Raw genomic sequence first — 143,467 nt, 5'->3', positions numbered from 1 at the left:
AGCCTCTCCAGAAGACAGATGACTCAAGCACATACAGAGTATTTGTTTCCTTTACCGTTGTATCGGCAACCTTTTCTGGAGTTCCTTGACACCAGTGTTTTAAAACGTGTTAGGCGAATGTGTATTTAAACATTCTTTTTTAAGCTGCACACGTCTGCGCTGCCTGCGAAGGCATGGCTTCATGCTAAGTGGTTGTTTGCGCCATGATCGGTGAACTGCCGCCTGTGCAGTACACCAGAGACAATTGACCATTGTTTTGTGCTGTGCCTTGATGCTGTGTTCTTCTGGGATATCTTACAACGAACAATTAAGAAGGGCATTGACATCACACCCTACAGCATCCGTTTTTCGCCTGTGGAGAAAAACTGTGTTTTGTCACATGTTCTATTTGTCCTGCTGGGACTATATTTAGTCTCTGGGAGAGCCGCATGATGGACCGCCTCGCCGAATCACCACGGTCGTCGAAATCTTTGTTTCGTGAGCAATGCGCTTTGGTGCGGGGAGTATATGCTGTCCTGCAAGAGCCGCCTGGCTGGCTCCCCCATCTGGATGCGTGTTTGTGCCTCCAAGACTTTTGATGTTTTGGAAGAGGTATGGTGACCTGGTGTTTTGTGGCGTAAGCGATCTTAGACTTTTCTTTTCGGCACTATTTCCATGCAATAAAGAAAAAAATGCGGCGATAGCATAGTGCTTTCATTCAGTGGCCATCGAAGCTGATCTGTTCGCGCCGCCGCGTATTCGAAACCCAGTCGCGACAATGTTTATTATATTTTTGCAGGCATCTGAGAGGCTTCAGAGGCGTTAGACAGACGTCGCCTTTTTTTTTTTTTAGGATTGCTACAGTCGGATAAAACTCAAGAACGAAGCGGCAAAGGCCCTACAAAGGAACGCCTCTACCCAATGGCGTCCACTGATTCTCCTCCATGATCGATTCTCCTCCTCTACCTCTTGATCGATCCTCTTGGTCCTGCTAGCGTGAAATTGCAGGGGGTGGCAGATGAAAGGGGACGGAAGGACGGACGCGTACGTACGGGCGGATTTATTTAAGCAGTCCTTCAAATGTGATGGTATTTCTTATAAATTCATCTTTCTTTAAAAATAATGTTTAATCGTGAACTCGAAACCCTCCACCGCCGCCCTGTTTTTGAGCCACTAATCTTCTCGTCGCTTTTTGCTAACTTTTACCGCAGATTCATTCGGATGACTTTGTTATATCAAACCCCAGGGCCTCAGGGAGACTGAATGTGCCTGCATCGGCATTCGTATGGATACCGCCATTATATAGTATAATATGTCCAGTTGTTTCTACAGATTTACCACACACTGCACATATGTGTCACCTTCTTGGATAAATTTCTTTTTGTAGATTCGCGTTCTAAGACACCCTAATCTAGCTTCAAAAAGTAGAGCGCTGCTTCTTGGATTATCATAAAACGATTCCTTCCTAATTGGCCTTTTCCAATTTCTATATAGTTCTAGCCTGCTTCTTCCTCATTTAATTAATCCAATTCTTACCAGCTGCGTTTTTTACCTGTCGTTCTTTACATGACCCCAGACAATCAGGGGTGCCCTTAGAGGGAGGAGCTACATCTGAGGGCGCCCCATGCAACTTACAAGAGTATTCTAGAGCACTATACTATAATGCCTATACGCATTCCAAACTTAGGGAAACTTTTGCGAATGATCGTTTCCATAGCTGAATGTTGAATATATCCCACGTTACACCAGAATAACTACAGCCGCAAGAATATGAGGAATCAACCAATGATCCAAACGAACAGCAAAATTTGCAATGTTTACTGCAGAACCGTGGGTGTATGTCGAAACATACCATTTTCAAATCCGCGGTCTCTTTTGCACGCTAATGGCGCCGCTTCTAAATAGCTTCGACGTCTCCCAGGTAGCGCAACGTGTTCAAAAACACAAGGGCCACTTGAGGAACGATCCGCCAGTGGTGCCCATCAATCCCCCGTGACCTATGGCCAACAGATGTGGTAGAGTGAACTCTAAATGTGGTCAGAAAAGACGAATTTATGTCCCCGGACTGAAGCGCACGTAGCAAGCATATGTATGCTGTTCCAGTATACTTTCGTTGGCCCTTGTAACACGCACAATGCGGTTAGTCTACGACAATCGAAACCGAAACATAACTTTAAAACCTTTTAAAATTTTTGTTCAAAGTTTTTAATACATAAAAGCATCTTTTATTACAAGGAAGAACAAATACATTAGGTAACATAATTGTTTTAAAGGTTAAAAGAATAGAAAAAATGTGGCTTTGCTTTTTCGAGCAATCCGCAATCAATCCTCAGCCAGCCGAATCCATACGATGGTGGAAAGCTGACGCTTGCGTTGACATTTACTTAAACCATCTGTATTTTCCAAGCGCTCACTTGCTTTCGTGGCACGCGTGAACCGCAGGAATGGGCGCCGACAAATACAGCATCTTACTGCCGACGTACAACGAGAGAGAAAACCTACCTATCGTGGTTTGGCTCATCGACCACTACATGTCTCAGAGGTGGGCTGTCCCGCGGCTTTGACACGTTTGCACTCGTTGGTCCCGCTCGCGTTGCTGAAAATACACCCGTAACATTTCGCTGCTTGTGCCTACCCAGCAGAAAGAGTCTAACTTCCAGTTATGCTGCATTGGCAGAGCAAGTTGTGCTGTTTACTTCATCTCATCAAATCTCGTTGCCTGTTTTGAAACTTACTGATCGACTTGCAGCCTTCGTTTGCTCGGGTTACCAGGAATGTTTACACAACTCAGTAGGTACTGATCGTATTACCATATTTTGCCAGGAGAAGGTCGCGTATCGCCTCCTATTCTTCGTCGTTTGCAGTTGCTGCTTGTATTTCAGGCAGACTTTGCAATTTTGAAACGTTTTGTTAATCTCAGGCTATCACAGTTATCAGAAAGAAATTCGCGTCAAACTCTACCAAAAGGAAAAGCGCATTCCTCGAAACAATGTTGTTTGTAACTTACCGTGCAGATGCCGCACAGAAAACGCGAGCAACAAAGCAGTTGCTGCCAATGACTTTCGGTCGTCAGGCAGGTCTCTCCAGAAAATTTGCGCACATGCTACGGTCGTAGCATCCCAGTTTGGGATGCACTGACCACCTGCTGTGTTTGGATCTATTTTGTACGCTGGGAGGAGGTGTTTTAATATTATTGGATGTCTCTTAACATCACCGACGCTGAAGACAATGCATACACGGGCTCGCATTGGCATGCTGGATGATTTATTTTGCAGTTTTTAGTGATTAATAATCATTCTTGAATTCATTAAGCAGCTAAGTACAAAGAGGCAGGGTTGTTAGATCTTCAAATTTGCGACTATTTGTTGCTTTCGCTTTATTCCAGTGGCTATGACTTCGAAATTATTGTAATCGATGACGGAAGCCCCGACAACACACTTGAAGCAGCTCAGCAGCTCCAGAAGATTTATGGAAGCAACAAGATTGTGAGTCCTGTCCATATATCATACACATGCTCATTTTTCTTGTGTACGGGACCAAAGTAGAGTGATGGTGTTCATAACTTGCCTGCCGCAAAACGAAAGGAGGGACCGGTTTGACGAGTGGCACTTTTGGCTGTGCCGGTAACACTGGTGTAGAGTAGTTCAAATTAAATTCCTCTTTCAGAGCAACTTTGTCTGACTGCATTGAAGCATTGCCGTTTTGCAAAGGTTCTAAGATGCATGAAAAAAAGTTATGCCTATTTTCGAAAATGCCCTGTGTCGACAAGAAAACCTTACTTAAAGCAGTCTACCTACTTAATTTACATAAGTATGCATGAAATTTTTTTTCTTACATACTTCAACGTCGTGGTGTCAGTTAAATTGCAAGGAAGCCAGTTTATACATGCTGCGACTACTTTCTGTTTATGTTGGCATTGTGCAAGTGAGAGGTTTGATTCATTGGAGGTATCAGCACTTATGCAAACATTTCATGTCATTGCATCACTGGAGGATTCATAAGTAATCTAGGAAATAATTATAATGACTGAACAATGGCCGAATTCCGCTACTGGGGTGTGGAAACAAAACTTTTTTTGTGCTCATCATATGACCTGATAAGTAATCCAGGCAGTGACTGCACCATATGCAAGCGCACCCAAGCAGGCAAAGTAAAGTTATATAAAATGAAGTGAAGAAAACTAGTGATTATCCATCCTCGGAAAGGAGCAACAGTGTAGGACACACAGTGAGGCAGTAGGAGATGTGGAAGTGCATTCTGCGTACAGCCGCTGCCGTTACCGACACCGACGACATTTATGAAGGCGATATCATAGAGTGACACACATACAGCTATCACTATGAAATCTTAGGCTGAGGATTAGGAGCATGCTGTGAACTATGGAAAGGAAAATTAAAGGCAACAGAAAGAGGGTAGGTTGCAGAGGAAAAAAAAAACAGCCTAGCCAATATCTTTGCTTAGCTTAGCTTTGCTAGTAGAAAATGGACTGTGGCAATGGATGTAATGCACATAACAGATAACCTGTTGTCTGTTAGAAAAACAGAATGGATGCCAGGGGAATAGGAACATTGCCTGGGGCAGCAGCAAGGGAGGTGAAAAGATGAGATCGTGAAATATGCGAAGTTAGAGCTGCTGCAGTTCCTGCAGGACATTGGGCAGTCAAAGATCACTGATGCGAAGCAAGCGTAGGCTCTGAAAAAAATGGAATGCACAGGTCACTCTGAGTAGGCACCCTGTTTGGTTATAGAAGGAAAAGTTGGAGAGAGTAAAAAGTAAAATAAAGAATGTATCTGTGAAGGTCACTAGGGGAGGTTGTCCTACAGTGGGCTGAACCTGGTTGATGAGGATGATGACAATGAAATGAAGGGTCTGCACTTATTTTGCTTAACCTATGCTCATATTAATGCTTCAATTTAGGAAACTACGTGAACTGATTGTTTGGTTGGATGTTGAAGGTTTGGAAGACTGTTTACATTCAGTTAATTTGTTCTCACTTGTCTAAGGTACTGAAACCAAGAGAAAAAAAGCTTGGTCTTGGGACAGCATATATCCATGGCTTGAAAAGTGCCACAGGTAACTTCATCATCATTCTGGATGCTGATCTCTCTCATCATGTAAGTGAACAGTTTTTTTTCTTTCTTTTTTTACAATTAGCTGTAAATACAATGTTCTCTGTGGTAAATGGCGTCAGTGTCCCGCGCCATTATCGCTGTGTGTTATAACTAAGAACGGTGTGTAGTGTGTTACAACCAAGAACTGTGTGTGTACCTGCTGCCTCATGAGAGTAGATACAAGAGGGTCACAAAGGTTACAGAGTGGGTGTTCCCTGTAATATGCCATCTATGGTCACGGGATCTAGCTCATGAGTGCCACCTGGGCCAGCGTGTAGGTGCCTTGTAGGATGCGCCCCTGTCTCTGTAGCGATGTGATACAGACGGGCTGGGCAGAGAGTAGTGAGGGAGGGGGGGGGGGGTGCAGTAGAGGTGATGCTGTAGAGGTTCTTAGCACCAGGAGACGGCAAAAAGCCTGGAAGTTTCTTTTCATCATCCACCATTCCCTGCTTGTGGCATATATTTGAGCATAAACCTCTTCAAGAAGTGGGCATCAAATTTTTTTTTTCATTGAAATGGTGCATAATATGCTAGTAAGCATGGATCACCATATGAATTCTGGCTTTGCCTGGGAAGTAATCTAGAACTAACGCTATAAGGCGCCCGTGTGTTGTGCGATGTCAGTGCACCTTAAAGATTTCCAGGTGGTCGAAATTATTCCGGAGCCCCTCCACTACGGCAGCTATTCTTCCTTTCTTTCACTCCCTCCTTTATCCCTTCCCTTATGGCGTGGTTCAGGTGTCCAAAGATATATGAGACAGATACTGCGCCATTTCCTTCCCCCAAAAAACCAATTATTATTATTATCCTCTGACATAGTTTGTTTTGGTTTCAGCACCCAAACAGGGGATTGATGCAACAGGTTGGTTTTAGATCATTAGAGGAAAACAAGAACTGCATTTCTTATTTATTTATTTATTTATTTATTTATTTATTTATTTATTTATTTATTTATTTATTTATTTATTTATTTATTATACCCATGAACAGCTGTAGCCTTTGTTAAGGTATACAAACAAGCACGCACCAATCATAGATACATGGTAAGCTTGAATGCGTCAATGGAGAAGACAGAAATATCAATTACATAGCCATTATTGCCGTTAGCTAAACTATCAAGCAACATCTGTGTGGGTTAGTAAGAGAAACAGTTATTGCCAAGAAAACACTGGTGCCATAGCCGTTTTGTCGGCGCATTAAACAGATTTATTCTGGGATATGAGAGCACTCAGACTGTGCAGACATCTGTAAAAAAAGATTACCTAGATCCAGTTTTTCTCTCCTAGTTGACAAATCTTCGAGGTTGCACTTTCTGAGCATTCTAGTATTGGTTTTCTCAGTGCCCTCGAGGCAACCAATTTTTATCGCTATGAGGAGAACATAGGTTGCTTAATCCTCAACTCTCTCCTGTTCTGCGAGCACAGCCCAGTGTCCAGTATGGCAGCATCAACCTCTTCTTGAAAAAGGTATATACTTGTAGTAAAATTGGTGACCAGAGTACTTATCGAACTCTGTGGGAAGAAAACGGTGCTGAACATTTTGAGTTCTAACGTTAATTACAGTGCCAACACTGTTCCAAACAATGGATGCAAAAACAAAAACATACTAGCAGTTTGCTGAATGTCATTCTGGCTTCTGGGGGCAGGCTGGTTTAAAATCAGGGTTTTGGTCTGGGCTAGTTGGTTCATTGCTGTCAACAGAAATAAAGTAGAAAAGGTTCTCGACGTCAAGCGAAAATGCAGTCACAGCCCCTTGCAGTCCTTGGCACAGGTCATCAATTACTTGTAAGGAGCTCGCCTACTTAAAATGGGTCAACTCCCACCAAACAGTTCAGGTTTTCACATAGAAAATGCCGTAGGTGCTCTTGCCAAGTTCCTTTTTCAGAAGCTTAGTTTCTGACTTAGTTTCAATAAAATTGCACGCCGGATAGGCATAAATGCACTGTGGTATGTGCAACATACTGTTAAACCTGTAATCACATCCACTGAAGCCAGGCAAGCGACAGAAGCGCAGCATTAATCCAATGAGTGCCATCTGTTAACGCTGTCTTTGCCTTATCATGCACTGCATTGCAGTCACGTGTGTGTTTTATGTTAATAGCACACAGCATGTTTAAGCAATGTTTAAATGTCCTATTAAACATGATAAGTCTCCACGTAGCACCCGGACGATGGCAAGTAGAGTGCGCCATGGCACTGTCGGCAGTGTTGTTTCCCTATATAAGTACCAAGCTGGCTGAGATTACATAACTGTAGCGGATGCAGGATATCCGCTTCAATTTCACATAAAGTATTAAAACTATGAAATAATGACCAACCCAGGCACCGAAGCACGTTTTTCTGCCACAACTACACCATAAGCCGCTGGCGCGGTCTACTGCTTATGGCTCCTCGATTGGCGGTGGCGCTCCTACTGACTGCTTTTGTTTGCAAACCAAACTTTGGGGGAAGTTTCATGGCCATTAGGAGTATTGCAAGGACTCCTAGTACATAAGTACTATGTACATACCGTAGAAGTCTCTTTGCATGTAAATTGTGAAGCGGTCTAGTACACATTCAATTGATTTGAAGCTGAAGCATAGCTGGAACCAGAGGTGAGAGTGTTCATGGGTGGTAGACACTCACAATCAGCATATTTTTTAGCACTTGCCACAAGGTTATTACAGAATTCGCATATTCCTCTATGTGCCCATTGAAACGGTGAAGTTACTGGAATTAGTGAACAAGCTTCTTTCTTATTGATCATCTGTGTACTTGGGTCCTTGAAAGGAATTCATTTTCAGCATTGAAATTTAGCTTGCCGGCATGAAATCTTTATTGAATAATGGTTTCATTGCTACATCCAACATGCATGTTGACATTCGTGAGTAAACCTACTATTCAGTAGAGAATATAGCATTCGGAAGTCCTTCAGAATGAGTGGAAACAGTTTGGAGCAAAAAGCAGTTTTCCCCAAGTAACTTCTGCTATTTCTTTTTTTATTGTTGTTTTCAAATAATCTTTCTCGTTAGCTAGTGGACTAGGTTACCAAGAGGTCCATCCATTGGGTTCTCACTTTTAGTCTGACCACTGCTACAATGTTTGGCTTGAACATTGCGCTAATGTTATTGCTGTCTTTAATGTTGACAGACTTTTATCGGACCGTATACTAGTTTTTGTTGAGGTTGAGCATTTCAGAGATATCAGGGGAAAAAAATGGGACAAGTTTGGCTTATTTATCACTCATAAAAGCTTTTAGATTGAAAGGAAAGTCCACTGAAAGGACATTGCTTACAGTAAAATGTCATTGTCTTATTATGATATTTATCAGTTTATCACTCGTTGGATGAAATATGTTTGTATAAACATGTCATTACTATGTTTCCACTGTAATAGGTGTGCTGCTTTCGATGATCTGTCTGTGCTTTTAGTTCAGTATGCAGTCCCACTTACTTCATAACTGGAGGACACCCTTATCAAAACATCTTATCATCTTATCTTTGTAATTGCAGAAAAGCTTGTTATGTGGCTTGTTCATTAATCACCTGCCTTGAAACAAGCAAATTCAGGCCTGAGCCTACTCATTTGGGAGTATCAGCCTGAATATTGAGTCTAGATTAGTAAATTATTTTTGTCAGACATACAGATTTCATGAAAAATGGGGCTCTGATGTGAGAAAGAGTGACATAAACGTGAAAAAATGAAAATTGGTTGTTGGAGAAAGGAAATGGCGCAGTATCTGTCTCACATCTCTGCGGACACCTGAACCTGCCCTGCTGTAAGGGAAGGGATAAAGGAGGGACTGAGAGAAGAAACGTAGTGGAGGGCTCTGGAATAATTTCGACCAACTGGTGATGTTTAACATGCATGGACACCCTACAGCACATGGGCGCCTTTGTGTTTCGCCTCCATCAAAACGCGGCCGCCGCGGCCCGGTTCAAACCTGGGTACTCCGGATCAGTAGCCGAGCACCCTAACCACTGAGCCACCGCGGCGTAAATGTGCTCACCAGGTGTGTTTTTGTATTACTGCTGATTACAACAATGCCACAAGCAAAAAGTTGCTTTTAGTAAATATCAAAGTCTGACAACTTGATAAAACAACGTGCTCTGAGGCTTGGAGTAGCCTATTTGGAGTAACCTAGAAGCAGTATGTTTTTGTGACACTGACACTGAAATCTATGTTGAAGGTAGTAAAGTGCAATGGCTAGGTGTTTACATATTGTAGCATTGTGCTTAATCTGTTATGCTGGGGCTCTACCGCAAAGAAAAGTAATCAATACCTTCTGTAAAAATGGACACTGTGTGTGCTAATTCCCTTTTGATGCTTTCTTTTCCAGCCCAAGTTCATTCCAAAGTTTATCGAGTAAGTGTAGCTCTTTTTATTTATCTATCTATTTGTACCTTCTCTTGTGCAATTTTACTCTCAGCTTTAGCATTGGTATAGTCAGGCTGCCTTATTCAACTTTGCTGTTGGTGGATAAAAATAAGGTACTTTAATTGGCACCCCACAAGAGAGAAATGGACATTACAACAAGAATGGGATTGAGTGCACTTGGCTAGTAGTATTGTAAAATTATCAAATGCAGCTTACGAATATCTCTCAAACAAAAAGTAAAGAATATAAACAATGTACCTTACCAGTTTTTACCTTTTTCTAAAACTTCGGTGCTGATAGAAAGGCTTGAAATGGCACTTAAAGTGGATATTAGTAAAATTAAAAGACTAGAAAGAAAGCAGCTTGGTTTGAGGAACAAATGTGAATTGATCACAATTTGGCTATAATTAAGAAACGGAAATGGACCTGGGTAGGACATGCAATTGCAGAACTGGCAGGTAGACTGTCAAGAAAGTGAAAGTCAACGGGGGAAGCCTTTGTCCTACAGTGGACGCAACTTGGCTTTCGCTAATGGCGTAAAATATGTTCTTCAGACGTTAACTTGCACATACTGTGCTTTAACTGGATAAATATAGGGAAGTTGCCTTTGCTGTAGAGCAGAATTTTGCAGCAACAGAAGCCTTTAGTTCCACAGTTGGGGGTTGAATCTCGAAAAATGCAGCAAATGCTTAAGTTTCTTTTTTATTAATTGGAGGGCTTGCCTTGCGGGATTAGACGGGGCCGTCAAAAATTGGAGGAGACACTAAAGCTCCCCCTTAAGGGTATGACGCGATAGCATTAATCGGTTAACGCCCTTGTACGTGGAATTGGTCACTCTCTACATTCGTAGATCCATGGGAGTCCTCATACCACAGCTGGTGCTGTAGTGGAGTGGTAAAGCAAAGCACCACTGCCCTGCAATGGCAGGCGCTACCACTGTTAAGGCTTGTGCGACCCAGGTTGCGGTTCCCGAGCAACCTCTCGTGACCAATTATTACTTCAACTGCCACCCGGGTGGCCATCAGGGTGGCTCAGGTGACCACCGTACCTGAGCCCATTTTTCACTCAACGCTGTTACAGGTTCTGATTTTCTGCAGAACAGCAGCCTTAATGCTATCATGTTAATATACTGCACAAGTTTGTGGAAGCTATTTTCATCCAGAAATCCAAGCCGGCTTTGGCTCTTTGTGTTGTCCATCAGCCACAGGGCGAAGTCTTCATCCCTAGTAGCTGTTAGTCTAACTTCCTGTAGTTGTCTTGTTCTTGAAGCCTGCGTTCAGATGCAGGTCCATGGCAGGTGGTGAACGTCTGCATCAGCAGTGGGTGTGGAATGCACACAGTGTTAGTCTGCTGCTAATTTGGGGTCTGTACCTTTCCTTACAATGACTCAAAATCTCGAAAGCTATCTGGTTAATGAAAATTTTTCTTCAAGGTAAATACTAATCAAAATATCTCGCTTGAGGTTGTACTATGAAACTGGTTGCTAAGCAGCATGAATCTGTAATCTTAAGATTAATTTAGTGGATTTTTTCTTTTAAACATTCTTAGTTCTCCAGGAAATGCCACTGTGGGCGACCATCTTTCTGGCGAAGTTCTGATAAGCTGCATGCGTTCAGTTAAATTGTTAGTTCGGCCTTTGTGTATGATCAAGAAATGTGTGCAGCAAAGTAAGGCCTCAGAAGCATCTCCAAGAGCATTAAGCAGCACCTTTTGACCTGCATGTATTGGGGTGTTACATGCCAGCGGTTGCAATTTTAATGGAAACATGCATAAACTCTTCCTTCTTCCTGAACGGCCTACTTGTGCTCATACATTGTGCCAAGGTGGCAGGCACAAGGAGATTTGTATGATGCCATTATTAGCTACTTTACTTGCCTATTTTATCTAAAGTATATAAATGTGATCCAAAATCAGGATGCCTGATTAGTAGCTATATCCAGCATTGCCATAATTTTTTTTTATTCAGACTTTTGCCTGTTTTTTCTTTTGTGTGGCAAGTTTTACCCTTCCTGTTTTTTTCAGCAAATTGCTACCCTTGTTGCTGCCCTTGTTAAAGAGGGCTGCACAAGGTAGAGATCGGCTTTGTTTTGTAAGAGGGTGGATGCTGTGAGAGTTTGAACTTAGCACTTCCCTAATGAGTGTTCAACTTATGTTTCAGTGCCATGGTATGAAGCTGCATTCATGTGGATGATTGTTAAGAGTTCTGGTTTTCTTAAAGCGAGTAAAATAAGGAGGGTAATAGCTCTTGTTCTCTTCGTGATAGTGGTGGCATACACTTAAATAAAAGGGATTACCCAGTGACCTTCAAAAGTGTTGCCAAATTCAGTGCTGGCTGGTCACTTTACCCCTCCTCACTGTGATGTTACTGATGTAAGGTGCGACTGAGTGGCAGCACTGACAGAGCTGGACCATGCCAGATCAGGATTAGGGGCACATTATAGCAGGAGCTGTTGTGCTAGATCAAGCGATCGTGAGGTGCCATATGAAGAGACTAGCCTCAAAAACGGGTGTTGTCTTGGGGCTGGTCAAATGATCATGTGAGATGTGGCTGATGTTTAGCATTTTAGAATACTAGTTACCCACTTGTGTAAACAGCAAGCTCACAGTTTTTTCTTTTAAATGTGCTATACCTGGCTGTGATTTCTTTCATTTCAAGCAAATTTAACATCGTTAATATCGCAATACAATGCTTTTTCGCGCCAGCTAGTGAATGCACTAGTTATATTATTTCTCAAAAGAGGGAGCTTTGCAATGCCTCCTCAGCAATTTTCATGCAGACAGATTTTGCTATCAGTGATAACACTTTTTTTTTTTTCTGAATTTATAGTGTCATTTGCATTTTGAAAACATGAGTTGATTGCACAATTCCTTTCTTTGGTGTTTATGTATTGCCAAATGTACTAGCATTTTTAAGCAGTAGTTTTCAACTATTGTGACACTACAAAATTTTGTACATGCCTGTTGAAAATAACTATCTTTGTTTGGTTTTAAAAAACTAATTAATTAGCTTCCTTGAAGTTTTGATATGGATTATCCAGATTGAAAAACAGTTTTCTTGTATTGAAATAATAAGCAGCGCCTGTTAGAGTTAAAAGGTCAGTGTACTCCTGCTCTGTCCTTGCATGCACAAACGCAAAGCATTTTGAAACCAGCCACCATTTCTTCTATGGATAGTACAGTACTGAAGGCAATCTTCTCCTACAAACAAGGGAGCCCCTGCTCTGCCCCTGCACGGATGCCAAACACCATAAAACCAACCAGCGTTCCTTGTACATCTAGCACTGTAAAATCAAAATTCAGCCCTTGAAGTTGCTAATAACTCGTTTCTAGATGATTGGGGGCCATATTTTGGTAACGATTCTTTTCTCCTCCTACCATTGGTAGTTGCAGCTGTTGCCGTCATGACTGACAATGTGAGCAGGGTAATTCGCTCGCTCCACTATTGACAGTGTGGCTAGCCAATAGCACAGGAACCGTAAGAATGAATTTACTTAAGAAATGTTGCAAATTACGGCCCCTGGTTTCCTGGCTGCTTTCTGAAAGCTGCCCCCTGTAGCAGCACGTTGTGGCAGAGTTGCAAGGTGTCATTACCAATTTTGTGGCTCTGATTTGTCTTGCAGAAAACAGAAAGAGGGCGACTATGACGTGGTCTCAGGCACAAGGTATGTCGGTGATGGCGGAGTTTATGGATGGGACATCAAGAGGAAACTCATAAGGTGACTCTTTTTCTAAATCTTTTGTGAAATGCTGATGACATTTGCCTGCAGTGTTATCTTCTGGCATGTAGAGCATCAAAATGGGATTCTGAAGACTTTACAGGACTTTGATGCCAGTGCTCCTTGAACTAGAATATCATTTTTAGTATTGTTTTATTTAAACTCAGTGTAGGCTGTAAGCTGCCATAAATTAAACTGCATCTTGTTTTGTAAGACTACAGACGTGTGTGAGTGCCATGGGTGTGAGATACAGTCGAGATCATAGCATAGTTTAGTTTATGGGTATTTAACATCCCAAAGCAGTGAGGGACACCGTAGTGAAGGGCTCCGGAAATTTCGACCACCTGGAGTTCTTGAACGTGCACGGACGTGGCACAGTACACGGGCCTCTAGAATTTCACCTCCATCGAAATTCAACCACCTCCACCGGGATAGAACCCGTGCCTTTCGCGTGTGCAGCCGAGCACCATAACCACTGAGCCACCACGGCAGCTCTCTCGTAGCATAGCATTCACTTTGCCGGAGAATACTAAAAGACATGGGTATGACAAGAATTTTAATTGGTATATCAGTAGTAAAAACGGTTTATTTCTTCTTTGCATATGCAAAAGGAAATTATGCCTATAGAGTGCTGTATCAATGCGCCCTGGTATGGAGTCAGGCCTATGACATGTGCGGCATGTGTGTTGTGAGCGACCAGTACTCCAGCTTTGACCCTTTGACACGCCGTTTTTTGTTTCCACCGAAATGAAATATTGTTCTGCTTAAACATTGTAATCAGGCCTTATGTAAGACGAGTTGGTAGTTTTCTAGCGCAAAATACTATCGGTTCATTTTGTGCAAGTATGTGCAAAGTTTTGTACAAAGTGTCATAATTGATAAAAATTGCAGCATTGAAATGCCGCGACTTATCAAGTAGACAGCAGAGAAATCATGGAAATAACTGCTATTTGGAAGGTGCACATTACACTTGAAACTGCGAAAAAAAAAAAGAAATGTTACTACTGGTGGAGCAATACGTTCACACAATAGTTTCAGATGACATGCTACCCCACTCACTGTTTCACGAAATAATATATACCCTACATATGCTATCACTGCATTAAACAAACAGCTTATTTGCGAGATTAAGGACTGGAAATTCATCTGAAGCAAAGAGCTTGCTGCTAGGTGCATCCCACGCTCAGAAAAAGCTGCAAGTTCACTTTGTACACAATTGTGTACATAGCGTGTCAAAAGGTTAAGAAGCACGAGTGCAGAATGCTTAAGGAAAGCAGACGAAAGTTCCAGTGAAGCAGGGAGACTTAATTGGGATTGGTTGTTCAGAATTTCTTTTCAAAGAGATGCTAATTAGGGGCTCGGTACTATTCTTTAGGAAAAAAGGGCGAATCTGTCTTTGCTGTTTAATGCATTCAAAGTATGCAAGTTAATCAGGGCAGGTTTACTTCAGGCAAACTGTTTGCAGTACGCATATTCTACCATAGCTGTTGTGCTCTTTGGGCTGTGACCAGACCACACTTATACAGTGGGACACCTCTGCGGCTCACGCAGCCTCCGCAGGGAGCAGAGCGGCAGAATGGCTCACAGCAAGGAAACAGGCTTTCTAGTGCACAAAGTTGACATTTATTCACCCCATTCCGGTTGCTCCGAGCATAGCTGCATGTTCCCATAACACAGTCACTGAATGCTAAACGTTTTGTAATGGCCACAAAGTTAGGTCGACCTTCTCAAACCCAGTATACAGTAAAACCTCGATAAGTTCTTCTCGGTTCATGCAATTTCCCTGTTCGTACGCTCAAAATCACAGAAATTAAAAATGTACCATAGTTACACAATATTTTCCTGGTTAATACGTTCCCGGATAACACGATTTCCCGGCTACTACGTTTAAAATTTCAACAAATTGTGGTCGTATAACACGTTTATTGACCGGCCGCACATGTGCAAACCTAAATGTTGGCCGAACGAGAGGCCACACGACATGTTTTTTTGCGACAGTCACCTGCCGTGGTGGCTTCTCTTTTGTGCCTCGACGCAACGAGGCGAAGCACCACCACCACCACCAAGAACAAAAATGAAAACGGCTTGCTTAGTATTCGCTACGGCCGTTTCTGCGGGGACGCTATATGAAGAGGAGAAACATTGAGGTTTCTTCGCGGTGCATAAGGGAAAGGAGTCGAAGCTTCTACGAACTAACAGCGATGCGCTTATATACGAACGGGCCGGGCCTGGAAAAAACAGCTTAAAAAGCAGAAGCACTGTGGCAATCAGCCGCCGCAGTGGCATTCCCACAGTACTCGGGAGCAAAGGGGCGAAGCATCCAAAAATGACAAGGAAGAGATTTTGGTTACTTTCGTCACTGCCGTGAACGGACCGGATGCGTTACGAATTTCCTGCCGCGCTAAAGACAGCGCAAACGCGGACTGAATTCAGTGAGCACTGGAATAGGATCTGTTCAGCTATTGCGCCAAGACATGTAAATTGACATGTTTATTAAGTGAAATTGTCAATAAATGTCTTTTTACCTCATTCAGCAGTTACATTTCTCAAAATCAGGTGGTTTCGATCATACGTTTTTCCAAATAATGCGTTTTTGTCGCAATTTAAAAACGCATCAACGAGGTTTTGCTACTTACTTGTGCTTTCGTATGCCTCGTATTTCGTTTAATGCACTGCAGCAATCCGTGTTTAACGCAGGACAGCATTTTTAACGCCTGATAGGAAACGATGGAGGCCGAACACTCCGCAATGGCAGACCTCTCGAAACACGTCGTGCATCACACACAGCACTCCACAACCCAGCTGCTTCTTTTCCTCTGGCTGTTAATGCATGCGTAGACAACACTGTGGTGCCCAGATGACTCTTGTACTTCCAGGATGTTGACACGGACATGTTTAAGCACTCTGAATGACTACAACGCTTGCTTGTTGTGCATAGCACAAAGGCACTTTGTAACGTTTTGGCAGCTCGGCTGAAGATGACGCCGGATGCCTGGGTTTGAGAGTGCGCGAACCGGCCCTGGTGCAAGAGCATCATATTCTGGTCTGTAAAGTAAACCTTTACAGTTACTGCGCAGAAAGGCAGTGTTCTACATGTAGGACACTGGCATATGTGGGTTAAAGCAGGACGTGTGGCAAGTCCATTTTCCAAGGCATTGATGCACTTGCTAACTTGAGGAGACACGCAGGAAGAAGTGCACCTCTAATTCGCCGCTCATTACTCGGATCGCGGCAGCTGTGGTCACCTTTCAACGCGATAGTGCGTTCAAAGTAGGCATGCTCTTCGTCGGCCGTGTATGGTGCTCTGCAACATGGGACTCCTTTTATTATAAAGGGCTTGATTTGCATAACGGAGTGTGCTCTACAAAATAATGCTGGACAGGGGGCTGAAATTTTTATAATTCATGATCAGTAAACGAAAAAAAATTCAGTGCTTTGCTTAGCTCAGAACTCCATCTATATCAGAATATTGATCTTGTTTTTACGACTTAAATTTACCGAGGGCTAAGCTCACCAACAGGTGTGGCTGTAGTGGAGTAGAAAGCAGGGTGCCTTGATGCATATGGTGTTTTCACATTTTGTCAAGCAGATGACAGTAAACAGCCACTTTTGCTGCTAATAAGCCTATGTAACAAGCTATAAACTTCATTTTTATACTCGTAGTCACTTAGTGACAACATAAACACAGCAAGAAATCTGTGATTAATGAGAACACGAAACGCTGTTTTCATCTCCAATACTTGTCTGTTGTAAATGGGTTCTACTGCCTTGTTTTCTGCTAATGGATATAACTGGTAACATACCGTCCCACATTACAAAGCATAGTGGCTTCACCTGTCACTGAGAGGGTGTCTCGTGTTTGCTGAAAGAAAGAAGAAAAATGTGGATGGCATTCTGCCTTCTTAAAAACAAATGACACCTTAAGCATTAAGCTGCAAAATACTTTGCTTTGGGCCTGGTGTCGCTGTCAAGCATGCGCCGTCCTTTTTATTTTGGCGAGAGAGAACGACTATTTTTTCAAGGTCTGGCCCGATCTCCCAAGGAAAAGATTACCACTCTTTGCTGAGCACGTCGCAGACATATTGCGTAAGGACTGACAGTAGGCATGATTTGGTCCCCAGTGGTAGCGCAAACGAGCTCTCCCAGCTGGCCTTGCAGATAGAGTATAATGCTTTTTGTATATTGCGTCACCAGTGTATGTGTGCCTGGGTATGTCGGATGACGCAGCCCTCCTCAAGTGTCATGTGTTTAGGGTGGGCAGGGGAATGCTCATCGGTTATGTCTTAGTTTTTTTGTGCTTGCGTGTGGTCTTTGTGAAGTTGTTTCCAATGCCGTCATGGGTCGTAGCCCTATGGCCAAAGTGAGGGAAGTCCCGGATTTACACCAGAAAATGAAAACATACGTAACACCAGAGCTCCTCAGTCACGTTAGTTGCAGAGCTCCAGCCCAAAATATAGAGAATATCCTATGGCCAGCTTTGGAAGGTTAAGAGATGCCTATGAGCTATGACACTAGCTGTCATCACTGCCTTGCAACTCCTTTTTTCCCCGTCTGCGTTCTGAGCAACGTGTTTTACTGAGCAACCCTGTTTGGTCGACTGCTGCACATGGTAGAGCAGTCCGTTGACCTATAAATTTTGAACTGTTTGGTTTCCAATTGAGCTTGGGAAAGTTTTGTGACTGGTAATGCTCCAAGCCGCATAGCCAAATTTGACGTCACGATTAAGCCCACTACAAAATTCCTCCTCTCTTCAGGATTTTAATACAGATGAGCCAGCAGTTTAGGAAGGATTAGTTAGGAACGTATGCAGTGGTTACGGATGTAATATTTGGGATTAAAGATCTCTGTTACTAAGGCAAGCAGTAGCTGGTGAGTGTAATTACCTGAACACAAAAAAGGTGGAGGAAACTTTTTGGCTTGGTTTTGTGGGGTCTAGAGTCCCAAAGCGACTTGGATTGTGAGCGATCCATTGTGGAGGGCACTGGATAATTTTGAGCACCTGGCGTTGTTTAACGTGAACTGACATCGCATAGTACATGAGCTAGCACCTCACCCCCGTAAAAATCCGGCAGCCTGGATCGAACCCGCCTTTTTCGGGTCGATTGCCTAGCACTGTAACCAAACCACTGGACCAGTGCAGCGCCAGTGTAGTGTAGGCAACTTTCACACATTGTTACAGATCAGTGAATCTTTGTACTAGTGCAGCAAGGGGAACCCTGTTGTGCTACTACTTTTGGCCGCGCTGGCACTCTGTGTAATCTTTCATTCTTAACGAGCAGTGATTAAGCTTGAAAGGCTGGGGTTTGTGATTTGCACAAGTGTGCTTGAACTTGTATGGAAGGGAGGGAAAGGAAGAGGAATGAAATAAATGTGGATTGCTTGTGCTGGTTGCTGAGTCAACTGTGGCTGCTTGAGTGGTTTATTTTTTGCTTGTTTTCTCATCCCCAGCCGGGCAGCCAATTTCCTGACGCAGCTCCTTCTGAGGCCAGGCGCATCCGACTTGACTGGAAGCTTTCGGTGAGGCTGCGAACAAACTTATCTACATTGCTTTTTGAAGAGACCTCATGTGATTACCGTAAAAACCGGAATATAGGTCGAACTTTTTTTAAAAAAAACCATGGTGAAAAGTCGACCCCCGTCTTATATACCGGTCATTGGGGAAAAAACTACGAAAGTCTAGAAACAATGGGTGGCAGAACTCAACAGCGTCCCTCCATCACCATCGCCATCAGCAGCAGTACCGCCATTTTGCATTTCCCTAGTTGCAAAGCTGTTTCGGTTAGAGGCTGGCTTTTCGCATTTTGTTTCAAAATGAGCGGAAGCCAATGGCAATTCACCGTCGCGCCGTCGCCTTCAAGAAAAATGCGATTGAGTATGCGGAAGCTCACGACAACCTGGCAGCACAGCACGAATTTGGAGTATCCGAAAAGAGCATTCGGTACTGGCAGAGGCAGAAGTTGCGTATCACAACTTGCAGCAACCAGAAGAAAACATCATTTCGTGGGCGGACTGCAGTGTATCCAGAATTGGAAGGAAAGGTTGCGCTGCGTGCAAGATCACTGCCTGTGACTGCTGAATGCATTTGCGTGAAAGCGGTAGAGGTCACGCGTGCCTCTAGACTCACGAGGGCGCAATTCAAGGGCTCGCTATCCTGGGTGCGGCGATTCATGAAGAGGAAGGGCTTTGCTCTGCGGCGCTGTACTTCTTTATGCCAGAAACAAACACGCAGGTCAGTGGGCACGCAATACTGTTAAAAAATTGGCCGGGTGTACATACGAGGAGCATTTAAATGAAAATAAATACTGTCACCATTGTGCAACCTGTTGAGTCGCATTTGTTTGAAGGTAAGGGTGCCTTCCGGTACTTTCTCCATTGAAAAAGATTTTTTTCATTTTTAGAATTGGTTAGTTGGGGGGTCGACCTATATTCAAGTCCGACCTATAGTCCGGTTTTTACGGTATTTGTTTGCCTCACATCAACTTTTTCTGTTGTCCTTGCTTGCGTCTCAACTTTTTCTGAGGTGGACCTGACTATGTGTTTTCGTACTGACCCTGGTTTACCATTTTTACTTCATTCTCTTGGCAGTTTCAGAGAACTAAGAAATGTAGAGGGAAAAAAAGACTGGTCATTGTTATAGCTCATTCGAGCTCATTTGAATAGGGGTTTTCATTTTTTTGTTTGTTTGTGTAAGTGCTCAAGGATTAGGGACCGAGTATTGAAGTAGAGACACAGAAACTTAGTAATGCAAAACTGCTCGAAAGCATGGTTCTCCTTGGAGTTTGCCATGCTTGGTAAATAATCGGCGCAATTGAATTTTTCCTCCAATGTAGTTTACGTTTCAGTTTCAGCCAGTGGAACAGAGACCATGACATCACAGCAAGGTAAAGGTGGTGTGAAGCACACAAAAATTATGGGATAATAGTTGCTCATTCATAAGTTGTCATTCCGGCTCTTGTGGGCAGCTGGCATAAGAGGAGGAAAGCCGGGGTTATGCAGCAGTTATTGTGCATCGCATGTGAGCACAACTCTGATAACAGAAGAAAATCAGTTATAAATTTTTCGCTAACCGGAAATCAATCCCACATGGTGATCCGCATATACTGATTTCTTGCACATAATTAAAAAAAAACATGAAACCGAATATTTGGTGTCCCTACCATTTTAATATATATACTTTTTGGAGAATTTTTCTCTTTCATGACTCCTCAGAATCGCTGAAGGAGATGTGATACACTGACTTTTCCTCCTCAACTTGTTCTGAGTTAAAACTTTTTGGTGATGGAACAGAAAGATGTCACAAAACTTGGACCATAGTCAAGGTTTTCTTCACCAACTACTCATTGTTAGCTCGCTATTTATAGCTGCCTGGGTAATAATTTTTGTACCCCACATTTCCTGTAGCTGCTTCGCCAAGTGCTTCAATGCAGTTAGTTTAGCTAACAAGTTAGCACATGCCAGTTATACCTCTGTCACACGGGCACGTGTAAGGCCTTAGGAATTAAGGTCCTTTGCCCCAAAGGCGCCTGACGCGCATCTACACGGAAAAGCGTCGAGACCTTTGCGAAAAAGGTCCGTAGCCGCAAAGGCGGCTGTCAGCGGCCTTAAAGTTTCTTAAAGGAGCAACCCGGACGGCAGCGGCAGCTTGCGAGCTCAAAGAATAAAAAATTGACGCAATATTTAGTTTTGAAAACGTAAAAAAAAATCTAATTTATCTTACTTAATGGTTAATTTTGCATTACAGTGCACTTAACCGTAGAGGAGGATGACTTAAGACATCTACACTGCTAAGAAAGGACTTGAACGCATTTCAGCAGCCGCATCGACACACACGTGCTTGCGCTTCTCGCTTTGCTGTTTTTTCTTTGTTTGCTCTTCATGGCAATTACACACTTCGTTCTAATGTCTTGCGGTTCGTCGCTCATGATTACGGCAGCACTCTAACCAGGCACAACCTAATTTCTTTGAAATACGCACAAGGACATAGCAACGAAGCACGCTTCTCGCACACAACGAGGAGCCGAACGGAAAAGTGCACCTACCGTGGTCGGACCAGGAACGATTAAAAAAAAAAAGAAACTTTTGTTTCAAAATATCTGTTTCTCACCATCAGAACGCTCAGTTAATTTCGTGATAGCTACTTTTTCAAACATACACGAAAGCACTCTTATCCTCTTAGCTGAAGTGCTACAGTCTGCTTTAATTTCATAATGTTACTAGCGCCGCTTCACACACAGCGGTGACTTTTGGCATTCACGGAGGCCGCGCTCTAGCTCCTTTGGATTTGCCGTGTAGCAGCGCCGCTGCTCCTTTTTGGTTTTCCTCCTTTAGTACATTAAGACAACTTTACTGTAAAGGCCGTGAAGAAGTCCCGTCTGACGGGTATTACAATCGAACCTGCATATATTGTATTGAACTCGAAGGGGATCCTTAAATAGTTCGATATATCGATTATTCAGTATATAAAAAATGGTAGTAGATAATGTGTTCTGTAATTTACAAGTTCGAATACACTACACTTGTGCTAATAATGCACTTCTTACAGCGATGTGTTGCTAAGCTTAACCCGCTTCACATCGACATCGCAGCAGACAGTGCTTTGGAATTAGCCACTGCCTATCATAAGGTGCCTGATCATGTTACCAGTACACTATAACTAGAATAATTATAACTCAGGTGCAGTTGGTTTCTGCACTGTCTTTTTCAGTAAACCACGCCAAGTGAGGTCTGCTGTTATGCTTTAGTTAGTTTGGCTTCACCGCATGGCAGTGATGTAGCGTGGAAAATGACTACAAGAGGCGGAAGCACACCCCGTGTTCTTGTCATCACATGGATTGACAGCTCCTGTGCTGTCAGGAGGTGCCTGAACCTACACAGCCGACCTTTCTCTGCACGCAAAAAGTCATTGAAGAGCACTGTTAAGATACGTGCCAATTACAGGGGTGCAGCATGCCATTCTATATACAGAATGAATTGCGATCTTAAGTTCGATAAATGAGAAAAATAGCTGTACTTTTGCAAGGGATTTTGTAGGGAATGTCCCAACTGTTCAGTGTGAACAGTAATTCAGTATATGTGGGTTTGATATATCTAGGCTCGACTGTATTGCATTTATTGTACTTTATCTTCACTGAAGTGAATTTCAGCCCTACTAACGTTACAGGGCAGTAAACATATTTTTAGTTCCACCCTTTATAGTTCTACATTTATAGCTCACCATTTCATTTTAATGAATCCTTATTGTGTAAAAGCTGCGCTTAACTTGTTGCTACCGATTGATCTAGACGTTTCGTGTGATCGACAGCCCTATCAGGAATAAATATTTCCACTATGATAAAATATACAGTAGGCTTTAGCTTCATAGTCGGTCATTAAGGGACTGTCTTCAAAGCAGTTGTGTCAGCATGTTAATGCATCATACCATGATTGGGTGTTTATCACACAATTGCAGGAAACAATAATTGCATTAGGCTTGCAATAGTTCAGATTTGGTACTTCGAAGTTCTGGTTCTTTGGCACAGATTCTGAAACTTTTGTTCCCTTTGATATTTCCAGCGTGCCTTCGCGTTTCATTTTATTCACGGCAGTATTACCGCTTTTTTTAACTCTACGTTTCCACTCACGTTGATTGTGTCTGAGGAAACCGGCTTCTGCCATAGCAGGTGGCTGAGCGTAACCTCAATAGTACTGTAAAATTTTTTGCACACAACTGGCTATAGGCTGCTGATCTGATAAGCTTTCTTATGTAGAGTTAGTTCTTGGGCTAGTTGGTATTGTTGATTGAAGTTCATAGTTCTTCAGCGCAACGGCACGTTTTTAGCCAAGGAAAAGAAGACAGAAGACAGAAAAGAAGAAGGACGAACAAGGACGAACACAGCGCTGACTTACAACTGTTTATTCAGAGTCACACACACAGCTTAAATACTCTCAGACCAGCGCAGGCGCACACCGTAAAAGAACCAAAAAAGGGAAAAATAGGAAAAACAATCTCATCATATCTTTATCGCAGAAACTTTGACAGGAACGCCTTTTCTGTATTATACAGAATGACTGAGGTATCGCTGACACACTCTGACCCAGCTTTTTTAATATAGTATGCCTCTATCGTTTCACGGGTTGTTTTTAATTTGCTTCTGCTTAGAATCCTCACTGCCGAAAACATCGGTGTGCAATCTTTGCAAGTTGCGCAGTGCTCAACAAGGTTAGCACCTTCCCTATTCCTTAAATCTCTTTCGTGTTCCCTGAGACGGTCGTTGACGCAGCGCCCCGTTTGCCCTATGTAGGACTTGCCACACGTCAAGGGAATTTCGTACACAACGCCTGTGGCGCATTCCGCAAAGCGGTTCCCGTGCCTCTTTTTACACCCAGATTTCTTGTCATCACCTGTGATGAGTCGGGCCAACTGGCCTAGCTTCCGAGGGGCTGAAAAGACCAACGGCACATTGTGCCGGTTTGCCACCTTTTTGAGGCCATGAGATAGTTTGTGCACGTAGGGCATCACTGCAGGTTTTATTTTAGCCTGCGGGGGTGTTATTGCCTCCTTCCGAGTTCCGGGCTTCAACTTCTTCAATAACGCTTCTGCAACAGCGACAACTACCGAGTCAGGGAAGCCGGCGGCCTCAAGCCTAGCCAATTGGTTCTCAAAACTATCTTGCATATCATGCACACAGGATTTTAAGAGTGCAGATTCTAAGCAGAGTTTTGCGATGCCTCTCTTCACAATCTTTGAATGGGATGAACTATAAGGCAAAAGTTCTTTTTGTGCTCTGGGCAAGTAAGACCAGCACACGTGCTTATTCATAAACCTTAATCTCACATCCAAGAACTGCAGGCTGTTTTCAACCGGGAGCTCATACGTGAAAGTGAGCCCCCTTCCATGCTTTTTGAAGTCATGCAGTACACTCATAAGCGTATCCTCATTGGGAATGGCACAATGCTTGTCCAAAACAATTAAAAAGTCATCCACATAACGAAACACTTTTCGAACACAGGCAATCTTAGATTGCTTAAAATGATAGTTCAAATGGCGATCAATGCATGCTAAAAAAATATCACATAAAACCGGGGCGACGCATGACCCAATGCATATCCCCTTCTTTTGCAGATAAAACTCCTTGTCAAAGGCGATAAACGTACTACACAAATAAAATTCTAAAAGCGCTAAAAAGTTATCTACAGTCATCCCCGACACATTTTGAAATTGAACGGTTCCGTTATCGTCAATACATTCCTTGACAGCTGCAAACAGTTCTTGATGCGGAACAGAATTGAAAAGGTTGTCAACATCAACCGAAAAGGCGTATCTTACATCTTGGTTCTCCTTTAGGAAATTAATTACATCCATAGAACTCCTCGCCAAAAATGGATCATTTATCTTGAGGCCATTCAACACTTTTTGAAGGAATCTGCTGACATGATTTTGCCATGTTCCCCTTTCACTTACAATTGTACGAAGGGGGCATCAGGTTTATGGGTCTTCACACTAAAAAACACCTGTAACCCGCCACTTTCACTACTTGTGATGTCTTTAGCAAGCGGTAATAGCTCTAAACGCTTACAAAATTCCGCAAATTTGCCTTTAATCTGGGTGTCACGTTTTTTCACTGCTACGAAATTTTTATTCACTGCTTGCAAAGCTTTTTCAACAAACATGGCTCTGGGCATGGCAACAAAATCTGTGATTTTATCCGCCTGTAAAAGACAAAGCTCATTATCCGTAAAAACACACAACTCAGTCACAACTCATTCACTGAAGCATCATTATGGGCATCCAGTTATAGGTCAGTTGTAAATGCACAGAAATTTTCAGAAATTATGTAGTTAGCAGTAAACTTCTGCACGTAGGCTTCGCTCTTTACATTTCTGGTCCCGATGTAAAGCATAGCTCGAGAAAAGTTAACACTGGATAAAAAGAACAAGGACAAGAGGCAAAGAAACAAGTGCAACACCACGGGCGCAGTTGTACTCGTTTTTTTGCTTCTTGCCCTCGTCCTTTTTTGCACAGTGTTAACCTTTCTCGAACATGTACCAACTAGCCCACAAGCGTTTTCTACTAAAGTTATTTATGCCCTTTGTGAAAAACACACAACTTGGGAAGTTTGCTTCGAAGGAGTATAGTGAAGTTCTTTGACTCCTGGAAGTCCTAAGCCTTGGAAAGGCCAGGACAAGACTTGCTCTCAGCTTCAAGAGATTTGGAGTGCTGGCTATGCATAATGCACCGTGTTGTATGACCCAAAAGCGAACCTTGTAGGCTGTATATTTTGACACCAAAGCTACACATACCTTACTGCACAGTGAGTTCCTGTTTTGAGCGCACCTCATGCTATTTCTGCATATTACATTACCATTTGAGTACTTGTGCAGAAATGAGTCTCAAATGTTGAAATAAGGAGGAGATAGGAGTGAATGATGTACAGTTAAACCTGGATATAACGGAATTGAAGAGAGTCTGCAACTTTTCGTTCCACGCAGTTTTCGCGAGAAGAGTCGAAAGGACGCTGCAGAACGAAAACCAAAATAAGAAATAAATGTAGGTGAATTCACATTAAAAATGATTACAGAGCAGCATTACTTGAAGTCATAAACGCAGAGAAAGGTTTCATGATCGCACTGATAGCGACTGCTGCAGCAGCTGCCGCCACCTCTGCCGCGGCTCGTGCAATACCGCTACAAGTGGGGCAAGGAGTGTTTTTGAGGCGGGGGCACTGCAACCGAGCTAGAGGGGAACGCGCGCAGCTGCGCCGTTAGCTGCGCCGTTGCCATAAACCGACCGCGGAGGCATGTGCTTCTACCCGCATTTTTCCTTTGTCGGTCTTCCCTTCACTTTTGCCCCAGGAAACAGACTCCTTACCTTGCATCACCGGCGCTCACCGTCGTCCCCGCTCTCGGCACGCGATAGCTATCACAGTCGGAATCATGCGAGCAACCACGCAGCGGCGATGGCCGCCGCGCGGTGGTCGCACTGCTCATGTCATTTAATTTTTTGCTGTGCCCTATTATTTTTTGCTGCTTTTGAGCATAAACTGTGGTTTTGCTACTTGGTATGACATTCCCAAAGAGAAAGCGCTGGAGCACGGCGCATCGTGTCAACTGTGGCCGCTCGTTGCGATCGACGTTCCTCTCATGTCAGTTCGTGCTTTATCATCACGAAAATTTTGTGCGGTTCTGCCAAATTTTGAGTAGCTCAGCACTAGCTAACAAATAAATTGTGTAGCCAGTTCGTTACATCAAGGTCAACTGCTGCAATACCTTCATTACATGGAGGTCTGAAATACATGCACTTCAATGGGGGCGGCGCTGGAGAAATGAAAAACTTCCTTATATCCAGGAATGAGCTATATGGAGGTTCGTTACATCCAGGTTTAATCGTAGCATAGTCCAGAGAAAGTGCTGTGCTTTGGTGTAAGCTCATGCACAGGTGAGTAACACTTGGCAGCACGCTATTGTCACCACCAGTGGTGTTGCTAATCTGTTCACACATAGGTGCTCTGAGATAAAGGCGCTTCATCCAACTTATCTTCAACATGCACTTTTTGTTTGTGGTCTTGTGCAGTCATGTAGGCTGTGTGAAAAATGTTTGCTGCGTGCAGCTGAATTTTTTCTGGATTTCATGTGTCCGCTTTTTGAGATATGGCAGCTAGTGATTGCTCTTTTGCTTAAAAAAGGGATTGCCGGTGCCAGTACATATTATTTGAATGACATGCACAGTTTTCTTCCAGTCTTCATGGTGATTGCTCAGGGGCTGTGCAGCACTCTACTTGGTGCTTTTTTGTCTTTTGTTCAATCCTTGCCTTCTCACTTGGCTAATGGCGCATTAATAAGGGTGAAATTTTGCCTGTGGCCAATTTCACTATTCAAAGTGTGTTCATAACCATGTTCACAATTATGCCAGCAAGAAAGAAGAGGCAGGAAACACCGTAATGTCGTTATAGCTGGACAAACAGTGTAGGAATTATACATGGGCTACACTAGACCTGCCATTCCAGCCTGCTATAGCAAATGCCGAGATGAGAGGAAAAAGCCTCGGCAGTGAACAAGCAACAGCTTTGTCAAGAGAGCTTCAGGCCCTCTATAAATGCTCAGAATCATACGAAAAAAAACGCTTTACTACTTTGCTTTGCTTATGTATATATTGTTTATTGGTTAATTGGTTAATCTTCTTTTTCATTTTCTCTATTTGTGCTGTAAATTGCAGGTTGTACAAGAAGGATGTGTTACAGAAGCTAGTGGACAGCTGCACTTCCAAAGGATATGTCTTCCAGATGGAGATGATTGCACGTGCCCGGCAGTTTGGGTGCTCCATAGGCGAGGTAAGTGCAATAGAGATTGTGCGGTCAGCAGCTTGATTGTTTTCACCGCATCTTTTTCACTTGAAACATTACCATATAGGGGAATTATAGGAGAGCTCGACGTGTGATGAGTCACAGTGCTTACTGCAGGAAACCTATCGAAACTAGCAGCTCAAGGTGCAGCACAGTGTTAGACATCTTTGGTTACCTGTCAGCAGTTGTTTAAAGGTACTGACGGCTGTTTTAAGGCCCCAGTTTTTTTTCCAGTCAAAAGAAAACTAGTGGCCAAGGTGCCCGATTCCTCAGCTGTTCTGTTAAAAACACTGTAGAATATTTCTACTGAGAATGCCTCAAACAGTGGATGCGCCTGTTTTATATATCCCAGGGCTGGAAACCATGATCAGCGAACATGGTAGCATTTGCACACCAGCAAAACTGATGGACTGAAAACTACCGTAAAAACCGGAGTATATGTCGAACTTTTTTTCAAGAAACCATGGCGAAAAGTCGGCCCCCGTCTTATATACCGGTCATTAGCAGATAAACTACGAAAGTCTTGCAACAATGGGCGGCTGAAGTCAACAGCCTCCATCACCATCGCCATCAGCAGTAGTGAGGCGTGGCGACGTTGTCGCACCGCTATTTTGAGTTTCCGTTGTTGCAAAGCTATTTTGGTTAAAGGCTGCTTTTTCACATTTTGTTTCAAAATGAGCGCAAGCCGATAGCAATTCGCCATCACCTTCAAGAAAAACGCGATTCAGTACGCGGAAGCTCACGGCAACCTGGCGGCACAGCGCGAATTTGGAGTATCCGAAAAGAGCATTCAGTACTGGTGGAGGCAGAAGCTGCGTATTACAACTTGCAGCAACCAGAAGAAAACATCATTTCATGGGCGGACCGTAGCGTATCCAGAATTGGAAGGAAAGGTTGCGCTGCGTGCAAGATCGCTGCCTGTGACTGCTGAATGCATCCGCGTGAAAGCGGTAGAGATCACACGTACCTCTAGACTCACGAGGGCACAATTCAAGGGCTCGCCATCATGGGTGTGGTGATCATGAAAAGGAAGGGTGTTGCTCCACGGCGCCGTACTTCTGTGTGCCAGAAACAAACACGCGGGTCAATGGGTGCGCGATGCTGTTAAAAAATTGGCTGGGTGTACATATGAACAGCATTCAAATGAAAATAAATACTGTCACCATTGTGCAACCTGTCGAGTCGCATTTGCTTCATTGTAAGGGTGTCTTTTGGTACTCTTTCCATGGAAAAAGATGTTTTTCATTTTTAGAATTGGTTAGTTGTGTGGTCGACCTATAGTCCGGTTTTTACGGTTATATAGTCCCAGGCACCAGACAGTTATTGGGCATTCTTACTATAGCATAGCATACATTCGAGTTTCCACTCCCGAAGATGTTTCAGCACAGTGATGTAAACCCCATCAACAACAGTTTAAGTTGACCTTGGCTACTGCTTCAATTAAGAAATGCAAAGCAGTGTGGTGCCATCTTGTTACAAAAGACAAAGCACTTCATTGGTGGTGGGAAAGGAGCATTACCTTTTCATTGAAGGCTGCACTGCAGACAGCATTAATATTTTGAATGAAAAAAAAAAGCTCGTATTGCAATTGACAACACGTATTTTACCAAGGTATGGTCACATCTTATTAAACTTAATACAGTAATTGCTTGTTATAACGAAGTCAGTGGGACGGTGAAAAAATTTCTTATAAGCGGTAATTGGATATAAGCGACCACCTGAGAAAAACTAAAGCAGTCGAGCTTTAATTGCGCTGCAACTGCGAGGAAGTCAAAATACAATGTGTTCAGTGAAGAAAAACTTTATTCAGGTGCAAAAAGGGCAGTGAGCTTTGGCTGTTTCAAGTTCTTACCGGGCACCTGCAACCCTTGTCCCTCTGCTCTAATCTGACCAAGCATATGTACAAGACCGTGGTCGCCGCCCATGCTTTCAACCTTCGGGGTATTTCGAATTGCGAAGGCAGTGGCCGCTTCTCTGAGGGTGGGAGGTCACGGAAGGCTACAAGAGTTGCGCTGCAAAGCGCTGCAAATGCCGTGGCTCAGTTGTGTTTCTTGTGCTCAAAAAACTATTAGCCGCTCATTGTAGGTACGCTGCGCTGTCGTGAAAACTGAACGGTTTTGTAATAGGGGCTTTGTTTGATTACTGCGCAATTTTTTCCTGAGGTGTGCAGCCATGAAACTTGCAAAACGAGAGTTTTTCGGCGCACCGTTGTCGACGACGCAGTGCTAATTCTATGGTTTGTGTGTCGGCAATCGCGCAGCATCCGCGCCGTTGACAAATGTCTAGGAACCAAATTCAATGACCCTACCACGCATTTATACCGTTTGTCTAGTCGGATGGCATGAATCGAGCATGACTGGCTCGGGAAAATCGCCGGAGAACACTCGTACCGAAAGAATGGACTATACGACATTTAATACACCGTACGTGACACACACACTAGCACACTAAACTAACACAAAACACAAAGACTATAAATACACACGACCCGGGAACACTGCTACCAGCGTCTACTACTAGCGTTCTACTGTTAACGGTCGCCGTTCGTGCTCACGGTTGGTTCGGTGCGGCTGCGGCGTTGTATGGGTCCAGTAGCCGGCGTCGAGATGGCGTTCGACGTGCTGCGGCTGGCGTCGCTGGCTGCGTCGCACAAGCTCCCGGTTCAAGCGCCCGTGGAGGTGATGCCGGTGTTGTTGGCGTTAAGGGCACCATCCGGATGGGTGGCAAAAGCGCTGGAGACACCCCTGGCCGTAGCAGGTGGTAGCGTCCTCAGTTAACTCCCCGGAACGGGCTCAGGAACGGCAGGGAGTCCACGATGGGAAGCCGTAGAACGCGAGCTCACCGGAGCAGTAGCCGGCGTCGCTCCCTTCCAGCCGAAGCGTCCCTGACCTGCCGAAGCCTCCGACTCCCCCGTGCCTCGCACTCCCTCGTGCTTTTGTAGCCTTGGCGTTAGTCCACGTAATCCTTGTCGTCCTCCTCTTCTTCTTCTCGTCTCCACCAATTATCTCTCTCCACCTCACCGAATGCCTCTTCTCTCTCCACCTCACCGAATGCTTCTTCTTAATCTTCTTTAGTCTTCGGTTAATCCACGTCATCCTTATCACCATCCTCTTTGTCTTCTTCAAATCTCTTTCCCTCATACTTTTATTTCAGACTCCCTATTATATGTGACAAGGGCCCCCTCTCTCAAGAGTTTTTCCATGAAAAGCTGCTCACATCATCCTCATCTTCAAGCGATCCAGCCAACCGACTAACTGCTGTGGAGATTCTGGACCCAGCACACAACACACTACAGATGTCCAGCACACACCAAAAGCACACCACTAACACAGCACACCAATTGCACTTACGGAACATTAACACACCACTGCCGTTGTCCCTGGGGTGTCCTTAATACACATATTAATGTCCACAACACACTCCTTTGTATAATCACATAACAGCAACAACCATAAGATACATGCCAGAAATACCTAGAGCTGTTTAGTTGGCTCTATTGGTATACAGGTCTAATTTGTAACGTATGACCTTCATTTTACCTGGCCTGTCCGAAAACATCTCTTCCTTGATTTGGAGTAGAGCTGTGATTGTCTGTCTTCATTTACATTGGGCTTTATTAGTAGCTCATGCCCTCTTGCATTTTTCTTCCCACTGCACGTGGGCACCTCGGCAACGTCACCTGTCTCCTCGGCTCCTACCAAACATGCTACTTTGGGGGCGCACTCTATGGGCCCTCCTTCTTCGTATTTTTTCAACATATTTACATGGAAAACCTTCTTAGTGTTATTTATCAATAACTCACAATCCATGTCATTTTCCTTCTGCGTCACAAGGTAAGGGCCTTTCCACTGCATCAATAACTTATTATGATCTGTGGGTAGCATGATGAGAACCTTGTCGCCCGGATTCAGATTCCTGTGAGTGGCCTTCTTGTCATAGTAGTCCTTTTATCGTTCGCGTGCCCTTTCCAGGCCTTGATGTACAAGCCTGCATGTTTCCTCCAACTTGTCCCGCAACTCAAGAACGTATGTGTATGTTGTCTTGAGATCTGATGCAATCTCCTTATTAGCCCACAGCTCCTTGAGTATTGTAAGTGGACTTCTAAAGGTTCTCCCATGCAACATCACGAAGGGCGAGAAACCGAGACTCGTTTGCGGTACTTCACGGTAAGCGAACAAAAGAGCTGGGAGGTATCTATCCCAATCAGTAGGTCTCTCCTGGCACATTTTCTTGATCATATTTTTGAGTGTGCCGTTGAACCGCTCTACAAGCCCATACACATGGGATGGTAAAGCATTGTCAGTAACTCAGTTGCCTTACTGACAGAAGTCGGTTAACCTCCTTCATTATTTCTGATGTGAAGTTCGAGCCCCGGTCACTCAAAACTTCCCTCGGGAATCCATAACGCGAGAACATCTCCACAAGACCCTCCGCCAGTTGGATACTGCCAATAGCCTTCAATGGAATAGCGTCAGGATAATGAGTGGCCATGTCAACCAGAGTAAACACATATCTATTGCCTCTGGCGGAAACTGGAGAGATAGGCCCCACAATGTCAATAGCCACTCTTTGAAACGGTAGATCGATGGCTGGCATCTTTCCCAAAGGTACGGGACCAACTCTTCCCTTCGGAACTGTGCGCTGGCACACGTCACATGAGTGAACAAAGCGTTTAACGTCACTCTGGACACCTGGCCGGAAGAACTCCTCGGTGATCCGAGACACCGTTTTTTTAACACCCTCGTGTCCGGCCATAATGACATCATGTCCTAAGCGTAACACGGTCTCTCTCTTATCTTCTGGTAACACTAGCTGTTGGACCGCCTTCCTGAGCTAAATATGCATTCCCTGTACAGAAGACGATTTACCAATTGATATTCAAATGATTTATGACTCCTCTTTCTTTTCACTTTTTCCCCGACTCTTTCGAAGCAGGCCTTCAAGCTCGGCTCTTCTTTCTGTCTAATTGCCATTTCGCCTGGTGTTACGCTCAGGAACATCGTAACAGGAGTAGAGAGCGGACGTCGCATTGCTCGGGTTGTCGCTTGAGCCCTTGTCTCCACGGCCAACGAGAAACTGACTGCCCCATCACCCGCCTGGGTTGTCGAGGGCCTTTCCTCTTTTGGGTGTTCTTCAACGTCGATCATCCTCTACTCGGGATCGGTGTCTTCAACACTTCTTGCACCCGTAATGTTTCCCAAGATGAGAGTGGTGGCCGACGCTTCCTCTGTAAGATCCTCGTCCTCCACCAGGCTTCTCCGAACCAAAACTGTGTTGGCTCCACTGTCTCATAAGACCTAATATAGGACGGTCCGCTATTTGCCCAACCATCAGCGGCATTGCTGCTTTCGACTTGGTTGTTCCACTCACCGCCTCATTTCCCAGCGGCGTTTGCGCTCCTTTTAGCAGTGGAACTTAACGAGGTGTGACAAGTTCTGCCCGAGAGTCGACAATGCATGCAGCACCGTCCTGCGTTCTGTATCGGCACTCATCCAGAGTATGACCCCTCCTGTTACAACCTTGACACAGAACTTGTGCCTTTTGGGCAATGCTACTAGTCCGACAGTCAACTGCACGGTGTCCCACCTTGCCGCAGAGAAAACACACCTTACTGGCACCTTAGATCGCATCTGTCTCTGGGACCTTTTGAGTTTCTTCCCTTGCGTTACTACTCATATTTCTCAGCCCTTGAGCCTCGAAAAATTGGTCTGCAGTGTCGGCAAACTCTTCTAGTGAACACAACTTTTTTTCAGGAATAGCGCTAGCTTTGAGCTGCAACACGCTAAAAATTGCTCTGTAACCAGCCTGTCACACACCCCTTCAAAACTCTTTTCTGTGTTTGACATATCAAGCCACCGATCGAAATTATTGGTCAGCCTGCAGGAAAACTGCTTAGCGGTGTCAGAATCCTCAGGTCTCGCGGTGCAAAATCTCACGAAAACCCCCTGCCGTACGCCTGAATCTTTGGAGGAGTGCCTTTTTGACTTTCTCGTAGTCCATGGAATCAGCAGCAGGCATCCTTCCAGGCATCCTTCCTCTCCGACTTAACACCGACTTAATACATGCTCAATGCCATGGCCCATTCACTGCACTCCCAGCCTTGCCCCAAAGCTATCCGCTCAAATTGTTGCAGATATGCGTCCAGATCATCCCTTTTGTCATCGAAAGGAGCCATCAGCTTCCTTGGACAAACTCTGGCCGGTATAGGAGATTCTCTACCTGCTAAGGAACGCTGATCACTGTCCGTGATCTCCTCATATCCTCCCGCGACATGCGCCTGTTTCCACAAAAGAAACTCCTGCACCCGTTCTATCCTTCTTTTCTCCTGTTCTTCTGCCTGGCGAGCTCTTCTAGTCTATCGCTGTTCTGCCTCGCGAGCGTCTGCGCGTGCTTGCGTCCTTTCCTCTGCCTATCTGCCTCCTCTTTTTGTCTCTTTCTCTCCTCGTCATAGAGACGTATCGCCTCTTCCTTGCTTAACCCTAGCTTGAGCGCCAGTTCTAACGTTTTTGCCAAATCCATACTTCCTGCCGTCGAGAGATCGGAAAGATCCGAGACAAAGCAAAAAAGAAACAAGGGAATGAATCCTGGCACAGGCTCGACACTTAACTTTGTCACGGATCTCCCCGGAAAATACTCGGACCGAAAGAATGGACTAGGCGACAGGTGTACCCACACAGACGCCCATTTAATACTCCCTACGTGACACACACACTAGAACACAAAACTAACACAAAGACTATAAACACAAACGACCCGGGAACACTGCTACCAGCGTCTACTACTAGCGTTCTTCTGTTAACGGTTGGCATTCGTGCTCACGGTTGGTTCGGTGTGGCTACGGCGTTGATGATGGCTCCTTTCAATGACAAAAGAGATGATCTGGACCCATATCTGTTATGATTCGAGCGGATAGCCTTGGGGAAAGGCTGGGAGCGCAGTGAATGGGCCACGGCATTGAGCATGTGTTTAGTCGTAGAGGTGCTGAATGTGTATGGGTCCAGTAGACGGCATCGAGGTGGCATTCGACGTGCTGCGGCTGGCATCGCTGGCGGCGTCGCTGGCTGCGTCGTACTAGCTCCCGGTCCAAGCGCCCGTGGAGGTGATGCCGGTGTTGATGGCGTCGGGGGGCACCACCCGGACGGGTGGCAACAGCGCTGGAGACACCTCTGACCATAGCAGGTGGTAGCGTCCCCAGTTAGCTCCCCGGAACGGGCTCAGGAATGGCAGGAAGTCCACGATGCGAAGCCGCAGAACGCGAGCTCACCAGAGCAGTAGCCGGCGTCGCTCTCTTCCAGCCGAGCATCCCTGACGCGCCGGAGCCTCCGCTCCGATGCAACTCCGCTGCTTGCCGCCATCTTGTTTGTTGTAAAAATTCGGGATAGTTCTTGCTAGTCTGTGCTTTTCTTCTATTTCTATTTTTTTTTCATTGCTAGAAGCTCTTTAAGCTCGTTTTATTTTTCGCTATCATGTCAAACAGCCAATTTTGTAAGTTTTTTTTTTTTCATTTTCTTCTTCCTCTTCAAAAATTTCTCTGATTTCGTGTTGCAATTTTCTTTTACTACAAGTGCACTTTGCCTTCCCGTTTACCACCGGGTAGCCTAAAGTGTCACTCAGGATGCCGATGCGCATTCCCTGTAAGTGCACTCGCTTGACAGGGGTATCAGTTATGCATAGTTCTTTTTTTAAAAATGCTTGTGTGGCATTAAAGGTGTGAGAAATTAGCCGGTAAGCCATTAGCAGTGAGAACAATAAAACGCCCTCTTTTTAGAAAATCAGTCATGTTTGCATTGCAGTCTTCAAGCCACAATTACTGTTATTTATTTACTCTGTGTATGCATTTCTCGTGTTATAAATGCCCAAGCTTGAAAATATGGTATAGCCAGACCAGGTACTATGAGTGTGAAATGAAATGCAAACAAGAGAATTTAAATGCAAACTGCAAAACTGAAATATATTACATAGGGAGGCAGAATACTATAGCAGTTTATATTCACATCAAAGGTGTATAGTAAGCTGATTGGAAGTGTTGATTATAATAGACTGTGCCTGCATTTCCTCTTGAGTTGATAAAATTGCTGGGATTTTTTATTTTTCATGCTCACATTTCAGTTCTTTTGTTCATGTTTCACGTGAGGCTGATGGTACATAACTATGACAGCCATTTGGGAAGACTGGTGTACAACTTTAGTCCTTGTACATATAATGTATCTTAAGTTTCTTTGTGCATTCAGTGGTAAGACGAAAATTACAAAACGAGAACAGCAGTGGCACATATCAATCATGGGCGAACATCACAAAATGTGCAGTGTATCTCATTTAGTTGCTGTCACCTCATTGTGTGAAGCTGGTCTCATAAGGCTGTGGTGGCTTACACAATCTGCAGATGTTGTACACACCAAGATGTATTTGCTTAGTCCAGCTCTCATCATAAGACAGAATTTCTACCTTGAACATTTGTTATCACTGTTTAACTTGTCCTTCTGTGAATAAATCTTTATCCCACCATAAACATAAATATTTTGTGCATGTCTGGCAACTTCCTGAAGTCTTAATTTTGGATCTGACCTGCAGGTTCCTATAAGTTTTGTGGACCGGTTCTACGGGGAATCCAAGATGGGAAGCAACGAGATTGTCCAGTTTGCCAAGGGCCTCCTCTACCTGTTTGCCACAACGTGACCCGAAAATTTCTTTATTATTCCTAGGAGCACATTTGTTGGCGCCTTTTTTACGAGCGCATTGTCGTCTATTTTGTAACTGTACTAATAATTTTCTTGGTGTTGCCATAATTTCCGCTATGTCATGCAGTTTTGAAACAAAATATATGATTCAGAAAGCACTGCACTGTTTTCTTGGGCTGTACATCAGGTGAAAAAAATTCTGAACTGAATAACTACCCTCAAAGTGAGTAGTGCTGTTGCTAGGTTCAAGATGTCTCATTATGCCCCAAACATTTGTGTGTGCACCATCTAATAATAATGGTGGCTGCACTGCTGCAAGTAATATATTACTTCAAACAACAATATGGCATGGTGCCATCTATTGTTAGTGCCTTACACAAAAGTTGGATATCAGAGAGCATGTTGGATTGCAGTGTAACACAAATAGTAGCATGAAAATAGGAGAGATAAAAAGTGCACACTGGTGTAGCTGTGAACTGTGTACAGCAGATGGTGTGTTGCTACTGTACACCATTACTTGCATACTGGGTGTGCACAATACAGAGTTTGTAATGTTGGGGACCCTACTTGCTAGTTGCTTACATGACTTACCTTTAGCCTTGCTCGCAGTATATCAAACACCTTTGGTCCTTGACCTTGTTGCTATGGCAGTTGGCCACTTTGCATTCACAAGGACGTGTGCGTGCACTGCGAGTGGGTGAATGTGCCCAAGGAGCAGTGGCCTCACAAATAAGCTACCTTGTGGCCCTGCTGGTGCGCCAGAGCAACCAGTTAGTGGGGAGGGTAACTATCACAGTCATCACTGCAGAGGGCAATGCACAACCCATACGACAGCTGTGTTGCTAGGTTAAGTTAGGCAGGTAAGGGTTGTACGGCAAAGCACTTCGTAAAACACCTTTTCTGTTTTCATGTACACCCTTCCAATTTCATGTGAAATTTCAGCCAGGTGCTGTACAAACCGCCTTCTGTATGTTCTAAATTTTGGCAGTTGTTGTTAAAGCTGGCACTAGGATGGCCATCATGTTTTCTAAATTGCGCTACTCTTCCAGAAGGTAAAGCCCGCCTTTGTCCATGAAAAAGCGGCACTGAATTTCTCAAATTTTTCTTAGCCGTTACGTATGACAGATGTCAACATCCACACTGCCTGGGAAACCAGAGTTTGCACCTTTAAAGGTAGCCTGTAAAGCAGACAGATTGGCACTGCAAACGCAATGCCACCGCAGTGCTGGCAGTTCAAACGTTGTTCGGTCGTCCTTTTAGATACTTTAGGTAAAGGCAAGGGAGATGAACGGGTAAGTTACGGGGCAGTGAGTTTGGAAATAAAGGTGGTAGATGGGGCAGCGAGTTCAGTTTGATTGTGAGACACGCAGCACAACAACGACGTGATTCAAAATAAATTCACCGGAAGAGGGCGCTGAAATTAGTGGTACTCTAAATGCTCAGAAAATTAAATAAAGGCCGCAACGCAATAGCTACTCTGATCTAATGACGTGATGTGAGAAGAGAACTGATGGGTCTTTTTTCTTTTTTTACTGCACATACTACTGCCCTAAGTTCACCCTTCTGTGCTTATTTCCATCGCCTGCAACAAACAATACCCAAATTCTGTAAAAAAAAAAACTGTCCTGATTTAAACGGCGTTTACTTTGCAGCTACTGTCAGAGACAATGAATGCCTTCGAAAGTAAATAAGCTAATATTGCACAACGGGGTTTGAGTGTTGTACCTATGTCTCGCATATGTATGTGGTATATATGGTACAGAGAAAGGAGGATTACTTGCATGCGGCGCTTTTGAGTTCGAGCAGTTTTAACAATTTGTTTAAAATTTTTACCAAATAGTTGAAAGAGGAAGCCTAATAAACTGAATGTTTCTCATTGGTCTGCCGTAAAATGTTTTAAGCCTTTATTAATGCATATTCTCGAAGCATATAATTTGCTTCATAGGCGCCACTCTTCAAATTTTTTTTACCTCATAGCTACGGTGTCATTATCGCACTGCCTAGCAAGGCTCTCAGGGGCTAAACCTGTCTGGTTAGACCTCTTATCTTGTTTTGTTTTTTTAAGAAACTTAAGCCTTGGATCACCAAAAATGGGGCAGAACAGCGTCCTGAACCGGTTTAGAATGGGTCCTCGAAATCGTTCCGGTTCAGGTATGGTCCAAAGATGTCGCAAAAAATTGGCGGTGATTTAGCTCTTGTTAAACCTGGAGTGACGCGATAGTTACAGCTGGCCGAGTGGAACTTGGTCAGGTGACCAAACACTTGACGAACCACATGATCGGGCACGGCGCCGCGCTGCCGGCAGCTGCTTCGCACCACGTGGCAGCATGGCAGCGCAGTCACGGGGTCAGCGCCGCCACCGCCACGGCTCCGGCACGCTGAATGCTGAAAATGCTACCGTAATGTGGCTATCACTACAAAAGTTGCAGGAGACGCAGCTCCGCCTTAAGGGTATGATGCGATAGCGTAATGGGTTAATTCCTATATATATGTTGAAGGTCATTCCCTACTTTACATTCATACTAGATCCCCGGGAATCCTTATACCCCTCCTGGTGCAGTGGTTAAACGATGCGCCACACCCCTGCAATGGCAGGTGTCCCAGCGGTGGACCTTGTGGAGCCCAGGTTGCTCATCCCGAGCGACCAATCTTTCATTTAACTGCCACCTGCCACGGTGGACAGTTTGCCCACTATCCGATGGGCAGATCATCATGACGCCGCAAGGTCACATGAGTCGCATGACTTTGGTGGCCTGCCTGTCTCCTAGGTTGCTCTCTGGGGACCGCCTGGAGCCATGCCCATTACTTTGCGCTCACAACGCCGACATAGGATTTTCTGCATAACGGGGCCTTTAACGCTATCGCGTTAATATATGGGCTCGGTTTGGTTCTGGTTCGACACCCTGATCACAGCAGCGGTTTGAGGCAGGCGGATGTACAGGGTTAGTTGTAAGGCTGTCTTCACGAACTTGTTGCTGCTTGTTCCTTCCAAAGTGCTGGCAAAGGGTGTTCACTCTCACATTTGGTGATTCATGCAGTGAAGTTATCTAAACATTTTAGAGGAAGTTGCGCATTTGTTGTGGGCTCTATAAAGGTTGGTATATTTGGCAGACAGGTTATTATACTTTTTACCTGAAGAAATAATTTTATAACGTTGTAGCAACTCATCAGAAATTGTAATTTGGGAACCAACTTGTTATCATTAGGCTATATTGCATAAAGTCAGTATCTTCTTAATTTAAACACAATAACCAAATTTGTAAGGGATTTCTTTCTCTACCGTTCCTCTGCATGTGCTAAAATATTTTCTTCGTCAACTACCTGCTGAGGAAGGACAGCATTCTGGTGGTTTGGGACCGGGCATTAGGTCAGATTCCCTGCTGCGGTGGCCGCACCTCGATGGGGGCGAAACATAGAAGCATTCATGTACTGAGATTTCTGTGGACGCATTACAGCTATAAGTAGACGAAATTAATCGCAAATTCTGAACTATGGTCTGCCTCATGACCTCTCATGCATTTCAGAACTTGAAAGCCAGAACAAACAATACAAATTATTTCTATTCTCACCTATTCTTTATTAGTGCGATAGCACAGCGTTAAGGCTCTCATTCATCGAAAATCTCGGTGGAGTCCCGACGGCATTTTGTCAAGAATCTTGTGTCACGCATGTATGTTTGGAATGAAAATAATTTGAGAGAGCACTTGTAATGTGAAATAAAGGTCGGCGCATGTCTTTAACGACTTAACTTTACAAAGTGATTGATTTTACTTAAAGAAAAATTTTCATAAATTTGAGGCTGGATTCCAGCCCACGAATCTACACCAGCCAGGTACGCTACTGTCCAAACCACGCAGGAATGTTGGTAAGGTTCAAGAGGGGGGGGTGATGCGTGTGTGTTTTTGGCTTAATTTTAAGCTTTTTAATGCGGTAGTGGAGTAAACTGTCGTGTGAGGAGTTCGAAGACGAGATAATTTATATAAATGTGTAAACGTGAACTAAGAGCAGTGGCTGTGTGTGAAGACAACCGCTGAAGGGAGCCATTAACGCTGCCACGTCGTACCCTTAAAGACTGAGCTAAGTGTCCCCCTAATTTTTCTTTTCATCCTTTACTGCTCGGCAGCCCTAGCTTTGATGCCAGAGCCAGTGAATGACCTTGCTTGCTAGTTACCAACCCTCACTTTGGAGGCGGCAACTGCCAATGAAAAAGCGGTAGTCAACTTAATTGAATGGTCTTTCTTGTGCGAAAGCACTTTTGGTCTCATAACCTGGGAAATGCCGGTGTTTGGTGAAGCCTTTAAAATTAGTCACATGATGTGGGAAGTGGCACGAAATAAACGAGACTTTGGATGACGGTGACCTTGGCCAAACTGGAGAAATAAACATTGCCGTGACTGGGTTTTGAACTCGCGGCGGCGCTAACAGATCAGCTTCGCTGGCCACTGCACGAGAGCACTATGCTATCGCCGCAGCCGATGACGCCTCGTGTTAAACTGCAACGCAGTCTTGTGCTGTGCATTGCACATTGTCTTCATCGACTTCCATATGGTTGCAAGTCACGAAAGGTAAGGAAATGCGCTATCAGGTACGTGGCGTTGGTGTCTACCTGCAAAAACCTGCTTTCGCACAATATTTCGTGGTTATCAACACTAAACCACCAGCAATTTTTTTTTTAATGGAGTGTCTGCATGGCCAAGTAACATAACCGCATCAGATGCATTTATTGATATGCAGTTGTGAATAAATTTATCCAGCAGTTTGAGGTGACTGTTGATGTTCCGAGTAGAAGAAAAGTTTGGCAAGGTACATGTTTTTATTTCTTTCTTGAGCCTTGCACGGAGGCTTTGAGGCTGGCAACATGGTATATGGTTTAGTTTTCCTAAAGAGCAAGTGGACGACCAATACACCACCTTCCACTAGCCTTGATATCATCTTGTTTGCCGAAGTTCCTTGAAGAAGGGAATGGCGTGAACTAAGCCAGTAGTCAAAGAGACCGTTTGGAGCTGTTGTTACTTAATGCACTTGCCCTAGAAAAGTTGCATTTGCTCAGCCACAGCTATAGCTATTAAAAAAGCTGAAACTCGTTATCACCTTTGTTACCTATGATAACCACATTCCGTGTGCATGGTACCGACACCGCAGAATTGTGTGTGCCTACCTCTTTTACAGGATGGATCTGAAAAAGCATCGCAAGAGCACAAGGAGAATCAGCTTCACATAACGAGCTCGGTTTGCAGCCATAGAGCATTACAGACACGAAGTGAAATCTTTGTAGCAACACAAATCTGTGACACCAGTGCAGTATTTATAGACGTCGCAATCTTGACGCCAGCTCACAAAAAAAAAACTGAAAAGTGGACTATTTTTATACTGGAATATCTTCTTGAATCTTGCAAGACAAAAAAAAAAACTCGGATCTGCAGTTCGCACTGATTGACCAGCCGTTGGATCATTTCCGGGATGTTCTCTGCTTTATACCTTTCATTGTAATGAAGATTCACTCTCTCAGTGACAGCCAAAGTGCTGACGCTGTTACACATGTAAATAACCTGTGATTAAACATAAAAGACAGTGACGCAACTGTTTGAAATGTCTTTGTGAAGCTGTTACACATGTAAATAACTTGCGATGAAACACAAAAGACAATGACACAACTGTTTGAAATGTCTTTGTAAGGTGTTACTGATTGAAAACTTGCGCACGTTTATCAGCAAAACAGCAGCTCACAAAGCAACGTGCACTTAATGCAGGCCTTGAAATATTCCCATCGATCATGCCTTTAGAATCATAAGTGCGAATTAGGATGAATGTCTTCCAGAAAGAATAATTTCGGGAGCTCGCAGTTATAGCAAAAAAAAAAACTCTGGTTTCAGCTTTTCTTTTTAGTCAACAGCTAGAAAATCTTCCATTTTACATTCAGTGCAGCAACTTCAATTCTAACCTTCTCAGAGCTAGTAGGTAGTAGCAGTAAAAGCAGTAATTTCAGTAAGGAATAATTAGGGCATAGCGGGTGGGGGAGAGATAGATACAGAGCTTTGGTAGTCAGTCTTCCTTAGTCCAGGATCCTGTTGACCTCCGCCGCCATCTTGGCCCTCGTCACCACCATGAGCTGTGTGCTCAGGTTGGAGTCGGTCACGAGGGCCTGCTGCTGCTCTAATTATCAAATTAGTTAATAATAAAACAGCGTAACTATAGCTCGAATGTAATTTGGTCGCAACCTGGGGCTGGAGGCTAAGCTGGCACGCATCTTGGCGAAATGATATCTCGCAAGCACACGCTAGCTTTACGTATTGGACGAGACTACTGTGCAGGCAGCCAGCAAAATAGCCCGCAAGGAACGTTTCCTGCAGTTTTGTCCCTATTATTGGCTGATTCCTGTCGCATCACAGCACACAGGCAATCAGACAACACTGCAGAGTTCTCTTTCCAGCTGCTGTGCCGATAGAATCATCATCATCAGCCTGACTAAGCCACTGCGGGGCAAAGGCCTCTCCCTTGTGTCTCCAATTAGCCCTGTCCCTTGCGAGCTGCGGCCATCGTATCCCCGCAAACTTCTTAATCTCATCTGCCCGCCTAACTTTTTGCCGCCCCCTGCTACGCTTGCCTTCTCTTGGAATCCATCCGTTACCCTGAAGGACCAGCGGTTATCTTGCCTTGGCATTACATGCCCTGCCCAAGCCCATCTCTTCCTCTTGATTACGACTAGGATGTCATTAACTTGCGTTTGTTCGCTCACCCACTCTGCCCGCTTCCAGTCTCATAATATTACACCTATTTTTCTTTCCATAGCTCGCTGCGTTGTCCTTAACTTGAGCTGAACCCTTTTCGTAGCCTCCACATTTCTGCCCCGTAGGTGAGTACTGGTAAGATACAGCTGTTGTATACTTTTTTCTTGAGGGATGCTGGTAAACTGCCATTCTTGAGCTAGAGAACCTGCCATGCCATATGCGCTCCACCCCATTCTTATTTTCTAGTTATTTCCCTCATGATGCGGATCAGCGGTCACTACCTGCCCTAAGTAGACATATTCCTCTACCGCTTCCAGCACCTCGTTGCCAAGTGTGAACTGCTGTTCCCTTGCTAGACTGTTCAACATTACTTTGGCTTTCCGCATGTTCCACTGCTCTGCCTGTCTAACTCATTGATCACGATTTGCAGTTAACCTCCTGAGTGACTCAGCAAGGCAATGTCATCCGCAAATCGCAGATTAGTCGGGTGTTTTTCATTAACTCTTATCCCCAACTGTTCCCAATTTAGGCCTCGGAATGCCTCCTGTAAAAAGGCGGGGTATAGCAATGGCGAGATCGTGTCTCCTTGCCTGACCCATTTCCTTATTGGAATACCCCCGCTCAAAATGCTGTTGGCAACTGGCAGTCGAACCTAACGTAAAGAATCTCGGAATGCTACCTAAAGGCTGCACGTACACTCCCAGGGGAAACAAATATTGGTTTTTCCTGCTATCTTTTTTTTTCATTTACGAAAACGAGGGGAGGGGGGTTGTGCACGTCACGTGACTACAGCGAACCAATAAGACTACACTGCCGACATCAAGTTTTTCGGGCGATTCTGCCAGCAATATAGCCACTTCCGTAGTGATTTCGTCGTCTCGTGATAGCACGTCACGGCGTGCTAATCAACAGTGGCGGACGCGCCAATGTAGTGGTGGAATTCGAAAAGTCGCTCAGGCGACATGACCACCACAAGCCTGGTGGAGCCATGACTGAGAAGGCTGCATAGTCGGGGTGTGGCGCACAAAGCAGCGCCGGCGCGTCGGGTGCAAGATCGTCCAGTACTGCCCGCTGGAACACGCCGTCCGACCAAGCAGAACTTGCAAAGAACTCAGCGATTCATGTTAAAGTAACAAATGGCACGTATGCCCACAATGGGTGATTGGCCAAGAATCGGGCGGCATACAGAGCTATTCAGCTGCTGTTTTTGTAGCGAGAGCTACACCAGCTACACTACGCCCTCTCTTCGAGCCTTCAGCATGACACCCTTGAGCTTCGTGGCGGCGCCGTGGCTGGTCACGTGGTTGGTCACGGAAAGAAGTTCAAGCCGTTACGGGACTACTATGTGTGCAAAACCATTGTGTCTTCACTTTCAAGCCGAAGCGTAGCCAGGCAGATGTAGCTCTCGCGTCACTCCAGGTTTAACCAAAGCTAAACCACAGCCAATTTTTTTTTCTGATGACCTATCAACAGATGGAACATACGTTGTGGACGCGGCTAAAATCGACAGGCATGGATAGCGGTTCAGCTGTACAGTCGCGATTAAAAAAGATTATATAGCCCTAGTGAGGTGCCAACGCAGTAGCAGATAGCAACGCTCGGCGCTGCGATTACGAGCACGCCGATAACAAACGTGTAATGTGTGTTCGCGAAGCACGTACGGCGGTTCGCCAGCCGCGCGGTGCGTTTTCGTCCCTCCAGTGACGTCACTGTGGTAATCTTTTTTACTCGCGACTATAAAATTACATCACCAGAAAAAAAAAGGCAAATTTCAACGCGCAAAGGAGTGGAACATCGGCGGATCCCAATTCAAGTAGGGCGTAGTCTGAAGAAAAAACTAATTAATAATTAATAAAACGTAATAATAAAGACAAAAGGTAATACTGTAAAATTTTGCAAGGCAGTCGAGATTCCAAAAGGATTTTTAACGGTGGGGCAAATAGGCCTCTGGCTGGTGTGGTGGCGCCAAATGACAGCAAGAGCGGACTGCTCAAACAGGCCAAATGCTGCAATGGCTCCTCCATTAACCTTCTTCCCAAACAGGTGACGTTGCAAAAGCGCCATATATGTTCACGGTGAAATGCGCGGAGGAAGCGCAAAAGCTAGACCTGTGCAGATAGAAATTTAGAGGAGGGATACAACAACACAGCCTCGTCAGAGACTCCAAGCTGTCGTGCTCGTCAATTTCTTGCTCCAAGAATGTGCGAGATGTTATCAGTAGAATTTAAAAGAGAAGTTTTGCCCGCTTAAAAACCTACATCTGCGAAATCTAGCTGCTGCGATATACGCTGTAGCCGGGAGTACAGGCAATACTCCAGACAACAGCAAATGTCTGTAGGGCTAACTTGCAACAATAAATTTGTTATTAGCACCCCTGTCACGTCTTTCTTCGTCCTCGCCTGTTTGTATGCTTCACGTTTTTGAAATGTCTCACCAACACGCCCAAACAATCACGTTGCTGTCTGTAGGGCATCCCGAAAATGCGCGCACGTCCCACATCTCTAACAGGACGTCCTTGGCATGTGCGTATAGAGGATGTGGTGGGGATTACCCTGAAAACAGTCGCAGATCGGACGTTACACGACGTGCTTGCATTCAGTGGGAGTCGTGCAGATGCCCACACACTTGTCACAGCCATCTCTACACCTGCCGTGGATGCCACATTTTGAAGGAAGCGAAATTCAGAATTGCTTTACTACTTCTGAATTCTATCCCGCAGAACAAGGTGACTTGTTGAGCGTTGGCGGTCAGGATCACAGTGGCCTCGGCAGCTGCCAGTACATATCCCATCTTCGCACTTGCTCTTTTATCAGCGCCTAACGGGGCTCAAACGCAGCAATTAATATGCTGGTTTCTCAACATTTCTCCACCGATTCAGTTCAGTTCATGTTTATTTTTTCGGTAGTCTGGTAGAGTTATGAAGCTAAAAACTGTAGAACACCACGATGCCATCGCGTTTACCCTTTCAGGGGGAGCGATCGCGACAGTCCCGAAGCAATATAACCTTGAGAATCAACTCGGAGGTAGTCAAACTTGACAGGAGCCTGATAAAGTATGAACAAAGCGTGTGGTCAAGGCTCAGGCAGGTGTGTCATCGCTTCAGGGGCAACAACACAGACACGACAGCGTCATCACTATACATATGCATGTGCTTTTTTAAATTCATTTATTTCTGATTGTGTTCAATTCCTTGATACTGTTTTTTTCTTTTGTTGGTATCTCAGTATATATCTGCTCTTATGCTCGTGCCTATGTGCTTCCAGTTCATTTGTAAAGGCAATTAATTTTTATGTATATGTTGCACACCATATCCCTTCAAGTATGATGCTCATCGCCAGTATAAAAACGCCTGCCTGACTGGACAAAGGCAGCAGGTCCGTCACGTAGCATTGGCAGGTCCTTTTTGCGGCTGTTCACTTCTTTGAAATAAAATTATTTCACTCTATTTGACACGGATGTCGATCAGGATGAAGGGATGGCCAAGAGAAGTGCGGCTTTCGGGGCGCGCTCATGATTGACTTCGCAGCCACCTGGTACACAGTGCTCTAATGTCTCGTGGAAAAGTCTGGGCAACGCACAGCTACGTGCTATCACCTCCGGCTGGCGAAGAAGAGTAGAACGCACGCGGCACGCGCCGCGCATCTCGACCGCTATCCGCGAGACTAGGCAGAGCAAGAAGGCGCTCTTGGAATCGCAGGTTGGCGACGTGCCCTTCGCGCATGGAAGACAGCTCCGAAGCTCGTCCGAACGCTGCGGAGCCCAAAGAGCAGCAGACAGTCCCGAAGGGTTCCCGGCAGGCGCAAGGCGAGAGCGGCCCAGCGGTGGCCGAGCCAACGAGGCAGAAGCAGGTGACTCGGCGGAAGAAGAACCGCTCCAAGCACCAGCGCCGCAAGCGTACGCCAAGCGTCCGCACTGCAACCACCGCCGACAGTTCATGCTTCCTGAAACCAACAGAAAAAGGTGAGCGGCGCGGGAGTTTCGAGTGCTGGGACGTTCCCCTGCAGACATCTCGACTTCTCAATACGTCCTATCTGGAGTTACCTTTCAATATGGCGCCTTTTTACTCATTGCCTTTTACCTGCAGTTAAGCGCGTGCTGGCGAGCTAGAGAGTGCGTGCTAGAGAACTATTCTAGGCTTGCCTCCACCTTCAATGCTAAGAAACCGCCTCGGCCGGTCTGCGCCTTTATTCGTAAGAGTTAATGATGTAGATTCGGGGCTCGAGGGTGATGCTTTCTGTGCAGACCAGCTTAGCTGCGCGACGCTTTCTTGGGCTTTTAAGTTGTTCAAGTTGTCCAGACGAGTAAACGTAGAGGCGTTCTGCACATCTTTTGCGCACATAATGTCACATTTTAGATGAAATCACTTCCATCCTCTTTCGGAAAGTGAAGCACTCAGCTACAGCGGCTGAGTAGCTTCCACTTTGGACCTTTGAGCACGAGCTCAAAGGTCCGATCCCTACGTAAAGTTCTCTATGTGGTCCTAGAGAATCCAGAAACGAGAAACATGTAGCGCAACAACGTATTTCATGTGCTAGGCAAAGCGAACGAAAAGCCCAGTGCTGTAAGAGCGTATAATGGTTGCTTGTAATTATACGCATGCTACTTTAGTGGAGTCGAAATAGATGGCTGCGCAAGTGAAATGGACGCTCAGAGAGTAGTCACCACGATAGTTACGACGAAGTCTGCTTGTTTTATGATTCCGCAGCCAAGAGCCAACCGCGCAAAGGCGAAAAGCAGGCCCGCAGCGTCACGGATGTCGTCGGTGACAACGAGCACGCAGACCCAACTACCAGCTGCAGTCAGGTCGCGGCGACCGTAGTAGGTGGTTTACAAACGGGACTCGACGAATCAAGGTGCCCGCCTTCCGCGACACCGCCGCAAGTCGCCCCCGTCCTGTCACCACCGTCTACTTCGTTCTATGTGGTTGGAGGCGTTCTGAAAGATTCCGACAAGGAGCCCAGCGGTGCCTTCCTGTCTCCCGGACAACCGTTAGTTCCCTGGTCACCTGTGAGTGCTGCCATCTTTTGCGCGCTCATGCAGTGCAAGACAGGGGAAAGCGGTTTGGAGGGCGCTGCAAATGTTTATAAATGTTTCATTATGTAGTGCGCAACATGTACAGCAGCTTTCTGGTCAGTATTTATGACTAAGGGACACACAACGGAAAAGGACCAGGACGCAAGCACACTTTTAGGCGCCAAACTGCTGCCAAGCAGCAGACCGTCACGCCTTCACAGTGCCCGCAATACATTTCTTTTTCCATCTATATACTGGCATCGCGGTAGCCTGATGATGACTGATGGTAGACTTTGCCTAACTGAGAACGGGTTTTCTGAAAAAGCATGAGATGGCGCTTTGCGTGACTCCTGCGGTCGGTGGTTTTTCCCTGGATGAGCCAGGGAAGTTCTGAGGGTTTGGCTAAGCTGCCCGCGCCACTAGGTAATGCAAGTTGGCCGAACTTTTTGCCCTCGTATTTGTGCTATCGTAGCATACAAGCGCGGGCTGTCAACAGGCGTCCTGCGATGTTCTCCTAGACCTTTGTTTTGCTTTCACTTGAGGCGTGCCCACCCGTCAGGCATAGATAGCTATCATGCTGAGGTGAGCAAGAATGAGCAAAGAAAGAGGTCAGTAATCTGAAGGTGCCCTGCTACATATTGTATAAAGTTGCTGTACGCCTGTAATTTTAAAGGGCGCCGCTTCACGCATATCACCCTGCAAAGACAGGAAAGACGCCGGTTCGGTTTGGGCACCGGCTCACTCGTCAAACCGGGGGAGCGAGGCAGCACACGTTTAAGCTCGAGGATCTTTAGGCCGAGCTGTGCATCTCCACAGAAAAAGCTGGCGCCAAATCAGACAACACACAGCAAGAAAGACTGAACAGGCGCAACTTTCAACTTGTTGTGAATGCTAACTCGGACGTCAGAATGACAAGAGACGGCCTTAATACCTATTGCGAGATCATTCAGCATTGCAGGCTAGAAAGGCTAATCTTCCCACCTCCGCATAAAACCTAACCAAAGAACAAGAGCTACTGTGGAGACAACTCCAAACTAGAACTCTCCCTAACTTCGCCGTCCTTAGCCATGAGTACCCGGATAGATTTAAACCGCAGTGCAGCAAATGCAGTGGAAAAGCCACCCTAAACCATATCTTCTGGGACTGTCCGACATATCCCCCACCAATATCGCTTCAGAGGCTCGCGCATGTGGGTCCGTAGGAGACCTTGCTGCTCAGCTCCAACCTTGAAACGCAAGTACAGGTCCTGACAAGAGCCCAAGAGGTCGCTGCCAGTCTCCACTGACGGCTACCTATAGCCAGATCAACTAATCCCCTAGTTACTCAAGCCGGTAAACGTTTTCCAATCCAAAATCTTGCAACGTTTCTTGTTGCAATTTGCAGGAACGGAGTTACCACATTCAAAACGTCTTCGCACCTTTCCCTCATCTGTAATTTTTTTGTACGCTCAAAGGCTCGCGTTCCTCCACCGGCCCCTCCCAACCGGCCCCGCCGCCGGATCCCCGGTAGACCTAGCTTTCTGACGCGCAGGAGCGACGCGGCGAAGGCCTACATACGGGAAGGCGCTTAGAGACAAAAGGCACGAGTTTCAAGTCCCAGGAGAGGGCTCGCCAACTTCCGAGTGCGTTTGTGGGTTATGTGCTGCTTGTAAAAGTGTATTATTTGGCTCGCGTTCTCATGAAAGCAATAATAATAATTGGTTTTTGGGGAAAGGAAATGGCGCAGTATCTGTCTCATATATCGTTGGACACCTGAACCGCGCCATAAGGGAAGGGATAAAGGAGGGAGTGAAAGAAGAAAGGAAGAAGAGGTGCCGTAGTGGAGGGCTCCGGAATAATTTCGACCACCTGGGGATCTTTAACGTGAAAGAAGAAAGGAAGAAGAGGTGCCGTAGTGGAGGGCTCCGGAATAATTTCGACCACCTGGGGATCTTTAACGTGCACTGACATCGCACAGCACACGGGCGCCTTAGCGTTTTTCCTCCATAAAAACGCAGCCACCGCGGTCGGGTTCGAACCCGGGAACTCCGGATCAGTAGTCTCATGAAAGCAAAATTTGGGGATTGAGGGAGTTTATGTACTAAAAAGTGTTACAGGGCCCATTGAAAGGGGAAGCCGGTGACCCGCTATGCCCTGGTTTAACCTACGGAATGGTCACGATGCGGTAGGCTGCTGCGTCAACTTTGGCGCCTCGTAATGACTGTCTTATAATCGAAGACGTCCGCTTCCCGTGAAATAGTGGGCCACCTTTGCTTCGAAGCAGGGAGCCATCGGAATATGCCTTGCCTATTCCAGTGGTTACAGTGCAATAGTTGCAAATAGGGGTGGCCGATATGGTTCCTGGTTTCCCGCTGGTCATCGAGGCACCCTAGTGTCCGAGTTGCAAGGCAACATATTATGGCAGCTCTAACACATGCATATGCGTAAGGAAATGCAAAAAGGAAGGCAGAACAGCTGTCGCGGTTAATCCATCCGCACATTATATGGCTCCACTGATTTCCCTTGTTGAGGACATAAGACGTGCGAAAAATCTGTATGCTGGACTGCATACGTTTAGTCACATAAGAGGGTGAAGTTGCGGTAACTGAGCGTTTGTTGCTTCAACCGAACGTTGATGCATATCCTTTGTGACCAGCAGGGCACTGCGCTACATACAAGGGCAGTTTGGCAAACTAATGACTGCACGCCATGAGAAAACGTTTAAATGTGGTGTACTCTGCTTTCTTGCCTTCACTGGCGTGCTCAGAGCATTTCTTTTTCTCTTTTTTTTTAATACTAAGGCGCGTATTCTCGAGCTTAATCTGTACAAATGAAAGCACAGTTCTAACGCTAAAGTGATTTCCTGCGTTCATTGGAGCTTTTTAACAGCCTGTGTGCAGTAGGGACAAACGTCTCTAGGGCGCGTGAACAGGAACCATAGCCCTTTTTAGCCAGTGCCTTGAGACGCGGTATTGTGGAGGTAAAACCCTGACGCGTTCTCTAGTATGCAGGGAAATGAGGTGCCCGTTGGCAGACCTGGCACCTAGGTGTCTAGATCGCTTTTTTCGCGTCCTGAATGCCTCTGCCTCCGATGCTGTCACGCATGTAATCCAGGCAGAAATTTCGCACTGTCTTCCCACTTTTATCAGACACATAATTTCCAGCCGAAATTTCGCACTGATCTTCCCGCTCTTCTTGGCGCCTTTTCATACGCCTTATCAGCTTCTCGCACGTCATACAAATACTTGCGACGAGGGTTCAAGTTATGAGCCTGCTTTAATTTCCCAGTCTGCCCCGAAAATCTTTAATCTGCCCTAACTACACAAATACCAGTTATTACACCTCACACTCCACTCCCTCCGAACATACGGTCACCATACCGTCGATCCAAAGGGAAGCTTCGAGTACAAGGTTAAGCAGTGCACGATATTCTAGGTTAACAGTGCATGTTAGTGATGCTTTTGGTTAACGACAAAAGGAAACCTAGTCCAAATCACTTTTTTTTATGTCTGCCACCACGACCAGACTGCATTACAGATAATAGTTTTTCTGTGTATGTGTGTTTTTCTATGTAGGCGTTTTCTCCCGACGTCTTCTTTTCTTAGTGGATTTTTTTACAAAAACAAAATAAAACGATATTGGAAAATATGTTGCTAGCCGTGGCAATCATTAATATCCTAAGCGCACAAGTTGCGGCCGGCAGAAATAAAAGGGACAGCTAGAGGATGGCGGGATGAAGTGCAGAGGAGATGCGATAGCGATAAAAAAAAAGATATGCATTATTTACAAATATGCAAAGAGTAAACATGTTTACGCGGCTCGCGCGCGATTGTACAGGCACAGTTCGAATTCTTACAGCGCGCGAGCGACGACTGCCTATATGCACAAATAAACACTGTATATGCAAAGCCGCGCACAAGAAGTGCCCAGTCACTGATGAATAGTGAGCTCGGCGCACCGCAGAATCCACATGGGTTGGCCGCCCAGCTGTTTATCGTGTAAGCGGAGCGTCCTCGTCACTGCGCGCACTGTTTGGTATAATTCGCAGGTTTCGCTCAATCCGGAGGGTGTTGTTTCGTGTCACACGGCGCCGGACATCGACACGACCCGACGAAGGTCGTCCGTTCCATGTGAGTGCTGTATGAGGTTCAACTGACGCTATATAATTATCAACGCAAAATGTGGTGCCATTGTCAACTCAATGTGACGTCATTAGCAATTCCAAATGGTCAAAAAACATCAGGAATTGCCCTTTAAATTCTAGTGTAAGTCACCAGGAAGGTTAATCGCAAGAAAGTCTGGTACAGCTATTGCGCACTGAGTGTCACATTGTAGAGTTAATCGCACTTACCGTCTTTTAGAAAGCGAAGCACTCGCAGCAGCAGCTATAGGTGGTTTTGACATAGGGCTCCTGAGCACGAGTTCAAAGGTTCCAGGCCTATACGTTAGGACCATGTAGTCGTAACCAAGAAGCGATTGGCGAGGAGAATGTCACGCTAGGATGTATTTTATGCACCAGACAAACCGAAAGAGAACGCTAGTGCAGTGAGAGCGCATAAAAGTTGCTTGTAATTATACGCGTGCTACTTTAGTGGAGTCGAAATAGATGGCCGTACAACTGAAATCGACGTTCACAAAGTGGTCACCACGATAGTTCCGACGAAGTCTGCTCGTTTTATTATTCCGCAGCCAACAGCCAATCGCGCGCAGGCGGAAAGCAGGCCCGCAGCGTCACGGATGTCGTCGGTGACAACGAGCACGCAGACCCAACTACCAGCGGCAGTCAGGTCGCGGCGACTGTAGTAGGTGGTACACAAACGGAACTCGACGAATCAAGGTGCCCGCCTTCCGCGACACCGCCGCAAGTCGCCCCCGTCCTGTCGCCACCGTCTACTTCGTTCTGTGTGGTCGGAGACGCTCTGAAAGATTCCGACGAGGAGCCCAGCGGTGTCTTCCTGTTTCCCGGGGCACGGGAAGCTCACTGGTCACCTGTGAGTGCTGCCATCTTTCGCGCACTCATGCAGCGTAAGACAGAGGGGAGAGCGGTTGGGATGCGCCGGAAGTGTTTCACGTTATAGTGCGCAAAATTATTATTTGATGTCAAAAAACGCCGCTTCATAAATATCCTCCCGCAAAATATTTTTGTTCACATTTGCAGGAGCGAGGCTATCTACGTTAAAAACATGTGATCGCGTTCCCCTCACCTCGTCATTTTTTGTACGCTCAAATGCCAATGTTCCTACTCCTGGCCCTCCCAACCGGTCCCGGCTCAGGGCTGGAGGCGCACGCAGAATTCCCTTGGAGGGCGGAGCTTCCTGACGCGCAGGCGCGACGCGGCTGATAGGCCGCGGCTACGGCAGCTGCGTGACCTCTGCAAGGATCTGACGTAGCTGTTTCTAACCCTACACACTTGCATGCGCTTACAAACAAAGGCGCAGGAGAGGTCTCGACAACTTCCGAGCACGATTTTGGGTTGTCTGCTGCTTGTACTCGTAGAAGTGTATTCTTTGACTAGCGTGCTCATGAAAGCAAAACTTACCGGTACTGGTTGTTTAAAATTACCCACTGAAAGTATTGGAGGGTCAACTGAAGCGGGAAACCGTTGCCTCGCTAATTCCTGCTGTAACCGACGGCATCACCAGGATATGGGGAAGGCTATGGCGTCAGCTTTGGCCCCTCGTCATGACTGCCTGATAATCGACGGCTTCCACTTACGCTGAAGTAGTCGGCCGCCTTTCGTTACCGGCTTGATCGACAGCATCAGTCGCATAAACAGCTCTTGACCTCGCTCTGGGCTCCATTGTCTACATTCCGACTCGCCGTGCTCAGCATGCTGCCGTATGGCTCCCATCTGTGTTCATCTCTGCTCTTGTTCACGCCTTCGTCACGTACAAAGTAGACGAATTCGGCTCAGGGAGCCATTGGACTAAGCCTTGCATTAGGCGTGGGTTTTAGTGGAATAGTTGCACACAGAGGTGGCCTGGAGGGTTCCTGGATGCCGCTGGCCATCGTGGCACCGTATAGACTGAGTTGGTAAGGCGACATGTTATGGCAGCTCTAACACATTAATGGGGAACTGTAGAAAGGAATGCGGAACAGCAGTCGCGGCCAGTTCATCCTTATATAATATGCCTCCACCGATTTCTGTTGAGCAGGACATGATAACAGGTTGGAGAAACAAGGGTTGCATCCGCATGCGCGACAGTATACGTTTAGTCACTTGAGAGATAAGTTGCGGTGACTGAGACGGATGATGCATCAACGTTCGGTTAAAACAACACGAACGTTGATGCATCATCCATTCTGGCCATCAGGGGTCCTGCGCAGGGCAGGGAAGTTTGGTAAACTGTTGACTGTACGCCACGGGAGAAACACTGAAATAGGCCGTACCTGGCTTCCTTGCCTCCACTCGCATTCTCTGAGCGCCTTTAATATTTTTTTTTTACTAATAAGACGAGTATTCGCGGGTTTATGTGGCTGGGGACAAATGTCTGCAGGGTGTGTGAGCGGCAACCGAAGCCGATAGCACTTTTTAGCCGGTGGCTCGAGACATGCGCTATTGTGAACGTTAAACCATAAAGCGTTCTCTAATGTGTAGTATAGTGGATTAAGGTGCCCGTTGGCAGATCCGGCTCCTAGCTACGTGTCTCGATCGGTCTTCGTGCGTCCTCAATGCCTTTGTCTCCGATGCTATCACACATAAAATCCCCGCAAAATTTTCGCACCGTCTTCGCACTTTTCTTACGCCTGATTAGCTTCTCGCACTTACGACGAAGGCCCAAGTTATTTTAGTTTCCCAGTCTGCTGCACAGTGCTCAACAAACCGAGGTGGGGCGCGCAGGTGCACACGCGGAGCATGGTTGTCACTGCGCTCACTACATGGTATACTTTGCAGGTCTCGCTCAATCCGGAGGGTCATCTTTCGTGTGGCACGGCGCCGAATATCGACAAAACCCGACGTAGATCGTCCGTACGATGTGAGTGGTATGCGATGTTCAACTAACACGGTGTCTAACTGGACCTCCACAGTATATCTCCACCTCGCGAGAATAGTCACAACGCAGCAAGAGCTTGACACGGCTTAAAGCCTAGTTTTATTTTATGGTATTCTGGAAGAATGATACCGGAAAAGTTAATCACAGAGGCGTCTTTGTAGTAAGAGAACGTGAAGGATAAAAGCTGAATATTGTCTGAACGATGCAGTAACCGAGTACCAAGTGCAAAGAAATACACGTAATTATCCTCAAAGCGTTCTTTTGCTTTTACTTTCTTCTTTAACTTTTACTTTCATGGCAGTTGTTCTCCAAATGTACGCGTAACGAAAGTTCTACTCCCCCACTTTGCTTTGCGCATTCTAATTGAAAAAAAATCGTTTTGCTTAAATAGATGCAGCCCGTAATACGGTATGAAGTCAAAACATCAAAGCTTCCAGCACATTTGACACACATAAGTGTGAGGGATGAATGTACCGGCCCCATTCTCATCCCATATGGATGCCCTCAAGCTCTGCTCCGAAAGTTCTGCTCCTTAGATCACATAGAAAACACTGTCAGTCTGGATAACGTTCTGAATAAAATTCTTGCTAACGCGTGAGTTTGGAGCGACGACATACTACACTGAACACCGACGGTGATTACGGCGCCGGCCACCCTGTAGAAAATGTCGCGTATACAGCGGTTGTTGCAAATAATCCTCGGAACAGGCTTTTTCTTTCTGACGCGCCGCGGTGGCTCAATGACGAAAGACGCGGGTGCGATCCCGGCCGCGGCGGTCGCATTTCGATGACGGCGAAATGCTGGAGGCTCGAGTATTGTGCGATATCATTACACTTTACAGAACCCCGGGTGGTAAAAATTTCCGGAACCCTGCGCTGCGTCGTCCCCCATTCCCCTAGCCGCTTTGGGACATTAAACCCTATAAAACCATACCTTAACATACCATACCACACCATACGATACCACACCTCTCAGGGACAGCTTCTCCGCATGTGAACATTGAAACCTCTCACCTCAGGCCTCTCCCTGGGGGAAGTTTTTCTGAAAGGCATATTTGACGTCGCAACCGTAGGAATGATTCACAATTTATGCACCCTAACCTGTAGAGCTGGAAAGGGAACCTTAAATGACGTTAAATGTTGGATTGTCTGTTTGGGGACTTTTTTCTTTTTAGAACATTCGTAACTATACAAAAATATCGATAATTGGTCTCACGTACGTTTCTCAAAACACGCTCTGACAGGCTACTGCAGTTAGTAGTCGATGTTTAACAGAAATTATGGCCTTCACCCATTCAAATGAAACATGGAATTTTGCAGGCACTGATAATCTGAGGCTTTTTGTGATTTCCCTTCACCCAACTCCCAACACTGCTGATACTGCGGATCCATTACCGCTTTTACCGTACTGTCATTTGTGGTTCGCAGTTGGAGTCACCACGTTCCGGGAGATTTCGGCCTTAACCGAGACCTTGCTTCACCACAAGGATCTCACGTTCTGGCTAGCCATCCTAGCCATAGCGGGCGGCTTTGCCGGCATCGTAGTCTTGCTGTTTTTCGCCGGCGGCAAAGTGCGCTACGGCCCGCGTCTCGGCGAGTGCGCCAGCGAGTCCTGCAAGCGGGCTTCACGCGACTTGGACCTGCTGATAGACCCGGGCGTGGACCCATGCCGGGACTTCTACGGCCACGTCTGCAGCCGCTGGGTGCAGAAGACTGCAAGATCCGGTGGAACCCCTGTCAGCTTCCTTCGCTACGGCACCAGAGAACTCACGCGGCGTATCAACAACACGCTGAGTGGAACGAATGAGACCAAGCCAGCCTCACTCGCCCTCTACAAGGTGGCCATGTTCTACCAGTCCTGTGAGCGCTTCGTGGGGAACACTGGAACTGCGTCGATGAGCGAGGCTCTGCTTCCATTTCGCCAGTATAGCAACGAGCTGCTCAACGTGGAAAGTTTCGCCGACGTTGTCCGGTACATCGTCCAACTGTCGCTGGCGCGCGGGGTTCACACCGTGCTGGACATTCGGCTGAAAAGGTTCCCCGATGGTGTGTTCCTGCGACTCTTGAGGGGCCATACGCTGTCGCGGAAGATAGAGGCGAAGCCCGCGTTGTCCCTGAAGAACTACTTGGAGCAGCTGATGGATGACGGGGTCTCCGGCATGCTCGGCCGTCACATTAATGTGTCCGCCATCTTAGAGATAGAGCGCAGCTTGCGGGACTACATGATACGGGAAAGTCGAGAGCAACGCCAAAGCATTTCCATCCTGGAGGTCCTGAATGCGGATATGCGTCTTGATGAATGGCTCGACGCTATAAACGTCCATCTGCCGCTCCAGTACAAACTGAATAGTCAGTCCGTGTTGTCCGCTGAGAGCGTGGACCTGATTCAACAGCTGCTCAGCTTTTTCAAGGACCTCGTCGACTTCGGAGTGGACTATTTATACGTTCAGATCCTGCTCGACGCATTTCGGTTCGACTACTTGCGCCGAGTCAGCTCCAACGACTCCGAACAGGTAGTGTCCTCATGCTTGCGGGCAACTCAATTGGTCATGCGGAACGCCAGGGACATCATCGCGTCCCATCTCTTCCCAGAACAGAGCGGGGACGGTGCCATCGATCCCATATTCTCCGAGGTGCTCGAGTCCGTCTCGGTTCCAAGCACGTTCTCCTGGATGAGAACGCTCATGAAAGTGACGGCTGAGAAAACGCTTCAGAATATCTTCCTGCACCAGTTCAGTGTCTACTCCCAAACTCCGTTCGACGAGGCCGATCTCACAACGGCGTCCAAAACTAGCAGTTTTCCGGGCTTCTTCCTTCAAATGAAGAAGCGGCAACAGTTAAGCCTTTTGGAAGACCCTCCGGCACCACAAGCTATCGAAATCGACGACGCTTTCCTCTTGAGCAGCGATGTGTTCTACGACGACCATTCCAACAGCATCGTCGTCCCAGCGTCAGTGCGCCAGGAGCCCATCCTGTATGCCGAGGACGTTCCACCGGAATACGTCATGGGAAGCCTTGGCATTCTAATCGCAAGAGCCCTTCTGCGCGCTGTGGTTCCGACCAATGCGTCGAGCTTGTGGTCATCGGAAGAGAGGCTTGCCCTGTCTCATTTCAACGAGTGCATGGACGGCCTTGAACGCACGGCCTTCAATGTGAGCATCGACCGTCATGATAGCAGGGATCCTCGCGAAGTCTACGTCTGGACCCAGAGCGCTCGCAGCGCCTTTAACGCTCTCAAAGCAGCCTACGAACCGAGCCGGACGGCCGTCAACTATGGCATCCATTGGGCCTCGGCTCAGAAGACGTTCTTCCGGAGGTTCTGCCTTCTGTCATGCAACGTGAGAAGCCAGCAACAGCGTCTTGCCTCCAGGGCGCTCTGTATGCTCCCATTGATAAATATGGAGGAGTTTTCAAAGACTTTCGATTGCCCCTACCACCCGGCGGCCTACTCCAGCGATCAGTGTGAGGTGACTTCTTCGCTGGTCAGATAAACGTTAGTGTGCACATCTAATTTTCTTCAAAAATTGTGTAGAATGTCTAGTTTGTACGCGCAATGGTTAGCACGTTGCGTTTTCACCTTATCGCCAGTTAATGTTCCCGCGTATAAATGCTCATATTCTTGCGGCTGTTTGTTAGGGGGGTCTTGTGAATAATACGGCCTTTATGCAGAAAACTGTCGCTTTGCTCAACACTATCCGTGATCCTCATGGTGACATGGTATCCTTTATCTCTTGATTTTTCTTTTATGCTATACTCGGCAACACTGCTCGTGCTTTTCACTCAAAATAACTTTTTGGGGCAGGCTACATAGTGCCCCGGGTATAGTTGCCTGCACTAACAACTGCTTTCAGAATTTCAGAAAAATCCTTCCTCGGAAGACCGTCATCAAAAGTCGCCAGATTTGCGGTTATGTGCAATATCTTCCTTTACCGTTGTGTATTTCTGACGCCGTCACATAGGCAGCGTTTCGATCAGAAAAAAAGTATTCTGCACTGAGCTTTCAATGTTTTTCGTCGATAACCTTGTGGCCTGTTGTGAATTCAGTATTCTAAAGGCGGACACAGGCTGTGTATGAGGAACTAGACAGAAGTCTCGTACCCAGATGGTTTCGCTGCTGTGTTTGCCGACTCGTGCACTGAATGTAGGGAAGTTGACGAAGCGTTCTGTGGCAGTAATTTGTAACAATTACGTGCTCTTTTCAAAGCCACCTTGTCTGCGGCAAAGTATAGTTTTTTCGAGTATCGCATGCGCGTTGCAATCACGTAGACGAACCGTTGTCGCTGTAAGTGGCGTCATGAATGCTTCAGTAGCTCTAGCCGAGCTGTATTTCGAGAATAAATTTACTCGATGGAAATGCATTATCGGCAGTAAAGTGTGCGGCACGCGATTTCTTGGAAAAACGTTTTTGTAGCTTTACCTCGCTCCGCCTGACATTCTTTTCAGAGGAAGGGGCATGTAGGCCCCGAGTGCCTTTACACATTTCGGGCTTGCGTGACTGCACCGCAATAAAATGTTTTTCCGCGCACACGCCTCCTGTAACCTTTCGCTGGCGGTAGTACCTCCATACACAACTAAAAACCCCTTTGTTTGTTTACTCCTTCGAGGCTTTCAGATGCTGGGGTCACTGTGGGCAGCATACGGGTAAGGTTAGTGTGTCCGTGCCAGCCACACACTGGCGTCACTTGTATGCAACCCGTATCCGCCAACACGCGGGACAAATTGCTGCCACCGAGGGTTCGGGCGAAATAACCGGAGACAGAACACGTTAAAAATTATTAGTCTCGTGTATAAATTAAAAAACTAACGCGGATTAATGTTCAGTCTGCTTAAAAAGGTGAGGGCTTCCAGCTGTAGGGGTGGTCACAGGAAAAGCGTATACATCGACTATCCTTGGCGAGAGAGCAGTCTCCCTGCGCAAGAAGCGTTAAATGCTTCTAGCTCCAGTTGTCGGTGCGCCGCGGGTGACCTTGGCACCGAAACGAAGACAAATCGAAGGGATAACACGAAGGCGAGCCTTAAGGAACTTTCGCGAAGCTTTGTCCGTCCCGTGGTGCCTAGTGCTGCGCGGCCGCCGGAACAGCGCATGCGTCAACAGTAGTCTTAGTCTCGCGGTGATCGAAGCCAGCGCGTGACGCGAATTATCCTGCGCTCTGTCCTGTGGCCTGAGCGGTGCACGAAAAATTCCTCTTGATGTGGGCGAACCGGAAGCGCCGCGTGAGTTGCGTCATGCTTGCGGATGACTGCTATTGAGGGAGGGCTCGAAAAAAAGCGAAGAGTTTTGGAAGGAGCCTGTTTTTCTGTTTTGTTTTAACGATGGATGGAAAACAGGAAAATCCGGATATGGTCCAGATATGAAAAAAAAACGTATATGCAGGGAATGTGAATGCGTCATTCCTTGCGACCTTGTAACACACTACACAGTGAGCAGGCAGATGGATTCAGATAAGTAAATTGTTTTAGAGAGGTGGTTACGAAGGTAGCTAATGCACCCAGGAGTAACATTACTAGTGCAGAGCCCTGAAATGCCACATGAAGCAACTGATCCCTCAAGCGAGTTGGTTTCATCACAGCTAGCATAGAGGCTGCAATTGGAAATACACTCAGGAATTCAACGAAACGTTGGAGGTCGACGGTAAGGCGTGAGCAATTGGTAGGCTATGTCATGAAGTTTCTTAAATGCTTGTTACAAAACTGATGTATTGGAATGCATGCAGACTGCGAACAATATGTATGCTTATATTTTTGCAAAGGCGCATTGAGAGCCGCGTGCAAACATGTTGGAATATAAAGGATCAAGAGAGAAGAAATTAAATGTTCAAAAATTCGCCAGTCTGTACCAGAGTTGCCAACATGAATTGAACTGAAGGGTAAGCGTAGCAGATATCAAAACTGGACCTAGGTGCTGCTACCCGCACTCACTAAACCGCTATTGGCCACAGTGGGGCATTGAGCTCCCGTTTCGCTTTCGCGTGCTGTCGCACGGATACAGCAGCGGTTGCCGACCAGTCGAGCGCTTCTCTGAAAATGTAGGAAAGGGTTGAGACCTCCGTGATAGGGAGGATAAGAGGATGGAAGATGGGAAGAGTTGTATATACAGGTCCTGTAACGTTAGTGCCAATTGTTTTCGCTGGCAGAGTGAGCAATTTGTCTAAAGGGGGGATAGCTAGTGTTTGAGAACCGAGGAGGCAGCTGAGGTGCCATTGATCTGTTTACATACTCGATTCCAGTTGGTGTCGTCCAGAACCTTTCAGTGAGTGATCGTGTTCATGGTGAGTGTGGCGAGTTTTATGCGGAGCACTACGAATTGCTAGGTTGTTGACTTATCAGTGAAAGGAGTCGTTTCCGGCGCTTCCGCGAGTGGATCAGTCGCGGGACGGGTGTCGATGTGGTGGCATCTTCCTGTGCAGTTTCAATGAGGTCCATCAAATTATAAGAGGATGCGGCTAGAGGCAGAGTTTTGAGAATTTGTCGCAATTTGTCCCATTTTGTGCAGGCGGAAATACACCTGTGAAAGCCCCTCGAGCTGAGCCTTTTCCATACTTGCGAACGCCACTTAAGCGGTCACCGAATTAGCGCAGTGATCTCTGCTCCTACGCAAAGCAAAAAAAAAAATTGTCGGTGGCTTAGCTCTGGTTAAACCTGGAGTGATGTGATAGCTACAATTGGCCGAGTGGAACTTGCTCAGTTGAATTGCAAAGTCAGTCTTTCGCCGCTCTGTTTCGCTGGGCGTTCCTTCTTCATCTTCGTCCCACTTGACATGGCGCATGCGCACAGCTGTGGCAGCTCGGTTTCGCCGGCGCGCCGCGCCGCCAGCAGCAGCAGCAGCTGTTCCGCACCACGTGGCTGGTCACGTGGCCAACCACGTGACGAACCGCGTGACCAGCCACGGCGCCGCGCCGCCGGCAGCTTCTCCGCACCACATGACCAACCATGTGACAGCGTGGCGGCGCCGCCACCGCCACGGCGCTGCCACGCTGAAGGCTCGAAATGCTACCGTTATGAAGCTATCGCTACAAAACGTTGCAAGACTCCGGCCCGTACTGGTCAACTTTGTTAGCTTCAAGCTTGTGCAGACGTTCAAGCTAGTTTTAAATCTAAAAGATCGAGCTGGCTCCCCACTGAAGATTTCTTCCTGGGACAATGACTGCAAATTGCACTGAAAATGCGCATTACCGGTGCTGTAAACGCGCATTTCATGCCCGGTAACTCTACTGAAGATAAAGATCCGGTGAAACGTTATCGGTGGTTGACTTTTAACGCATGCGTTAGCGTTACGATATGGTTTTGCGCCCATTTTGCGCGCAGCGGATTTTGTCTCCGTTATTTGGGCCTGCTTTCTTTCTTTTTTATTCCCGCGCAAATTCAGTACTACTCTTTGCTCATTTCCTGTCATCAATAGCTGCGAATACTTACGGAAACCTGTGGGTGCCAGTTCATGGACTCGATAAATCACAAACGTTGTGAACCTTGCGGATGCAGGTGCCAGGTGCACATAAAATATGGCTTTTTTTATAGTCAGCTCAGAAGCTAATTGCTGCAAATGAGGTGATGACACTGCGTAATTCTACACTCACCGGCAAAGCCTTTGATCTGAACCAGAGCCCTGCGCGGGCTCGGGACGGCCTGTAAACCCGGGCCGATTACTGCTCTCAGTTGTGTTGGAGCTTGCGTTTGCCATAAATCCTTCCGCTCTAAGACTTTGCTACGGTCCGGGGCGCTCGGCGTGCTGAACTGCAGCGGCTATCGGAAGAGCTACTCAGGGGATTAGTTGCTAAGCATTATCAAGGAGTTAGACAGGGAAAGCAGAACGGTGGGTCTCAAAATTAACTTCCATAAAACCAAAGTAATGTTCAACACTCTAGGAAGAGAACAGCACCTTAATATTGGTAGCTAGGCGCTAGAAGTGGTAAGGGAATACGTGTACTTGGAGCAGGTAGTAACTGCAGATCCGGATCATAGAGTGAAATACCGAGAAAAATAAGAATGGGGTAGAGCTTTTTGCCGGGTACTCTCGGATTATGAATGGCTGTTTACTAATATCCTCAAGAAGAAAGTATATAACAGCTGTATGTTACTGTACTGACGTAAGGGGTAGAAACTTGGAAGCTGTTGAAATGGGTTCAACTTAATTTGAGGACAGTACAGCGCACTATGCAAAGAAAAACGATAGGTATAATGTTAAGAAAAGGTCAAATGTTTTACATGAATCCCCCAAGGTGGAGTAGATTTGTAATAAGGGAGTAAATACTCATTGACATCCACCCAAGCGCAGCTGTACGGCTACGAAGAAAAGCTATACAGCTTTCTCAGAAATTTCGCAGTTAAAGAAAAATTTCGTTCTCGTCCGGGCCTTTGTAGCCGCATGCTTGCGCTTAGGTGGATGTCATATATAAGGGTTCATCAACGAATGGTAGTGCAGTGAGAAATCGTACAGAATGCCGTGTCAAATCGTGTTTTTTTTTTCTATGTCCGTTGCATGATCTCCCAGAAGAGTATTTCATCTTTGCAATTGATGAAACAATGCTCAATCACTTCAGGAGCATCTCAGAAGTGATATATAGTTAATCATATATACACAAAAATATCCTCTTTCTCTAGCTATGTTTTAACCGGTAATGTCTCAGTGTCTACCGTAAAGAAAAATGTTTTTGTGCATGGCGAGAGAGGCACTTTACGCACCCTCTTGAGTGCGTCATGTCCCGGTAAACCAAAATACACAGAGCGACACATTGGCGGCGGAAAGGGCATACAGATTAAGTCTTTGTACAACCGTTTCCTCGACACCGAAAAAATTAACTCAGAGGTAAAACGAACAAGTAGAAAACGAACAGACAAATACACCTCATGCATGAATATCCAGAAACATGGACTATCAGAAACATTAGAAGACACACTTATCCCAGCAAGCAACGTACCTCCCCATGTGCGCTCAAAAAAGATGGAATGTCCCGGTCCCGGTACAACATTTATCAAACATTTCTGGACCATAGAGGCAGGACATACAAACACAAGCAAAATGGCAATGCTCCCATTAAGGGCCGAGAAAATATTTTTCGGGAGTGTTAAGCAGCAACAAAAACGAACCATAGTATTTTGGTCCCAGGAAGGTAAATAGGTATAACTGTTCAGGACCAATGATTTCCAAGAAGAAATAAAAAATGACTGCTCGCTCTCTTTTCTCTCTCCCTCGAGCCACAAGCTGCGGTGTTTTGCTCTTGCACTCGTCGTTTTGAGAGATCAAGCGACAGTTTCGTTCGCGCAGCCGAAGGAAGCAGTTAGCCGCGCACCTCTCTCGGCGCATGTGTTTCTCGTGCACGTGGGCCGTCGGCTTCATACTGCAGGCAGGCGACGGCGGGCTGCCTTTTCATCGCGCCGCTGGAAGCGGCGGTCACCAGTGTGCCCGTCTTCTAGCGTTTCCCCTGCTGCCGCCACCTTCACCATGGCGTTGCATGCAGTCCCTGCACGCATCTCCGACTATCGGCGGTCCTCTCTCCGCCGCTGTCTAGCATAGGTGCAGTAATGGCCTCCCGTCGCTCGCCCGGCTTCCTCGCTGGACGGAAGACATCTTGCCCACCCTTATTCGCCCAGCCCCCAGCCGTTCGCGCGCTAGCCCCAGCGCGCGGTAGCTCTTGCTAACATCACTGGGTTGCCGTGGACTCTGTAGCTACGGATTCACGGCAGCTTTCCCGCGCACCTCGGCGTGCCCACACCATTACTTTTGGAACTGATGCAGCGATGGCGCATCGCAAGCCCTGTGCGCAGCTTCACGGCGCCATGATGCCGCTGTTCCAGGCAGCGTTCGCGGCGGCGGAGTTCATGGCAATGGCGACTCCTATAGCACGCTGCAACATGCTGTTGCTGGCTGCGTGGCCGTCCACTGCGGTCATAGGTGGGAGGGACCTTGTGACCCACCACTCTCTTGCTGCAATTGCCCATGCTTGCCTGCACTACGTACTTCACCATGGCCGTCCACGGCGGTCATAGATGGGAGGGGCCTTGAGACCCACCACCCTCTTGCTGCGACTGCCCTTAGCCTGCTCTATACGTACTTCGCCGTCGCCCAGCCATTCTGTCACAGCGGTATAGTTTGTGTTGTGTTCGCGTCGCTAGTGACTGCCCCCCGCCCCCCCCCCCCCACCCCTGCCCATCGGATTGCTTGTGCCTTTATCTCGCCTCCCATGCCGGACTGTTCCGCACGAGTGGTCTGCTGAAACATGTGCGCGGCGCGCCGCGGCTCCTACCTCAAGAAGTCCCCCCCCCCCCCCCCCCCTGCCGTCGCGCTCCAAGCATTCTTATCCCGACACTTAGTCACTAGAAAATAAAACTCACAGCATCGTTACGAGGGTGTAACGCGTATGTTTGAGGGTTCGCTGTGGTGTGAGAAGGCACAGGAAAGAAGGCTGAGTTGAATTTATGGTTGCAGCTGTTGCAACCTTCTATTTCTTCCCTTATTTTCCGTAGGCAACGTCATCAGTGTATTTTGGTTTAAGGACATTTTTTTTTTCGCCCAGTAGAACTAATATTGCGATTTTTTTCATAACATGTCAATGAAGCTTCCTCCGAGACTCGTGCGTCCCAGGGAAACAACTGTTCCTGGCCGATATGCTGTATATCTAGATCGTCGGTAGTCATTCCAAGCGCAGTGGATGATTTCACGGATGATGTCGACGTTCATGCAGTGGTCGTAACTTCGGAGATGGTAAACAAGAAAATGTTTGCTCGACTGGCAGAAGCAACAGCCACAGACCCGGACTGAGAGGCAGTGTTGCGCTATCTAAGGAGTGGAGAAGAAATCGAGGGGGCTGGATGAAACCATTCCCACCTGAGTTATCAGAAGTTCAAGGCATTGTCGTGAAAAGAGCAAAAGTCGTCATCCCTCTCCTCCTGAAGGTCTTAAGATCTTAAATAGTTGCGTTAATGAAGGCAACTTTGGCATAAATAAGTGCTAAGCAAGAGCCCGTCGTTTGGTATTGTGGCCGGGCCTGAATGCGGACATTGAAAATATAGTCAAGGCCAGTTCCGTTTGCAAAAATACGCGTACAAACAACAAAGCGAGGCAGTGGTGCTTTGGGCGACTCCAGACCATTCACGGTACAGGGTCGGCGTTGAACTGTTTATGTACGGCGGGACCTCCTACCTATGCGTGTTTGATGCGTTTTCAAACTTCCCTGAAGTCAAAAAGCTACCAGGCAGAAATATATGCAGTGCCATTGCTAAGCTCAGCTCAATTTTTTCAAGATATGGAATTTCATTGCAAATCTGCACCGACAACGGTCCTCAGTTTTCATCCCATGAATTTGCTTTGTTCGCATCTAGATGACTTCAGCCATGTGGCGTCGAGTCCAAGATTCCCATGGTCGAAATTGCTTACCGAAAAAGGAGTCCAAATTGTCGAAAGGATCATGAAGAAGACCGGTGAGCTGAAGGAGGACTTCTGGTTGGGTCTACTCGGTTATCGCTCGACTCCACCAGCCGAAGGCAGGTCCCTTTTGTGTCGTGCTCCAGGTGTCTATGCGCCAACCACGCTAACAAAGGTCCTTCAGGGGAACAACGCTGCCAGAACTCAAGAAAAATGCAGTCGTGAGAGTAGGATGGGGACGCGTTGGATTGCGAGGTTCTAGTCACGGACCAGGTGACACCAAGATCTTACCGTGTCCTTACAGAGGACAACCAAATTCTTAGACGCAACCGGCAACGTCCTCTAGCCACACGTTGATCCTTCTTAAATGACAGCGGAAGATGAGCCTGGCGTTAAAGACATTTCCCAAGAAAAAGCAGGAGCGTCAAAGTCACCACAGCGCACGCAATCGATGCCAAGGCGACCCACCCGACAAAGGCGACAGCCCAACGACGGGAATTTCAGCCAAGTGTTTCGTATCTTGGTCTCAGACTCCTAAATATTGCAACGAGGGAGATGTATCAGTCGCGCATACGTGCCTTGTATGGTCCCTTTGCCCAGCACAATATCTGTACCACGCGGATGTTATCATGCAGTTGCTTGTACGATACCCTTAGCGAAGAAAGACTGCGCTAAAAATGCATTTCGATTATATTGTATTAATTCTATATTAGTTTTGTATTTGTTTCTATGCTTAAACTGCAATAGGAATGCTTTCTAAGTATGATAGGAGTATTATTTTCAATATTCTTTCAAATTGGTCAAAAATACAACTTTTTGCCGCTTAGTATGTTTATTATACATTAAAAATATACAAAAATATGCATTAAATACATTACATTAAAAACAAAAGTAAAAATATGCATCTAATGCATTAAAAACATATTCACTTCGGCTTGAAAAAGATGCACCAGTCGACTTTACCGGACGAGACTGATTAATGTTGTCAACGGCAGAACTACTGAGACCCAGCTATAAGCATAAGGAGCCCATCGCAGAGAAAACGCAGAGTTGTCATCAATGAAGAGGCTCATGACATTGCAAGGTCACGTGACGGAACTTGAATGGGAAAGGTGTCGCCACGTAGCAAATGCCGACAGAAAGTGACGTCAGCAAACAGGAAGTTCTCCGAGAACCGTGATACTTGGCTTCCCTTATATATAACCCCCGAGAGACTACACATTATATCGCCCGGTGAGGCGTTTTTCGCGCATAGACTGTGTGCCCCCAAATTGTCGCAGAAGTGCCGGACTGGTCGCGTTAGAATCTGGAGGCGATCTAAAATCGCATTGCTTATGGTAACTTGCGTCAGGCATCAGTGTGGAGTCTAACTGTCAACCAACAAATGCATGGGCGTCTATGGGAGTCGGTATGCCTTGCCAGTCGGGGTCCTTTTCGCTGGCATCTTCGGGCCCGTAGGTGTCCAAGGCGCACTTGCCGGTATAATGCTATCACGTTCTCCACATGTAATGTGAATAAGTTGTGATTGCTTTACTGCTTAAAGTTACCAAAAACGAAAGGACGAGAGAAAAAGGAGAGTTTTCAGTGCTCCTGGAAACGTGATTTCGAGAACTACATTGTTCCGCAGCATCTTGAAGAGTGCTGCAAATATGTTTACACGAACTGCTCATTTGTTAAAATTGAAGTGTAGTTTGGACGAATCCATTTCGTATTTACGAAAATACACTTTAAGAGCATTGCAAAATGCATGCGGTTTGCCGAAACGCGATTTCGAGCACTAGACTGTTCTATGGCATCTTGAAGAATGCTGCAAATATGTTTACGTGGACTGCTCATTTGTTAAAACTGAAGTGTAGTTTGGACCAATTCATTTCGTATTTAGGAAAATACACTTTAAATACATTGCCAACGTGCAAATGCGATTTCTGTAAACGCGATTTCGAGCAAAAGATTGTCCTACGGCAACTAGGTCTGTCTGTTGTCTATCTGTTGCTGCCAGGAAGAAAGGAAAGTGCACAGGCCTGCTGACTGGCTCAAGCCGAGCCACAATCGCTACCACGTGCAGATAGTAGGAGGTTGAAAGATGGGATAGAAAGACAGGAGAGTAAAGACGCGCTAAAGACAAGGCCGATCCCGGAGGTAGAGCAATACCGGGACAACCGGTGGCGGGAGTGAAGCATCCATCAAACTCTCCGCCACATTTCTAAAAACAAGTCCAATTGGACCCGTAACAGATACTCGACGGGGACCGGACATTAGGAGTGTGCTGCAAATATGTTTAAAAGGGCTGCCCGTTTTTAGAATTGAAGTATACTTCGGACGAATTTATTTCATGTTTACGAAAGTACGCTTTTAATACATTGACGAGATGCTAAAACTGCATACACAACTTTTCACTGATTTGAAACGGGCTCAAAGCATGCTTTAAGTGAGGCATTTTTGGAAAACTTTAAGGATGTGTTTCGAATACCAGGCATTAAATTTCAGGAACCTATTTCATGCATATTTTAGTGCATTAATGAATACAAAAAGTTTAAGATGGAATATAAATGTAAAATATAAAATAGAAAATATAAAGTAGAAAAATATAATATAAACGTTGTGTGTGTGTGTGTGTGTGTGTGTGTGTGTGTGTGTGTGTGTGTGTGTGTGTGTGTGTGTGTGTGTGTGTGTGTGTGTGTGTGTGTGTGTGTGTGTGTGTGTGTGTGTGTGTGTGTGTGCGTGTGCGTGTGTGTGTGTGTGTCGACAAGGCACCCGGAATAAAGCGTTCTTTTGTTATTGCTTCCACGTTGCGTATTCGTTCTTTCGTTCTTGTATCCCGGCAGAGCGAGGCGCTGGCAGTGGTAAGGGAATAAGTATACTCAAAGCACGTAGTGATTGCGGATCTGGATCAGGACAGGGAAATAACTAGAAGGAAAATGGGCTGGAGCACTTTTAGCAGGTACTCTCAGATCAGAAAGGCAATTCGCCCATATCCCTCCAGAGCAAGGTATATAAAATCTGTATCTTACCGGCACTTAGCTACAGGCAGAAACCTAGAGACAAACGAACAGGGCTCAACTTAAATTGAGGACAACGCAATGAGCTATGGAGCTATGCACCGTTAAGATACAGGAAGAGAGCATGCTGCAGAGTGGGTCAGGGAACGAACGCGCGTTAACGACACCCTAGTCGAAATCGAGACGGAGAAATGAGATTGGGCGGTCATGTAAAGCGAAGGCAAGATAACCGCTGGCCCTTAAGGGTAACAGAGTGGATTCCGAGAGAAGGCAAGTGTAGCAGGGGGTGGCGGAAAGTTAGACGGGCGCGGCTGGCACTGGACAGGTTTAATCGAAGAGATGTAGGAGAGATCTTTGTCCTGCAGTGGGTGTTGTTAGCCTGATGATGATGATTATGACAAAAAAGGGAAGAACAAGACGCCACTCCTTAGCGCGAGTGACCGAAGGCAAAGAGAAGCGGAAAATAAGCGATTATCTAGCAGCGCGAACAGCCGAATTGGGAACAACGTCTATAGAACGTGAAGCACAAACTGAGGCGAAACGGTTGGCACCCTGCCGACACAGATTTGTCGCATCATTTTTTTTTGCATGATCCGGATTCTTACCGTTGATTGCCACTTTCAAAGGGACTGCCAGCAGGATCGTAATCATAACCATCAGGTAGCTCGCGATGTAGAACTGCAACTTCACGTCGTATTTTTGTTTTTCAAGTCTACTGACGACAAACCTTCCTGGTTCGTATTGTGACGAGCTCGAAGCCTGCATAGCTTAACATTCCTCTCTGGCGGAGAACTGTTGTCCACAGTAGAACCCTTATACCGTGAGATCTCGCGCCCAAGTGGTGATTTTCAGGACCTAAAGGAGGAGGGGCTCATTATTAACATCGTTTCGTTGTGGGTTTGCTTTCGTTGTAACAGTAAGTATGATCGTGTTTCAGTTAAATTCCACGACGTGTTTGTTTGTTGATGGTGACAACCTTGTGTGAGCCAGACAGTCTTTTCGTTCTCGGGATTGTAAAGAAATAAACGAGGGAAAAGAGAGAACCCTCTATCTATCGTGTGGAAATGACTAGCGTAAAAGCTTAGCGGTGTTTAGAGGGAATTTAAAATCAGTGACATTAACGAAGAAAGCTCGTATACAAAGGGACAAGACAAAACTCATTTTGAAGCGAAAGCTTCACTAGGCTAGGTAAAGCCGATTTCGCCGTGCGTTGCCGCTTGACCTTCAAGGGAGCCAGAGGTGAAGTGTGGCTATAGGCCTTACCATATTGTAACGTGAAGATGTGCACACCAAAAGGGAAAAATATATTTACAGGGAAACAGCTTACAGCCACGCAGCCGAACAACCGGGCACGCGAAGCCCAGCAGCAGAAACGCACTTCGTCCTCTTCGCGTTCCAAGCGCGAGCGCACCAAGCACGAGCGTTCCAAGCACAAGCACAACCGTAGCATAACTCCCGGCGGCAAAAGCACCGTCCCGGTGCTAAGTGGATGATGTAGCAGGCGTGTGGTACGGTTTGAGACGGACTACATGAACGACGTCAGTCAAAGGGCTAGTGGACGACGTCGGAGCATGAAGAGGTGTAATCTCGTATGTCACGTCGGTCACCTGACGGAGAACTCGATAAGGGCCACTGTACTGACGTAGAAGTTTCTCAGAGAGACCGACATGGCGAGAAGGAGACCAAAGGAGGACGAGTGAGCCCGGCGGATAGTGTACTGGGCGATGCCGGCGGTCGTAAACTGACTTCTGGTAGGTCTGAGATGCGGTGAGCCGGTCTCGGGCGATTTCACGGGCCATAGTTGCTCGGGAGATGGCGTCACGTGCATACTCTGTGGTCGAGGCAGTAGAACTCGGTAGTAATGTATCCAATGGCAGCGCAGGATGCCGACCAAACAGAAGGTAGAAAGGAGAATAGCCGGTGGTATCATGCCGCGACGAATTATAAGCAAATGTTACATAAGGCAAGGCAACGTCCCAATCGCGGTGGTCGGGCGAGACATACATGGATAGCATATCGGTCAGAGTCCTGTTGAGGCGCTCGGTAAGCCCGTTCGTCTGGGGATGGTAAGCTGTAGTGAGCTTATGCTGCGTGCCACAGGACCGGAGGATATCGTCAACTACTCGGGACAAAAAGTAGCGGCCGCGGTCCGTCAGCAATTGGTGTGGAGCGCCGTGGTGAAGGATTACGTTCTGCAATAGGAAGTCGGCGACATCGGTTGCGCAACTTGTTGGTAACGCACGCGTGATAGCGTACCGGGTCGCATAGTCGGTCGCGACAGCAATCCAACGGTTGCCGGAGCAGGACGTCGGGAAAGGTCCGAGAAGGTCGAGTCCAACACGGTAGAATGGTTCGAGAGGTACGTCAATAGGCTGTAGAAGGCCAGCAGGCAACGTTGATGGTCTCTTCCTGCGTTGACAGAGGTCGCAGGAGGCAACGTAACGCCGAACAGAGCGGTACAGACCAGGCCAAAAGAAGCGGCGTCGGACCCGATCGTATGTGCGGGAGACGCCGAGGTGGCCTGCGGTCGGTAGGTCGTGTAGTTCCGCTAGGACAGATGAACGGAGACGCTGGGGAACGACTAGCAGGAGCGGAGGTCCGTCAGGACGAAGGTTGCGGCGGTATAGGACGCCATCCTGAATGACGAACAGTTGCAATGAAGGATCTCGGCTGGCACAGTTGAGGCGATCAATGAGAATACGCAAGGAAGAGTCTTGTCGCTGCTCGTCCGCGATGTTAACCAGATCGGAGATAGCGAAGAGGCACGGGCCGAGGTCGTTGTCTCCAGGATCAGGCGGCTCTACAGGGTGCCGAGACAGGCAGTCGGCGTCTTGATGGAGACGCCCTGACTTGTAATGAACAGTGTAAGAATACTCTTGGAGGCGCAACGTCCAACGTCCGAGCCGGCCTGTGGGGTCTTTCAGTGAAGACAGCCAACAAAGGGCGTGGTGATCGGTCACTACGGAGAATGGACGGCCAAACAGGTACGGTCGGAACTTAGCTACGGCCCAAACAAGAGCTAGACACTCGCGCTCTGTAATTGAGTAATTTCGCTCAGCTGTAGAAAGGAGGCGGCTGGCATATGCAATAACGCGTTCTTGCCCTTGGTGACGTTGGGCTAGCACGGCGCCAATCCCATAACCGCAGGCGTCTGTGCGAACTTCAGTCGGAGCCGAAGGATCAAAATGGGCCAGAATAGGTGGGGAGGTGAGTAAGTCGACTAGCGAAGAAAAGGCCTTCTCTTGGGCAGGGCCCCAGGTAAAAGGGGTGTCTTTCTTTAGAAGGTCGGTCAGGGGGCGAGCGGTGCCGGCAAAATTTTTGATGAAACGGCGGAAGTACGAGCAGAGGCCGACGAAGCTGCGCACATCCGTAGACGACTGGGGAATAGGGAAGTCCTTGACGGCTTTAACTTTAACAGGATCCGGGCGGACACCAGAAGCGTCGACTAGATGTCCGAGAATGGTGAGTTGGCGGCGACCGAATTGACATTTCGACGAATTGAGCTGTAGCCCGGCTCGACGGAAGACAGAAAGAATGCTCGCCAGTCTTTCGAGGTGCGTGGTAAACGTGGGCGAAAAAACCACAACATCGTCGAGGTAACATAGACATGTGGACCATTTAAAGCCGCGAAGCAAGGAGTCCATCATTCTTTCGAAGGTAGCTGGCGCATTACAGAGACCGAATGGCATAACTTTAAACTGATATAAGCCGTCCGGTGTGACGAATGCCGTCTTTTCGCGGTCATTGTCATCAACAGAGGTTTGCCAATACCCGGACCGAAGGTCAATTGAAGAGAAAAATTTGGCTCCGTGAAGGCAGTCCAAAGCATCGTCTATTCTTGGGAGTGGATAGACGTCTTTTTTTGTTATGTTGTTTAGGTGCCGGTAATCAACGCAAAAGCGCCAGCTGCCGTCCTTCTTTTTAACCAGCACAACTGGTGAGGCCCAAGGGCTCGACGAGGGCTCTATGATGTCTTTACTGAGCATCTTGTCCACCTCTTGCTGTATGATGGTGCGTTCTGTACTGGACACTCTGTAGGGTCGTCTGTGAATAGGAGCTGCGTCACCGGTGTTGATGCGATGCGTGACCACAGATGTTCGAGCCAAAGGGCGGTCATCGAAGTCAAAGATGTCGCGAAAAGACGACAGAAGATACCGAAGGTCGTGAGCTTGCCCTGGTAAGAGGTCAGCAGCAATCATTTTTGCATATTCATCAGGTGGTGGGACGTCAGAGTCGCGGCAGTTCGACGAGGGTGGGACGCTTCTCACCGCCGATACGACGCATTCGGCAGCAGGGCACAGCGTGGCGAGCGACATACCTTGTGGGAGCGGCTGAACGTAAGAGGCAAAGTTGAGAACCGGAAGGGACGCTTGATTTGCCGACATGGTGACAACTGTATGCGCAAGGGCAACACTGCGTGTAAAGGGCACATCAGGAACCGGAGTAATGATGTAGTCACCATCGGGAACTGGCGGGACCGAGGAGAAACGGACATAAGTGGCGGCATCGGGGTCCAGGCGGACAAAGTCGGCGGTGCACAGTCGGTGAACAATTGGATCCGGTGGCTCTGAAGGAACAGGTAGAGCGAGTTGAACGATGCTTGTGGCGCAATCTATAAGGGCGGAATGGTCGGTGAGAAAGTCAAGGCCGAGAATGATGTCATGAGGGCAGTGTTCGAGGACAGTGAAGAGCACAGAAGTATGGCGGCCGGCTATTGAAACACGAGCAGTACAAATTCCGACGACAATAGGCATACCGCCATCTGCAACATGGACCACAGTTGAGGGGGCAGGAGTGAGCACTTTCCTTAGGCGACGGCGAAGACGAGCATTCATGACTGAGACGTGCGCTCCAGTGTCGATCAGAGCGGTAACAGGGACCCCGTCCACGTCGACGTTAAGGATGTTCCGATGAGCATGAAGAGTTAAAGGAGGGTTTTCTGGTCGGGTCGTCAGAGCAGCATCACCCCCAGACGCTGCAGCCATCAGTTTTCCGACCGGGAGCGGGCATATGGGGCCGGCGACGAAGGGCGGCGAGGTCGGGGCGATGGAGATCGACGGCGCTGAGGTGACGACGAACGGTTGGTAAGCGGGGTCTGAGCGTTGTGGCCAGAAGAGGTCGTTTCCGAGGGCGAGGGAGAGCGGCGGGAATATGCAGAACCCGGCGGGTAGCGGCTGTAGGTCGAGGACGGACGGCTTCGGCAGTGTCGAGATATGTGGCCAACTCGGGAGCAGTTAAAGCAGATGGGCCTGTCATCAGGTGTTCTCCATTCATCTGGATTGCGGCTGCGTCGAGGGTAGTATGCACGTTCAGAACCGAGCTCCGGGGACATGCGGCGAGCATATGGGGCACTAACTGAGCAAACAGGTTGAATCCCAAGATTGGCAAATTCTTTGCGAACGACAGCCTGTATAAGGGATACTGCTGGAGTACTGTCTGTTGCGGGTGGATGAAACGCAACGGGGGACATTGCCTCTACTTCTTGGCGCACAAGTCGTGTCAGGCTCTCAGATGTCGGCAGACGGCTCGGTGGAGTCGAGTCTACACAGGACGACGTCGCAGTCGTATTCGGCTACCGCGTGAACTGCGGAGAAATTCGGCGGCTCTTCGCTTGTTCGAACCGGCGGCATTCCTTGATGATTGCGTCAACCGTTCCGCAGTCCTTGTATACAAGAAGGTTAAAGGCGTCATCTGCGATGCCTTTGAGCACGTGACCTACTTTGTCGCACTCTGACATAGTGGCGTCGACTTTCATGCAGAGAGCTAATATGTCCTGAATGTATGATACATAGGACTCTGTGGACGTTTGTGCACGGCATGCGAGCTCCTTCTTCGCAGCGAGCTGACGCCCGAATGGCTTACCAAACAGGTCACAAAGCTTGCGCTTGCAGAGATCCCAGCTGGTGAGTTCATCCTCGTGGGTCTCGAACCATACCCTGGCAGTGCCCGTCAGGTAGAAGATGACGTTGGCCAACTTTAGGGTCGGGTCCCACCTGTTGTGTGTGCTCACGCGCTCGTACATTGCGAGCCAGTCCTCCACGTCGACGCCGTCCGTTCCGTTGAAGGTCCCAGGATCTCTCGGATGGGCAATGATGAACGCCGGGTTGGCGGACGCCGACGGAGCGGCCCCTTCGCTGGCCATGGTTGAAGAGCCGGCGAGCTGACGACCGCTGCGAAGTTCCGTGCTTGCTGTGGCTGTACCCAGCACCTCACACCAATAATGTAACGTGAAGATGTGCACACCAAAAGGGAAAAATATATTTACAGGGAAACAGCTTACAGCCACGCAGCCGAACAACCGGGCACGCGAAGCCCAGCAGCAGAAACGCACTTCGTCCTCTTCGCGTTCCAAGCGCGAGCGCACCAAGCACGAGCGTTCCAAGCACAAGCACAACCGTAGCAATATGTGGTCCAACACGATGTAGCACCAATTGACCATTGAATTTTGAGCAACCATTCGTCTTGAAGCATTCTGGTTGGTGTTATAGCATTTCTCTTTGCATACAGTTTACATGTTTTAGTCAAAATGGAGGCTATAGCTTGCGACAGGGATTAGGACCAATGACATATGCACCTTCAGTTGCATGCTTTTAGGCGCGGTTGAGGTGCCCACCGAGACGTCGAGATCTCTCTCTATAGAGAATCTTAGGCCCATATAACTCACTTCCTGCATAGGCAAGTTGATAGAACACATAATCCTCAACAGCCTACGAGGGTTTGCTGAAGACAGCGACCTAATTCCACACACCATGACTGGCTTCAGAGCGCATCTATCTACACAAGATGTCATGCTTCAATTGAAGTCTGACATCATTGACCCCATACAAGGGACGGGCATGAAGGCAGTGCTCGGGCTAGACCTTAACAAGGCATTCGACAACGACTCGCACGAGGCTGTCACGAACCTATCTGACATTAATCCCGGGCTACGGGTATTCACATTTATCCGCTCCTTCCTCTAAGAGAGGACCGCGGAGCTAGCAGTGGGTGAGATCATTTGACCCCATCGCCCCAGGGGGCAGACGAACACCTCAACGCTCAGTCCTCTCGCCCTTTCTGTTCAATCTGTCCCTCATCAAACTTCCCTCAAAACTCGCCGCCATACCCGGGTTGATTCATACTTTCTACTCAGACGGCATCACTCTGTGGGTAACCACAGGGAGTGACGGTCCAGTGGAGAGTACACTGCAGCAAGCGGTGGACACGGTCGAAACATACGCCCAAGCGGCGTGCCTCTTGTGCTCGCATCAAAAATCTGAACTCTTTGTACTCAGAAATAAGCCCAGAGGTATACATCTACAAAAACCACGTTCCCCTGCCTCCCTTAAATGTACGAGTAGCACGTTTGCCCGTGAAGGAGGTATCCACCATATGAATCCGAGGGCTATACATGCAAACCAACCGCAAAAACACCCAAACTATTGACAAACTTAAATGTACTGTCAGTATGACGACGAGACTCATTCGAATAGCCAACCGCAGACAGGGCGTCAAGGAAAAGCATCTTTGTCGTGTGTTTCAGGCCTTCGTTGTAAAGAGAGTCGTGCTCAGTCCCCTACCTCCGCCCCTATACAGCGGAGAATAAAACCGATCGTATTATCAGCCAAGCGTACAAGACTGCCCCCTCGGTCTACCGCGTCACACGTCAACAGAGAGGCTTTTAGGGCTCGGCATACACCACACGCTAGGTGAACTTTACGAGGCACACCTTGTGACGGAAGCGGAGAGACTCACTCGTACCAGTGCGGTCAGAGCCATTCTCTCTTGTTACGTCTCGCCTTCGACGCGCGGTATAGCCGGCGCGGATGCAACGGACGCCGCGGCTTCGTTCATCGCGGCCGCAACGCCTCCCGCCAAGCGCGTCCAGACAGGTTTCAGTGCCACGTGTCGTCGTGCGTGCGTGTGTGTGTGTGTGCATGTTTTGCCCACGCTTGTCAAAGCGCGGCAGCCGGGGAGAGGAGCTCTCCAACTGGGAGGCGAGGAGGTCTGACCGGCGCCGGCCTGGCGGACGCGCCCGTCACGCCTGAACATGTTCTTGCGTCGCCGTCTTGTGCGACTCATCCCAAGCCGCTCCTTCTTGCCCTCGACTCCGAGGGTATATAAAGAGAGCTGCCTCGGACGCCAACGAGAGACTTCGATTCCTTCCTTCGAGTAACGTGGTCGCCCTGACCGGCTGCTCTTTTGAGATGCCAGAATAAACAAGTTGTTCTGTTGCCAGTCGAGTCATCCTTTGCCGGGACCTTCGGATGTTTCCAGCTTTGCCCCAGGCCGCCAGGCCAACGCTACCCTTGGGGCTTGCAACCCAGATGCAACAACTGGTGGCAGCAGCGGTGCCGCTCCTTCTTGCCCTCGACTCCGAGGGTATATAAAGAGAGCTGCCCCGGACGCCAACGAGAGACTTCGATTCCTTCCTTCGAGTAACGTGGTCGCCCTGACCGGCTGCTCTTTTGCGATGCCAGAATAAACAAGTTGTTCTGTTGCCAGTCGACTCATCCTTTGCCGGGACCTTCGGATGTTTCCAGCTTTGCCCCAGGCCGCCAGGCCAACGCTACCCTTGGGGCTTGCAACCCAAATGCAACAACTGGTGGCAGCGGTGGGATCCCGACAACGGAGGCCAGCAGCGAAGATATGCGGTCAACTGTATGCTGAGCAGCACAACGACCATCCGGGAGCAGTGCAACGAGCCCTGTGTGATGACTGGTTGCCTGCAGCGGAACGACTGCGCTGAATTCGTGGCTGCGAGGTTTGGTGAGTGCGGGACTTTCTTCTTCTGAGTTTTGCCAGGCTTTTGTTAGTGTCAGAAACAGAGCTGGTAATTGTGGTTGTCGTTGCTGCCGGGTTAGTTTGCGGCAAGACAATAGTAGGCAGTAGAGAAAGCAGCATTCGGAGCAGCCATGGATTTGAAGTCGTTGCGCAAACCGAAATTGCTGGAGCTTGCAAGAGAGTTGGGTCTGAATGTCTCAGACAAACTCAGAAAACCAGAACTGCTAAGGGCTATTCTTGAGTTGGAGGCTGAGGATGACGAGCTGTCGGAATGCCTTGAGACCATTGAGGAGAGGGAGCAAAAAGAGAAAAACGAGCGCGAACGTAAAGAGCAAAAAGAAAGAAGAGCGCGACCGTCAACACGCTTTGGAAATGAAGCGTCTCGAGGTAGAGATGGAACGCGCTCGTAATGGAAGTCAGGCACACGGTGCAGGAGAACGGGTATCGTTCAAAATGACTGACCTGATGCGGCCGTTTAAGCTTGGAGAGGACATTGGTTTGTTCCTGGTTAACTTTGAGCGAACGTGCGAGAAGCAGGGGTTCTCTCGGGAAACGTGGCCACAGCGCTTGCTCACTTTGTTACCCGGCGAGGCGGCCGACGTAGTCGCTCGCTTGAAGAGAGAGGAGGCAGAGGATTTCGACCAAGTGAAATCGAGTCTGCTAAAAAAGTACAGGCTGTCAGCGGAGGCGTTCCGTCGGAAGTTTCGGGAAAATGAAAAAGGCAGAAATGAGTCATATACAGAGTTTGCCTACAGGCTTATGTCAAACATGCAGGAGTGGCTCAAAGAAGAGAAAGCGTTTGGTGACCACGAGAAAATTCTGCAGTGTTTCGGGCTGGAACAGTTTTATAGTCGGTTACCTGAGAACGTGCGGTACTGGGTCTTGGATAGGCCAGACGTTAGTACAGTGGCTAAAGCCGCCGAGCTAGCCGAAGAGTTTGTGACGCGTCGGGCTCGCGGAGCTAAGGACGGTCAAAAGGGTGAATTTGGCTCCAAGTCTGAGAGGCCGAAGTTCACACCCATGAGAGCAAGGGGGGACACGCGTAGTGCGGATGCGAGTGAAAGCAGTCCGACGGAACGTAAGGAGACGGCGGCAGCCGAAGCCGAACGCAGAAAGCGGTTCGAGGCGAGGCAAGCGCGCGTGTGTTATACGTGTCAGAAGCCGGGTCACTTTTCGGCGCAGTGTCCAGAAACAAAAACAAAAGTCGTGTTTTTGTCATTATGCAGCACTGACGAGAACATGAAGCTTCTCGAGCCCTACATGCGAGACTTCCTCGTGAACGGGAAAGAGTGCCGAGTGCTTCGTGATTCCGCAGCTACAATGGATGTAGTTCACCCCTCTTACGTAGAACCCGATATGTTCACGGGCGAGTGCGCATGGATCAAGCAAGCCGTGGAAGCTCACAGCGTGTGTCTGCCCATAGCAAAAGTGCTTATTGAAGGACCTTTCGGAGCAATTGAGACGGAGGCCGCAGTGTCATCTATGCTGCCCCCCCAGTACCCGTACCTATTTTCGAACAGGTCCGATCACCTCCTGCGCGAGAAGGGGCTTTTGTTTGGTGAGGCTAGCGTTCAGGCCTTAACCAGATCGAGAGTTCGGGAGCTCGCTGCAAAGGCGGTAGTTGCGGGGCCGACGTTGTCGAACAATGAAAAAGGGTCGGAGGCGCAGCAAGCTGATACTCAGAGCACGTCCGAACTGAATAAAATTGAGCCTGTAGCGCTGAAGGCACCAAGTACTGAAGAGGAAACGCCCGACACGGGAAAGTTAGAAGAGCTATCTGCAGATTTGCTCATCGCGCCTACGTCCGATGGACTTAATAGGTTGCTAAAAGTCAGCCGGTCGGCTTTGATAGCCGAGCAAAAAAAGGATGGCAGCCTAGAAAACATGCGCTGCAATGTCAAGGAAGGTATCGCCAAGAAAAATGTTCGTTTTGTGGAAAGAGGTGGGGTCTTGTACCGGAAGTATCTAGACCGCAGGGGAGTCGAGTTCGATCAGCTGATCGTGCCTCAGTGCTACCGTCAGGATCTGTTGCGCTTGTCGCATGGCGGTTCGTGGTCCGGACACCTAGGAGTTAAGAAGACTAAGGACCGTCTCTTGCAAGAGTACTATTGGCCAGGGTGTTTTCGTGACGTAGAACACTTTGTGAGGACATGTGACACCTGTCAGCGGGTTGGCAAACCAGGGGACAAATCGAGGGCGCCGTTGAAGTTGGTACCTATCATTACGGAGCCTTTTAGACGGCTCGTTATTGATACAGTGGGACCTCTGCCGGTAACAGCCACGGGGTACAGACACATTTTGACTGTGATCTGCCCAGCGACAAAGTTCCCTGAAGCAGTGCCGCTTAAAGAACTCAGCTCAGTTGAGATAGTCAATGCACTACTGTCCATATTTGCGCGAGTTGGTTTTCCTGCGGAAATCCAGTCAGATCAGGGCACAGTGTTTACCAGCGCTTTGACGACAGCCTTTCTCGAAAGGTGTGGGGTAAAGCTGTTACACAGCTCAGTGTACCACCCACAGTCGAATTCCGTTGAGAAGCTCCACTCCGTCATGAAGCGCGTGTTGAGAGCATTGTGTTTTGAGCAACAAAGTGATTGGGAGCTGTGTCTGCCTGGGGTGATGTTTGCATTAAGGACCGCGCCGCATGCGGCTACGGGGTTTTCGCCAGCTGAGCTGGTGTACGGTCGCTCGCTGCGCTCTCCGCTTCGCATGCTTCGAGACTCGTGGGAAGGCAGGGGCGATGACCCAGTCGTGGTCGAGTACGTGCTTAGTCTCCTCGAACGCTTAAGAAGGGCACAGGAGTTGTCAGGTGAAGCAATGGCAAAGGCCCAGCAGAGGGCCAAGGTTTATTATGATCGGACAGCCAGGGCCCGTCGTTTTGAGGTGGGCGATGAGGTAATGGTATTGCGCACATCGCTAAAAAACAAACTCGACGTGCAGTGGGAGGGCCCAGCACGGATTGTTCAAAAACTGTCGGATGTTAACTACGTGGTGAGTCTGCCAGGAAAGCGGAAAGCACAGCAAGTTTACCACTGTAATCTGCTCAAACCCTATAGACAACGGGAAGCAGTGGTGTGTATGATGGTAAACGTTCCCGAAGAGCTTCCGGTCGAGCTTCCGGGACTAGGCTCAGTGACGAACAGGGAAGACACTGATCAGGTCATTAGTGACTTAATCATTAAAGCACCGCTGTCGCCTGAGCAGAAAACCGAACTACACCAACTCTTACAAGAGTTTCAAGGTCAGTTCTCTGAGAGGCCTGGTAGGACTTCTGTCCTTACTCATGATATAGAACTTACCTCGCCAGAGCCAGTACGATCCAAGGCGTACCGGGTGTCACCCCGCCAGCGCGATATTATGGAGGCTGAGGTAAAGAAAATGCTACAGCTCGGTGTTATTGAGGCGGGTGAGAGTGATTATACCTCCCCTTTGATTTTAGTTGAGGTACCGGGCAAGGAACCTCGTCCTTGCGTCGACTACCGCAGGCTTAATTCTATCACTAAGGATCAAATTTATCCGATCCCTAACATCGAGGAGCGCCTTGAGAAAGTTAGTAGCGCTCAGTTTATTTCCACCCTAGATCTTGTCAGGGGTTATTGGCAGGTTCCACTTACAGAAGAGGCTAGTAGGTATGCGGCGTTCATTTCACCAATGGGAACATTCCGTCCTAAAGTTTTGAGTTTTGGTTTGAAGAACGCGCCATACTGCTTTTCAAGCCTCATGGACAAAGTGTTGCGAGGACAGGAAGAATTCGCTTTACCGTATTTAGACGACGTAGCGATATTCTCCGCATCCTGGTCTGAGCATATGGCACACTTGCGGGCAGTGCTAACCCGCCTGCGCGAAGCGGGCTTGACAGTCAAAGCTCCCAAGTGCCAATTAGCACAGGCCGAGGTTGTATACCTCGGTCACGTGATTGGACAGGGTCGTCGCCGCCCCTCTGAAATAAAGGTGGCCGCTGTGCGAGACTTCCCGCAACCGCGCACGAAGACCGATATTCGGTCGTTCTTGGGTGTCGCCGGCTACTATCAGAGGTACATCCCCAGGTACTCCGATATCGCGGCTCCCCTGACGGATGCTCTAAGAAAAACAGAGCCCCAAACAGTCGTCTGGAGCGAGACAAAGGAGAGAGCTTTTAGCGCCCTAAAGAGCGCCCTAACAAGCCAGCCTGTGCTACGATCGCCAGACTATACCAAAGGGTTCGTTGTTCAGTGCGATGCTAGTGAGCGAGGCATGGGCGTTGTACTGTGCCAAAGGGACAATGGAGAAGTGGAACACCCCGTCCTGTATGCTAGTCGTAAGCTGACCTGTCGTGAGCAGGCGTACAGCGCCACCGAGAAAGAGTGTGCGTGTCTCGTGTGGGCCGTTCAGAAATTGTCATGCTACCTAGCCGGCTCGAGGTTTATCATTGAGACGGATCACTGCCCTCTCCAATGGCTGCAGACCATATCTCCCAAAAATGGCCGCCTCCTGCGCTGGAGCCTCGCTTTGCAACAATATTCCTTTGAGGTGCGTTACAAAAAGGGGAGTCTCAACGGTAACGCCGATGGCTTAAGTCGAAGCCCCTAACGTAGGAATCCGCCTCAAAGTTGTTGGTTACTGATGTTTTCTTCCTGAGGCAGGATTTTTAACATATTGCTTTTGTTTAGTGTTTCAAAGTGATTATGTGCTTTCTAGTGCAATTTTCCAATTTGTGGACGCGTTCTGAGTGCTGCTTGACTACTGTAAGGAACTAGGCAGTAGTATAAAAGGGGAAAGAGCCTGGCAGAGCTTAGTGAGGGTTGTCTCGTGCTTGCTGACTGAGCGGTTGCGTTTCGGCGTAGTTCTAACGCTTGCTGGGAACGAGCACAAAAATGGCAACTCTCCCGAAGTGACTTTGCAGTGTCCTATGTGATCCTGAACCCGAGAACGAGGCCTTCTCTGTGCGCTGCGCTCAAGCAACGTCGAGGGACGACCGGTTTCGTTTACGAGCATCATCGAGCGACATCCCTCTGGACAGCGGATGCAGTCCCCTGACCATCGGGATCTCCTTCTCCCGGCGGGGCGGTCTGTTACGTCTCGCCTTCGACGCGCGGTATAGCCGGCGCGGATGCAACGGACGCCGCGGCTTCGTTCATCGCGGCCGCAACGCCTCCCGCCAAGCGCGTCCAGACAGGTTTCAGTGCCACGTGTCGTCGTGCGTGCGTGTGTGTGTGTGTGCATGTTTTGCCCACGCTTGTCAAAGCGCGGCAGCCGGGGAGAGGAGCTCTCCAACTGGGAGGCGAGGAGGTCTGACCGGCGCGGGCCTGGCGGACGCGCCCGTCACGCCTGAACATGTTCTTGCGTCGCCGTCTTGTGCGACTCATCCCAAGCCGCTCCTTCTTGCCCTCGACTCCGAGGGTATATAAAGAGAGCTGCCCCGGACGCCAACGAGAGACTTCGATTCCTTCCTTCGAGTAACGTGGTCGCCCTGACCGGCTGCTCTTTTGCGATGCCAGAATAAACAAGTTGTTCTGTTGCCAGTCGACTCATCCTTTGCCGGGACCTTCGGATGTTTCCAGCTTTGCCCCAGGCCGCCAGGCCAACGCTACCCTTGGGGCTTGCAACCCAAATGCAACACTCTCGACTAGGAATGGGCAACGCACCTCCGAGAGGAGGCGCGAGAACTCAGCTACCGAAACATATTAGGAAGAACCTACCCATGTTTTAAAAACCACCTCCCAAGAACATGCATCCCGTGCACCACAAGGGCTGTCTCATAAAGCCAGAGCACGCGCTCTGCACGAAAAGTGCAGACAGCACTCGGGAGTGGTGTACGTGGATACCGCGGACCTTTGAGACCAAGTGTCTCGACTGCATGACGGTGTCTCGTATGTTCGTTCAAAATTTGCTAGATACAGACTGATATCCCTTGATACCACATATGGCTGCATGTTCCTAGACATCTTGAACTCTGCCTCCTTTTTGAGAAGAGGTACCACTTGCTGGGGACAATTGCCCGACATCATGCTCAACTCCACTTCTAACTTACGGAGCTCTATCACCTCCTCCTCTTTTTTCTTCATTCTCACTTTAACGCTCACGCCTTTTCTGCTGTCTGAGCTGCTCTTACTTTTTTGTTCTATGAGTCTGCACGCTTCACTGAGCTTCTCATTATCTGGCCCGAAATCAGTGATTGCCTGAATGACAAGGGTTTTCCTGCCAAACCCTTTGTATCAAACCCCAATTCCTCACACAACAACAGGTCTGGCTTCTGCAGCTTCTGTAGGTCCATGATAGTTATGAGTCTAGGCTATTTCCAAAACAACTATATAAACATACCAAAACTCGAGGATTTAAGCACAGATCTTTACCAGTTCTAAATTTCAACCCACTTTTAGAACCTGGTCCACGTCAGAGGAAAGCCAAGCGCTCACCCACACATGCGATCATGTCCCGAGACAGCTGCTCTCTCGCTGACCGACCATTGTTCCACTTGTAGCTTCGAATCCTACCGCTGCCACCAGTTCTTGTGGACGCAGGGGCTACCTCGAACCCGGGCTCTGTTGGGTCGCGTGTCCGAGCGTTCGGGCTGAGGAAAGATGGAACTTGAACTCTGGGAAAACGAAAACAAGCGGGTTTACTGGCACTTTGAAGAAACGTACATTATGAACAAAAACAAACAGTCAAAATTCAATAGTGCATGCGCCGAACGAATGAATGAGCCTTGTCGCCAGGGCCCAGAGCGTTCGTTCTGTTAGATGCGGGCCCCTGGTTCGCCTGTGCCGTCTCTCGCCAAGGTCGGTGTCCCCGGGTTCCGGATCGGGAGACTGCTGTAGTGGGGTTGACGAAGAGATGAGAGGGTCTTCGAGGTGAAGAAGAGACTGAAGGGTTTATTTACATTTATACAAAGATTGAAAGAGTGAATCGGGAGCTGGCGAACACACGCCAGATCGCTGCTTAAATAGGGTCCGCTGTCCCCAGGTCCCTAGTTGGGGAATCTAGTTCATTAAAAATGCGTCGAATCACTGTGATGTAGATCACGTGTCCAGTCTTCCGGGTCCGCCCCCAGCCACACACTCTTGCCACTTCTGGCAGATTGGGGTCCGCGCTGTCCAGGCTTCAGTGATGAATAGCCCGAAGGGGGTCCCACTGAGAGCGTCGAAGGTCAGTCACCTGCACTTCACAGCGGTAGCGTGGGGGCGAATGGATCCCACCGCAGTTCGCAGAAGCCTTCACGTAGAGCGTGGGAAAGCACAGTCTAAGTCGAAGTTGTTTTCGAAGCATGAAGATTCCGGAGACGTTGGCTTAGCCAAACCCGGCCGCATTTGTCACGGCTGATTTGCAGTTCCGCCGCTCGCCGGCTCCCCCGCCGTCCCCTCCGGGAGAAAAATGTAAAAATGTCCTGGGAGGGTCCGGCGTTGAGAACAAAAGACGAGTTCACCAAAGCCTTTCTCAAACAGCAGGGGGGGGGGGGAAGGACCCTTGTAGACGCCACCATCTGCACTCGTAGCGCTGCAACCACATCGACGGCCCTTTGAAGCCTCGGTAGATTGATGATTCCCAGTGGCTTTAATATTCTTGGCATGTTGGCGTCTCCAAACGTAACAGCTCCTCCGCGGCCAGGACAATCTCGATCGGCCAGTGGTCACAATCACTGGTCGAGGAGAGATGACTTGAGTTGTAGCGTGGGAGGCCCTTCTTCATCTTCTCTGCAAGCACAGAGCAGAGTCCTAAACCTCGGACAACGGAGGCATTAGTCGAAATCAGCCACTCAACATGGCGCCACTCCCCAGGCAGTGCACGAAATTCACCCGAGAGCCGCCAGGCTGTTTTGCAATACTACTGCATTGTCAATGTAAACGTAAGCACAAAATTTTGTAGCTGACAGCAGTAATCTCGGCTACTAAGAACAGCTTCCATGTCTGCCAAATTCGCTGCCAAAGCCCGATTCGCCGAACACGGCTTGAAGAGAGGTGGCAAATTTGGAAGCAAAAGAAAAAGGATAATAGGACACCACGCCAAAACAAAGCTAACTAGTACCTAAAAAATACGAAAAGGCGCCGAATTGCCACCGAACGGATACCTCAATTATGGGAATAACCTGCTCAATCCGTCGGCATTTCCATGACATTTGCCCCTTTTGCATCGCACAGAAAAGTTATATTGCTGGAGGGCTAGACTCCATCGAAGCAAGCGGCCATTCTTGGGCGACATTTGACGCAGCCATGTAAGCGGACAATGATCTGTCTCGAAAGTAAATTTCGCCCCGTAAACATAACAGGCTAGCTTCTGTGCGGCCCAAACCAGACAAGCGCATTCCTTTTCCGAAGCGCTGTAGGCTTCTTCCCTTACGGTTAACTTCCTGCTGGCATAAAGGATAGGGTGCTCCTCATTGTCGTCTCCGACTTGGCTTAATACGACCCCCATACCCCGGTCGCTGGCGTCACACTGGACCACGAATTCCTTGCTGTAGTCCGGCGCGCGTAACACGGGCCGCGAAACCAGCACGCTCTTCAAGCTCTGAACGAAATTTCTTTTGCTGCGTCCCAGATAACGCTATTCGGCTTTTCTTTGCGAAGCGCATCGGTCAAAGGACTTGCTAGCTGTGAATAGTTGGGTATGTACCTTTGGTAGTACCCCACAAGACCGAGAAATGACCGTACATCCGTCTTTGTTCGGGGCTGCGGGAATTCAGCGATAGGGGCTATCTTGAGGTCTGACGGTCTCCTCGTCCCTCTACCGACAACATGACCAAGATAGGTGACATGTGAGCAGCCAAAACTACATTTTTCGGCCTTAATGGTTAGCCCAGCGTCCCTCAAACTCGTCAGTACCCTCCTGAGATGGGAAACATGGTCTTCCCAAGAGTTAGAAAAAATGGCCACATCGTCAAGGTAAGGCAGCGCGAAATCCTGTATGTCCTTGAGGATGATGTCCATTAGCTTTGAAAAGCTAAAAGGTGCATTCTTTAGCCCAAAACTGAGCACCAAAGGTCGGAATACCCCCATGGGAGAAATAAATGCTGCATACCGACTCGCGTTTTCCGAGAGGGGGACTTGCCAGTACCCTCTCACTAGGTCAAGGGTGGAGATGTACTGTGCCGCGCTAACTGTCTCGATCCTTTCTTCTATGTTCGGTATTTGCTAAAGATACAAAGCGAAACGTGTGCTCAAAATTCAAACACAAAGAAATTTACTTGCTCGGGACGGTTCTACATAAGCAAACAGCTCATCGTCTACTAGGGAACGGTCTTCGCGAAACTCCTGTGAGTGCCGTTATCACTCGGTAGCATCCCAAATTAACACATGTCCTTTCCACCTGAATGGCACAATAACCTTGATCTAAGTGTTAAGAAAACAGGAACACCTGATCAAATCGAAATCATTACCGTAAAACAAAGTAGCATTTCCTTCCCTGTTTTTACATGCACATACAAAAAAGAGGAATAAAAAAAAACAGCTACTTCGAATTGCTACGCGGGGTCAAACATGGCTCACCACCCCCGCGTCGAAAGGATTAGTCCTTCAGCCGCGCCCGCCGGGGTCGCGCTCTGACTGATTGTACGACTGTCAACTCGTGACTAAGGGCAACTGAAAGAAGACATTCCTGATCGCTACTGTCATCTCCACAGCCTCTCGACGCGCTAAAAAGGCCCCGGTAGCCCACGCAGTGCCGATAACCGATTTCGGGCGCCGGACCGCGACAAGCGCAAGAAGCTGCTCTCTGTTCTCGCCCCAAGCAAGCCCGGCTACCCTTTCGCCCTGCGCGCTTCCTCGAATACAGTGGGGAAAGTGAAGGACCCATCTTTCTCAAGAGCGCGCGCCGAACATGCCTGCGAGCGCGGTCTGTCTTGCTCGACTCCTGCGCTCGCATGCGCCGGGTGTACCGCAGTCTAGCGCCTTCTGATCTTTCCTGCCACTTTGCCTTTTTCTTTACCGCCTTTCTGTCAGGTCCGGGTTGTCTGGGTCTTAACGCTGGCCGATGCCCTTTCAAGAACATCGCTCCTGTTCTGCTTGGAGGACGCGTTTTTCTCTTTCTGTTTCTGGGGTTACCTTTAGAAGCACCTGCGCGTGCCGCCTGACCAGTAACTTTAGCTGCAAAATTACAAGGTCCCATGCGGGAAGTCTTTTCTTCCCCTTCTGCCGCACTTTTATCTGTGCTAACGTTAGCACCTGTCTGCGCCCCTGTATTTATGGCTTGGCATTTCAACCTTTTTTTCTTGGTCCGTGCCCTCTTCCTGTTTTTACGCCTAGACCCTTCCGTTTGCGTCCCCTGATCACAACCAGATTCATCTAGTTTTTCTGCTCGGAGACCATTATCTAATTGCAAACTGGCCGCTTTGCCTTCGCAGGTCAGTGTCAGCTCCACACTGCTGACAAACGGACCTTCCGCTGCCCCCGAGTTGGGCATTTCTCTTTCCTGAAGGCAGTCCTCCACCGACCGCTTATCGGTCTGAGCGCTTACCCCTGAAACGCCCTGCTCGTCTGCAATTGAGCTTCCGTCATCTGTCTCAGCGTAGCTTTCGATACTGCGTTTCGACGCACTTACAGCTCCACAATCTTCATGCAGGTTATGCGCTGTTTCACAATACTGTTTTACGTCGTCACGTCAGTCCAACTGGAACGATCCGGCCTGACTCGCTCTCTCTGGAGTCTTGCCTCTCGAGATCTCCTCTTCCAGTTTCTTTATCTCATACGCGAGCTGTGACCTTCTGAGCTCCCGTTCCTCTCGCTCGGCCGCTAGCCGTTGGCGCTCATTTTCCTCTTTCTTTCGGTCATTTTCCTCTTGCTTTCGCTCATCTTCCTTTCTCTTTCGCTCATCATTGAGGAGTTCCCACGTATCGATAATTATTCTTTCCTCTTCGGTTTCCAAGAGCAATTTGCAAATGTCCGAGTTTTTGATCGTAACCCCTACGTCTACACCCAACTCTTCGCACAGTGACAGCAAATCTGTCCTTGGCAACTTCATTAGATCCATGTTTACTGCTCCGAGCCTTTACTTTGCTGAACAACTGTTGACGTGAGCTACACGCAATCAGACTCACTGATCAACTTCCCTCGATTCCCAGCAGTTCAATGTATTAACCCAAACAATTGAAGCCTGGCGAATCTCAAGCAAAGTTCAAGCACTCACCCACGGAAGCAACACCACGCCGCATGGTCGATCCAACCGCTGCCAACCAGTTGTTAGATGCGGGCCCCTGGTTCGCCTGTGCCGTCTCTCGCCAAGGTCGGTGTCCCCGGGTTCCGGATCGGGAGACTGCTGTAGTGGGGTTGACGAAGAGATGAGAGGGTCTTCGAGGTGAAGAAGAGACTGAAGGGTTTATTTACATTTATACAAAGATTGAAAGAGTGAATCGGGAGCTGGCGAACACACGCCAGATCGCTGCTTAAATAGGGTCCGCTGTCCCCAGGTCCCTAGTTGGGGAATCTAGTTCATTAAAAATGCGTCGAATCACTGTGATGTAGATCACGTGTCCAGTCTTCCGGGTCCGCCCCCAGCCACACACTCTTGCCACTTCTGGCAGATTGGGGTCCGCGCTGTCCAGGCTTCAGTGATGAATAGCCCGAAGGGGGTCCCACTGAGAGCGTCGAAGGTCAGTCACCTGCACTTCACAGCGGTAGCGTGGGGGCGAATGGATCCCACCGCAGTTCGCAGAAGCCTTCACGTAGAGCGTGGGAAAGCACAGTCTAAGTCGAAGTTGTTTTCGAAGCATGAAGATTCCGGAGACGTTGGCTTAGCCAAACCCGGCCGCATTTGTCACGGCTGATTTGCAGTTCCGCCGCTCGCCGGCTCCCCCGCCGTCCCCTCCGGGAGAAAAATGTAAAAATGTCCTGGGAGGGTCCGGCGTTGAGAACAAAAGACGAGTTCACCAAAGCCTTTCTCAAACAGCAGGGGGGGGGGGGGGGGAAGGACCCTTGTAGACGCCACCATCTGCACTCGTAGCGCTGCAACCACATCGACGGCCCTTTGAAGCCTCGGTAGATTGATGATTCCCAGTGGCTTTAATATTCTTGGCATGTTGGCGTCTCCAAACGTAACAGTTCTCACTCGGCACGCTTCTTAAATCCCCGTGTTAAGTTGCTCCTGCTTTGTTGTAGGTATCCAGCTCCTGCCGAGTACGTCATCGCCTTTGCCGCTGCCAGTCAGCAGCACATCAGTTCAGCAATCTGCGCCTTATCGACCTGCAAACTAGCCCTTGGTGGTGACAGCGGCGCTGCCGTCGTCTCCGTGACGTCATCACTGCTGACCGCGCCACCTGGATACATAAAAGGAACGGACAGCCCCCGGACCCTTGGGATCTGCGGCCACTGGTGACACGTGTTAAGTTGCTCCTGCTTTGTTGTAGGTATCCAGCTCCTGCCGAGTACGTCATCGCCTTTGCCGCTGCCAGTCAGCAGCACATCAGTTCAGCAATCTGCGCCTTATCGACCTGCAAACTAGCCCTTGGTGGTGACAGCGGCGCTGCCGTCGTCTCCGTGACGTCATCACTGCTGACCGCGCCACCTGGATACATAAAAGGAACGGACAGCCCCCGGACCCTTGGGATCTGCGGCCACTGGTGACACGTGTTAAGTTGCTCCTGCTTTGTTGTAGGTAGGGTTCTGTCTTTTTCTTTGTAGCTATATTTGTTAGTACATTGTGGCCGCTGATCCCGTTCTGGTCTGTTGGATGTTTGCAACTTGTAAACGCACCTTGCAAAATGGGCACTGATGTGAACACGTACCGCGCTCGCATTGGCACCTTTCTACCATCTTCACATCGTTGCAGTTTATTAACCGTCCAAAGAAATACCGTTTCCGCGCTACTTCAAGCTCTTTTACCACGACCTTCTTATGTACTAGCATCTGTATGCTTAGCGCTGCTCCTCCTTTCTGCTGGAGACATTGAGGCCAATCCTGGACCTGGAAAGGTAGAGGACGTTCTTAACTTGCTGAAAGACTTCATTGCTGAAAAGGACCAAAATTTCAAGGCTACGACAGCCACGTTGGAAGAAATCAAGCGCGATGTTGTTGACATTAAATCACGGATTGATGTCATTGAGCAGAATATGGGTGGCGTGTCCGGCATTAAGGAAAATGTCTGTTCTGTTCATGGGGCGATTACTGAAGTCAAATCTGTAGTTGCAAGCACAAGCAATGATCTTGGAAATGTAGTTGACGATCTTAACAATAGAATGAGGCGAAACAACCTGTTGGTAAAGGGCATGCCTGAAACAGAAGGCGAAGAGTATGAAAATACCGAAAGCAAAATACTGGAATTCATTTCCACCCACCTAAAAGTTAAACTGGACGCAAACGACATTGAACGAGCCCACCGCATCGGCCGGCGTCGCGATGGTTACAAGCGTCCAATCATCATCAAGTTCCTAAATTTCAAGGTAAAGGAAGAAGTACTACGGAATGCATTCAACCTAAAAGATGTCGTGCCCAAAATGTGGTTGGAAGAAGACTTTTCACCCAAAATCCAACTACAACGAAAAAAACTGAGGGATTATGCAAAAAGTATTCGGAAGGAAAATGAGCGATTTACTATTCGGTTTAATAAGCTGCAGTTGCGTGGTGCAACCTACAAATATGACCCTGCTTTGGAACAAGTTGTGAAGGTACTCGAACAAGAAGCGCGCAGTCCTAAATGACCGGAAACTCAAAGCAAGTGGTCATCCGGCAAGCTTCGAGAAATTTCTGTTCTTCTTGCAAACTTCCGCAGTATTGTTCCCAAACTTGACACCGTGAAAGGCATAATTTTTACGTGCTCTCCAGACATCATTCTTGGCACCGAGACATGGCTAACGCCCGACGTTACCAACAGCGAACTATCACTTCCTGTGGACCTAACTGTTTTTCGAAAAGACAGGAAGGAGGGTAGGGGAGGAGGCGTAATGATCGCCATACGGAGCGATTATCAGCCATGTCCCGTCGCCTTTGAAACGTGTCTTGAGCTGCTATGGGTCATGGTTCGGCTCAAAGGTGTCACATATATCATAGGTGCATGCTACCGGCCTCCAAACAGTCTTTCCGATTTTGTCGATCACCTGCAGGATGCACTAGAATACATTTTTGCTACATACCCCCAAAGCATTGTACTGTTAGGAGGCGACTTCAATTATTCCGCTATTAACTGGAAAACGTCATCGGTCACTTCCGGATCGAATCGCCATGAATGTTCCCGCCTGCTTGATACAATGACAGCGTTTCATTTAACTCAGCTGGTACAGGAGCCCACCCGAGGTGATCACGTTCTAGATCTGTTATTTACAAACCTTCCTACTCATTCCCGCACCTACATACTCGAAGAGATAAGCGATCACAGATTCGTCCACAGTTTAGTACCCATATACGTTCCTGCCAAGCATATTACGACCAAATGCATCCTAAACTACCCGAAATGCGATCATGAAAAAATAAACCGCATGCTAAGAGACTTTGCGCATATTTTTCAAACCACCTTTGTAACTCGCACGGCAAACGAAAATTGGTTGTTATTTCGCGATAAGTTGAAGGAAATCGAGCATGCCTGCATCCCAAAATTACACATCAAAACAAGAACTGACTCCCCCTGGTTCACAAAAGATGTTAAGAAGTGTCTAAACAAAAAGAAAAAAGTGTACCGTAGAGCTAAGGAAGTCAACTCTGACAGCGCCTGGCAACAGTACAAAGACGTATCTACTACGACCAAAGTCGCCATAAAGAAGGCTAAAAACAAATTTTTTAACCACACTTTACCCGACTTGTTAAGAACCAACCCTGCAAAATTCTGGCAAGTGATAAACCCTAAGGGCAGCCATGAGATACCAGTATTGAAAGATGCGGACGGACGTGTGGCACCTCCAGAGGCAATGCCTGACCTATTCAACAAGCATTTTACAGACACCTTTGCAACCGAATCAGTGCCTTTTAATTATCGTGAACCTCAACAACCGTTAGTGCTTCATCCATCAGAACCAATCATCATTAGCGCAGCTGGTGTTGCCCGAGCTATTGAGCGACTTCCACTTAATTGTAGCCCTGGTCCAGACGGTATCAATACCAAACTTCTTAAACTTACCGAGCACGTGTCGGCTGCCTTACTAACTTTAATATTTCAGCAGTCTTTAGATACAGGATGCATTCCCGATGACTGGAAAACCGCAAACGTCAGCCCAGTTTTTAAATCCGGTGATAGCACGTCACCGGAAAATTATCGCCCCATATCTCTAACATCGATTTGTTGCAAGTTGCTTGAACATATCCTCTACTCAAACATATTGGCCCACCTAAACGCCAATAACTTGCTTATTGCTAACCAGCATGGCTTTAGGCAAAAAAAGTCCTGCCAAACACAGCTATTTGAGCTCTTAACAGATCTTCATGAATCGGTACACGAATTAATATATACTGATGCCATATTTATAGATTTTTCAAAAGCTTTCGATCGCGTTCCCCACATAAGACTAATGAAGAAAATTAACAACCTACAACTGCACCGCGATATCACCCGTTGGATCGGAGAATTCCTAAGTAATCGCTCCCAAAGCGTCAAAATTAAAGAGTATTCATCGAGCAGTTCACGAGTCATATCGGGAGTCCCACAGGGATCCGTTTTAGGGCCATTACTATTTTTAACTTACATTAATGACATAGCATCTAACATATCATCTAACGTGCGACTGTTCGCTGACGACTGCGTAGTCTATAGAAGGATAGTCACCCCCCTTGATGCAGTTATTCTACAGACCGACTTAGTGCGCCTAAATGAATGGTGCCAGCTATGGCAGATGGAAATTAATATCAAAAAAACAATGTTGATGACCTTTTCCACGCGCACTAATATACCTTTTAATGTCTACACAATTAATGAGAATACAGTGGAAAGAACGGATTGTTTTAAGTACTTAGGTGTTTATCTCAGTGCAGATTTAAGCTGGAACACCCACATAAATCACATCACAAACAAAGCATTTAAGAAACTGGGACTCATCAAACGTCGTCTATATCTTGCCAACCCCGAGACAAAGCTTCGCGCGTATACTACACTCATAAGGTCAGCCTTAGAATATGCATCTTTAATATGGAGTCCAAGTAGTGTTTCATTAATTAACCGTCTTGAGTCTGTGCAAAATAAAGCTGTGAGGTTCATCCTTTCTTCATACTCACCGTATGAAAGCGTGTCATTATTGAAGCAAACTATCAGTATTCCCGACCTTATCACTCGACGCAAGTTCTCTCGTTTATCGTTTTTTCATTCCTTGTACTACGATGGCTCCCCGTTCACAGCTGATCGCATCGCCCCTGCCCATCATGTTTCATCCCGGTCTGATCATTCCCACAAAGTGCAACCCATCTTCGCACGAACACTGAAATAACAAACATCACCCTTACTGTTATCTATGGCAGAGTGGAACTCGTTACCGGCTGACATAGTTTCTGAAACTGAGTTATCACATTTTCAAATAAAACTTTCATCGCACCTTGGCCTAGAAAATTCACCGTGATATTTTCAGTATTGTTGAAGCATTAAGTCTCATACGCTCAACCTATGTATCTTTCAGCGACTGCAGTGATGTGTACTTGCAATTTGTATATATAGTTATTTTTTGTATTTGTTAAGTACTGTGTGCCAATAATCTGTATTGTGTTGTTTTCATGCCCTCCCCCCTATGTAATGCCCACTTGGGCCTTTAGGGTATTTAAATAAATAAATAAATAAATAAATAAATAAATAAATAAATAAAATAAATAAGGTCCGCCCCTTCACCAGGCGGGGCCAATACACTACGTGGAACATATTTTCAAGATGAGAAAAGTTGCACAGCACGTAGTAGGCGGAGGCGCTCGTTGCAGAGTCCACCGGTGGGAACTGGCGAGGAGGGATCCCAAGTCCGCTGCTATTTCGCACTGTGGTGCAAGAGTATTGCAAGCGGCACATAGGTGATCCGTGCGGCACCGCGGGCAACAGCTGCAGCATGCTCTCCCCCGAGGGGGCCGGCTCCTGTCGGACACGGTTATTTACTTGAAGACACCGTTCCGCTATTCCCGTGTCGTCTGTCCATCGGCGGTCGGTGTCCCAGGCGTCCTTCTTGCTGGGAGCCAGTCAAAGAGAAGGCCACCCCCCCACTCACCCCCGCCCCCGAGCCAAGCGTGGGAAAATCTCCGCAGGGACTTTCACAACCAAGAAGATGAAGATTAGTTTTTGGGGGACAGGAAATGGCGCAGTATCTGTCTGGTATATCGGCGGACACCTGAAGCGCGTCGTAAGGAAAGGGACAAAGGAGGGAGTGAAAGAAGAAAGGAAGTATCCTTTCTTTTTGTTGGGCCATCGGATGGTCAAACGTAGTGCCGGCAGTAGGGTTGTAACAGTGAGCAGCATCTAAATTGTATCGGCGGATGTGCCCTACTGGTTGTTGTTTCATTTTCTCGGCCTCAGGTATCGATGGGTTAATCGAAAGCAGGTCGAAAGCATCTTCTAGGTTGTCGCTAGCAGTTAAGTTTGAGAACTCGAGGCCTAGACGGCAGAGGAACGCCAACACCGAGAGGCACCGAGAAGCACCTAGAAGCGGCAGGAGCGGTACATCAGTTTCTTAACCAAAGCCACCAGCGTGGCGCACGAGCTTCACGCCGAACAGCCGCCTAGTGGCGATTGTTTCAGACGAGGCAATATAATTCGTAAATGTTTCGTCGGGGCACTACCCGCGAGCGCGAAGACGTTGTTCGGCGCGCAGTCTCCGCACCGCGGTGCGGCAGAAGACCGCCGAGAAGCTTATCTTGAAGGAGGACCAGGTAGGTAGGTAGGCCTCATGATTATGGAATCACAAATTAGCAACGTCGGTCAGGAATAATAGGCGTTGCAAAACTTGGTGGCATCGTCCCACTTGTTTTGGGCGCTGACGCTCTCGTATGGCTAAAACCAGTTGTCCCCATCCTGGTCGGTTCTGGTTCTATTGGGGTTTAACGTCCCAAAGCGACTCAGGCTATGAGAGACGCCGTAGTGAAGGGCTCCCGGAATTTCGGCCACCTGGGGTTCTTTAACGTGCACTGAAATCGCACAGTACACGGGCCTCTAGAATTTCTCCTCCATCGAAATTCGACCGCCCCGACCGGGATCGAACCCGCTTCTTTCGGGCCAGCAGCCGGGCGCCATAACCACTCAGCCACCGCGGCGGCTCCATCGTGGTCGTCAGCACCGCTGAAGATGCTGGGGTCGCGCTGCCGGAGCCCGCCGGAACAAAGGATGGTACACTCTAAGTTATTCTTTTTTCTCTCTTTTCGGGAGCAGCGACGACTGGTAGCCCCGTTAACGAAGCTGGAGGGAGGCAGCCATGGGCAGAGTTCAAGAACTAAATGTTAGGCCTTTGGTAGCAAGAAGACCAACGGAGGAACGAACATCTTTTCCAGACCCCGCTGTCATGCTCTGGTCCGCTCTGAGCCACAAACTTGCATATCTGTTGCTTATTAAATTGTGTTCTTTCGAAATCCAAGTCCGCGAGAAAACGCAACAAATACAAATATTGAGGTGCGGTTTTTCGTCAACAAGAGCACCATCGCTATTCGTGCGCAAGCGAAGACTGCTGCTTCAAGAAAGCCCTAGTGGCGTTGGACCGATCGGCAGATGAGAGTGCAGCGATGTATGTACACGGAGCTTTACGAAACGTGTGTGAGGGTGACCTCAATGCACCCTCAGATGCGCGAAAAAGGTATACGCCATTTCATTTCGTTTCGTTGGTTTAGGTATATGGTTTCATCTTTAATTGGGAAGCGAAGAGGTGTGCTTAAGTTTAAAGCGTCTGCTTGTCGTCTTGGCGATATGCAATCGACGGCATTGAGCGCAGGTAGTACAGTAATCCTACCGCTGCCCGCGTCGGAACGACGCCATACACCGGCGGCGGCAGTGGAGAAGAAAGATCATCGCGCCGATCCGACGCCGAAAGGCAGCGAGGGAAGTTTTCACCCGCCGCGAGGGCTCAGTGGTTAGGCACTCGGCTACTGATCCGGTCGGAGTACACGGGTTCGAACCTGACCGCGGCGGCTGTCACAAAATTCGGCGCTTTTTCGAAAGAAAAAAAAACGGCGCTCCGCCTAAGCAACCGCGCCCGCGCGCGTTAAAGTAAAACAAAAAAAAAACAGCGGGGGAATAACCCCCGGAGCGCACGGTGCTTTTCACTCAGCTCGCCGGCGGGGCGCCAAAGTAAACATAGACACGCGCGGCGTCGATTTTTCTCGAATGTTGGAGAAGTTTTTGCTTGTGTCGACGGAAAGGGGGTAACCTTGCGTGCGCCAATGGATACCCTCCCCGCTTCGCTCCGGCGCCGATGACACTTTTTTTTCTTTTTTGCCTGTTTTGCGGCCAACAACAATACATGTTTACTCATACACAAATGATACAGTTGAAAAGGCGCTTGCCTCTCTTTGGCATGCGCCTTTGTTTAAGAGCGCTTCAAATTGACGAGAGCGTCTAATACCGGCAGCCAGTCTGGCTGCTCACTGCTTGCCTTACACACTTCGCGTATGAAAGCAACACTTTCAATGAAGTACCCTCTAGCAGGCCCCGGGTTCAGATCGGCATGATGCACAGCCATCCTAGTGCGCCATATGCTGTGGAGGCATAGGGCCATAATCATATCATATGGCACCCCTCCTTCATTTGCGGTAGGGAGAAAGCGGATACCATACGGCGTGATTCGCAAGTCCTTTTTTATGGTGCGTTGTAATATGTCCCACAGAAAAACCGCGTCTGACCAGTCAAGAAATATGTGGTCAATGGTACCCGGTCTTCTACAGTGCAAAGGCATCTTCGTCCACGGGACGAAGGTGCTGTTACGTCTCGCCTACAGCGCGCGGTATAGCCGGCGCGGATGCACCGGATGCCGCGGCTTCGTTCATCGCTGCCGCAACGCCTCCCGCCAAGCGCGTCCAGGCAGGTTTCAGTGCCACGTGTCGTCGTGCGTGCGTGTGTGTGTGTGTGCATGTTTTGCCCACGCTTGTCAAAGCGCGGCAGCCGGGGAGAGGAGCTCTCCAACTGGGAGGCGAGGAGGTCTGACCGGCGCCGGCCTGGCGGACGCGCCCGTCACGCCTGAACATGTTCAAGCGTCGCCGTATCGGATGACTCTTCCCAAGCCGTTCCCTCTTGCCCTCGACTCCGTGGGTATAAAGGGGGCTGCCCCGGACGCCAACGGGAGCCTTCGATTCCTTCCTTCGAGTAACGTGGTCGCCCTGACCGGCTGCTCTTTTGGCGATGCCAGAATAAACAAGTTGTTCTGTTGCCAGTCGACTCATCCTTTGCCGGGACCTTCGGATGTTTCCAGCTTTGCCCCAGGCCGCCAGGCCAACGCTACCCTTGGGGCTTGCAACCCAGATGCAACAACTGGTTGCCAGCGGTGGGATCCCGACAACGGAGGCCAGCAGCGAAGATATGCGTTCAACTGTATGCTGAGCAGCACAACGACCATCCGGGAGCAGTGCAACGAGCCCTGTGTGATGACTGGTTGCCTGCAGCGGAACGACTGCGCTGAATTCGTGGCTGCGAGGTTTGGTGAGTGCGGGACTTTCTTCTTCTGAGTTTTGCCAGGCTTTTGTTAGTGTCAGAAACAGAGCTGGTAATTGTGGTTGTCGTTGCTGCCGGGTTAGTTTGCGGCAAGACAATAGTAGGCAGTAGAGAAAGCAGCATTCGGAGCAGCCATGGATTTGAAGTCGTTGCGCAAACCGAAATTGCTGGAGCTTGCAAGAGAGTTGGGTCTTGATGTCTCAGACAAACTCAGAAAACCAGAACTGCTAAGGGCGATTCTTGAGTTGGAGGCTGAGGATGACGAGCCTGTCGGAATGCCTTGAGACCATTGCGGAGAGGGAACAAAAAGAGAAAGAGGAGCGCGAACGTAAAGAACAAAAAGAGAAAGACGAGCGCGAACGTAAAGAACAAAAAGAGAAAGAGGAGCGCGAACGTAAAGAACAAAAAGAGAAAGAGGAGCGAGAACGTAAAGAACAAAAAGAGAAAGAGAAAGAAGAGCGCGACCGTCAACACGCTTTGGAAATGAAGCGTCTCGAGGTAGAGATGGAACGCGCTCGTAATGGAAGTCAGGCACACGGTGCAGGAGAACGGGTATCGTTCAAAATGACTGACCTGATGCGGCCGTTTAAGCTTGGAGAGGACATTGGTTTGTTCCTGGTTAACTTTGAGCGAACGTGCGAGAAGCAGGGGTTCTCTCGGGAAACGTGGCCACAGCGCTTGCTCACTTTGTTACCCGCCGAGGCGGCCGACGTAGTCGCTCGCTTGAAGAGAGAGGAGGCAGAGGATTTCGACCAAGTGAAATCAAGTCTGCTAAAAAAGTACAGGCTGTCAGCGGAGGCGTTCCGTCGGAAGTTTCGGGAAAATGAAAAAGGCAGAAATGAGTCATATACAGAGTTTGCCTACAGGCTTATGTCAAACATGCAGGAGTGGCTCAAAGAAGAGAAAGCGTTTGGTGACCACGAGAAAGTTCTGCAGTGTTTCGGGCTGGAACAGTTTTATAGTCGGTTACCTGAGAACGTGCGGTACTGGGTCTTGGATAGGCCAGACGTTAGTACAGTGGCTAAAGCCGCCGAGCTAGCCGAGGAGTTTGTGACGCGTCGGGCTCGCGGAGCTAAGGACGGTCAAAAGGGTGAATTTGGCTCCAAGTCTGAGAGGCCGAAGTTCACACCCATGAGAGCATGGGGGGACACGCGTAGTGCGGATGCGAGTGAAAGCAGTCCGACCGAACGTAAGGAGACGGCGGCAGCCGAAGCCGAACGCAGAAAGCGGTTCGAGAGGAGGCAAGCGCGCGTGTGTTATACGTGCCAGAAGCCGGGTCACTTTTCGGCGCAGTGTCCAGAAACAAAAAGAGAAGTCGTGTGTTTGTCATTATGTAGCACTGACGAGAACATGAAGCTTCTCGAGCCTTACATGCGAGACTTCCTCGTGAACGGGAAAGAGTGCCGAGTGCTTCGTGATTCCGCAGCTACAATGGATGTAGTTCACCCCTCTTACGTAGAACCCGATATGTTCACGGGCGAGTGCGCATGGATCAAGCAAGCCGTGGAAGCTCACAGCGTGTGTCTGCCCGTAGCAAAAGTGCTTATTGAAGGACCTTTCGGAGCACTTGAGACGGAGGCCGTAGTGTCATCTAGGCTGCCCCCCCAGTACCCGTACCTTTTTTCGAACAGGTCCGATCACCTCCTGCGCGAGAAGGGGCTTTTGTTTGGTGAGGCTAGCGTTCAGGCCTTAACCAGACCGAGAGTTCGGGAGCTCGCTGCAAAGGCGGTGGTTGCGGGGCCGACGTTGTCGAACAATGAAAAAGGGTCGGAGGCGCAGCAAGCTGATATTCCGAGCACGTCAGAACTGGATAAAATTGAGCCTGTAGCATTGAAGGCACCAGGTACTGGAGATGAAATGCGCGACACGGGAAAGTTAGAAGAGCTTCCGGTCGAGCTTCCGGGACTAGGCTCAGTGACGAACAGGGAAGACACTGATCAGGTCATTAGTGACTTAATCATTAAAGCACCGCTGTCAGCTGAGCAGAGAACCGAACTACACCAACTCTTACAAGAGTTTCAAGGTCAGTTCTCTGAGAGGCCTGGTAGGACTTCTGTCCTTACTCATGATATAGAACTTACCTCCCCAGAGCCAGTACGATCCAAGGCGTACCGGGTGTCACCCCGCCAGCGCGATATTATGGAGGCTGAGGTAAAGAAAATGCTACAGCTCGGTGTTATTGAGGCGGGTGAGAGTGATTATACCTCCCCTTTGATTTTAGTTGAGGTACCGGGCAAGGAACCTCGTCCTTGCGTCGACTACCGCAGGCTTAATTCCATTACTAAGGATCAAATTTATCCGATCCCTAACATCGAGGAGCGCCTTGAGAAAGTTAGTAGCGCTCAGTTTATTTCCACCCTAGATCTTGTCAGGGGTTATTGGCAGGTTCCACTTACAGAAGAGGCTAGTAGGTATGCGGCGTTCATTTCACCAATGGGAACATTCCGTCCTAAAGTTTTGAGTTTTGGTTTGAAGAACGCGCCATACTGCTTTTCAAGCCTCATGGACAAAGTGTTGCGGGGACAGGAAGAATTTGCTTTACCGTATTTAGACGACGTAGCGATATTCTCCGCCTCCTGGTCTGAGCATATGGCACACTTGCGGGCAGTGCTAACCCGCCTGCGCGAAGCGGGCTTGACAGTCAAGGCTCCCAAGTGCCAATTAGCACAGGCCGAGGTTGTCTACCTCGGTCACGTGATTGGACAGGGTCGTCGCCGCCCCTCTGAAATAAAGGTGGCCGCTGTGCGAGACTTCCCGCAACCGCGCACGAAGACCGATATTCGGTCGTTCTTGGGTGTCGCCGGCTACTATCAGAGGTACATCCCCAGGTACTCCGATATCGCGGCTCCCCTGACGGATGCTCTAAGAAAAACAGAGCCCCAAACAGTCGTCTGGAGCGAGACAAAGGAGAGAGCTTTTAGCGCCCTAAAGAGCGCCCTAACAAGCCAGCCTGTGCTACGATCGCCAGACTATACCAAAGGGTTCGTTGTTCAGTGCGATGCTAGTGAGCGAGGCATGGGCGTTGTACTGTGCCAAAGGGACAATGGAGAAGTGGAACACCCCGTCCTGTATGCTAGTCGTAAGCTGACCTGTCGTGAGCAGGCGTACAGCGCCACCGAGAAAGAGTGTGCGTGTCTCGTGTGGGCCGTTCAGAAATTGTCATGCTACCTAGCCGGCTCGAGGTTTATCATTGAGACGGATCACTGCCCTCTCCAATGGCTGCAGAACATCTCTCCCAAAAATGGCCGCCTCCTGCGCTGGAGCCTCGCTTTGCAACAATATTCCTTTGAGGTGCGTTACAAAAAGGGGAGTCTCAACGGTAACGCCGATGGCTTAAGTCGAAGCCCCTAACGTAGGAATCCGCCTCAAAGTTGTTGGTTACTGATGTTTTCTTCCTGAGGCAGGATTTTTAACATATTGCTTTTGTTTAGTGTTTCAAAGTGATTATGTGCTTTCTAGTGCAATTTTCCAATTTGTGGACGCGTTCTGAGTGCTGCTTGACTACTGTAAGGAACTAGGCAGTAGTATAAAAGGGGAAAGAGCCTGGCAGAGCTTAGTGAGGGTTGTCTCGTGCTTGCTGACTGAGCGGTTGCGTTTCGGCGTAGTTCTAACGCTTGCTGGAAACGAGCACAAAAATGGCAACTCTCCCGAAGTGACTTTGCAGTGTCCTATGTGATCCTGAACCCGAGAACGAGGCCTTCTCTGTGCGCTGCGCTCAAGCAACGTCGAGGGACGACCGGATTCGTTTACGAGCATCATCGAGCGACATCCCTCTGGACAGCGGATGCAGTCCCCTGACCATCGGGATCTCCTTCTCCCGGCGGGGCGGTCTGTTACGTCTCGCCTACAGCGCGCGGTATAGCCGGCGCGGATGCACCGGATGCCGCGGCTTCGTTCATCGCTGCCGCAACGCCTCCCGCCAAGCGCGTCCAGGCAGGTTTCAGTGCCACGTGTCGTCGTGCGTGCGTGTGTGTGTGTGTGCATGTTTTGCCCACGCTTGTCAAAGCGCGGCAGCCGGGGAGAGGAGCTCTCCAACTGGGAGGCGAGGAGGTCTGACCGGCGCCGGCCTGGCGGACGCGCCCGTCACGCCTGAACATGTTCAAGCGTCGCCGTATCGGATGACTCTTCCCAAGCCGTTCCCTCTTGCCCTCGACTCCGTGGGTATAAAGGGGGCTGCCCCGGACGCCAACGGGAGCCTTCGATTCCTTCCTTCGAGTAACGTGGTCGCCCTGACCGGCTGCTCTTTTGGCGATGCCAGAATAAACAAGTTGTTCTGTTGCCAGTCGACTCATCCTTTGCCGGGACCTTCGGATGTTTCCAGCTTTGCCCCAGGCCGCCAGGCCAACGCTACCCTTGGGGCTTGCAACCCAGATGCAACAGTGCCTTTTTGCTCGAGCCACGGCTTGACCGGGAGCGTCGCCGTGTGTACTTGAAAGAAGCTTGACTCAGCGTGCCGCGAATGACCTAGATTGTTCTAGAAGGTGGTTTCCGCGCTCGACCAATGGGGTCGCGCGCCCGGCGCAAGAAGGAGAAGGAGTTTTTGCGCGCCTGCCTTGGCGCGAAGAACAAACAGACGCGGTCTGCGCCTATAAGTGAGGGGCTGCAACCGCTGTCGGTTAGCCCGAGCCGCCGTTCAAGCTTCCGAGAAGCGCGCCCGCTCGACTCCCGGGAGAACACCACTCGACCAGCCAAGGACGGACCAGCGAGGCAATGTGCGCCAGTCTGCGGATCGGCCCCGTCGTGCTCCTCAAGTCGTCGGGCTGTCGCAGGGCCCGGTGAACAATTTGTGTTTTATTTATTTGTCTTTCCCTGCGTTAGTGCACTTTAGGTGCAAAGATTTTGTTGAATTGTATCTCTTTCTGTTGTGACTTTGCATGAGTTGCATTGTATTTGTGAATCACTTTGTATGTGCTCGTACGAGTGATTGTAACTTCCTCTGTATCGTCTCTCAGCTGTATGAACTTTGTTTTGTTTTGTGAACCTTTGGCTCTGACCCATTCTCTGGCTTGCGACCGGCGAAAGCTGGGCACCAAACGACCAACCGCCTTGTCACTTGGTAGCTGGTCTCCGGCTGAGCTTGCCACGCTGAGTCGAGGGCATCGACCGAGACCGCTATTCCCACACGCTCTAAGGGTGTCTGGGAGCGCACGCAAAAGTGCGCGAAGTGGTGACAGCGGCCGCTTTTCGATGGAGGCGAAACGCAAAGGCTCCCCTGTGCTGTCCGACGTCAGTGAACGGTAAAGATCCCCAAGTGGTCGAAATTATTCCGGAACTCTCTACTACGGCAACTCTTTCTTCCTTTGTTCTCTCAGTCCTTCTTTATCCCTTCATTTATGGCGCGGTTCAGAGACAGATACTGCGCCATTTCCTTTCTAAAAAAAAATTTCCATTTTTCATTTCCCGTGCCCACCGCCCATCCTCCTCCCCCTCCTGCGCATGCGCAGCAGACAAGATAGCAGACGAGGCCGCTGCGCCCAGCGTTACTACTGGCTGCGCCGCCGGCCAAGGGCTCCAAGTAGTCCTTGCGAAAGCGCGAGACTTCCGACACACTTCTTGGCGTTCAGATTTGTTAGCGAGGGCCTCTCCTGAGCTGTGTGGATGCAAATATCAGCAAAGAGCTCACCTCGGACGTTGACCTTTTGACTTGTGGAAGTGCGAGGTTAGAGCCATTAAACCGTCGCGAGAACTTTTTTTAGACCGAAAGCAATAAACCGACGCTGCGATTCTAGGTATCACTTTTATTCAGCTCTCACTAGATAGAAGCTAAAACATGCGGTATCCCGCATTGGCAAACGCCGGGTACCGCCGTCGGCACACGAACGCTCGACAGCGTGGCTATACAGACTGACGCCAGCGCCGCGAGGCTTTGGTCATCGGAGCCGTAGCTGGAGCGCAGTTTGGTTATGCTTGTCTTTTGCCTGTGTCTGGGCGACGGAGATAATATGCGCTCTTGACGATCCCGTTTCGCCGCGTTTAGCTCGTGGCTGCGGTCTCACGCGCGCGCAGAAATACGTTGCCGTGTGCTTATCTCGGCAAGCCGATATAGCGTGCGACAGCTTGTGAGGCTTACATATTGAGCCTCAAAACTGCCGCTTGAAAGAAATGAAGATTAGGAAAAGCAGAGCAAACGCGACTTCGTGGTGTTTGTAAATCTGGATAACAAATAAATCTGCCGGTTAGATTTCTTGGTTTCTTCTTGATTTGCTTCATTCTCTGGTAGAGCGCTTTGTAGTGTTGTCGCAGATTAATATCCGGCTTTCCGCTTCGTCCACGCTGCTAGGGAGATCGTATGCATTCTGGCATTTCGGGGCAAAAAACCCGCGCGTGTCCAGAGCAAAAAAAAAATGCAGTGGTATTAAGTGGTTTTTATTAAAATAATAATAATAAATAGGACGGAAAAGATTTTTGCTAGCCCGGGCATCTGCCATCGATACTGAAGCACCTGAGCTGGGGCAGCAGAAATAAAGGATAGCAGGCAGAATGGAGTGAGCAAAAAAAAATCGAAAATTGGCTTTTGACTCCGCCGCGGTGGCTCAGTGGTTAAGGCGCTCGGCTACTGATCCGGAGTTCCCGTGTTCGAACCCGACCGCGGCGGCTGCGTTTTTATGGAGGAAAAAATGCTAAGGCGCCCGTGTGCTGTGCGATGTCAGTGCACGTCAAAGATCTCCAGGTGGTCGAAATTATTCCGGAGCCCTCTGCTGCGGCACCTCTTTCTTCCTTTCTTCTTTCACTCCCTCCTTTATCTCTTCCCTTACGGCGCGGTTCAGGTGTCCAACGATATATGAGACAGATACTGCGTCATTTTCTTTCCCCCAAAACCAATTATTATTAATAATAATAATAATCGGTGTTTTGGGGAAAGGAAATGGCGCAATATAGATAGATAGATAAAGAGGAGGAGGGAAAGACAGGGATGTTAACCAGAAAGGGGTTCCGGTTGGCTACCCTGCACTGGGGAAGAGGGATTAGGAGGCTAAAAGGAGGAAGAGAGAAGGGGAAAAAGGCATAACACACACACACACACACACACACACACACACACACACACACACACACACACACACACACACACACACACACACACACACACACACACACGCACGCACGCACGCACGCACGCACGCACGCACGCACGCACGCACGCACGCACACACACACACACACACACACACACACACACACACACACACACACACACACACACACACACGCTGTCACAATTTGTCGCTCAATCCAGTCGCTCTCAAGTAGGCAAAGAGTGCCTTGTATGCCTTGAGGGCAGTCGACTGCTGTGGCCACGGACCGAGGATCTTTTGCTCTGTTAATGGGCGAAGATCGAGGCGGTCGAGGGCACAACACAGTGTATGCCTTGCACTCGCAAATGCAGGGCACTCACAGAGAAGATGAGCGATGGTCTCCTTACAACCGCAGCAACACCGATCCATAAATGGCATAACAATGTTGCGTCGCGACGTGCTAAGTTACGTGGAAGACGAAGGCGCAGTCCAGGGTCAAGTGCCTTGAGGCGGAGGCTACAATACGCTCCCGTGTTCCACGCTAAAAGTGTGAGCTCCAGCGCCAAAGGGCGAAGCCCACACGCTGCGTCAGGTCTTGATATTGGGATCCTCACTGGAAGTCCGTCGTTGTGAGCAGAACGCGCAGCCGCATCGGCATGGTGATTACCGTTAATACCACAGTGTCCTGGCAGCCATTGAAAAATGATGTCATGACCTTTGGAAACGGTGCCGTGGTAAAGTAGACGGATCTCAGCAACAACTTGTTCCTGCGACCCGCGGCGTAGCGTAGCTTGCAGGGCTTGAAGGGCTGCTTTAGAGTCGGTGAAAACCGTCCAGTCATGTGGAGGTTCTTGACTGATGAACTCTACCGCAGCCCGTAAGGCTGCGAGTTCCGCACCAGTTGACGATGTTGGATAGGTCGTCTTCACTTTCATGAAGATGGATCATGTGGAGGTTCTTGACTGATGAACTCTACCGCAGCCCGTAAGGCTGCGAGTTCCGCACCAGTTGAAGATTTTGGATAGGTCGTCTTCACTTTCATGAAGATGGATCTGGCCGGTATCACCACCGACCCCGCAGAACTGGTCGATTGAACTGATCCATCTGTGTAAACATGTATGCGCAGTATCTGTCTCATATATCGTTGGACACCTGAACCGCGCCGTAAGAGAAGGGATAAAGGAGGGAGTGAAAGAAGAAAGGAAGAAGAGGTGCCGTAGTGGAGGGCTCCGGAATAATTTCGACCACCTGGGGATCTTCAACGTGCACCGACATCGCACAGCACACGGGCGCCTTGGCGTTTTTCCTCCATAAAAATGCAGCCGCTGCGGCCGGGTTCGAAAGTGGTTTTTGGGGGAAGGAAATGGCGCAGTATCTGTCTCACATTTCGGCGGACACTTCAACGGCGCCGTAAGGGAAGGGATAAAGGCAGGAGTGAAAGAAGAAAGGGGTGTCGTAGTGGAGGGCTCCGGAACAATTTCTACCGCCTGAGGATCTTTAACGGGCGTTTGCTTTACTTTTCCTAATCTGTATTTCTGTTAAGCGCCATGCTATATGAGGCCAAACTGAGTTTAAGCCACGCTGTCGAGCGTTCGTGCTAAGCGGGCTGACGGCGGTATATTCTTCCATTTATAGGTTTAATGGCCTACCAGGGCCACAAAACACTGACGCATTTAGGCGGATGGAAAGCTGCGGGGAAAGCGCTTGATATACTGACTTCCTGTCATCCGAAATATGGTATCTTTTTGCTTTGCTGCTCATTTAGCTGTTATTCTGGTTGGTTTCTGACTTTGGTTCACAATATAAGAACCCTTATTTGCTGCGCTTGCCAAGCGTCGTGGCTTTCGCTTCTTAGGTGGAAGGTAAGTCGTTTTCAGTCACACTCCTTTGCGCGTGCTCTTAAATATAGCTGCTACCGATGATGTTTGTGTTTCTAATAATTAGGATAGTGAATCGCTGTCATGAAACCAGCAGACTCGGCCTTTTGCATCTGAAAAGTACACACTTCTGGTGAATGAAACTTGTCTGCGTCGCAACTAAGGCATTTCACAGTCCCTGAGGCACTGACTCCCATGCCAGCCTGGAAACATGCCATCCTACTGACTCTCAGCTGATCCGATTGGCGACGAGGACAAACGTGTGTTATTCCTTCTTTCTGTATATATTGTGCCAGTTCTTGAACATGGCACGTTTTTCAACACCGTTCATTCCCTAAGGTCCTAAAATATTAGCTGCTGTAGTTCTTCACGTCTATTGAAGACATTGCAGTTTTGATTTCTAGCAGCGCGTCAAATTTCAGGTTTATTATAAAGCCTAGAACATATTGTTTTTATGACACAAACCTGATGCTCCCCTCGTGTGTTCATAGCCACATTTGGCATTTTCACCGTGTGACGTGGCATTCTTCTCTTATGTTATTAACTGTTATTCTGTTCACAACAGCATGCAAGCGCTTACAAAAATGAGGGAGCCAGCCTTGAATTAAATGGCCCCAGAAATCCTGCAAGCGCGCGGTGATCCAAGTGCCTACCTGTCACATAGGAGAAATATGCGTTGTTCAAGCGTTTCTAATTAACCGCCTTTTTTCCCGTTCTTGTATCATGGGAAGCCAGCATATACTTTTTCCTTAATAAATGGTATAGTGTGGCTACAGAGCAGCATGAAAATGTTGGACGTTGCAGTAATGCTCCTTATGTCACTGCTATGGCCAACAGGAGGCAACATCGGCCTAGAAGGAAAAATATTACATGAATTTTCTTCCGAGAGAACACATTACATTGGTCTTTGCTAACTGATACAAGCAAGTTGCAGTACCACGTGCTTTTTGGAAACCTCTTTCAATTCAGTGTTTAGCAGAGACAACACTGACGCGATGCTGACGCAACATGACGCTTTGCTTGGGCAGCAGAACTCTGAGGCAAGTTAAACGCTCTGCAGTCTTCAAAAATCTGTGGCCTCCAGCTTACCTCCAAGTCAAAGCGCATTAATGGTTATTTCCGGCACTTTGCTGCAAAGAGTTAATTACTTACTTCACCGATCAACATCGCGTGCAACACTGTCTCAAGCTGACGCATTTCTCTTCGCCTTCCTTCATCAGGATCAGCTACCCTTGCGCTGAAAGCCGTCGTGACGAACTCCTCGCTGCGAGGCATCAAACATGACCGGGAAGGTCGCTGCTGTCGCTTTCATCCTGTGTGCTGCTTGGACCTCTGGTATGTGCAAAGCCTGAATACCTCTGACATATTCCGCGCTTTCTCGACTTCCGCGCGTTAAACAGCTGCCCTCAGGCATCTTTTAAATTTACATGAGAATTCCGCAAAGTGTGCACCAACAACTGTCAACCACCGAGTGGATCTGGAGGACATTAACGCAATTGAAACCATGCAGTTTATAACAATATTCGTAATTAATTATACATGGTTCTCCTCGCTCACTGTTAAGCCCTGTTTACTACGATGAAAGTCTCTTCCATTGCGGTGCTAAATCTCGTACATATGTTTAGTAAACCGAAAATGAGTCGTTAGCTCATGGAAGTGTTCTTGCTTTACTGCCGAACATACCAGATTCAACGCAACATCTTCCATCTCAAAGCACAATTAGCAATTTTCAGGATGCATCTTTTATTTATGCCTCAGAAATATTTCTCCCTTTCATATGTCGACACTAGGAACCAAGGCGAAGCCTGATGTTCAAGGAGATGTCCAAGGCGGCCTCAGAAGAGCAGAAATACGTGCCATGGCTGATGCAGAAGAAAGTATTGTCTCTTCCCCGAAAGAACTCGGCAGCGGCGACCTGGACAGGGCCGAAGGACGCAGCTTTGCGGATTCAGTGGAAGAATTCGGTGCCGCTGTATTCGAGAGCCTTGAAGGATTTGACTTCGGAAGCCCTGACGGGTGCGTCACCGATGCAGAGGGAAATCTCGACTGTACCCCGCATGACGCCATTCTCGGCGGCAACGATATGGTTTAAGGACGCGTGTCGTTGTGGATGCATTAAGTAGTGTGGTCAAATAAAACGAAATTAAGAGAACCTTTCCCAGCACCTGTTGTGGATGCCGAGGGAAGAAACGGTATGGCCTCGGAAGGGCTTTGCTTTGATGCGACTGAGGAACGGCCGAGAAATGTCGGGAGCTCTTTCGCAAGAAGTGAACTGGCCGCAATGATCGCGTTATTCGCTATTCAGAAGCGGACGTTTCCACTCAGCATATGCCGTGTTAGTAAAAAAAATGACGGTAAATGTTCGACGTAGTGCTACGATTACTGTTTCTGCGATTTTCATGGCGTTGTGCCCCTGTGATGCAAATGCTCTTCAGTCGTTTCCAGGAAAGTTTTCTGCCAGATTTCACATCTATCTGTAAACATCGCAATGCGGCTCCAAAACACCTTCCGAGGAAAGCACATCAACTCACTCAATCACTGCATTGTGTTGCTATGAACACCTAAGCAAAATAATACACTGCTACACGCAGCATAGGATCCACAATCACGCGCGAAAGTTGGAAAGCCCTTTCCGGCGGCTTTTTCATGCCGTTGTGACTCTACATTCACCGGGTTGGCTTAGCGTCGGAAGACACCAATTACCCAGTTAGCCTACGTCTTGCAAGGCACGGGGGACCGAAGAAAGCTGCTCGTCACAAGCACCCGGGTGCGGAGTAAGACAAAAGATCCCCGAGAGCGCCTTCCCGCAAGAGACGAGTCTTCGAGCAGCGCACGCCGCACGCATAATGGTTGTCCGAGTTGAGGAGACACGTCCCCCTCACTCCCCTTCGGGAGCCCGTCGTCACCTGATCGTCCTGCATCTGTGGCTTCCATGGCAACCCATGGCCTGCTTCGACAGCCTGAGTGTTGCAATTACTGGAATCCTGAGGCTGACCCATGAACCGGCTTGCGTTCTTCGCGAAGACCAAGTAAAAAAAAAGGAAGACTCCCCACAAACAGCTTTGAGATACTTTTCGACGTCATGGAAACGCCCACGAAGAAGAGCAGCGCGTTCTGGCGGAAAAGGGCGGGAACCAGTGGCGAAAACGCTATTTAAAAGCGCCACACTGCATCCTGCGTTGTATTCCCGTGATAGTGTCTTCTTACCTTGTATAATCTTTTAATTTGCTCCATGGTTTAATTAAGTGTAAATAGATCTGTATTGTTTTTCCCCGAGCCTCCCTGTCTGCTCCTTTTTCTCCTGCGTGGCACCACCATGGACCCGGCTCGCAACGGTTGATGCGCACAACTGATGGGATGGGACCCGAGTCCCAACAGTGCTCGCCCCCGCCTCATTCGCATCGCTCCTGTTTATGCCACTTCGAAGATGTCTAGTGGTTAGATTCTTTCACACGTCAGGTAGCTACTATGGCCGCGGCCAACAAGCGGCGTCGCTCCGGTGGGTCAGGAAGCTCCGCCCCCGACGGTGCCGGCGGAAGAGAGCCAACCTCTCAGCGCGCAAAAAGTGGCGAGAGAAGAGGGAAGGCGTGAAGACGCTGAAATTCAAAATCTGATACAGATAACTCAGCTTTTACAAATTGCAATCGAGAGAGAGAGAAAAACTTTATTTGGTCCATTAAGGGTTTTGGCGTTCGGTCTTCGTCTGCATCGCTGCAGACTCTTGACCTTCAAACCAGGGATGGGCCCCTAGAACAGAGCTGAACTGAGTCGCGCTGCTTCGCTTGCACCTTTAAGCACCTTTCAGCAGCGTTCATCCAGAAAATTATTGCTAATAATAGACATGCTGAAAGCCCAAGCTCTTATAGAGCCCGCCGTAGTGGCTCAGTTGTTACGGTGCTCGGCTGCTGATCCGAAAGACGCGGGTTCGATGCCGGTCGCGGCGGTCGAATTTCGATGGAGGGGAAATTCAAGAGACCCGTGTACTGTGCGATGTCAGTGCACTTAAAGAATCCCAGTTGGTCAAAATTTCCGGAGCCCTAAACTACGGCGTCACTCAAACCATTTTTTGCTTTCGGACGTTAAACCCCCGTAAAAAATATGAATAGCCAAAGTATAAACCCTGATATAGTGTCAGCATAGAATCACTGACAGCACACAAAGTATGGGAAGTATTCACTGAGGCCGCGCTACCAGACGGTGCGAGCTAGTGCGCGACGTTCGTGGTCGTTTCAACCTGGCTCGCGCAGTGTCAAGTTCGCCGTAAGGTGCCCGCCCTGTATAGTTAGCGATACGTAACGTTTTTGCACATTGTTGAATGCGTCAGCGTCCGCCGTTCATTGTGCAGCGCTCTGTGCGTATAAAGTTCGCAGCAGAATCCTTCGGCGCCGTGATATAACCACTCTGCCTGTTCGGGTTTCCAGTAAGTCGACCACCCTATAGCTCACCGACTGCGTTTCACGAAAGAACGCACGCGCCTTGAAGCTTTTCATATCGGTTAATAAATGTATGCTACCCGTGCGCACTACACAGTGGAGCAGCAGCGCATAATTTATTGCCTCATTTCCAGAACTGGGAGTGGAGAAACTTGTATTTCCAGCGGCTCTAATCTGGGAACTGCGGCAGCTGCTTTCCAGACACTGTTTCAGCAGAAAAAGCGGACCTTCATGGCTGCCCCTTTTGAACGAAAGAACGGTGGAGCAAACATATAAATGTAGCGGCGCTGGTATCGCCAACGGCGCCGACGACGAAGGTCAAGTTGGGAGCGCGACCTGGTTCGCGCAGTTCAGAACACTTTCGGCAGCCAGCCTGGCCAGCAACGTCGACAGCCCACTTCCGCCGGCTCACCAGCCGCGGCTACCGGGACCTCCAATATTAAATGTGGATCACCTTCCACATACTCATGCGTTCGCAGCACAAACGGTAGACCCAGAGATAATTTATTTGTGGTTTTTATTTATTTATATATTTATTCAGCATACCCCTAAAGGCCCTCCTTCGAGGGTATTACATCGGGGGGGGGGGGGGGGGGGGGGGTTCATTGTAGTACACATGAATAAGGAACATCATTAACAAGTTGAATTAAGGAACAATAAAATGGCTAGTATAACCTGGAAAAGCAATTAAGCACCAGAGAGTAGGTGAAGAAGCAGGCGATGAAAACAATATGATACAAATTATAGGTTTAAAGAAAACGATTAGCCATAACGGAAACGAGAAATACTGCAGTGTTCGTGTAATCGCAAAAGTACAGCAACTAAAAAAAGAAAGCATTAAAAATATCTGACATTTCAAACATTACAAATGCCAATGTCGCTGCGGATCACAGCAAGAAACATGTTGGCGTTAGATTTAATGGCTATATGCACTGGTAAATTGTTCCTCTCTATGATAGTGCGTGGCATGAATGACTTCGAAAATGCAGATGAACGACAGGTGATGCGTTTAACTTTGCGCGGATTGTCGAGCCGCGGAAAGAAGGCTGATGGTGACTGGAAAAAATCGCGGTGAAGCGATGGATGGTGATGCAGTTTATGGAAAAGTGCTAGTCGTGATAGTTTACGGCGGTAAGACAAGTCTTCTAATTCGGCGCGATTTTTTAAGTCAGTGACGTTAGTAGTATGCGAGTAGTCTGATAAATTAAAACGCATAGCAAGGTTCTGCAAGCGCTCATTGTTATATATGAGATAGGCTTGATCAGGATCCCAGATGACTGATGCAAATTCAATTTTCGGACGAATGAGTGTGATGAACGCGAGTTTTTACAGCTCCGGGAGAGCCAGTCTGAGGTTATGCTTTAGAAGACCGAGCGAGGTGTTGGCGGATGCTGAAGTTAGATTAATATGGTTAAGTCATGTTAAGTCTGATTGCAGGTGAACTCCCAGGTACTTGTAAGTAGTTGTGAGTTCGACAGAATCGTTATTAAGGCGACAACCTTTAATGGCTCATACTCGCGGTGACTGTCCGTCCGTTACGTCGCCACCAAGATCACGTGACCTTGTGATGCCACGGGATCTTGAAGTCACGTGACCTTAAGATCACCGAAAGGTCTATAATTTGGATAAAATTGCTCAAAAACGAGAAAACGTGGATGATGACGTCACAGCTTCCTCTGCCACGCTCGTGCCAGCTGCTCTTCTCTGTCGTGAAATGAATTCAAGCGCGGCGAATTCAAATTAGCGTAATGAGTCGCAAAAGGCTCTCGCTTTCCCGCAGTTGTTAGATATCTAAGTGCCTCCAACGAATTTTTTGAGGAAATAAGTTGTAGGATTGCGAGAACTGCGAGTGAATGACAAAAGCCTAGTTTTAGAAGTATTATGTGGCATAAGTCAAGCTGCCCACCACGCGGTAACTGCATCCAAGTCAGTCTGCAAACATTGTTGGTCAGTGATTGAAACAATATTACTGTATGTTACGCAGTGTACGGCAAAGAGACTAAGTCCAGAAGGCACAGCGTTAGGTAAATCATTAATATATATTAAAACGCACTGGCGGCAAGGGGATAATAATAATAATAATAATAATAATAATAATAATAATAATAATAATAATAATAATAATAATAATAATAATAATAATAATAATAATAATAATAATAATAATAATTATAATAATTGTTTTTTGGGAAAGGAAATGGCGCAATATCTGTCTCATATATCGTTGGACACCTGAACCACGCCGTAAGGGAAGGGATAAAGGAGGGAGTGAAAGAAGAAAGGAAGGAAGGTGCCGTAGTGGAGGGCTCCGCAAAAATTTCGACAACCTGGGGATCTTTAACGTGCACTGACATCGCACAGTACACGGGCGCCTTGGCGTTTTTCCTCCATAAAAACACAGCCGCCGTGGTCGGGTTCGAACGCGGGAACTCCGCATCAGTAGTCGAGCGCCCTAACCACTGAGCCACCGCGGCAGGTGGCGGCAAGGGGAGGAAACGCTGATCTCTGCCAGCTTGGGGCGCGGCCGCCAGTGAAGCCACCGAAAGTAAGGGGCCTCTACCCTGAATTCAGCCTTTGGCAGTGCTGGAAATCGGACCTCATCACGGTTTTTCGGTTTTAGTTGTTGTTGCCTCAGAAGCGATGGCGCATAATTTTCGTTTTCCGCTTTGCATTTCGTCTTTTCGCCATTCTCGTCTTTTTCTGCGACAATGAGTACCTGTTGCGCCGTCAACAGCACGAGCAGAGGATGGAAAATCTTCGGGAAAAACGTTTCAAAAATAAAGGTCCATTGCATTGCAACGGGGTGGCATTAGCAGACGACAGGACGTCGCTACGCAAACACAGCACGTACGGAGCCTCGTCTGCTGAGCTCTGTGTTGTCCCTTTGCGCTAGCGTCGTCAACTCTGTCTTTACTGTGATGCACGTTCCCCCGCTCTAAACCCAAGATATACCGTCAATGGGGGATAAATTTAAGAAAGAATAGGTGCAAACTTTTACTAGCTAGGCAGCCGACTTTGCAGTGACCACTTAACCGAATTACGTTTCGACCGAACCCGAGCGAGGGCGAGGTTACCGTCTGGTGATGTGCGGTGTTCTGCTGGTTCAGATTAGCACCTCCAAAAGGTGTGGTACTGCTTTTTGGCCAGAGTATATCACTTACTGTTTCGTACTGTACCAAATTATCCCTGAATGGGCAGTTATTTGTGATGCTTGGTGCAGTTGCGACTTCTAACAGTGCTTGACGCGCGCACTGCAGCATTCGACTTTCTCGTCACTCGTTTCTCTCTCACTGTGCAGCTGTGTGAGGCGAAAGACTGCGGGTTGAAATTACCGCACGTTAAACGGTAGAAGAAATAGACCAGGCGGCATGCGGGAAAAGAACAGCTCTAATTTAAGCCTTGAGAGGAAAGGGTTCACGAACGCAAGAACAGGAAAGCAAACAAACAAATACAACACTCGCGGAAGGCAAAGGAGAACTTGAGGGGAAACAAAAGGAAAGGCCCACTCAGAGTTCAGCGTTAAGCGAAGGACTCGGCGTTCCACGGATGAGCCTGGTAGGCAGATGAAGCGCCGGGCGAGGAGCTGTGGCGGGGCGTCGGCGCAGCCCGTGGGCTCCGGTAGAAGCTCCGATGGAGGCGTATGGTGGATGGCAGCCTCCACAGCCGGCCCAAACGCTGCCGCAGGAACCCGTCACAACTGTGGAGCACGGGCGCGGCCCTCAGGTCAGGTAGCCCGGGGAAGCAGCGGTGGCGATGGAGGTGGTCCGCGTTCTGAGGCTGCCAACCACGGGAAAAGCAGGAAGGGAGCAGAGTTGCCTGGGTCTGGTCGCTCAGGATGCCTACGGCGGCCTTTCCAGGTCTGGTAGCCCAGACTTCTGCAGCTGGGGCCCAAGCCTAGCAGCTCGCGGAGCCAGCAGAACTTGTTGTTGTTGTTGCCTTCGTGTAATGGCACATACCGACGACTGGTGATTGGCCAGGGATCAGTGAGGAGAGCCAAAGAATAGGGTGAACTGGTACCAAGCTAATAATGATTGTGCATTGGGTGAAATATCAGAGTAATTAAAAAGGAAAGGAAAAGACAAAAAATACCGAGAGAGAATATCTGAAAATAGGATATATGAAAATTCCCAAATGACATTTTAAATGCGGAAATTTAAGAAACAATTTGCAAGGGAATCTGCCGGAAGCTGTTATGTAATTGTGGAGGAATCCGCAAACTTGATGCAATGCAAAAGCTCTGGTGCTCGCGCCGAAAGATAGGAGGAAAACCGACGAAGTGAGTCCCAAATTTGAAATGGGAATTTCGAGGTGTGCTCTCCTCTGACGTGCTGCCCTCGGACAAGCGAGTTGGAAATGCTCCAATGTCTCGACTTCACCGCAAGCCGCACAAAGGTTTATGGGAGTGAACCTGCATCTACATAGTTAAAAGATTTCAACGGGGAATCCTGCACCGCATTAGTGCCATCGCTACTTCACACTGCCGGTATTTACATGCACGTGCCTTCCATGGGTACATGAAATATTGGTAGTCAGTAGCAGAGAGTAAGGGATCGTTGCACATGGCGGTTGTAATAATAATAATAATTGGCTTTGGGGGAAAGGAAATGGCGCAGTATCTGTCTCATATATCGTTGGACGCCTGAACCGCGTCGTAAGGGAAGGATAAAGGAGGCAGTGAAAGAAGAAAGGAAGAGAGAGGTGCCGTAGTGGAGGGCTCCGGAATAATTTCGACCACCTGGGGATCTTTAACGTGCACTGACATCGCACAGCACACGGGCGCCTTATCGTTTTTCCTCCAAGCACAAATTAGACATATGCTCAAGAACTAGGCATATCAGATCTAAAACGTGTTTTACGGGGCGTATTTGCAGGTCCTCAATATCGCAGCTTTTACTATTTCGCAGAGCGGAGAACGTGAGATAAATTTCTTCGGCGCTGGTTGGAAGTAAAAAAGCACTATCAGAATTGCTGGAATTGAGGTACTCTGCGGAGCGTGGATCGTGAAAGCTGTTTACAAGGGACACAAGATAATTATTAAAAGCGTTTGCTAAATGCACGCCTGATGAACGTTCCCCGTTAATTATCAATTCTCGTACGCCCTCTGAATGCTGACGTCCAATGTTGAGCACTGTGCTAAGGTTTCTCCACGTGATATCCGTTTGCTTTATAGCTTCAGGATTAAACAACCTATGAAGGTAATCTTTTTTGGCTTGTCTGAGAGCAGCAGTTAACTTATTTCGAAATTTCTTAAATTCGCATAGATGGCACGTGTCTCTTGTGTCGAAAAAACGTTTGAATAGAGCATCTTTTTGTTTGATTAGTTTCAGAAGTGCATTGGTTATCCAAGGTTTTCTAGCTTTTCTAGGCTTCAGTGTTTTAGGATGAAAAGATTCCGAGTAAGCCTTTTTGAAAAGACGCAGAAATGACTCGTACGCGGCATCTACGTCAGACTGATTGTACACCTCAAGCCAATTTATTTTTGATATTTTTGTGCGGAACTCCTCAAGTGTAGCCGGATTAATATCTTGAATAGTCACTGGGGGACACTGCTTCGGTTCTTTAGCCGAGACAAACGATTCCAAAAGAAGAAATATTGACAAATGATCACTAATATGAGCGCTTATTACTCCGGAGTTAATAGTTCGAGATTCAATGTTTGTAATAAAAACATCATCAAACTTTCACAGTCGTTGCTAGTGCGAGTTGGGGCAGTAATTGTGTTAAAACATGCATTAGCTTCTAATATTCGAGTGAAATCAGTACGTAGCTGTGTTTCGTTCAACATGTTAATATTTATGTCGCCGCCCAGGACGACTTCATAACTTTTTTCATTTATCCAGGATAAGAAGTTTTCCATATATGTAAAAAACTTTGCCACGTTCCCGCCTGGAGGGCGATATAAAACAGAAAATATGCTTTTTTTATGAATGACAGTCAAAATTTCAAAGTCGGTTGTGACCGCCGTAAACTCGTCGATTTTTTCACACTGAAAACTTTCTCTGGCCTTGAAAAGTACTCCTCCACCGTTCTTGCCTGAGCGATTTAAGTAGTGTCTTGTGTAACCCGGGATCTGTATTACTTCGTGTTCGTGTCGGTACCATGTTTCACAAAGCATAATAACATCAAATGGAAAGCCAAAACATGAAAGCAAGGCACACAGCTCATCAGACTTATTGCGCGCTTACTGAGTGTTTAACAAGAAGAAAGATGTGCATGGCTTCTCACGATAAATTTTAGTCACATCCGCAGCTTTCAGCGATTTACTAGCCATCGATGGGAGTGGCGGTTGGAAAAAATGCTCGGATTCCTTGATCCTCATTTCATCTTATCGATGTCTGCAACGCAAGATATGCGCAGTACATTCGAAGTGTCTGTCTTGAGCGCGAAAATTTTGCCGCCCTTTGTCCATGCGTACTTCCATTCTTTTTCCTTCTTTCGCTCAGCAACTTGTCCAAGAAGTTTCTTCAAAGCGATGCAAAGGTGTTCATTAATAAATACCGGGGGAGAATGGGAACCATCAGCACTCTGGTAACCAAAATCAAAGGTTAAAATTCGATTCTTCCTGGCCTTTTCAATCACCGCTTCCCGTTTCGCACGAGAGCGAAACTGCACGACAATGTTAGGGCATCCTTTGTCTTTCCTTGGCACACGATGGCATATGTCTACATCAGAATCAGAAATGGGTTCACTTATGATGTCGTCTAGTTTGCTCAAGATTGAAGGCAGGTTTTCATCGTCGCTTACCGGAACACCTTTAATCTCAATGTTGCGGTTCCTTGAGTACTGTTCTTGGTTTGTCACCCAGTCTTCAAGGTCAGATAGTTGTTGTTTCAGTCCTTTGCATTCCTGTGCTAGTGCGGCATTTTCTTTCTTTAGCGCTGAGTTTTCCTTTGCTATTTTTGCACTGCGCTCAGCCATAGCATCAAACTGTTCACTAAAGAAATTTACAGATTTTTTCAGGTCTTTATATTCTTTTCGAAGTTCTTTCTCCAGTGCACTGCGCATATCTCGCATTTATTGTTTAAAATCTTCCAACAGTTTTGTAACTTCAGAAGGCATTTCAAATTAGCAGTTCAGCAAACACTTGTACAAGAGCTTGGCAGCAGCGGTCAGGGGAAAGACATAAAAAATAAAAATTGGCTACAAATGATTGCACAAACCTGTGTATAAAAGGCGCAGATTTAGTGAACCGGTCGCCACAGCCGCTGCTGCCAAGTGAGGATCAGCGGTGAGGCACAGTTCCTTTTCTAGTCGGCGCCTCTTTCAAGCAGCCAATCCTGCTCCCCGGCTCGCTGACGTCACACTGGAGGCCACGGCAGTTTATAGATGAGCGGCGAAATTTGCGATAGTCGAGGAGATACGGCACGTGCGACGGTGATCCGCCGAAGATGCAGACCCAAAGCCACCGGGAAAAGCGGTGGTGTCCTGTGTATAAAATGCGCAGATTTAGTGAACCGGTCGCCACAGCCGCTGCTGCCAAGTCTTCATTGCGTGCGGCTACTCGCCTTTTATCAGCGTTGGTTTCAAACGATTGATTACTTTTTGTCCGCGTGCTACGTTCTCGTTGGCTTCGTCTGCGCTCTTGTTTTCTGCCGTGCCAGCCAGTGTTCCAGTCGTACGGTATTGACACTGCTTCCCTCACAAAAACGGTGTGCTTCGCGACGGAAGAGCCCACAGCACGCGAAGAACTGATGCTACGTAGAAAAGTGAGAACTGCTTAGCTGGCATCGCATTGCAGCGGCAGGGTTTTACAATTGCTTTGGTCCTGTACGGCATGCCGTTTCCACTGAGTGCCTATACCAGACAAAAATTTCTGTCCTCCACGGGTTCTAAAAAGCAGACCTAACTTCACCGGGAGACTGGCGCGCAATTTAAAGAACTCTTATGCCATTTGTGCATAGCAGGCAACTAGCTTGTTCTTTGCTGGTGCAAACTTTAAAATTGCCGCGTGGGTTAGACTTCACCAACCTTTTGTTGTGTCACTATTCCGAGTTGTGTGTGTTATGGCTTTCAACTAATAAATTCACTTTGGTTAAAAATTTGCACTGTTCTCTTTTAATGTGAGCTTAACTCGATCGGCAAAATTCTGTCCCAGCCCGTGGCTTGCAAACATGGGTGCTCAAGAACGGCTCTCAAACGAGGAGCTATTACTACGCCTATAACTGTACCTCTCGGGCAGAAATGAGCGCTGACTACTAAAAATAGCGTCGGCAGTCGGCGGTCATCGGGTCTTCTTTCTTCATCTTTGCCTCGTGTGTCGCGTTAAACCTCGATACATACCAGAATTTGCTTCTCCAGCCAAAAAAAAATCACCTTGCTCTGACGTCATGTTTTTGTTTTTAATTACGGCGTCATAATTTAATTGTTCGCACACTTCTAAGAGGACGTTGGCTCCGCAACAAAACTGCCATGTTTTGTATGTATAGGCTTATTCGCAAGTAGCGCTACCACTCTACATCTACCTTGGCGTGAGTGCACGCGACCACCAACATGGCGAACGCCGCTCGAGCCGTAAGCGACCCTTGCGGATGACGTTGGTGAATGCCGCCTGCATTGACATGTAAATTTCACAATGTCGGCCTTTGTTAGGAATGAAACTGACGCGCACGCTTCGAGCGCCTCACCAAACAAATTGGGGCTATATAAATGTGATCATTTTGCACCATATCAGTTGGCTGGCTCAGCCTCGTAGTTTTTTGCAAGAAATAACACCCACGGCGCGATAACAGGGAGAGTTGCTTCTTTAAGCCATTTAAACCTTTAAATTTTACTGAAACAACTTTTTTTTTCCGGAATATAGGAGCAGAACACATTTCTTGCTCATTATTTTCAAGCGTTTCAAGCTTCGCCACCAGGTACACGTGCACCTGGTGGCTACGCTTGAAACGACAGCTCGTTGGCAACCATGACGTCACGTGTTTGCACGCACCCTGTGGGAGCTACATCGCGTCCCTGATGCAGCTGTTTCGGTGCGTCCTTCGACGTAGTGAAAGCGTCATAGCGTCATCGCTTAGTACGGGCAGTGATAGAGAGTGGAAGGTCATTGCCATTATGAGTTCACTACCTGCATTAATAAAAGCTGCGCACAAAGAGTGGTGTATTATTCATACAAAAAACAATTTACAGTAACGTAGATGTTCGTCCCGCGTGATTATTTTCGTCACCGACCGCCGCTCGTTAAGTACTACTAGAGCCCTTAATTATTAAAGGACTCTTGTGCTACGAAGAATCTGTATTCCCCACGCATGACAACTCCCACACCTCAGCTGCCTGTGGAAATCTGCTACCGAAAGGAAGCTGCATCTCCTCACGTAAGTGGCGCGCGCCTGTGTTTGCGGGCATGTATGCGTGTCTGTGTGTGTGCGTGTATGCGTGTTTGTGTGTGCGTTTGTGTATGCGCGCGCGTGTGTGTAGGCGTGTTTGCGTGTGTGAGCGTGTATGGGTGCCTGTGTATGTGTGTGCTTGTGTGTGTGCGTTCGTGCGTGTATGCGTGTCTGTGTGCGTGCGTACGTGTATTCGTGTCTGTGTGCGTGCGTGTCTGAGTGCGCGCGTGTACGCGTGTCTGTGCGTGTGCGTGTATGCGTGTTTGTATGTGCGCGCGCGCGCGTGTGTGTGTGCGTGTGTGCATGTGTGTGCGTGTGTGTGTGTGCGTGAGAGAGAGAGAGAAAGAGAGACCTTGAAATGAGAGTTTCGTTCCACCGGAGGGATGACTCGAAGGAAAGTAGGAACTTGAAGCGAGCAGTATGGATGCATCCTACGCAGCTATAATAAACATGCCAACAAAACCGGCAATTATTTTTTAGCAGTTCGTTGCGCAATTTGGTTCTGGATACTGCTTTTTGATAGTACTTTAGATTGTTCAGAATGACAAGATATTGAAAATGGCTCGGATCACTTCACGAAGGTAAAAAAAAATATATACAGAAGCACACACCCTGCAACAACCCTATAGAAACATTGTGGCACTCGAGACGCCTTTCTTGTTTTTTTTCTCAAATCGTCGCCTTCCCCCTCTGACCGCCTTCACACCCTACGCGTGTGTTCACTAAGGCCGCTAATGTTTTGTCGATCCTCTGCAAGGCTTCAAAGATAATTCAACCATCATGATCTTCAGCGTACTGCTAACTTTGACCCTCAGCAATAATTCTCCTCTTCCTACAAATATTTGGATAGCCTGGCTTGCTCCAAATTCCTCACCCACTAAAGGTGTCAACAGACAGCCCTGTCCTCTCATTCGCCTGAGCATAGCCAGATAGTGCTGCAGGTAACCGTTACCAGCACCGCTGTCAACGACACCGCGTTTCTCGCGTTCTTGTGCGGCTGCTGCAAGTGCCCAGTTCAGAGCAGCGTATCTCTATCGCGCCCCTGTATCCCTTTTCATGACTCATGAGGAACACAGTTTTTGGACTGTCGTAATCGCAAGCAGAAACCTTCCTCGTCAAACTCTTGCGAATTCTTGGAGAGCATGCATTCCACAGCCCCGGTCCACAACAGGGCGTCGGTCCTCGAGACGTTCCGGGAAAAGTGTATAGGCGCTTGTCAAGAGACGCACCTGTGTCCTTCGGGACCTCTTGTGTGTACCGTCGGCTTCCGTGAGCGCAAAGACGAGATTCTTGGGAATGATGACTGTTGGGGCGTTGGGTGTGTAAAATATTGGGTGATGCCTGTTGAAAGGAATGGGTGGTAACAGGGCGAACTGTGGTTGTTCAGCGGCCTCATCCGCGGGAAACTATACGTATACTTTCACAAAACAATGCGAAGTTTTGTAGCCACGTCTTGAGTGACGCCACCATTTTTCTCATCTTCAGTGTGACGCAACCTCAGATTTCAGGTTTTTGTTTTATATTAACCTCCAAAAATTATCTTTCGTTTGGTCGCGTTTATGAACATTACAATTGGTAGTATTTGGCGTATTTCTTCGCCATGCATAAGAGTCGTTGACCTGTTGCACATTTTCTGTGAAAAATGCCGTCGTTTTTATTCACAATACCTGCACAGTTGGAGAAGTATTCTTAACGGAGCGTCAAAAAAGGCCTCTCTGTTCTATATCTGCTTATTCGTTTGCTGCTTATTTTTATTTTACTTTTCCCAAAACTTCCTGATTACCATTTTGTTCTTTCTTCTATTTCCTTTTCCAAGTCCTGTCTGGGATCTCTAAATTTTTTAGCCCAACAGAAAACTGCTCATATGTCATACTCCGAGATCTGCAAATGAAGACGTTAAAGGACACTAAGGACAAATTTAAGTTGTTTTGTATCAGAGGAAAACTAGTGCCAAACCAAGCAAACCACAAGAAAAGAGCGAAGACGAGACACAACCGCTTGTGTCTCGTCCTCGTTTTTCTCTTGTGGCTTGCATGGTTTGGCGCTAGTTTTTCTCTTGTGTCTCGTCCTCGTTCTTCTCTTGTGGCTTGCATGGTTTGGCGCTAGTTTTTCTCTTGTGTCTCGTGCTCGTTCTTCTCTTGTGGCTTGCATGGTTTGGCGCTAGTTTTTCTCTTGTGTCTCGTCCTCGTTCTTCTCTTGTGGCTTGCATAGTTTGGCGCTAGTTTTTCTCTTGTGTCTCGTCCTCGTTCTTCTCTTGTGGCTTGCATGTTTTGGCGCTAGTTTTTCTCTTGTGTCTCGTCCTCGTTCTTCTCTTGTGGCTTGCATGTTTTGGCGCTAGTTTTTCTCTTGTGTCTCGTCCTCGTTCTTCTCTTGTGGCTTGCATGGTTTGGCGCTAGTTTTTCTCTTGTGTCTCGTCCTCGTTCTTCTCTTGTGGCTTGCATGGTTTGGCGCTAGTTTTTCTCTTGTGTCTCGTCCTCGTTCTTCTCTTGTGGCTTGCATGGTTTGGCGCTAGTTTTTCTCTTGTGTCTCGTCCTCGTTCTTCTCTTGTGGCTTGCATGGTTTGGCGCTAGTTTTTCTATTGTGTCTCGTCCTCGTTCTTCTCTTGTGGCTTGCATGGTTTGGCGCAAGTTTTTCTATTGTGTCTCGTCCTCGTTCTTCTCTTGTGGCTTGCATGGTTTGGCGCTAGTTCTTCTCTTGTGTCTCGTCCTCGTTCTTCTCTTGTGGCTTGCATGGTTTGGCGCTAGTTTTTCTCTTGTGTCTCGTCCTCGTTCTTCTCTTGTGGCTTGCATGGTTTGGCGCTAGTTTTTCTCTTGTGTCTCGTCCTCGTTCTTCTCTTGTGGCTTGCATGGTTTGGCGCTAGTTTTTCTCTTGTGTCTCGTCCTCGTTCTTCTCTTGTGGCTTGCATGGTTTGGCGCTAGTTTTTCTCTTGTGTCTCGTCCTCGTTCTTCTCTTGTGGCTTGCATGGTTTGGCGCTAGTTTTTCTCTTGTGTCTCGTCCTCGTTCTTCTCTTGTGGCTTGCATGGTTTGGCGCTAGTTTTTCTATTGTGTCTCGTCCTCGTTCTTCTCTTGTGGCTTGCATGGTTTGGCGCCAGTTTTTCTATTGTGTCTCGTCCTCGTTCTTCTCTTGTGGCTTGCATGGTTTGGCGCTAGTTCTTCTCTTGTGTCTCGTCCTCGTTCTTCTCTTGTGGCTTGCATGGTTTGGCGCTAGTTTTTCTCTTGTGTCTCGTCGTCGTTCTTCTCTTGTGGCTTGCATGGTTTGGCGCTAGTTTTTCTCTTGTGTCTCGTCCTCGTTCTTCTCTTGTGGCTTGCATGGTTTGGCGCTAGTTTTTCTCTTGTGTCTCGTCCTCGTTCTTCTCTTGTGGCTTGCATGGTTTGGCGCTAGTTTTTCTCTTGTGTCTCGTCCTCGTTCTTCTCTTGTGGCTTGCATGTTTTGGCGCTAGTTTTTCTCTTGTGTCTCGTCCTCGTTCTTCTCTTGTGGCTTGCATGTTTTGGCGCTAGTTTTTCTCTTGTGTCTCGTCCTCGTTCTTCTCTTGTGGCTTGCATGGTTTGGCGCTAGTTTTTCTCTTGTGTCTCGTCCTCGTTCTTCTCTTGTGGCTTGCATGGTTTGGCGCTAGTTTTTCTCTTGTGTCTCGTCCTCGTTCTTCTCTTGTGGCTTGCATGGTTTGGCGCTAGTTTTTCTCTTGTGTCTCGTCCTCGTTCTTCTCTTGTGGCTTGCATGGTTTGGCGCTAGTTTTTCTATTGTGTCTCGTCCTCGTTCTTCTCTTGTGGCTTGCATGGTTTGGCGCAAGTTTTTCTATTGTGTCTCGTCCTCGTTCTTCTCTTGTGGCTTGCATGGTTTGGCGCTAGTTCTTCTCTTGTGTCTCGTCCTCGTTCTTCTCTTGTGGCTTGCATGGTTTGGCGCTAGTTTTTCTCTTGTGTCTCGTCCTCGTTCTTCTCTTGTGGCTTGCATGGTTTGGCGCTAGTTTTTCTCTTGTGTCTCGTCCTCGTTCTTCTCTTGTGGCTTGCATGGTTTGGCGCTAGTTTTTCTCTTGTGTCTCGTCCTCGTTCTTCTCTTGTGGCTTGCATGGTTTGGCGCTAGTTTTTCTCTTGTGTCTCGTCCTCGTTCTTCTCTTGTGGCTTGCATGGTTTGGCGCTAGTTTTTCTCTTGTGTCTCGTCCTCGTTCTTCTCTTGTGGCTTGCATGGTTTGGCGCTAGTTTTTCTATTGTGTCTCGTCCTCGTTCTTCTCTTGTGGCTTGCATGGTTTGGCGCCAGTTTTTCTATTGTGTCTCGTCCTCGTTCTTCTCTTGTGGCTTGCATGGTTTGGCGCTAGTTCTTCTCTTGTGTCTCGTCCTCGTTCTTCTCTTGTGGCTTGCATGGTTTGGCGCTAGTTTTTCTCTTGTGTCTCGTCGTCGTTCTTCTCTTGTGGCTTGCATGGTTTGGCGCTAGTTTTTCTCTTGTGTCTCGTCCTCGTTCTTCTCTTGTGGCTTGCATGGTTTGGCGCTAGTTTTTCTCTTGTGTCTCGTCCTCGTTCTTCTCTTGTGGCTTGCATGGTTTGGCGCTAGTTTTTCTCTTGTGTCTCGTCCTCGTTCTTCTCTTGTGGCTTGCATGGTTTGGCGCTAGTTTTTCTCTTGTGTCTCCTCCTCGTTCTTCTCTTGTGGCTTGCATGGTTTGGCGCTAGTTTTTCTCTTGTGTCTCGTCCTCGTTCTTCTCTTGTGGCTGGCATGGTTTGGCGCTAGTTTTTCTCTTGTGTCTCGTCCTCGTTCTTCTCTTGTGGCTTGCATGGTTTGGCGCCAGTTTTTCTTTTGTGTCTCGTCCTCGTTCTTCTCTTGTGGCTTGCATGGTTTGGCGCTAGTTTTGCTCTTGTGTCTCGTCCTCGTTCTTCTCTTGTGGCTTGCATGGTTTGGCGCTAGTTTTTTTCTTGTGTCTCGCCCTCGTTCTTCTCTTGTGGCTTGCATGTTTTGGCGCTAGTTTTTCTCTAATTCAAGTATGCACCAACTTGCACAAAAAGAGGTGTTAGTGTTTTGTATCAATTAAAGACCGCGATCTAATCACTAAAAAGACCAATATCAATGAAACGCGGCTTTTGTAAGCTCGAAAGCACCAAAAACGAGATAAAGGTGTCGTCAGTAGAATGTATACGTGAACATCGGCTTTTATCCCCGATCCCGGAGGCTACGCTTCAGCGCCACTCACTTCAAAACAATGGTAACCCGTCCTTATCGCTAAGTACGTTCTCGGGTTTAAATGCACTGCCGAGAAAAAAAATAATCCAATTTTCTCGACGATCAGTGGGTGTTTTGCTTGCACACCAACGTCACCGCAGCCAGACAGAGACAGAATGAATATTTACTCAGAGCAATAATTGCAAGCAGTTGTCACCAGTCTCCCTTTAATTAAATTCGTTTAATTAGGAGCTTTGGACTCTCAGACTGTTTTTTTTTCTTGCGGTAGGACGGCAAGAGAGGAAAATATAGCTTCCACTGTTGTTAGTCTTGCGCACGGATGGAATTGGATAACATAAAGAGAGTACCAGCATCGTGTTCTAGTTGCAGCGAAGGAATATTTCAATGCAACAATCCCATATAGGGGAAGTGTTCTCGATTATAGAAGGTGGCCAAACGAATTTTTTTAAAACAAATACTTTCAAGGAGCTCGTATTTTCCGGAAATGCACGTATGTAGCTCAGATTTGGTTAGCTGTGCCAATGCATTACTCGACATGCCGCCAGAAGACATCTGAAACGCAGGCATTTGTATGTACTGACCGCTTAGGTGGTAGTGTTGCTTAAGTAGTACGCAGGCAGAGCGTCACAACATCGCGATACGCGCATAATGTTACGAGTCATGCGAGAGCATTGTTGGAAGTGAATGAATAGAAGGGGTTCGAGCACTAACCCTTGCGGACTACTTCAGTAAACTTCACTAAACGAGTAATTTGATCATTAGTTGATATTAACTGCGATCGGCTACAAGATATTTAATTTTAAATTGCTGTAGCCAAGAGTCATACGTAGCAATTCTGAACAAAAGCACTTTTAAACCTAAAACTATTGATGAACGCAATTTTTGCATATAATGTAAGGTTTCACTGTAATTTTCGATATATCCGCAGATCACCTCAAGACAGTCCTGTATTTTTTTCTATTCATGTTTTTGCTATCGTCAAAAGTGTTCCCCATTGGTTTTCTATAGCAGTCTTAACTGTTCGATGCGATCGCTGGAGACAATTCAAAAGATTTTGCTACATATCAGAATAATGAAGCAATGCCTTAAATATTTCCAGGACAGTGTCTTACAACTTTCCAATTTTCAAAATTGTTGCCCGAGAAAACTGGACTTGTAGTTGGTTAAAGAATGAATAATGATGATATGATGATTTTATTGCTATTTCAAACACATGCAGTCTGACAGGCAGTAGGCCTTTCAATGCTAATAGGGAGGTTTGCATAGCTTGGCCCGGCAGGATAGCAGAATGACATATAATGGCAATACAACTGCAGTAAAGAGTACACACCTCGTGAAATTCATTCAAGGAAAGGGAGCAAATAGAAAGTACGTAAATTGTACACCAGGTGGTGAGAGTAACAAAAAGTTTACAATAACCTAAAGACGCTTTATAAGCATTCTTTTGTGCTCCCAGCAAAAATGAGTGAAATTTCTGTTCTTTTTTGTTAACCTTTCTGAAGCCCCTCGTATATAATGCCTGCAAAGGTGATGCAACTATGCAATGAATAAATAAATATAGTTCATTAATTATTTTGAGAGTATAGACACATCTTCTAGCTTTACCGTATTTCGTATTTCGTTGCAGAATAGGATGCACTAAAGCGCCTAATTATTTAGGACGCTAGAGGAGCAGCACATTTCTTCGTAAACTCCGAGTAACAAGTATGATGCAGGGCGAATCTTAATAAACGAAGTTTGTAAAGTGGGTACCGCTAGATGAAAACAGATTGTCGCTATCCAGCTTTCTTGCACATCACTTCATGAGGCAACTGTAGAGTATTATATCTTAATGTTATGAAAATATTGATGGGACTGGTCCAACCTTCTTACGGTTAGCAAAATTTTGCTTTTAGAGCTTGTCCTGCACTTGTACCGAGTAGTTAAGACTGCCAAAGAAAACCAATGCGGTGAGTATTTTACAATATGAGAAGACTACAAGCATCTCGAGGAGTGATCTGCGGATATATGGATTGTTACGGTGCCATCTTAAGATGAGAGAAAAAAATTGCATTCATAAACAACTTCAGGGTGAAAAAATGCGAATGTCAAGAATTTCTAGGTACGCTTTTCGCTGAGGAGTAATTGTACGGGACATATTTCTGCACATCTTTGAGAATGCTATCATTGCGACACTGCCAGTGCGCAAAGTGGAAGCACAATAATTCAAGTGCTTATTCCTAACACTTCTGTTGGCATACACACCTGATACGCTAGATAGCGATGAATAGCCACTCTTGCATCCCAAGAAAGCAACACGTATATAGTGATGCCCCAAGATCTCCACTCTCTCTCGCGGCTCGACTTTTTGAATGCTATTGGACGAGACGCGAGGTCCTTTCGCACTTAAGTACTGTTTACGTCCCCCACACGCCACCACTAAAAATGTGAGGCGAACTCATAGAAAACAGAGTAAACTACAGCTTTTATTTGTTACACAATGACGCCCGGCCAGAAAAAGTAGACAACCGCACTACGAGACAGGAAAACAAAACCAAGCACAAACTACAATAGTTCCTTGGTTTGTCAGTTCATTGGAAGATGGAAACTCGGGAGACTGTGAACAAAAATTATCCGCGATAGTTCGCTAAAGCACGTATACATCCCATGAGCAGGGAAACCCAAAAGTTAGTGTAGTCCAGACGGTGAAGTTAGCACTGGGGTGTCGTTGCTGGTTGTTTAACACCAACATCTCTCCCAGCCAGAAGGGTTCCTTGACTGTGTGTTTGTCCCCCTCCAAGACCACTTCACACACACGTTCGTTCTGTGCCCGACCGTCTCATAACTGAAGCATGGCTGTTCCGAGTACGTAGGAGAGGCGGTACAAAGCGAACCAAAACGTTACATTGGATGGATAGCACGCGCACCATGATATTTTGAGTCTTGTGCTGACCACTGAGCCGTTGCTCACAATGCGCATGTGCTAATTGAAAAGTAAACTTGTATATATGCCTAATGTTAATTACCAGTAAACCAGAAACCCACCCAAATAGTTTCTGCCAGCATCAATTGCTCAACGCTTTAAATTGTTTCTATTTACATAAGCAGTAGCTATCCAGAAATATTTTCTCGACAGGTTCATCGAGAATTGCAAATAAACCAATGATGTCACATCTGGGACGAGCGCCTACGACTGTTCTGCTTTTTCACCTTGCGCTTCTCTTGCGGGGCGTTGGTGGACTTCTGGCGGCGCTTCTCTTGCGGGGCGTTGGTGGGCTTCTGGCGGCGCTTCGCTTTTGTCCTTCGCGGCTGTAGCGTGTTCTGCATCATGTCCAGGAGGTCCTTGGCTTCCTTATCGGACGACGCCGAAAACGTGGTAGAACGTCCGACGCTCGTCTCGGGCAGGCTCATCAAGACAGGCAGACCGGCGAAGACGATCACGGCCACGACCGCGAACGCGACGTCCTCTCGCCCAGCTTGCTGCAACAGGGACAGCACCGAAGCAAACACGGCCCCAATACGGCCGCACGTGTAGGCGCCGCATATGACGGCGCTGCGCACAGAGGTTGAGAACATCTCGGCCATAAAAAGGTAGTTCGTCGGAACCAGAGCGCTCGCCACGCACTTGGCCGCGATCCCCAGAGCGTAGGACAACTCGGAAGGCTTGGCATAGGTGACTACGCCGAACATTGCCGAGGCCCCGCCGAGCATCGCAAAGAGAATGAGCATGAGCTGCAGGCGACCCAGAGTGTTGAGAGCGAGGTACATCACCAGATAGGTGGGCGGCAGGAGGATCGTCGAGATAATCCTCACCAGGAGGCTGCCGCCTAGCTTAGGGTTCCATGTCACAGAGTAGTACGCAAGCATGACGGTAAACGTATTGGCGAATACGGCTGCAGCCCTGCCGCGCAGCGACCCGGGGCCCAGCAGAGAAGAAGGCCCCGCTGGTGCGAAGGGCACGTTCGCCTTGTTCATCTCGAACTTGATTCGGTCGACAGCCTGTTTGGCCTGGATACGCGGCACGCCGTTCATCCTGGCCGCCGCGTAGATGACTTCCTCCGCCTCCTTCACTTTGGACATTGTGAGCAGCCATAGCGGCGACTCGTGCACAGCGAATGTGGCCGAGAGGAGCAGGAGCGTGGGCGCCATGACGAGGATCTGGAGCAGGAACCAGTCAAGCCGTATGGCGGTAACGACGGCAAACAGCAGCTCGCCGAAGAACGCGCCCACGGAGCTACCGAAGCCCATGTAGAACGTGCGGTACTCCTGCGGGGCCACTTCAAAGAGAAGGATCACGGTGACAATGTGTACGGTGCTGGCACAGGCGGAGTTGACGAATATCAGCGCCAGGTAGACCAGGAACGTCTCGGTGAAGCAGCTGGCGACAGCGGTCAGCAGGAGAATGAAAGATGCGCCCACGATAACTGGTTTGCGACCCTCGGTGTCGGCGAGATAACCCATGAACGGGACCACGAATAGCGCACCACTCATGAAGACGCCTTTGCCGAGATACAGAAGCCAGGTACGATGGCACACGAGGTTCCAGAAGCTGCGGGCACTTTTCAGTGCTTGATCGGGATCGTAGTCCCACGTATTGCACGCGATGGTCTCCGTGTCGTTGGGGCCGCCTCCGGGCCGGACGTACACTCGGCACTGGCTGTAGCGGCCCACTTCGTCGGCGGGTATACCGACGTTCTTCCAGACCGCAGTTGGCATGTTGGCGAACTGTGGTGACGGCTTGCACAAGTGGTCCACTGGGGTGGTGATGAGCGACAGTACGTTGGTGTGGCAGAGCAGGACCATCTGGGCCACGATGGTGAAGCCGAATATGAGCCGCTGGAAGTCGCCATGTCCGATGACGTTGGTGCCCTGCTGAGCCTCTTCCCGGTCCAAATCGCTGACCTGGTAAAAGGAGCCGCTGCCCAGTGATCGCCATGTTGAATCGGCGCCCTTGCTTTTGCTGGGCTCTTTCTCCACGCGCTTGTCCGGCGCCATAGCAGCCACTTTATCGCGATACGCTCCAGTTGGAAACCACTGCGGGAACCGGCAGGTCATCGCGTTCAGGTCGCTCCCAGATGTACTGAGCCCAGGGCACGGTTGCTGGCTTCGATCGGACGGACGAGTGCACGTGATACACGAGACTTTTTTTTCGGCTTCTTATCTCTTCATCCTCCTCTTCTTCCTTATCATGTGCGTTTCCAAAAAAGGCAATGAACTTTATATACGAAAAAAGATGAAACATACAGGGAATGAATTTAGAGGCTAAACATGGACCACTTTTAAAGCGAAAGCTTTACTACGCCATATTCCGCAATTTTCGTCGACTTCGTTGTTGTGACCATCAGTGACTCAGCGGCTCCGGAGCTGCGCCGAAACCGATGCATAGCGGGAGCTTCGGAAGCAAAGGAAAGGAGCATAACTGGCCCCCTGAGGCAGTGTACACCTCAGTCGTGCTTTAAGCTGCATCATCATCATCATCAGTAAATTAATTTCCACATTGTGGGGCTCACACTTCTATTTTAGGCGGCAGACAGCACCTCGTGGGCGCTGGCAGCGTCTTCGGCCAGTTGGATTATCGCTTGGTTTCCCGGGTCGGAGACGAGTAGATGGGTCTCCCACTAGTCCTTGGATTTTTATTGATAGAGCCCCAGGGGGAGTACGAGGGCATTCCCATATTACATGGTCGAGCGTGGCTCTAGCTTTGCGCCTTTTGCATTTCTCTGAGAATTGTTCCGGGTATATGACGCGCCACATAGCCGGACTGCGGAAAATGTTCCTAGGCGACGCCAGTTCACGGCCTCACTTTTACTGAGTATTTGGCGGCCGGCGGGTACCTTGCTCGTCCCAGTCTGTAGTGTTCGACGATATCCCCCTTTGACCGCAGGCAGTCGCGCTCCGTGTAGCGTTCAACCAGCCCACACACTCGGAATGTGAGTCCTCGAGCTAGTTTGTGGGCCGCTTCGTTTCCGGCCAGGGAGGCGTGTGGGGGGTCCAGAGAACCTGAATAAGCTTTCACTCATTGTCTGCAGAATTCATCTCGCTTCAGGAGAGATTTTCTCTCTGGCGAAGCTCATCGCGGCCGACATTGAGTCGCTAACAATGGTCCTGACAGTTGTGCTTGCTATGGCTGACGTTACGGGAGTTTCTCATCACTGCCGACATTGAGTCGCTAACTATGGTTCTGGCTGTTGTACTTGCTACGGCTAACGTTACGGCAGTTTCTCATCACTAGAGAGTTATAGCATATCGTTACCGTGTTTACGTTGCCGTTTACCGGGCCCGGCAAGCGACGTCTGCGCATGCGCCGCCACTTACCGGTCCGCAGACACTTTACGGAATCCCTTTTAGCGTTGCGGAGAGTTAGCGTACGCTTGTAAACAATGCTTGTAAACAAACATGGCGGCGCCCTGCACGGCCGCTTCGGACCAAATAGAGCACCGCCGCCGCGTTCTTCGGCGCCATTTCTCGCTATACATGAAGGCATTCGCTTTCAATTTACAAACTCTCACTCATACGTTGAGGTTTGAGTAACAACTAGGCCATGTTTTTGAGAATACTTGCCGATTTTTGAGCAGTTGAGCCTGACCATATGTCGTGTACATAGCCAAATAGCAACGACTACACCGCAGCTCTTCAGTTTCGTGCCCGATTTAATTTTTCTATATTTTCATCATTTTTTTCCTCGAAAAAAAAGGACTGGTAATTCTCGTGCTATATTCATCAATAATTTCAGAAAATAAAAAAGTTTCTCTGGCCCGGTGTTGACGCGCTTTAACTTACTGCCACTAGATGGCACCACAGTATTCACATCCAAACACATAAGCGACGTTGCGGCACGGTGAACAGGTGTCGGAGTTGTGGTTTTTTTTTTTTTACAGTGCTCGCAACGCAACGTGCGCTGTGTATGCAAGCTTACTGATGTCTACGTAGTGAAATTGTCTACTGGCCAGGGTAAGCAAAGGTGTCTAGCTTCACGGGCACATTTGAAAAGCCGCTGAGGCGGCTGTTAGCTGAAGTGTAGTCGGTACGTCTTTATATGCAGAGAAAAAGATTATTAAAGTGTAGCATTTCACTCCATAGAAATGATTGCAATGCATCCGTTTTTTTTTCATTAAAATCTGGGCATCTGCCATCATCATCACTCGTTTTAGCCCTACGGTAACTTGTTACGGGAGAGACGGTACGCTAAAACGTCTTCTGGCGTGCGTCGCGCTAACCGGAAAATCCGGCGTCCGGTAACACGGTAAACGGTAACGTAAACACGGTAACGATATGCTATAACTCTCTATGGCCAACACTGAGTCGCTAACTAAAGTCCTGGCAGTTGTACTTGCTATGGCTAACCTTACGGCAGTTTCTCATCAGTGCCGACATTGAGTCGCTAACTACGGTCCTGGCAGTTGTACTTGCTATGGCTAACGTTACGGCAGTTTCTCATCACTGCCGACATTGAGTCGCTAACATTGGTCCTGGCAGTTGTACTTGCTATGGCTAATGTTGTCGTCACTGCCGACATTGAGTCGCTAACTATGGTCCTGGCAGTTGTACTTGCTATGGCTGACGTTACGGCAGATTCTCATCAGTGGCGACATTGAGTCGCTAACTATGGTCCTGGCAGTTGTACTTGCTATGGCTAACGTTACGGCAGTTTCTCCTGTGTGCTGCTTGGGCCTCTGGTACGTGCAATACTTGAATACCTCTGACATATTACGCGCTTTCTTTGCTTCGGCGCATTAAACAGCTGTCCTCAGACATCATTTAAATTTACATGCGAATTCCGCAAAGTCTGCACCAATAACTTTCAACCGCCGAGTGGATCTGGAGGAACATAATGCAATTGCAGCCATGCTGTTTACAACAATATTCGTAATCAGTTACACATGGTTTTCCTCGCTCACTGTTAAGCCCTGTTTACTACGATGGAAGTCTCTTCCATTGCGGTGCTAAATCTCGCACTTATGTTTAGTAAACCGAAAATGAGTCGTTAGCTCATGAAAGTGTTCTTGCTTTACTGCCGAACATACCAGCTTTAACTCATCATCTTCCATGTCAAAGCACAATTACCAATTTTCAGGATGCATTTTTTTACGCCTCAGAAATATTTCTCACTTTCATATGTCGACACTAGGAACCAAGGCTGAGCCTGATGTTCAAGGAGATGTCCAAGGCGGCCTCAGAACAGCATCAATACGTGTCATGGCTGATGCAGAAGTATTCTCTTCCCCGAAAGAACTCGGCGGAGGCGGCCTGGACAGGGCCGAAGGACGCGGCTTTGCGGATTCAGTGGTAGAGTTCGGTGCCACTATATTCGAGAGCCTTGAAGGATTTGACTTCGGAAGCCCTGACGGGTGCGTCACTGATGCAGAGGGAAATCTCGAGTGTACCGCGCATGACGACATTCTCGGCGGCAACGATATGGCTTAAGGACGCGTGTCGTTGTGGATGCATTAAGTAGTGTGGGCAAATAAAACGAAATTGAAAGAACATTTCCCAGCCCGCGCCTGTTGTGGATGCCGAGGGAAGAATCGGTACTGCTGCAATCGAGAGCCTTCAAGGCGATCGCCTCGGAAGGGCTTTGTTTTGATGCGACTGAGGAATGGCCGAGAAATGTCGCGAGCTCTTTCGCAAGAACTGAACTGGCCGCAATGATCGCGTTATTCGTTATTTAGAAGCGGACATTTCCACTCAGCATTTGCCGTGTTAATAAAAAAATGGCGGTAAATGTTCGACATAGTGCTACGAATTACTGTTTCTGCGATTTTCATGGCGTTGTGTTCCTGTGATGCAAATGCTCTTCAGTCCTTTTCAGGAAAGTTTTCTGCCAGATTTCACATCTATCTGTAAACATCTCAAAGCGGCTCCAAAACACCTTCCGAGGAAAGCACATAAACTCACTCAATCACTGCATTGTGCTGCTATGAACACCTAAGCAAAATAATACACTTCTACATGCAGCATAGGATCCACAATCACGCCCGAAAGTTGGAAAGCCCTTTCCGGCGACTTTTTCATGCCGTTGTGACTCTACTCTACCTTCACCGGGTTGGCTTAGCGTCCGAAGACACCAAATACCCAGTTAGCTTACGTCTTGCAAGGCACGGGGGACCGAAGAAACCTGCTGGTCACAAGCACCCGGGTGCGGAGTAAAACGAAAGATCCCCGAGAGCGCCTTACCGCAAGAGACGAGTCTTCGAGCAGCGCACGCCGCGACGCTCAATGGTTCTCCGAGTTGAGGAGACACGTCCCCCTCACTCCCCTTCGGGAGCCCGTCGTCACCTGATCGTCCTGCATCTGTGGCTTCCATGGCAACCCATGGCCTGCTTCGACAGCCTGAGTGTTGCAAATACTGGAGTCCTGAGGCTGACCCATGAACCGGCTTGCGTTCTTCGCGAAGACCAAGTTAAAAAAGAAGGAAGTCTCCCCAGCAACAGCTTTGGGATACTTTTCGACGTCATGGCAGCGCCCACAAAGAAGAGCAGTGCCCACTGGCTGAATAGGGCGGGAACCGGTGGCGAGAACGCTATTTAAGAGCGCCCCACTGCATCCTGCGTTGTATTGACCTCATAGTGTGTTCTTCCCCTGTATAGTCTATTAATTTGCTCCACGTAGCAAATAGGTGTAAACAGATCTGTCTTGTTTTTCCCCGAGCCTCCATGTCTCCTCCTCATTTCTCCTGCGCGGCACCACAGCGGACCCCGCTCCCAACAATTGATGCGCACAACTGGTGGGATGGGACCCGAGTCCCAACAATTCTCGCCCCCGTCTCCATCGCATCGCTCCTGTTTATGCCACTTCGAAGATGTCTATTGGTTAGATTCTTTCACACGTCAGGCAGCTACCATGGCCGCGGCCAACAAGCGGTGTCGCTCCGGCGGGTCAGGAAGCTCCGCCCCCGACGGTGCCGGCGGAAGAGAGCCAACCTCTCAGCGCGCAAAAAGTGACGAGATGAGAGGAAAAGGCGTGGAGATGCTGAAATTCAAAATCTTGCTACAGATAACTCAGCTTTTAAAAATTCTATCGAAAAAAATTCTTGTTGGAGGATATTCGTGGAGCGATGTCCGTTAACGTCACAATAATATCACAACTTCATTATAGCGCCTTTCACAGCACCTTTAAGCAGCGTTCAGTCAAAAAATTAATGCTAATAATGGGCATGATGAGAGACCAACCTCTTATAGAGCCCGCCGTAGTGGCAGAGTGGTTACGGTGCTCGGCTGCTGATCCGAAAAACGCGGGTTCGACGCCGATCGCGGCGGTCGAATTTCAATGGAGGCGAAATTCTAGAGACCCGTGTACAGTGCGATGTCAATGCACTTAAAAAACCCCAGTTGGTCAAAATTTCCGGTGCCCTCCACTATGGCGTCCATCAACGCCTGCGTTGCTTTCGGACAATAAACCCCCGTAAAAAATATGAATAACCACAGTGTAAATCCTGATATAGTGTCAGCATCGAATCACTGACAGCACACAAAGTATGGGAAGTATTCACTGAGGCCGCGCTACCAGACGGTGCGAGCTAGTGCGCGACGTTCGTGGTCGTTTCAATCTGGCTCGCACAGTGTCAAGTTCGCCGTAAGGTGCCCGCCCTGTATAGTTAGCGATGCGTAACGTTTTTGCACATTGTTTAATGCGTCAGCTTCCGCCGTTCTTTGTGAAGCTCTCTGTGCGTATAAAGTTCACAGCAGAATTCTTCGGCGCCGTGATATAACCACTCTTCCTGTTCGGGTTTCCAGTAAGCCGACCATCCTATAGCTTGCGCCTCAGCTGCAGAGGAAAACTGACCGGCTGTGTTTCACGAAACAACACACGCGCCTTGAAGCTTTTCATATCAGTTAATAAATGTATGCTACCCGTGCGCACTACACAGTGGCGCAGCAGCGCATAATTTATTGCCCCATTTCCTGAACTGTGACTGGAGAAACTTGTATTTCCAGCGGCTCTAATCTGGGAACTGCGGCAGCTGCTTTTCAGACACTGTTTCAGCAGAAAAAGCGGAGCTTCTTAGCTGTCCCTTTTGAACGACAGAACAGTGGAGCAAACATATACATGTAGCGGCGCTGGTATCGCCAACGGCGCCGACGACGAAGGTCAAGTTGGGAGCGCGACCTGGCTCGCGCAGTTCAGAACACTTTCGGCAACCAGCCTGGCCAGCAACGCCGACAGCCCGCTCCGCCGGCTCACCGGGACCTCCAATATTAAATGTGGATCACCTTCCACATACTCATGCGCTCGCAGCACAAACGGCAGACCCAGCGAGAATATATTAGTGGTTTTTATTTATTTTTTTATTTATTCAGCATACCCCTAAAGGCCCTCCTTCTAGGGTATTACATGGGGGGGGGGGTTCATTGTAGTAAACATGACTAAGGAACATCATTAACAAGTTAAAGGAACAACAAACAGGCAAGTATAACCTGGAAAAGTAGTTAAGCACTAGAGAGTAAGTAAAGAAGCAGGCGATAAAAAACAATATGATACAAATTATAAGTTTACAGAAAACGATAAGGCATAATGGAAACGAGAAATACTACTGTGTTCGTAGAAGTCACAAAAGAACAGAAGTAATCGCAAAAGTACAGCAACTGAAAAAAAGAAAGCATTAAAAAATATCTAACATTTCAAACATTAGAAATGCCAACGTCGCTGCGGATGACAGCAAGAAACGTGGAGGCGTTAGATTGAATGGCTATATGCACTGGTAAATTGTTCCTCTCTATGATAGTGCGTGGCATGAATGACTTCGCAAATGCAGATGAACAACAGGCGATGCGTTTAACTTTGCGCGGATTGTCGAACCGCGGAAAGAAGGCTGACGGTGACTGGAAAAAATCGCGGTGAAGCGATGGATGGTGATGTAGTTTATGGAAAAGTGCTAGTCGTGATAGTTTACGGCGGTAAGACAAGTCTTCTAATTCGGCGCGATTTTTTAAGTCACTGACGTTGGTAGTATGCGAGTAGTCTGATAAATTACAACTCATAGCAAGGTTCTGCAAGGGTTCGTTGTTATATATGAGATAGGCTTGATCAGGATCCCAGATGACTGATGCAAATTCAATTTTCGGACGAATGAGTGTGATGAACGCGAGTTTTTACAGGTCCGGGAGAGCCAGTCTGAGGTTATGCTTTAGACGACCGAGTGAGGTGTTGGCGGATGCTAAAGTTAGATTAGTATGGTTAAGTCATGTTAAGTCTGATTGCAGGTGGACTCCGAGGTACCTGTAAGTAGTTGTGAGTTCGACAGAATCGTTATTAAGGCGACAGCCTTTAATGGCTCATACTCGCGGTGACCGTCCATCCGTTACGTCGCCACCAAGGTCACGGGACCTTGTGATGCCCCGAGATCTTAAAGTCACGCGACCTTAAGATCACCGAAAGGTCTATAATTTGGGTAAAAATTGCTCAAAAACGAGGAAACGTGGATGATGACGTCAGAGCTTCCTCTGCTACGCTCGCGCCAGCTGCTCTTCTCCTCTGTCGTGATGACTTCAAGCGCGGCAAATTCAAATCAGCGTAATGAGTCGCAAAAGGATCTTTGCTTTCCCGCAGTTATTAGATATCTAAGTGCCTCCAACGAATTTTTTGAGGAAATAAGTTGTGGGAATGCGAGAACTGCGAGTGACAGACAAAAGCCTAGTTTTAGAAGTATTAAGTGGCATAAGCCAAGCTGCCCACCACGCGGTAACTGCATCCAAGTCAGTTTGCAAACATTGTTGGTCAGTGATATAAACAATATTACAGTATGTTACGCAGTGTACGGCAAAGATATTAAGTCCAGAAGATACAGCGTTAGGTAAATCATTTATATATATTAAAACACACTGGCGGCAGTAGGAGGAAACGCTGATCTCTGCTAGCTAAGGCCGCGGCCGTCAGTGAAGCCACCGGAAATAAGTGGCTTCTACACAGAAGTCAGCCTTCGGCACTGCACGAAATCGGACCTCATCACGGTTTTTCAGTTTCAGTTGTTGTTGCCTCAGAAGCGATGGCGTATAATTTTCGTTTTCCGCTTTGCATTTCGTCTTTTCGCCGTTCTCGTCTTTTTCCGCGACAATGCGTACCTGTTGCGCCGTCGACAGCACGAGCAGAGGAGGAAAATCTTCGGGAAAGACGTTTAAAAAATAAAGGTTCATTGCATTGCAATGGGGTGGCACTAGCAGACGACAGGACGTCGCTACGCACACACAGCACATACGGAGCCTTGTCTGCTGAGCTCTGTCGTCAACTCTGTCTTTACTGTGATGCACGTTGTCGCGCTCTAAACCCATGTTATACCGTCAATGGGGGATAAATTTAAGAAAGAATAGGTGCAAACATTTACTAGCTAGGCAGCCGACTTTGCAGTGACCACTTAACCGGATTTTGTTTCGACCGAACCCGAGCGAGGGCGAGGCTACATTCTTGTGATGTGCAGCGTTCTGCTGGTTCACATTAGCGCCTCCAAAAGGTATGGTACTGCTTTTTCAACGGAGTGTATCACGTACTGTTTCGTACTGTACCAAATTATTCCTGAATGGGCAGTTATTCGGGATGCTTGGTGCAGTTGCGACTTCTAACAACGCTTGTCGCGCGCGCTGCAGCATTTGACTTTCTCGTCACTCGTTTCTCTCGCACTGTGCAGCTGTGTGAGGGGAAAGACTGCGGGTTCAAATTACCGCACGTTAAACGGTAGAAGAAATAGACCAGGCGGCATGTGGGAAAAGAACAGCTCTAATTTAAGCCTTGAGAGGAAAGGGTTCACGAACGCAAGAACAAGAAAGCAAACAAACAAATACAACACTCGCCAAAGGCAAAGGAGAACTTGAGGGGAAACAAAAGGAAAGGCCCACTCAGAGTTCAGCGTTAAGCGAAGGACTCGGCGTTCCACGCATGAGCCTGGTAGGCAGATGAAGCGTCGGGCGAGGAGCTGCGGCGGGGCGTCGGCGCTGTCCGTAAGCTCCAGTCGATGCCCTGATGGAAACGTATGCTGGATGGCAGTCTTCACGGCCGGCCCAAACGCTGCCGCAGGAACCCGTCACAACTGTGGAGCACGGGCGTGGCCCTCAGGTCAGGTAGCCCGGGAAGCAGCGGTGGCGATGAAGGTGACCCGCGTTCTGAGGCTGCCAACCACGGGAAAAGCAGGAAGGGAGCAGAGTTGCCTGGGTCTGGTCGCTCAGGATGCCTACGGCGGCCTTTCCAGGTCTGGTAGCCCAGACTTCTGCAGCTGGGGCCCAAGCCTAGCAGCTCGCGGAGCCAGCAGAACTTGTTGTTGTTGTTGCCTTCGTGTAATGGCACATACCGACGACTGGTGATTGGCCAGGGATCAGTGAGGAGAGCCAAAGAATAGGGTGAACTGGTACCAAGCTAATAATGATTGTGCATTGGGTGAAATATCAGAGTAATTAAAAAGGAAAGGAAAAGACAAAAAATACCGAGAGAGAATATCTGAAAATAGGATATATGAAAATTCCCAAATGACATTTTAAATGCGGAAATTTAAGAAACAATTTGCAAGGGAATCTGCCGGAAGCTGTTATGTAATTGTGGAGGAATTCGCAAACTTGATGCAATGCAAAAGCTCAGGTGCTCGCGCCGAAAGAGAGGAGGGGAACCGACGAAGTGAGTCCCAAATTTGAAATGGGAATTTCTAGGTGTGCTCTCCTCTGACGTGCTGCCCTCGGACAAGCGAGTTGGAAATGCTCCAAAGTCTTGACTTCACCGCAAGCCGCACAAAGGTTTATGGGATTGAACCTGCATCTACATAAGTAAAGATTTAAACGGGGAATCCTGCACCGCATTAGTGTCATCGCTACCTCACACTGCCGGTATTTACATGCACGTGCCTTCCATGGGTACATGAAATGTTGGTAGTCAGTAGCAAAGAGTAAGGGATCGTTGCACGTGGCGGTTGTAATAATAATAATAATAATAATAATAATAATAATAATAATAATAATAATAATAATAATAATAATAATAATAATAATAATAATAATAATAATAATAATAATAATAATAATAATAATTATTATTATTGGCTTTGTTGGGAAAGGAAATAGCGCAGTATCTGTCTCATATATCGTTGGACACCTGAACCGCGCCGTAAGGGAAGGGTAAAGGAGGGAGTGAAAGAAGAAAGGAAGAGAGAGGTGCCGTAGTGGAGTGCTCCGGAATAATTTTGACCACCTGGGGATCTTTAACGTGCACTGACATCGCACAGCACACGGGCACCTTAGCGTTTTTCCTCCATAAAAACGCAGCCACCGCGGTCAGTTAAAAAGTGAAAACGCTGAAATCGAGTCATACCGAAAAGAACAAGATCAGGGACGCTACAGGCAACATGTGCATTTAGAGCTAGTTTAGCCAAAACATCTGCTGCTTCATTTTGTAAAATACCGCAGTGATCTGACGGAAACAAAGATTCTCATCCACTGGCCGCGGTGGTCATCGGCGGTGAAGGCATCCAAGGCACTGCTCCGCTTTTTGAAGACTTGTGGCCTGCACGATAGGCTTGGAGTTTACAGAACGCTGTGACTTTACATAGTGACTTTACATAGTGACTTTAATTTCCTGCAACTGTCTTTTATATTTCATCTCTTTCTCCCCTCACCCCTTTCCCCCATGTAGGGTAGCAAACCGGCTATTCGTCTGGTTAACCTACCTGCCTTTCCTCCTCCTCCTCCTCCTCCTCCTCCTCCTCCTCCTCCTCCTCCTCCTCCTCCTCCTCCTCCTCCTCCTCCACCGCAGTGATCTTTTACTCAAACGAAGCGCACCTGTTTCACCCATCCAGAAATTAAAATATTTTAGGGAGCGTCTCAATAAAGCCTTTCGTGTTTACTCCACCGCCAAAAAACAGAGACAATCTGAAAGGAACTTGTACACTCCATCACGACCGCGTTCTTCGTCTTCTCCCCCAGCACGCGCTCTACGCCCCGTCTCACTTCTGCTTCTCCTCTTCTTCTTTTCCCCTCGAGCGTCTTCGCTAGCCGCAGTGTGGCGCCGGTTCCTTACAAGCTGAAACGTGGCTGTGCTATAGAGTTAGGTTGAAAGTACGCCTGGAGGATAAATGACACCATAAAGCGATAAACGTCACCCGCCGTCGATGAGACGAAACATCGGCCACCTGCAACTCGAAACAGCAACTGCAGCAGCTGTATAACCAGCGGCTCTACGAGTGTCAGGACGGTAAGGATTTCCGCACCATAGTTCGCCTTTTCATTGCTACACGAGTATTCGGTTTTGAGATGGCCTAACCTCATCGTCATTCCTCTACTGCTCTCTCACGCTCGGAAGACTAAAACCAGAGAAGAACATAGTGCTTTATGCAAGTACCCTTTGCCGCGGCAGGGTGCGACCTGCACGCCTGTTTTTTTTTTCGGTTTCTCTGAAATTAGTGTTTCCGAAACAATGCCCACATTTCTCCCGTCCAGCTTGCTTATTACTTTAATATAACAGCAGAGATTACACGAGAACAACGCAAAAAATTGAGAACGAAAGGGTGAAAAAAGTTTATTTTGCTTTGGAATACACAGCAGACACCGGACCAACCGGACTTTTGGGACATTCCGTCCAACTTCCGGTAGCTTCACTAGCGCCCGCTTTGCGCCTGCTTCGGAAAGCGGGAATGCGGCATCCAGCCACTTAGAGGAGATAGGTAGCGGCAAGCTTGAGACTCTTATGTCATCTACCTTGTCCATTCTGCGGCTTGCTTGCCGTGGCCTTGGCCGGCGTATCTCGTCCTCTCGTGACTTCGTTGCGTGCGGCTACTCGCCTTTTATCAGCATTGGTTTCAAACGATTGGTTACTTTTTGTCCGCGTGCTACGTTCTCGTTGGCTACGTCTGCGCTCTTGTTTTCTGCCATGCCAGCCAGTGTTCCCGTCGCACGGTATTGACACTGCTTCCATCGGAAAGACGGTGTGCTTCGAGACGGAAGAGCCCACAGCACGCGAAGAACTGGTGCTACGTAGAATAGTGAGAACTGCCTAGCTGGCATCGCATTGCAGCCGCAGGGTTTTACAATTGCTTTGGTCCTCTACGGCATGCCATTTCCACTGAGTGCCTATACCAGACAAAAATTTCTGTCCTCCACGGGTTCTAACAAGCAGACCTAATTTCACCGGGAGAGTGGCGCGCAATTTAAAGAACTCTTATGCCATTTGCTCATAGCAGGCGACTAGCTTGTTCTTTGCTGGTGCAAACTTTAAACTTGCCGCGTAGGTTAGACTTC

General features: G+C 48.0%; 3 protein-coding genes across 4 annotated transcripts; 2 read left to right on the top strand and 1 right to left on the bottom strand.

Annotated features, from left to right (window-relative positions):
• Nucleotides 1-2,305: 2,305 nt before the first annotated feature.
• Dpm1 (Dolichyl-phosphate mannosyltransferase subunit 1) lies at nucleotides 2,306-36,315 on the top strand. Its single transcript, XM_077655081.1, has 8 exons — nucleotides 2,306-2,521; nucleotides 3,365-3,464; nucleotides 4,983-5,093; nucleotides 9,408-9,433; nucleotides 13,066-13,161; nucleotides 18,610-18,678; nucleotides 27,353-27,467; nucleotides 36,051-36,315. The coding sequence occupies exons 1-8, from the start codon at nucleotides 2,424-2,426 to the stop codon at nucleotides 36,153-36,155; spliced, it is 720 nt and encodes a 239-aa protein (XP_077511207.1). The 5' UTR covers nucleotides 2,306-2,423; the 3' UTR covers nucleotides 36,156-36,315.
• An 8,365-nt stretch (nucleotides 36,316-44,680) lies between these two features.
• LOC144121720 (uncharacterized) lies at nucleotides 44,681-110,640 on the top strand. Of its 2 annotated transcripts, XM_077655079.1 has the most exons (6): nucleotides 44,681-46,845; nucleotides 47,591-47,892; nucleotides 51,925-52,006; nucleotides 52,566-52,867; nucleotides 108,586-108,700; nucleotides 109,156-110,640. In XM_077655079.1, exons 1-5 carry the CDS (start codon nucleotides 46,605-46,607, stop codon nucleotides 108,604-108,606), a joined length of 948 nt encoding a protein of 315 aa, XP_077511205.1. In that variant the 5' UTR covers nucleotides 44,681-46,604; the 3' UTR covers nucleotides 108,607-108,700; nucleotides 109,156-110,640. The 2 variants fall into 2 exon arrangements, with proteins under 2 accessions (XP_077511205.1, XP_077511204.1); XM_077655078.1 differs by lacking the exons at nucleotides 108,586-108,700; nucleotides 109,156-110,640 and adding an exon at nucleotides 56,299-56,682 and having other exon boundaries at nucleotides 46,310-46,845.
• An 18,239-nt stretch (nucleotides 110,641-128,879) lies between these two features.
• On the bottom strand, nucleotides 128,880-131,258 carry LOC144119967 (organic cation transporter protein-like). The gene has a single exon (XM_077652462.1). It carries the CDS (start codon nucleotides 131,256-131,258, stop codon nucleotides 129,432-129,434), a length of 1,827 nt encoding a protein of 608 aa, XP_077508588.1. The 3' UTR covers nucleotides 128,880-129,431.
• Between the last annotated feature and the right edge of the window lie 12,209 nt (nucleotides 131,259-143,467).

Source organism: Amblyomma americanum, chromosome 2, assembly GCF_052857255.1.
Source record: "Amblyomma americanum isolate KBUSLIRL-KWMA chromosome 2, ASM5285725v1, whole genome shotgun sequence".
Lineage (NCBI taxonomy): Eukaryota > Metazoa > Arthropoda > Arachnida > Ixodida > Ixodidae > Amblyomma > Amblyomma americanum.
The sequence above is the reverse complement of the archived record's forward strand: the minus strand, read 5'-3'. Positions and strand labels throughout refer to the sequence as shown.

What these genes read in the sequence shown, in the direction of transcription:
- Dpm1 (XM_077655081.1), top strand. Translation starts at nt 2,424, where the DNA reads ATGGGCGCCGACAAATACAGCATCTTACTGCCGACGTACAACGAGAGA. An exon ending in TTTATGGAAGCAACAAGATT is followed by an intron (nt 3,465 to 4,982) that starts GTGAGTCCTGTC and finishes CACTTGTCTAAG; the next exon opens with GTACTGAAACCAAGAGAAAA. An exon ending in ATCAAGAGGAAACTCATAAG is followed by an intron (nt 13,162 to 18,609) that starts GTGACTCTTTTT and finishes TCTCATCCCCAG; the next exon opens with CCGGGCAGCCAATTTCCTGA.
- LOC144119967 (XM_077652462.1), bottom strand. Translation starts at nt 131,258, where the DNA reads ATGGCGCCGGACAAGCGCGTGGAGAAAGAGCCCAGCAAAAGCAAGGGC.
- LOC144121720 (XM_077655078.1), top strand. Translation starts at nt 46,605, where the DNA reads ATGGAAGACAGCTCCGAAGCTCGTCCGAACGCTGCGGAGCCCAAAGAG. An exon ending in CGTTAGTTCCCTGGTCACCT is followed by an intron (nt 47,893 to 51,924) that starts GTGAGTGCTGCC and finishes TATAATTCGCAG; the next exon opens with GTTTCGCTCAATCCGGAGGG. An exon ending in ACGAAGGTCGTCCGTTCCAT is followed by an intron (nt 52,007 to 52,565) that starts GTGAGTGCTGTA and finishes ATTATTCCGCAG; the next exon opens with CCAACAGCCAATCGCGCGCA.